The 144,179-nt window shown below is 43.0% G+C and overlaps 3 protein-coding genes and 2 long non-coding RNA genes across 12 annotated transcripts; 2 read left to right on the top strand and 3 right to left on the bottom strand.

Annotated features, from left to right (window-relative positions):
* Nucleotides 1-5,213: 5,213 nt before the first annotated feature.
* LOC106567926 (tsukushi) lies at nt 5,214-11,680 on the bottom strand. 5 transcript variants are annotated; one of them, XM_014137824.2, is made up of 5 exons: nt 11,135-11,680; nt 9,079-9,206; nt 8,544-8,585; nt 8,370-8,445; nt 5,214-6,928 (listed from the first exon to the last, which is right to left on the bottom strand). In XM_014137824.2, exon 5 carries the CDS (start codon nt 6,918-6,920, stop codon nt 5,853-5,855), a length of 1,068 nt encoding a protein of 355 aa, XP_013993299.1. In that variant the 5' UTR covers nt 6,921-6,928; nt 8,370-8,445; nt 8,544-8,585; nt 9,079-9,206; nt 11,135-11,680; the 3' UTR covers nt 5,214-5,852. The 5 variants fall into 5 exon arrangements, with proteins under 5 accessions (XP_013993299.1, XP_013993298.1, XP_013993302.1 ...); XM_014137823.2 differs by lacking the exon at nt 8,544-8,585; XM_014137827.2 differs by lacking the exon at nt 9,079-9,206.
* Nucleotides 11,681-22,125: 10,445 nt separating this feature from the next.
* Nucleotides 22,126-26,909, top strand: LOC123726083 (uncharacterized). The gene is made up of 2 exons (XR_006758356.1): nt 22,126-22,470; nt 26,490-26,909. It is a non-coding gene; the product is annotated as an uncharacterized lncRNA (long non-coding RNA).
* Nucleotides 24,859-30,254, bottom strand: LOC106567928 (serpin H1). Its single transcript, XM_014137828.2, has 5 exons — nt 30,077-30,254; nt 27,621-28,241; nt 27,403-27,501; nt 27,037-27,269; nt 24,859-26,760 (listed from the first exon to the last, which is right to left on the bottom strand). Exons 2-5 carry the CDS (start codon nt 28,216-28,218, stop codon nt 26,458-26,460), a joined length of 1,233 nt encoding a protein of 410 aa, XP_013993303.1. The 5' UTR covers nt 28,219-28,241; nt 30,077-30,254; the 3' UTR covers nt 24,859-26,457.
* Nucleotides 30,255-39,845: 9,591 nt separating this feature from the next.
* LOC106567929 (glycerophosphodiester phosphodiesterase domain-containing protein 5) lies at nt 39,846-96,450 on the top strand. Of its 4 annotated transcripts, none has more exons than XM_014137832.2 (17): nt 39,846-40,209; nt 62,985-63,162; nt 80,863-80,966; nt 81,174-81,267; nt 81,366-81,425; nt 81,534-81,632; nt 81,735-81,828; nt 82,024-82,169; nt 84,067-84,149; nt 84,524-84,674; nt 84,890-85,111; nt 85,230-85,375; nt 85,562-85,709; nt 94,696-94,778; nt 95,220-95,234; nt 95,613-95,725; nt 95,856-96,450. In XM_014137832.2, exons 2-17 carry the CDS (start codon nt 63,043-63,045, stop codon nt 95,930-95,932), a joined length of 1,755 nt encoding a protein of 584 aa, XP_013993307.1. In that variant the 5' UTR covers nt 39,846-40,209; nt 62,985-63,042; the 3' UTR covers nt 95,933-96,450. The 4 variants fall into 4 exon arrangements, with proteins under 4 accessions (XP_013993307.1, XP_013993305.1, XP_013993304.1 ...); XM_014137830.2 differs by having other exon boundaries at nt 39,847-40,194; XM_014137829.2 differs by having other exon boundaries at nt 39,847-40,491.
* A 1,908-nt stretch (nt 96,451-98,358) lies between these two features.
* LOC106567931 (uncharacterized) lies at nt 98,359-100,053 on the bottom strand. The gene is made up of 2 exons (XR_006758355.1): nt 99,844-100,053; nt 98,359-99,534 (listed from the first exon to the last, which is right to left on the bottom strand). It is a non-coding gene; the product is annotated as an uncharacterized lncRNA (long non-coding RNA).
* Between the last annotated feature and the right edge of the window lie 44,126 nt (nt 100,054-144,179).

Below are 144,179 nucleotides of genomic sequence, written 5' to 3'. Positions count from 1 at the left end.
TGTTTTCATCAGAGATTATTGCTTATGAGTACCTTCATGTGTGTGTAAAATATTACTGTTCTCAGATTTTTTTATTCATACATTTTTGCTTTTTTATTATTGTATTATTTTTGCAAAACGCAATATAAACTCAGCAAAAAAAGAAACGGCCCTTTTTCAGGACCCTGTCTTTCAAAGATAATTTGTAAAAATCAAAATATCTTCACAGACCTTAACTGTAAAGGGTTTAAACACGGTTTCCCATGCTAAGGTCACAGTTATGAAAACTTAGCACACTAAAGAGGCCTTTCTACTGACTCTGAAAAACACCAAAAGAAAGATGCCCAGGGTCCCTGCTCATCTGCGTGAATGTGCCTTAGGCATGCTGCAAGCAGGCATGAGGACTGCAGATGTCGCCAGGGAAATAAATTGCAATGTCCGTACTGTGAAACACCTAAGACAGCACTACAGGGAGACAGGACGGACAGCTGATCGTCCTCGCAGTGGCAGACCACGTGTAAAAACACCTGCACAGGATTGGTACATCTGAAAATCACACCAGCAGGACAGATACAGGATGGCAACAACTGCCCAAGTTACACCAGGAATGCACAATCCCTCCATCAGTGCTCAGACTGTCCGCAATAGGCTGAGAGAGGCTGGACTGAGGGCTTGTAGGCCTGTTGTAAGGCAGGCCTACCAGACATCACCGGCAACAACGTCGCACAAACCCACCGTCGCTGGACCAGACAGGACTGGCAAAAAGTGCCCTTCTCTGATGAGTCGTGGTTTTGTCTCACCAGGGGTGATGGTCGGATTCACCTTTATCGTCAACGGAATGAGCGTTACACGGAGGCCTGTACTCTGGAGCGGATTGATTTGGAGGTGGAGGGTCCGTCATGGTCTGGGGCAGTGTGTCACAGCATCATCGGACTGAGCTTGTTGTCATTGCAGGCAATCTCAACGCTGTGCGTTACAGGGAAGACATCCTCCTCCCTCATGTGGTACCCATCCTGCAGGCTCATCCTGACATGACCCTCCAGCATGACAATGCCACCAGCCATACTGCTCGTATTGTGCGTGATTTCCTGCAAGACAGGAATGTCAGTGTTCTGCCATGGCCAGCAAAGAGCCCAGATCTCAATCCCATTGAGTACGTCTGGGACCTGTTGAATCGGAGGGTGAGGGCTAGGGCCATTCCCCCCAGAAATGTCCAGAAACTTGCAGGTGCCTTGGTAGAAGAGTGGGGTAATATCTCACAGCAAGAACTGCCAAATCTGGTGCAGTCCATGAGGAGGAGATGCACTGCAGTACTTAATGCAGCTTGTGGCCACACCAGATACAGACTGTTACCTTTGTTCAGGGACACATTATTCAATTTCTGTTAGTCACATGTCTGTGGAACTTGTTCAGTTTATGTCTCAGTTGTTGAATCTTGTTATGTTCATACAAATATTTACACATGTTAAGTTTGCTGAAAATAAACACAGTTGACAGTGAGAGGACATTTATTTTTTGCTGAGTTTATATCCATTGTTTAACTGGAATGGAATGTTTGTATCTTATATATTTGAGTGTGCTATGTGGTTGTCTCATCTAGCTATCTTAAGGTGAATGCACTTACTGCAAATCGCTCTGGATAAGGCCATCTGCTAAATGACTAAAATCTCAAATATAAATGTTTTACATACACATACAGTATACAGTGCATTCGGAAAGTATTCAGACCACCTGACTTTTCCACATTTTGTTACGTTGCAGCCTTGATTATATGTTTTCCCCCTCATCAATCTACACACAATACCCCATAATGTAAAAGGAAACATTAAAAACAAAAAACAGAAATATCACATTTACATAAGTAATCAGACCCTTTAGTCAGTACTTTGTTGAAGCACCTTTGGCAGCGTTTACATCCTCGAGTCTTCTTGGGTATGACTGAAAACTGAAAGCGCGAACCACCGCATTTAAACATGGCAAGGTGATTGGCAAGATGGCCGAATATAAACAGTGTAGTTATTCCCTCCAGAAGGCAATCAAACAGGCAAAATGTCAGTACAGAGACAAAGTGGAGTTGCAATTCAATGGCTCAGACACGAGACGTATGTGGCAGGGTCTACAGACGATCACGGACTGCAAAGGGTAAACCAGCTACGTCGCGGACATCGAAGTCTTGCTTACGGATAAGCTAAACACCTTTTTTGGCCGCTTTGAGGATAACACAGTGCCACCGATGCGGCCAGCTACCAAGGACTGTGGGCTCTCATTCTCCATGGCCGATGTGAGTAAGACATTTAAGCGTGTTAACTCTCGCAAGGCTGCCGGCCCAGACGGCCTCCCTAGCCGCGTCCTCACAGCATGCGCAGACCAGCTGGCTGGAGTGTTTACGTACATATCCAATCTCTCCCTATGTAACAGTTTTGCTTCCGTCCCTGTCCTCGCCCCTACTTGAGCTCGAACCAAGGACCCTCTGCACACATCAACAACTGACACCTTCGAAGCATCGTTACCTATGGAAACAACAACTTCAAGGTCTCAGAGCGAGTGACGTCACCGATTGAAAGGCTATTAGCGCACACCCCGCTAACTAGCTAGCCATTTCACACCGGTTACACCTAACCCAGTCTGCTGTCCCCACATGCTTCAAGATGTCCACCATTGTTCCTGTACCCAAGGATGCAAAGGTAACTGAACTAAATTATTATCGCCCCGTAGCACTCACTAATGTCATCATGAAGCTCTTTGAGAGACTAGTCAAGGATCATATCACCTCTACCTTACCTGACACCTTAGACCCACTTCAATTTTCTTACCGCCCCAATAGATCCACAGACGATGCAATTGCCATCGCACTGCACACTGCCCTATCCCATCTGGACAAGAGGAATACCTATGTAAGAATCCTGTTCATTGACTATAGCTCAGCATTCAACACCATAGTACCCTCCAAGCTCATCATTAAGCTCGGGGCCCTGGGTCTGAACCCCACCCTGTGCCACTGGGTCCTGGACTTCTTGATGGGCCGCCCCCAATGTGGTGAAGGTAGGAAACAACACCTCCACTTCACTGATTCTCAACACAGGGGCCCCACAAGGGTGTGTGCTCAGCCCCCTCCTGTAGTCCCTTTTCACCCATGACTGCTTGGGCACGCACGCCTCCAACTCAATGATCAAGTTTGCAGATGACACAACAGTAGTAGGACTGATTACCAACAATGACGAGACAGCCTACAGGCAGGAGGTGAGGACCCTGGGAGTGTGGTGCCAGGAAAATAACCTCTCACTCAGCATCAACAAAACAAAGGACCTCATCGTGGACTTCAGGTAACAGCAGAGGGAGCACCCCCTATCCACATTGACGGGACTGCAGTGGAGAAGGTGGAAAGCTTCAAGTTCCTCGGCGTACACATTACTGACAAACTGAAATGGTCCACCCACACAGACAGTGTGGTGAAGAAGGTGCAACATCACCTCTTCAACCTCAGGAGGCTGAAGAAATTTGGCTTGTCCCCTAAAACCCTCTCAAACTTTTACAGATGCACAATTGAGAGCATCCTGTTGGGCTGTATCACTGCCTGGTACGGCAACTGCACCACCCGCAACTGCTGGGCACTCCAGAGGGTGGTGCGGTCTGCACAACACATCACCGGGGGCAAACTACCTGCCCTCCAGGACATCTACAGCACCCAATGTCACAAGAAGGCCAAAAAGATCATCAAGGACAACCACCACCTGAGCCACTGCCTGTTCACCCCGCTATCATCCAGAAGGCAAGGTCAGTACAGGTGCATCAAAGCTGGGACCGAGAGACTGAAAAGCAGCTTCTATCTCAAGGCCATCATACTGTTAAATAGTCATCACTATCACCTTAGAGGCTGCTGCCCTATATACGTAGACTTGAAATCACTGGCCACTTTAATAATGGAACACTAATCACTTTAATAATGTTTACATATTTTGCATTACTCATTTGCATGTGTATATACAGTATTCTATTCTACTTCACAGTATTTTAAGTCTATGCTGCTCCGACATTGCAAATTGTCTACGGACAATTCCTTTCGACCTCATGGCTTGGTTTTTGCTCTGACATGTACTGTCAATTGTGGGACCTTATATAGACATCCAAATCATGTCCAATCAATTTAATTTAACACAGGTGGACTCCAATCAAGTTGTCGAAACATCTCAAGGATGATCAATGGAAACAGGATGCACCTGAGATTAATTTTGAGTGTCCTAGCAAAGGATCTGAATACTTATGTAAATATTGTGTGTAGATTGATGAGGAACATTTTTTATTTAATCAATTTTATAATAATGCTGTAATGTAACAAAATGTTGAAAAAGTCAAGGGGTCTGAGTACTTTCCAAATGCACTGTATATATTTATTTTTACATTTAAATGTTGATGTCACAAACATAGCATTTGTACAGTTGTTTATTAAAATTGTAGTTATTTGTTACATTTGACTGTGTAAAACCTGCCATGATTAGATTAAGTTTTTTCCACTCTCTCTTTCATTATTTCCTTAAACAATAAAAGCTAATTTACCAACATTTTTGAAAATGCATATATAGTGTTTTGGAATGAAACTCTTCATTCATCTCTACAACTAAGGGGATGTGTCAAAATGATTGTCAAACATGGCCAGCTTGCCTGTTTCCATTAGCCAAAGGCCAAATAGTGGAGATGATGCAACATTTCATTTGAGATTGGACTGAGGCAAGTGGGTCAGAGTTTATTTGAACCTAAACTATTTCAACCTTTCCTCTGATTTGCACAAAGAACAGGTAATAACAAGAATAAGCTTGTTCGTATTTTTTTCTTAACCGTCTCACTATTACATTACCCCGTTGTCCACTTCCCGCATTAGTGGAACTGCATTTGAGGCTTGAGCCCAAATTTCATCCTAAAACTAGTTCTATCACATGCACTTAACACAATCTGAAGACAGACACAACACATCCAGTGACTAAACCACAGCAGTGAGAAGAGCTGAACTGTGTGACATTACATGACAGTGCAATTAAAATGTGAATATGCCTCCTCAGTGACCACACAACCGCTCGCTGGTGAGTCGCTCCTCAACTCTGTAAACGGTGACAAGACTCTCTTACGTTCACATTTTGTACATGGTGCTATTGACTGTACAGAATGAAACAAACCTTATTATGTGAACCAGTCATAAACTGCACCTTGTGTTGTGGGACCAGAAAAGGGTGTCGAACAAATTGTGTTGCATCCTTTTTATTGAAATTACATGTCTCTATTTCAGTCATTAACAATAGTTGACAGACTTCATATACACAACATGTGTCCAAGGCAATACTGTAGAAAATGTTGCAAAAACATATTTCTAATGTTATTAAAAAAAATGTTTGTCGAGTAATCAAAAGGTATTATCTGCCAGCAGAAACTGTTGTAATGTTTAACAATGAGGCCCTCTAAAACTGTTTATTACATTATTAGTCTGATGGACATTAATGCATCATAACACTGTATGAGTTGTCATGATTTAGTTGAATTAATTAAAAAATAGAAAAGGAATTGAAAACTACAAAACAAGTGCAGGTAATCATTTCTGACTTTGTCCTTGTAAATCGTCACGCGTCGTCATGTTATCAAGATGGTTAGTTCAGTTGCCAGCAAAATGTATTAGCCCATGACCACTGTTCGACACTGGTATTTTATTGCACACTCCCTTGAAGCAGTGGAACAAAAGCTATATTTTGAAAATGAGTGCAACCCTTGATGATGATGCACAAATCTGAGGACTGAATTTTGAAATAGTGTGATTACTGTATAAGCTGGTTTCACTGTGAGGCTCTCACTGCTTCTCCATTTTGACCAACCTGTTAAGGCCGGCAGACTCATAAAACAATTCCTATGACATCACAGGTCAATTCCTCCCCCCTTGTTGACTGTCCTCCTATCTGTCTGTGGAACTGCACCTGTCTATGGGTCTTCCAACAGTTTACCTTCTCCCTGAGAACGATGCTTTTGATGCTGGGCAGGAGGTGGAGAATGTTGCTGGGCAGAGACACCACCCCTGAGTTGGACAGGTTGAGCTCCTGTAAGGCAGCCAGTCCGCTAAACACCTCAGGGTTAAGTGGTCTCAGCCTGCTGTTGTGGGACAGGTCCAGGGCCTGCAGGCTGCTCAGCTCACTGAAACTTTGGAGCTGGATGGAGGTGAGCTCAGACAGCCCACTGAGAGACAGGTAAGCCAGATCCCTTAGCCCTGTGAAGCTGTGCCTTTCGATCCTGAGGATGGGGTTGCCGTCCAGGCTCAGAGACCTCAGAGGGAGGCCCTGCAGCTTGGGCACGGCCCTCAGACGATTCCCTGCCAGACTGAGGCTCTGAATGTTAGGAGGGCTTAGCACCTGTGGATCCCTAGTCGTGACCGTGTTCAGCAGGTTGTTTGACAGGTCCACATTGAGAGGTCCTGCACCGTGGCCCTTGTTGGAAAAGACCTCCAGGCTGACCTCCTGGAGCCTGTTGCCGCTCAGATCCACCTCGGCCAGGGGCAAGCCAGAGAAGCAGCCGGGGGCCAGCTCCTCCAGGGTGTTGTGGCTCAGGTCCAAGGTCTCCAGGTAGCGCAGCCTGGAGAAGATGCTGCTGTTAAGCCTGGAGAGGAGGTTGTTGCTGAGGTCCAGGCTGGCCAGCGTGGTGTAGCCCGGCCCAGAGAGCATGGAGTCAGCGATGGTGTGGATGGCGCTGGAGGACAGGTCCAGGGAGGAGGTGTCCAGGGGGATGGAGATGGGGACCACCAGGCCATGACCACGGCCCACCCCACTACAGTCGACCCTGGTCAGGCTGAAGCTGTCGAACAGGCCGAAGCTCTCGACTTCACAGCGACAACCCGGGTGGCAGTCCATCACTGCAGCCACATAGTGAAGGACGAGCAAGAACCAAACACTCACACCCAAGAAACTGGACATAGCAAATCCTGAGGAAGATGCAACATGTTTGATTAAATTATGTTTTCATTTCATGCATTCATTACATTCCTATTCAAGAATTTGGTTATTTAGAAGACCTACATTATTAACGTCTTCAAATAAGAACTTTTTCCCTCTTAGAATGAATGTAATGTCCCTCAGGACAAGTTCAATCATACGCTCAAATGCACAGAGATAACTAACATTAACACTTTTTCTATTTCTGTTGTCAAGGGAGATGAGAAATACTGAGGAAAGTACTGTATATTTTCAGTATAAATTGCGATATGGTTTTTGGTCAGAGTAAATAACTTTCTCTGTGGGTGAAGCATTGGCTTGACTGTTGTAAATCATACAACCGTCTCGGTGTTCATTCATCCACCATGTATGCATCTATCATAATCTCACATGGAGGGACCACATTTAGAGCCACTTAATATAACAAAAAACACATATTAGTCAAAAATCATCATTAATGACCCTTTCCCTTTAATTAACAAAAGCAAACCCTACTGATTTGACCTAGTTCTTTGGCTTGCTCCTCAAGAAATGCTGGCGCCCATGACAGAAGCCAAACAAACGTGAGTTGGTTTGGGGGTTTGGTTTGATGTGTGTGTTTCTTGGGTGTGTCCTTCACACCACCAAGACACACCCATCTGTCAGAACCTTTCCAGCAGCTGTTTCACCCCACTCAATCCCCACAAACAAACCTCCTGCAGGTTGAGTTCAATAATATACATGCCGATGTATGGTGATATGCCGGAGGAAGCTTTGAATAGGTCAGTAGCCTACAGAGCAATAGGAGAAGAATGCAATTGCTGAATTTATGTAGATATTCTAAACTTAGTGTTTCGATCATTTTTTAAATGTAGTAACAGGTCCATGTATAATAAACAACCCTTTACAAAATACCATTGAAGCAGGTAGCTGCAGTTGTTATACCAGAGATGTTCTGCTAATATAACAAGGTGCACCTCTCACCTTTCATTGTCATACCCAGCCATTGCAGATACTGTGCCTATCTGCATTTTGTGAGGTGGTAATGAGGCTACCTTGTCTAACATGTCAGAGTGGTCATACCTCCCTGTGTGGTGTATCGTATATAACAGGAGTTCCTTCCCTGATCCTGGTGCAGAATACACAGGGTTTCTCCCTCCCCATATTGACTGATACCATTCAATTCAATAATAATAAGACAATACAAGTGAAAGTTGTGTCTAGTAACATTTTAATGCAGAGTGCCAGGTCTCTCCATTTAGAGACATCAGTGTCAAGCCCGTCTGTCAGTCTCGACTTCATCACATAATCTTGCAAGTGTATGTGCTGGCTCCATATATGTTTCTGTGAACACATAGTCACTGTTTTATTACCAATTACAGTTAGGATAGGTAATATCTGACACACAAACTGGTACTATGTTAAAGTTTGAACAGGTCAGATAATACCTACTCAATTATGGTCTCCCCATCAAACGACCGAGGCTGGCGACTGGCAAACGCATCTACAGTCCTCTCCATCTGTAGAGCTAGGCAGAGTTGAGGCAAAGTTCATCAGTGACGTATGGAATGAAAAGGGTGTTGCAAATACTGGACATTTCTGCTGTACTGTATTATTAGTAATCACCTTCAGTCCCACATTGATGGGCATGGCAGCATAGATCAGCTCCTGGCCCCGCATCAAAGATATTGGTCAGTTACACACAGACACTGATTAGATTATCAATGTTGATTATGATTAGTATGGTGGAACCAACCTTATCGATGCATTCACCTTTCTATTTCACTTTAGATATCATGATCTGTGAAGTGAAATAGAATGGTAAATGCAGCGATCAGGCTGGTTCCACCAGGCTAGGTTATGAGGGTGATTTGGGACAATCCTCGAAACTGTTTTGACCTTTGACCAGGTCAAATGTCACCAACCTAATTCAAGCGTTCTCCCTGTTCCATTTATAGGAAGGGTCACAGTGAGGGATGTCTGCGTGAGTCTGAGGGTCCCCTAGCTGACCTTCTCTATGATGCATGTTCGACTGCAAAATGGACATCTCTTGAACAACTGCAGCTAGCTACATAACCAGCAATAGCGTTATCTAACGTCGTTAGCTAGCTAAGTTATACCAGAGATGTCATTATATTCCAGTATCTCTGGTTATACTCACCAGGCATGGTCAATCCGTATGAGGATTTTCAGTCTGCCGTCCTTTGAACGCGTTGGGGGCGATGAAACAACGGAGCCCCATTCAATGAAGGGAAGCGGAGTGGGCGGAGGGGCGATTTGCACGTGGAGCTTGGCAAAAGGGGCCATGATTTGTTTATATAATTGTAATCCAAACCCAACCTTCATTTATTCACTGAGGTTCCAAACACTGCTTTAGACAAGACTGACTTTATGACCCAAATTATCCTATTTACACTTTGTTGTCAATTTTGACACTAGAATAAATGTTTCTGACTCATATCGATGCCACATAGGCCATTTTCAAAGGGATTATTTGCTTTTTAGGGGCAGTCGCTCTTTAAGTACAATAAACTGCTACAGCACACCATCTCAAATACTATAACAACCATCTTCCTTTTCTCTCAGAAGCTACATTTGCACATTGGACATGTTGCGGATGAATCCTAGGCCTACGAGTTTATTCAGTATTCACAGAACATTCTTGTGGCCCTGTGCTCTATAGTAAATCACACTGCTCAGATGTGTCATGTCAACCGGAGGGGTCACACCTGTCCCCACCTCTGCTCCGGGGAGGGATCAGTTGTGCAGTGTGTTTGTGTGTGTGTGCCCGGACAATGGGGTTATGGTAAAATACCTGCCAAGGGGGGCGCATTGAACTCCAGGTGTGCAGTACAAAGCACAGCTCACCCTATCTGAACTCTGGAACTTGAATGAGCTCTATCTAAATTCACCTAGTATTTTGCATTGGCAATACAACTATTTTGAGTATTATTAGGTTCCATATTAGATCAACAGAACAGTAAAAGTAAAGGTACCTTATTAGAAAATGACTCAAGTAAAAGTCACGCAGAAAATCCTACTTGAGCATCCTACTCAAATTCCTTATATTAAGCAAACCAGACGGCACCATTTTCTTTTTTTATTTACGGATAGCTAGAGGCACGCTCCAACACTCAGACATAATTTACAAACGAAGCATGTGTTTAGTGAGTCCGCCAGTTCAGAGGCAGTAGGGATGACCAGGGAATGTTCTCTTAATCAGTGTGTGAATTAGACAATTTTCCTGTCCTGCTAAGCATTCAAAATGTAACGAGTACTTTTGGGTGTCAGGGAAACTGTATAGAGTAAAAAGTACATCATTTTCTTTAGGAATGTAGTGAAGTAAAAGTTTTCAAAAACATGAATAGTAAAGTAGAGTACAGATACCCCCAAAAACTACTTAATTAGTACTTTCAATTATTTTAACTTAAGTACTTTACACCACTGTCTTTGATTTTTTTTTATGAACAGACTTATTTGAAACTGAGTGCATATACTGCGTGTATTTCCTGTCCTGACAACATTTCTCCTCTCACAGCCTCTATAGATGGGTGTGGAGTTGGCCAACAATTCACCAAAATAGAGGAGACCCGTTATTATCACCTCATCTACAATTATCACATCTACAATTACGGCATCCCTTTCCTTTCTCTGCTCTACCATTCTCTCACCACCCCCCGTTTGCTTTCACTGTTCAAAGCATCACTTACTAACACTACATCCTTTATCCTTTCTTTAAGGAGCAAAAGGTGTGTAAAGGCCATTGTATTATTAGCTTGACAGATGGACGTTACTTTTTGGTCATCAAATAAAAGGGAAGTTTGGTGATTCTGAATAAAAGTATTTACTTGATTCGAAACAAATCTAAAATCTTTATTGCATGATTGGACTTATGTAAGCCATGTATGCTTTGGAATCTCTCATTTTCAGATCATTAGCCTATACTACAACAGAGAATCACATAGCAGACTAAACTCCACTCCATGGGGAAGGAAGTTTGAGGAACTTCATCAGAATCTTCCTTCACCAAGTTTAGTCCTCCAGGAATCACATAGACAGCAATGTTATCGTTGTGATCCGTTACAATGTTTCAAAAGTCAACAACAATTGTACTTTCCTCCAGACATAATAGCCTGAGAAAAAAGTAATGTTGACTGTCTTTTGAAAAGTTCAGGACACATTCTATGGGTGATTTGAATGCAATGTAAAGTGCTCACCTTTCTTGAAGAATTGTACCACGTTTGTGGCACTTCTTCAGTCGATATCTTTAGATAGATCCCTTTGCGATGGCAAGAGACAGTATTATGTTAAAACAGACTGTCGTTTACATTTTTTCTCTTTGTCTGCTTCCCCCATCTGCCGTATAACTATTCACCAGTACATTCCATGTAACGACTTTCACGCAAGCAGACGTGTACTGCCCATTTTAACCAAATTCTAACCTCGGTCTTCTCAGATTACTTTTGGGGAAATGCTCGTACCATGGCTCACGATGCAAAATCCACTGCGGTCAAGCAAACAAGAATCCTCCGTCAAGCCATCCGCGCTGTAGAATATGAATGCGCCCATGCACTGAACATTATGGTATCACGAGGAATAGCCTATGCTTGACAGGGAAGACGATCCGATCTCTGAACCTCTTCAGATTTAGTGTCGCCAGTGAATTGTGTGACGATGAAGTGATATGTTTATACCCAGTAACTTCATTTAAATAATTGAGGCAAATTATACTGACTTTATTCACACTTTTTTTGTTTCGGTTTCGGTAACAACATGCATCACACGCGGAAGCACATGCCTCCCAGGCAGTAGTTCGGTTAGATCCTGTTCAGTGATTGAGATTCCACAGAACTAGGATTGCGTTTGGGTCTCTTGAAATAGGTCAGAAATACGGTCTCGAAGCAAAGAAACAGCACTTTATGAAGGCACAAATTTGATCAAAATCATTTTCTGATTAATAAAGCTATGATTGTTTTTTTTAAATGATCATAACCTATTGTCAAATATGATAATGTATAAGATTTGGATGGTCATGATTTTATTTGAACAGCTAATTCAAATAGATTGCCAATACAAGTAATTACTGGGTTAGTTTAATCTCATATTCCAAATAATATATATCCCATATTGGAGACTCAATGAAAGTTTAACATACTGTTTCAAATATGTATCATTTAGAAAATACACATACATCGCATACTTAATAAATAAGCAATAAGACCCGAGGGGGTGTGGTATATGGCTAATACACCCTGGTTAAGGCCTGTTTTTAGGCACGACGTGAAGTGAAGTGCCCGAATACAGCCCTTAGCCATGGTACAGTATATTGGCCATATAACACAAACCCCCGAGGTGCCTTATTGCTATTATGAACTGATTACCAACATGAAGAGAACAGTAAACAAGTATTTTTACATAATTCCCGTGGTGTATTCTCTGATATACCACGGCTTTCAGCCAATCAGCATCCAGGACCCAAACTACCCGGTTTATAATGGCATTTATCCCATGTTGGAGACTCAATTAAAGGACCTTTTCAAATACAGTGCATTTGGAAAGTATTCAGACCCCTTCCCTTTTTCCATATTTTGTTACGTTACAGCCTTATTCTAAAATGGATAAAAAAAATAAAAGAAATCTTCATCAATCTACACACACTACCCCATAATGACAAAGTGAAACAGTTTATTTTTTTATTTTTGCAAATGTATTAAAAATAAAAACAGAAACACCTTATTTACATAAATATTCAGACCATTTGCTATGAGACTCGATATTGAGCTCAGGTGCATCCTGTTTCCATTGATTATCCTTGAGATCTTTCTACAACTTGAATGGAGTCCACCTGTGGTAAATTCAACTGATTGGACATGATTTGGAAAGGCACACACCTGTCTATATAAGGTCCCACAGTTGACAGTGCATGTCAGAGCAAAAACCAAGCCATGATGTCAAAACTATTTTCCGTAGAGATCTGAGACAAGATTGTGTCAAGTCAAAGATCTGGGGAAGGGTACCAAAATATTTCTGCAGCATTGAAGGTCTACAAGAATACAGTGGCCTCCATCATTCTTAAATGGAAGAAGTTTGGAACCACCAAGACTCTTCCTAGATTTGGCCGCCCAGCCAAACTGAGCAATCGGAGGAGAAGGGCCTTGGTCATGGAGGTAACCAAGAACTCGATGGTCACTCTGACAGAGCTCCAGAGTTCCTCTGTGAGTGGCCAGACAGAAGCCATTCCTCAGTAAAAGGCACATGACAGGCCACTTGGAGTTTGTCAAAAGGCACCTAAAGGACTCAGAACATGAGAAACAAGATTCTCTGATCTGATGAAACCAAGATTGAGCTATTTGGCCTGAATACCAAGCGTCACATCTGGAGGAAATCTGGCACCATCCCAACTTTTCAACCTGGAACAGTCCTAATCATACATCATCCGAGTGCGCAGCTGAACACTGCATGCTGGAAACACTCGATTTGTTATTTTAACTAAAACATAACCAATTTGTTAAATGTAAATACCAAACTTGTTTTTGCATGGATTCCGCAGCGCAGTTGCTTGAAAGAGCCGCTAAGCTGCTAATGTTAGCCATCAAGCTAACGAAGTTAGTCCCAGATTAGTTTTCCAATGGAACCCTCTTTGTCTGGAGAAGTAAATGAACGGTTCCAGCCCCGTATCTACTACGCTTTGTTTCAGGGCAAACTGGATCACTCAGAGTTCCAATGCAGCAAATTGTTTGCATGCCGAGGATCTTAGGCTTGAGGTGGCTTCCTTCATCACACAGGTAGCCAGCCTACGTAAGAAGCTGGGGAAAACGCAGAGTAGAACATTTACCTTTTGTATGCCGGTGGCTGGACGGTGTTTGCGCATGTTGGATGCATCTCCGTCTTGTCATTTGTTGTTATCCGACTGGCCGGTGTTGCCTGGAGTTCGTTCACCCGGGGGGCCATCTCCTGCCTCTCCTCCCCCATCTGATAGCAGAATCAAAAGAGCACAGCAAGAGGAGCATGGCAATCAACAATGGTTACATGTCACAAGCCGTGGAAGCCGAAGACAGCAGCCTACTGCAAAGCAGTCTACACTCCCAACGAGAGGCCCGGAGTGGATACAAACAACGACTAGTTTCGCTGTCCTAGAGCCTGATCTTCCTGCACCTTCGTCGCTGGGGGTACCGGTGTCTGTGGCCGCTGTGCCTACTCCTACTCCTTCCCCTACGATTTCGAAGTCGACATTGGCAAACTTCTGTCCCTGCTCTGAATCGAGCGGGCTTTCTCCATCTGTTGGAGACCTCCACCATCCTGTGAAGCATGGGAGTGGGTGGATTTCCTCATCCTTCTCGCCAGCCGTGATGTTGGGCAGCTCCATGGTAATAAATGTGACTGTTCCTGGTTCCAAAAAAAATGTCCTATCCTGGAGCTTGAGTAAATTACATTACTAAGCTGCTCCTGAATGTAATACACCAGCATTGATTCTATCATAGTCCATGTGGACATTATGAAGGGAAGCTCTGAACAGTTGAAACTGGATTTCAAAGAGCTGATTGACTCTCTGCTATACACTAATTAAAGACTCATCATATCTGGCCCTGTTCCCTCTCTGAATCGTGTAATTCTTCACAACTGGCTATGTGATTATTGCAGCTCAAAGGGTGTAACCTTTGTTGACAATTTTGATGCTTTTTGGAAACAAAACACGTTTTATTAGGAGGATGGAATCCACCCAAATCATTTGGGTTCCTGGATCCTGTCACAACATTATAAGGCTGTGTTGAGACAATGTCTTATCAATGACCAAAGCCCAGCTCAGTTAATGCCTACCATTGTGTCACTGAGTCATCATAATGCTTATAACAGGGGCATTGGTAGACACATTATACCAGGGGCATTGGTAGACACAATGTAAGTAACCTAATTTATGTCCCTCCAACTGCCCCGAATGCCTCTACTGATCCTATAGCTATTGCATGCAGCAATCATGTGCCAATTAACCAGATTTATGCTGTTAACACTGAGGTGATGAAACCTAGTATGAAGTCCACTGTGTGCAGCTCATCCTGCACTAACATAAATAACATGAGAGTATCTACTTCTGCTAAGCTTCCCAGTAAAGCAATGAAAACAAGCAAACATCACAGAAAAGTGCTAAAAATGACCCACGTTAACATATGTAGCTTAAGAAACACGGTTCATGAAATTAATAACTTGTTAGTAAAAGATGACATTCATATTCTCTGAAACTCACTTAGACAATACCTTTGATGATACAGTGGTAGAGGCTATAACATTTCCAAAAAAGACAGAAATGCCAGTGGTGGAGGTGTTGCTGTTTACATTCAGAACCACATTGCTGTAAAGATTAGAGAGAATCTCATGTTAAATACTGTCGAAGTAATATGGCTACAGGTTCAATTGCCTCTCCTAAAGCCCATCATTGTTGTCATGCCCTGATCTGTTTCACCTATCCTTGTGATTGTCTCCACCCTCTACTGGTGTCGCTTATTTTCCCCGGTGTATTTATCCCTGTGTTTCCTGTCTCTCTGTGCCAGTTCGTCTTGTCTTGTCAAGTCAACCAGCTTGTTTTTCCCCGTGCTCCTGCTTTTTCTTATCTCTATTTTTCTAGTCCTCCCAGTTTTGACTCTTTCCTGCCCTGACTCTGTACCTGCCTGCCTGACTATTCTACCTGCCCTGACCTCGAGCCTGCCTGCCACCCTGTACCTCCTGGACTCTGATCTTGTTATGAACTTTTTGCCTGTTCACGACCATTCTCTTGCCTGCCCCTTGGATACTAATAAATATCAGAGACACAAACCATCTGTCTCCCGTGTCTGTATCTGGGTCTCGCCCTGTGCCCTTATAATTGTGGGAAGCTGCTATAGACCACCAAGTGCTAACAGTCAGTATCTGGATAACGTGTGAAATGCTTGATAATATATGTGATATCAACAGAGAGGTATATTTTCAAGGTGATTTAAATATTGACTGGCTTTCATCAAGCTTCTCAATCAAGAAAAAGCTTCAAACTGTAACCAGTGCCTGCAACCTGGTTCAGGTTATCAGTCAATGTATCAGGGTAGTTACAAACAGCACAGGAATGAAATCATCGACATTTATTGATCACATCTTTACTAATGCTGCCGAAATGTGCTTGAAAGTAGTATCCAGATCCATCTGATGTAGTGATCCCAATATAGTAGCCATATCTAGGAAAACCAAAATTCCAAAAGCTGGGCCTAATATAGTGTATAAGAGGTCATACAATAAGTTTTGTAGTGATTCCTATGTTGTTGATGTAAAGAGTATTTGTTGGTCCGTGGTGTGTAATGAGGAGCAAACAGATGTTGCACTTGACATATTTATGAAATTGCTTATCCCAGTCACTAATAAGCATGCACCCATTAAGAAAATTACTGTAAAAAAAAATGTAATCCCCGTAGATTGATAAGAAATTGAAGAATTGTTTGGTTGAGAGGGATGAGGCAAAAGAAATGGCAAATAGGTCCACCTGCACAACCGATTGGCAAACGTACTGCAAATTGAGAAATGATGTGACTAATCTGAATTTAAAAAAGAAGAAACTACACTATGAAACCAAGATAAATGACATAAAGAATGATAGTAAAAAGCTTTGGAGCACCTTCAATTAAATTTGGGAAAAAAGGCAAACTCAGCTCCATCATTCATTGAATAAGATGGCTCATTCATCCCATAACCCGCTGATATTGCCAACTACTTTAATTATTTTTTCATTGGCAAGATTAGCAAACATAGGCATGACATGCCAGCAACTAACGCTGACACTACACATCCAAATATATCTGACCAAATTATGAAATACAAGAATTGTAATTTAGAATGGCGTAAAGTGAGTGTGTATTGTTATTGTTGTTGTCTAACAACAATCACGAGCCACCGGGGTCTGACAACTTGGATGGAACCCTGGATTGTAAACTGTCATGGTCAAAACATATTGATACAACAGCAGCTAAGATGGGGAGAAGTCTGTCCATAATAAAGCGCTGCTCTACCTTCTTAAAACTTCTTTGGGATAGGGGGCGGTATTTTGACGTCTGGATGAAAAGCGTGCCCAAAGTAAACTGCCTGCTACTCAGGCCCAGATGCTAGGGTATGCATGTAATTGGTAGATTTGGATTGAAAACACTATAAAGTTTCTGAAACTAAAAATAATGTCTGCGAGTATAACAGAACTGAAATGGCAGGCGAAACCCAGAGGACAAACCATCAACAAAAAAAAAAGAATTACCAGCATACCACTGATTTCAATGCCTGGCACTTTTATAATAGGGCAAAATCGTCCCCGATTACAGTTCCTAGGGCTTCCACTAGATGTCAACAGTCTTTAGAAAGAGTTTTAGGCTGGTTTTTGTAAAAATGAGGGAGAAGTTGTAGTTTTTATAGTGGCTCTCACTTTGGCTGTAGTGTTTCCAAGCGCATGGCCGAGAGAGCACGTTCTTTTTGTTTATCTCCGGTAAAGACAATAACGATTCTCCGTCTTAAATTGTATTGTTTATTTGTGTATTAAGGAACCTAAGGCCTAAGACACCAGGAGCTGCCTCTACTATTCCAGCATCCTTTCAACATCATCAAATCACCTATGCTTAGTTTAATACAGTGGCAACAAAAAGATACCAAAAACAATTTAGTGTGTGTGTGCGTGCGTGTGCATTTGTGCAAGTAGAAAATCACATGTTGACTCACCCGACTCACCCTAATGCCATCCTCCTCTCTTTCATGTTGATGAAACGGTCTATCACTCTGTCATACAATACACGCTTACATTTTTTTGTTGTTCTAGGCTACCTGGCTAAAATGCTTGCTTGCTAGCCTAACTTCCATTCATAGGCAACGTTAGCTAGTTAACATTAGCCTTCTACATCTAGCTACATATTGAACTTCCATCCTCTAGGCCAGGGGCACAACAATGTATTTATTAATGGTTGGATCAGAATCGCAGTTATAATCATTGGCCAGTACGGAGAATTAAGTCCAAATCCCTATCTCTGTCCATGGCTAATTCAGTAAAGGGATAATTTTAGCTAGCTAGCTAGCCACCGGAGAACAACAACACAACGAGATGCAACAGTTCAAGTTGTTTCTGTCAATGATGTTTGCTCTCAATGCAATTTGATAGGAGAGACGTCAAATCCAAGCTGGCTTCCCTTGAAACTTTTTTTTGGTCCGCCAGGGCCATTCACAGTTGAGCTCACTCAGTTTAGCTTAACACTGATTGGCTATCATTTTCTATATTTTTTTTCTCAAGGGAGGCCAAATGCTCGCTGGCTTTCCTTGCATTCCATGCTACGGGCGGTAACAATGTCATACACGTTTGGACCAGACAGCATCAGATGGATGCCTACACATAGAGAGACAGACGGGCGCTGTTTCGCTCGATCGGATCCTTTCTCCGGTGAGATACATTTAGCTTCTCTACCCCTCTCCACCCCTCCAAACATCACATAATGTGATAATGGAATTTGTCCCATATTAAAGACTCAATTAAAGGACTGTTTAAAATACTTTTTCAGCAAATTCAATGGATTAATGTAGTACAACTACTCCACTATCTATGTTATGTATTAGAAGCATTTTTACTGTACCATTTTGAAAATGCAGTCCTCCAAACTACTTACATCACATTTGCAATAACGGGATTTATCCTATATTGGAGAATCAATTAAAGGACCGTTTCAAATATGTAATTACCAAACTCAATGGATTAATACAGAAAAGCAAACCTACACTTAACAAAAATATAAACACAACATGCAACAATTTCAAAGATTTTACTGAGTTAAAGTTCATATAAGGAAATCAGTGAATTGAAATAAATTAACTAGGCCCTAATCTACGGATTTCACATGACTGGGAATACAGATATTTTTATTTTTTAACCTTTATTTAACTAGGCAAGTCAGTTAAGAACAAATTCATATTTCCGATGACGGCCTACCGGGGAACAGTGGGTTAACTGCCTTGTTCAGCGGCAGAACGACTGATTTTTACCTTGTCAGCAAAGGGATTTGATCCAGCAACATTTTGGTTACTGGCCCAACACTCTAACCACTAGGCTACCTGCCACCCCAAAATTCCATGATATGCATATATAACAGATATTTATCTGTTCGTCACAGATACCTTTAAAAAGGTAGGGGTGTGAATCAGAAAACCAGTCATTATCTGGTGTGACCACCATTTGCCTCATGCTTCATTTGCCTCCTTCATATAGAGTTGATTAGGCTGTTGATTGTGGCCTGTGGAATGTTGTCCCATTCCTCTTCAATGGCTGTGCAAAGTTGCTGGATATTGGCGGGAACTGGAACACACTGTCGTACACGTTGATCCAGAACATCCCAAACAGTGGAGGCGCCACAGAGGAGGAAGGGGAGGACCATCCTCCTCAGTGAATTTCATACAAATACAATTGTAAAACATTTAAAGGTTATCCTTTTTAGATAAAACTATACTAAATATAATCATGTCACCAAATAATTAATTAAAACACACTATTTTGCAAAAAAAAAGTCTGCAGTAGCATCAACAGCCTCTCTGTAGGGTAGCACCATGGTGTAGCCGGAGGACAGCTAGCTTCTGTCCTTCACTGGGTACATTGACTTCAATACAAAACCTAGGATGCTCATGGTTCTCACCCTCTTCCATAGACTTAGACAGTAATTATGACAACTTCCCGAGGACGTCCTCCAACCTTGCAGCATAAACTGACATGTTGTCCACCCAAAGGATCAGATAATTAATCAAGTACTGAAAGCATAAACTACAGCTAGCTAGCACTGCAGTGCATAACATGTGGTGAGTAGTTGACTCAAAGAGAGAGACATTTCTTCCTAACTGAAGGAGAAGCAAGAGAGAAATAGAGAGAGTGTGATTTTTTTCACTTTCAGTTTCACTTACTTAGCTAGCAAATTGATAAGGGAATTATATGCTTTGTCACAGGTGTTGTAGGGATTGGACCAAAACGCAGCGGGAACGTGTAAACTCATCTTCTTATTTTATTAAAGAAGGAAAACAAAAGAAACACGTATACAAAAACAACAAACGACACTAAACAGTCCCGTCAGGTGCACGAACACAAAACAGGAAATAACTACCCACAAATCCCATAGAAAAAACACCCCTCTTAAATAGGACCTTCAATTAGAAGCAACGAGGAGCAGCTGCTTCCAATTGAAGGTCAACTCAATAAACACCACATAGAAATAGACATACTAGAACTAACATAGAAATAGACTAACAAGAACACAGCCCAACAAACCCCGAAACACTCTAAACAAACACCCCCTGCCACGCCCTGACCAAACTAATATAACAAACAACCTCTTTTACTGGTCAGGACGTGACATGCTTAAAGGTAATGATTAAAGGATTCCACCCTGAAACGTAACTATTAGTGATTACTAGTTTATGTAGCATATGTAATGAATGATCAAAGTACTAAACATAAGTCCAATAAGGTTTGGTAGAGACAGGTGAGGGATAGAAATGTGTGTGTGTGTGTGTGTGTGTGTGTGTGTGTGTGTGTGTGTGTGTGTGTGTGTGTGTGTGTGTGTGTGTGTGTGTGTGTCTAAGAAAATACGGAGAACTATTAAACTGTGTGTGACCCGACCTGGTTAGAACTCTGAGAAACTTACTATAGGACATGGAGTATTTTCAAGGTTCCTCTAATCTCGGGGGAATGGAACTTCCGGCTTGGTGGTAATAAACAGTGGATACAACTCACCCACTGTTCGTGTGTATGTATGTGCGTAGGATACATACTGTTCGTCTGTATGTATGTGCGTAAGTAGGGAGTGAATTATAAAATGGATGTCTTTGTATTATGGACTTCAGAACGTTCTCTGAATAAACTGTACAGACCTTTTGCAGAAGCTGAGTCTTTGACTACCGTAATTTCCAGACTACTAAGCGCACCTGAATATAAGCCGCACCCACTGAATTAAAAAAATATATATTATTTTGAACATAAATAAGCCGCACATGTCTATAAGCCGCAGGTGCCTACCGGTACATTGAAAGAAATGAACTTTACACAGGCTTTAACAAAACACGGCTTGTAACAAAATAAATAGGCTTTAACGAAACACGGCTTGTAACAAAAATAAATAGGCTTTAACGAAACACGGCTTGTAACAAAAATAAATAGCCTTTAACGAAACACGGCTTGTAACAAAAAATAAAATATTAGCAGTAAACAGTAGCCTACCAAGAAAGTCATTGCTCCAGACCAAGCTCCCGTGCAGCAGCTGTTTAAAATACATTTTTATGCAATTTTTCTCGTAAAATAGCGATAATATTCCAACCGGGCGAAGTTGTATTCATTCAAAGACTGAAAGAACAAAATGGAGAATTCACATGCACACGCATCTACAGTGTCACTGTCCTCAGCCTGACCAGTAACAAACAGAGCTGCTGTACTTAGCCCAGAGACTGCAGACATCTCATTACACTTTCTGGCGCCTTCTGAGAGCCAATGGAAGCCTTACAAAATGTCACGTTACAGCACAGATGCTGTATTTTCGATAGAGAGGCTAAAGAAGGACAATAAATTGTCAGACAGGGCACTTACTGCATGGAATCTTCTCAGGTTTTGGCCTGCCATATGAGTTCTGTTATACTCACAGACACCATTCAAACAGTTTTAGAAACTTTAGAGTGTTTTCTATCCAAATCTACTAATTATATGCACATTCTCGTTTCTCGGCAAGAGTAGCAACCAGTTTAAATCGGTACATTTTTTATCCGGCCGTGCAAATACTGCCCCCTAGCCCCAACAGGCTTTAACATAGAGAGAGTCTGTTAACATCAAATGGGTGGTGAACAGAACTATATCTCGGTAATCCAACCAGTTGAAATTATGGGTTGGTACTTAAAGAATATGATATCAGATCAGTTTTCATCTGAGACATTATTACTGATGATAGGATGACATAAACTGTATCTTGGAAAGTCTACACATTATAGTTATCAGATTCACATGGAATTGTTGTGCAATTTAAATGTTTAAATATGAAACTATTTGTGAACAGATTAAATGTAATTTTAGCTTCTAAATGAGAGAATTGGTTTTCATAAGTGAACTAGGCTCATCTCAGTGGCTCCGCCCATGTGAACAGACATTGGTTGTGAACTGTGAAACACGCCCTTCTCTCCCTACTACATAAGCCCTTTACAAAAATTTAACATGTGTTTTCCCGAGGACGTGAGGACAACGGTCCATACGTTAAAAGGGCTAATATTAAACTACAGAACTAAGCCAACTTCAGCGCGAGCTTAAAGTATGGCAACTTGGTTTGAACTTTGAACTCTTATACACTAAAGAAGTGATACCTCCTAGCCGTTGAGTGAGCAGCAGCAGCTGTAAACGTGGGCTAGGAAAGGACGGACAAACTATCTCTTCTACCAAACACACGACGGTACTACAACGCATCCGTTCTACCAGACATTCTTCAGAGGACAGGAAGATCTCTGTTGGGCAACACGGCCTTCCATCTACGACCAACCTATTGAAGCACAGCTCAGAGTAAATATTTCTTGCATTTTCCTTTTCCAAATGGGCGGTTATTTAGAATGCATAAGATTCTGTATTTACGATAGCATAGCTTTACAAAGTCCGATCAGAGACCAAATCCTTTGTTCCTCAGTCTTCCCGCGCTTTCATTCAAACCCCAACCCCCTTTCTTTGTGTAACCTGCCGTCATATCTGTTCCGTCCGCCAGGGACGTTTTCTTTTATGACATAATTAGTAATCAATGTATGACCCATCCTGTGTATGTAATTCTGTGTGATTGTTTAGGTATTTAGTAAATTAATTATTAAACCAAATTTGGTGTTACTGATTCAACTTGTTAGCCAGGGTTCGTGAAGATAACCAAGAATTCTACGACTTCAGATGAGACTGAATAAGGTGACGATTAAGAATTGACTGCTATTGATGTAAAAGATTACCAGGTCTTTAAGAGTTTATTTGGAAGATAACAGCTCTATAAACATTCTTTTGTGGTGCCCCAACTTTCTAGTTAAATACATTTACATAATTAGTTCAATCAGGTAATATTAATTACAGAGAAATTATTTTATAGAATAGCATGTCATATCACTTAATCCGGCATAGCAAAGACACGACACCTGCAAGTACATGACAATAACATTTGATTAGTCGTCAGCAGTGGATCCAGGTGACTACGATTGACCCTCGTTATCTGATGTGTTTTGCACACACATAATCATTTACAGCACCTTTCCGCAAACCTTTTTCAAATGGACATGGCATCCAATGTACCTTAAATAATAAGAATCTATAAATATAAAAAGTAGGTGGTGACAGGTAGTAGGCATGCTGCTGGCTTGATGCTAAATTAGCGTCTTGCATCCAACTGGCAGCTGTAGTATTGTCGTTGGTTGAAGGGCGGCTGGGCTCTGTCAGGAAAATGGCAGGAACACGGCTGTCACGGGCGATCCGTGAATGAAGCTGTCGCGCGGCCATTGGTAGGCCTGCAATGTAAACCACTAGCTGGTGAGAGATACTTAAATTATCCACAGTGCCACTTCATTAGAGATAGGCATACCATGTATGTAGCCTATGACAAAATACATGGATTTAGATTTAGGCTTACTGCTTTGACCAACTGCGTAACACTTGCTCTTATACCTGTGTAATTAATTACTACAGTAACAACATATATTTAATGTTCTGGAACATTCATACATGTATAATCTATAAGCAGAATAACCTTTACTTAATTAGCCATGAAATCCCTAGATTTAAAGCGACTGTTTTTCTGGAAGTTGTGATGCGCTATTTTCCCTACTTTTTCTCCCACGTGGGCCAGCCCCCAAGCAATTCAATTTCTATCCAATGAGCTTCAGCCCCTCACCATTTGAGTGACAGCTTTCAAGATGCACACACAGCAAAGAGAAAAAGAGAGCAATGACATATAGCACATATATATATATACGTTTTTGACGCATTACACAATTTTTGGTAACCACTTTTGTCTCGTGAGAACTACTTTCAGAACTACTGGCTAAAAAGTATATAAAAGTACCTGAGAATCTCTTTAATACCCAGGTATAAGAGCAACTCATTGAATGCCAATAATTGGCTGAACTGACAATCGTACCAAGAGCAGCAGGATACGAACCTGACTTACTTGTGTCCAATAATATATACAAAAGTATGTGGACACCCCTTCAAATGAGTGGATTTGGCTTTTCAGCCACACCCATTGCTGACAGGTGTATAAAATCGAGCACACCGCCATGCAATCTCCATAGACAAACATTGCCAATAGAATGGCATTACTGAAGAGCTCAGTGACTTTCAACGTGGCACCGTCATAGAATGCCACCTTTCCAAAAAGTCTGTTTGTAAAATTTATGCCCTGCTAGAGCTGCGCCGATGAACTGTAAGTGCTGTTATTGTGAAGTGTAAACGTGTAGGAGTAACAGCGGCTCAGCTGCTAAGTAGTATGCCACACAAGCTCAGAGAACGCGAGTGCTGAAGCGCATAGCGCGTAACAATCATCTGTCCTCGGTTGCAACACTCATTACCGAGTTCCACGCTGCTTCTGGAAGCAACATCAAAACAAGAACTGTTTGTCGGGAGCTTCATAAAATGGGTTTCCATGGCCAGGCAGCTGCACACAAGCCTAAGATCACCATGCACAGTGAAGGGAAATCTTAATGCTACAGCATACAATGAAATAGCCGAATCCACTAATTTGAATCCACTAATCATTCCTTGTGTACTCTAAAGCCCCATAGCTAGAATTCCTTTACAGCCAACCAGTTGGAAAAAACCTATTGGCTACTTTGCATGACATCACAAATGCTAGCCACACTACCAATGGCTATCATTTCATCCTAGTAGTCACCCACAGCCCGCTATCGAACAAAGTCACATTACAACTTTCTTTTGTATTACCATTTTATTGGAAAAAGAGGAAACTTGTAAATATCTCATACCATTCCATTGTTCCCAAAAAGCTTTTTTTTTGTGGCAAAACGTGATAGTGTTGGAGACACGACAAGACTGATTAGTTAGTCAAACGCCTTCCATAGACATGGCCTTTCTGTCACACCCTGATCTGTTTCACCTGTCCTTGTGCTTGTCTCCACCCCCCTCCAGGTGTCGCCTATCTTCCCTATTATCCCCTGTGTATTTATACCTGCTTTCTCTGTCTGTTTGTTGCCAGTTCATCTTGTTCGTTCAAGTTTACCAGCGTTTTTCCTGTAAGCTCCTATCGTTTCCCAGCCTCTCTTTCCTCGTCCTCCTGGTTTTCGACCTTTGCCTGTCCTGACCCTGTACCCGCCTGCCTGACCTCTCTGCCCGACCCTGAGCCTGCCTGCCGTCCTGTACCTTTGCTCCACCTCTGGATTACTGAACTCTGCCTGTCCCTGACCCTGAGTCCGCCTGCCCCTGTTGCTACAATAAACATTGTTACTTCGACAGCCTGCATCTGGGTCTTACCTTGATCCCTGATACTTTTTTTCTTTCACTAGTAAGTTAGCTATAGAGTGCTGCGCAGTGCCTTCAGTGTGGATCAGTAAAAAGCCATGCAGAGTAGCAGACAGCGGCGCGACCCTTTCACAAACTCACAATTAGACATTTGGTGAAAGGGACATGGTAATCATGGCAAAAAAACAAAAAGTAGCAATTTGATCAGCACCTTTGAATGACTATCAAATGGATGAGTGGGCTCCTAAGTGGTGCAGTGGTCGAAGGCACTGCATTTCAGTGCTAAAGTTGTCACTACAGACCCTGGTTTGATCCTGGGCTGTGTCACAACCAACCATGATCGGGAGTCCCATAGGGCGGCGCACAATTGTCCCAGTGTTGTCCGGGTTAGGTTTGGCCGGGGTAGGCCGTCATTGTAAAATAATACCTTTTTCTTAACTGGCTTGCCTAGTTAAATAAAGGTTAAATTAGTTATTTCTTGAATATAGAGTACTGAATACCCAGGCAATAGCAAGTTGATGTTGATTCGGTGAAATTCAAATAAACAACTACTACAGAAAAATAGCCTATAATCCAAAGTGAAGTGAAACAGTATGCAATCAGTTGCGATCCCAACTGGAGACAGGAGAGGAAAACAGAGGAACACTTATTTTACATTTAAGCAATAGTTTGGTAGATCATACTTAATGTAAGTATCCATCCTGTGATCTCATCTTAATTTAAATACTCAAGCATGGTGGTGACCAAACCCAATATCACTCTCTTTTGTGAAATGGGGCGATATTCAGTTTTGAAACCAGGCTAGATGATAATACCATGTCAAGGTGAAGTTACAACACAAAAATATAATTCTGAATCATACATAGTGAACAACAGGCACAAATGTTGGCACATTGATGATCAAATGAGAATGTACTCTTGAGGTATTAGACGTAAAATTCATTTTCTCCCTTTCCTCTCTTTGCATAGAAAAATACAAACACATAAACACACACACAAACACCATAACACGCACACATACAAAAACACTTCACATAAGACTCCAAAGTGTTATAATTCATCTCTCATCTTCTTGCCCTTAGGCCGCACCAGTCTGCCGAGGAAGAGGATGGAGTTGGTCTTGGTGTCCTTCACCAGGAAGATGAAGGGATGGTCAGCGTAGAACAGCTTGGGGTTCTTCAGCTTGTCTGTGCCGAAGATGCTTCTGTCTATGGGGTTCCCATCGGTGTCCCACTCCATGGCAGAGGCATGGAAGACATTGGACAGATACAGGTCCTTCTTCCCAGAGATGTTGGACAGGTCCGCCTTGGTCTTATCCACAGCCTCAGTCAGACCCAGCTCCCCAAGGTGTTTCTGTGAGAGCGAGAGTGAGAGAGAGAGAGCGAGAGAGATCTTTACTGTAAAGGAGTTTGAAGCATGAAGGAACTCTCAGCCACCTAAGAGAATCAGTGATGTGAACTGTATGCTAACATGAACAGTTAATAAAATTATTGTTATTCAAACCGGGATCTCATAAACAGTTAACAAAATGATTGTTATTCAAACTTGTATCTTATAAACAGTTAACAAAATTATTAATAAGTGTTGTTTTAAACAATGACCTGTGTCATCTGTAGGTATTTCCAGTACCTGGATGTTGTGGCTGACTTCCATGCAGACTTTGGGCAGAGACACAGCAACAGCTGTCTCCTTTAGCTTGCCCATCCAGTCTTCCAGCTGCTTACGGGTCAGTAGCTTCTCCAGCCTCTCCAGGGGCTCCACGTGGTAGGGCATGAAGAACACCAGGCTGGACTTCTTATGGGCCAGGGGCATGCTCAGGATGAACAGCTTATTCACTGTGTCATCGTGGAAGCCATAGATACCTGCAGGTACAGTCAGTATGGATACAGACTCAGAGACATTTCTAGGGCATTTCTTTACATCTTCCTTCAATTTGAAATGAGAACACCCCAGTTCAGTTCAAAGGTACTTTATGATATCATAATGAGGGCTGACCTGTGCGGTGCATCATGGGTACACCAACAGTGTGAGTGTGAGACACCAGGAAGCCACGGTTGTCCACCATCTTATGATGGAACTGTTCATCCCAATGGGCTGTTCAGATATAAAGTAAAATACAATTATACTGTAAATATGTGAATGAGTAAAAAAACTAAGCGAAAGAGAGAAGAGTGCATCTACAAAATTCTGGTCCTTTGTAAGAGAGAACTCACGTTTGAAGAACATGGCGTTGATGATCATGGCCCCATCAGTCTTCTCCACATCCTTGGTTACCTCGGGCAGCTTGCCATCGGTGGATTTGGCCGCCCAATCGTTGATGGACTTCAGAGCGCTCTTCTTGTTCTTGAAGTTTATCTTAGTGTGGTCATATTTGTAGTGCTTCTTGCTGCTCTTGACAAAGGCATCTGCAAAGTTGACCGAGCTGGGGCTGTATAGATGGTTGCTGATCTTCCAGGTGACGTTACGGGCCTTGGAGTTGCTGACCTCCTCCAGGAGCTCGGCCAGGCCAGCGTGCAGCTGCTCGTCCTTCACTTTGTTAGCGTTCAGCACAGTCTTGATCTGGGAGGTGGTGGAGCCCTTGCCCCCGAGTGCCACCAGGCCCAGGGAAGAGGCCACCACCACCGGGGAGATGAGGATGTTCTCCAGGTCCTTTTCCTTGGCTATGTTCTGGTAGAGGCTGAAGGCCAGGCTGGCGCTGTTGTCAGCCAGCAGGGTGGCGTGGTTGCTCAGGACCTTGTCTGTCGAGGCGGCGGTGTCAGCGGAGGCTGCAGTGGCCAATAGGGCCATGACTACCAGGTTAGTCACCCACATGGTGTCAACCAAATCAGTAGAGACTTGTGAGGGGACATGGAAAAGGTGTATGTGTTAGATTTATACAGTGGACTTCCTTATGGAGCATCATAGCGATTACAGAGCAACAGTCTCAAATCCCAGGTGTTAGAGGCAAATGAAATTACATTTGTCCTGGATTTTGAATACAGAAAACCTCTTGTGGGACTTCTCTCCTTGCTCTTGCCAGTGATAGCATGAGTTAAGGAGATAACGCACTTCTCAAACACTTTGCTGAGATTCAAGAGGAATACCACATTCTCTTTTATTCAACCTGGATGATGCAGAATGGACATGCTGTGTGGTATACTAAGCTTTCATTATGCAGTCTGTAATGTAATAATAGACCTGAATTCATTGGCAGAGAATCTGAGAGCAGGGTTGACCGTGCCAATAGAGAGTCTCCAAGTAGACATTCAAGGCAAGACTCAAGAGCCACGTTGACACTACAGCTGTAAAATGCCTGGAAGATGAAACAGTGGTCAACATTCTAAGTGGAATAATTCTACAGCAACTAATGGGAGCCATTAGCTACTGAATGAAGAATACAAGTTCTCTTAAGAAGACATTTTTTAATTTAAATCAAGCTCTCGCTTCATTTGGGGGACCAATCACTTTTTATTTATCTCTCTCTGCTCTTTGTTGCCTTGCAGGAGGCTTACGGTAGCAGACAAGTAGCAACATGATCAGGCTAAGCCATGAAGTCTAAACAAAAGGATGCTATGCATCCTCTGAGGCCTGGAATGAGTGACCTTAAGCGGGCGTGAGGTTTCACATTTTTCAGTCTTAAACAGAAAGTTTGATCTTTACTGTAACAATGATGCCTTAAGAAGTTTTGTTGGAACTACAAATTATTTCAGCACATTCTAAATTTGCATTACCTATTATTTTGATTCTGCATGCATAATTACAAATCACAGCACAAGCTAACGCCTCATGTCCACCAGATACATCAAACTCTTCATTGTGAATGGAGCAGTCCACAGCTGTCTGTGTACTGTATGTTTTACAAATGGAGGTAAACACACTGACTCCAACTAGCTAGGTTTTAGCTAGTAGAAAAGCGAAACACGTGTGTCAAGTACGGAAAATGTGGGCCAGACATCCGGCAAAACAAAATGCATATACATCTCGTGGACATCGGGCGTAATTCAATGCCCTTATGACTTATAACTTATAACTAAGAAACATCCTGGCACGTACAAATACCGGCAATGACAGTCTCATCTTATTGGACAGAAACCAGTGTGAGAGAAAGTTTAGAGGAGGAGGAATATGCTGGTTTACAGTTCCGTGCATCGTCATTAATATCTGTCTGAACATATGTTTATAAATTACACAGCTCATTTCTTCTGATAATCTATCTGATACTTTCTCTACACTTTCTACCACCACGCAGCATGTGTTCAATTGACCAAGTAAAGTGAGATGCCCCCTGGCAGAGGCAACTGTGACTCAAATCAGAGCACAATAGTCTGTTGCTGGGTGGGACCGCTACTAATAAGTTTGGCTTCCTCAGACATGACACAATTCAAAGCAGCATTGCCACTGTTAATTGGCCATCACTTTTATTTGATCATTATAGCATTTTCACTGTTATGTGACCCATTCATTAAGTGTGAACAGTGAAGTTGGGAGGAAGAAGTATGGTTTAGCCTGGCAACGTTTTCCTTTCAACTGGCTCAATCACATGAAGCTGTATTGTAATACAGAACTAAATTCGCAAAAATAATTTTATAAGCCCAAAATGGAGGGACTTTTCACATTCCTGGGCAGAGGTTTTCCTGCAGTTAACACAAGTCCAGCCCCCCCCCCCCCATCGCATCCCCCTTTAACCTACCAGGCTCTTTCAGCAGTTTTCCTCTAATTTCTCTCTCAGCTTCCACATGATCCTTCAGCTGGTCTACAAACCGTGGGGGAAATATTCTGGAAGTTGGGGAATGGAAAATGTTAATGATGTACAGTGATTTTCAATGCACAGTGAGCTGCACTGGGCCCTCCCACAGTATTTGTTGAGCAGCTATGTGAGCGGGACTTTCCCCCTCCAGGTCCTAAAGCCTGAGACACACTGAAAGCTCATTCACACTGCAGACAGACATCTGGCAGAGTTTCTATAAATTTCATAGTTCTGTATTCTCAAATATTGCTACTGTATTATACTGTACACAGTTTCAGACCATGCATCATAGAGCAGCATTATTTTGTATTAATGGCCCTCCTGCCTAAAAAAACGGGGAAAATATGTGTACTGTCTTAATAAAACAACATTTTCCACTTCCATTTTCTGATTTTCTGACAACTTCTAGATGTTGCACACCGCTTTAAGCCAGGGGTAAACAACAGACTGCTGGACTGAACACAGTGTGCAACATCTGTAAATTGTGAGAAAATCTGAAAATAGTGGTGGGAAATTGTGTTTTATTATTAAGACAGTACACATATTTTCCTAGTTTTTGTGTGTGCCATTAAATCAAGTTAAGGAGGAAATTGACGCCTTTGCAGCCTGAATGGATGATGCTTTATATATGAGCTGGTCCCTGGTGGACACGAGTGTATAGCGGGCTGGGTACATTAAAGTCAGACGCAGATGGCAAACAACATAAAATGAATAATAGTGCCATCTGTTTGGGTTACCTACTGCGAACAGAGTTGCAGGGAAGTTTTCTAAGTAGGTCATTTAAAATTCCATGAGACCGAAGAATAATAATTGTTAGGGGGTAGAAAGTACTTTGGTATTATAATTGTTATGATTCGTAAATGTTGCTTGCAAGTTGTGAAGATTTTACAATTTTTTTCTTCTTCCTCCTCCTCCCCCTTCTTTGTGCCACGTCTGTGGCTGTGTCTGTCTGATTTGAGAGACTGATAGTGTGGGATGCAGGATGGGGGATGTGTCCATTCAAGCCCCCCTGCCTGGTCTGCCTAGCCATGCCAAATTGTTAAATTATCCCCTGGTGTCTAACTGACTCACTTCTCCCCAAAATGAACAATATGTCATTGTGGACATGCATGCAGTGATCTGATTATTCCCTGTCGAAAAATCTATTCAGGCACTCTAAAACATGGAGTGTTTCTGCTGAACAGCAATAAAGTTTAGGAAATCCCTCAACATGCCACAGTAGCCCAGTGTTTGGTGCCAAGGGATTTGTGACATCATGTTAGAAATTAGGTCACATTACATTGGCTATGCCTCAGCACTGCTAGAGTGAAAAGGCTATGCATAAGACACATGTTCTGTTGATGTTTAGACAAATGAACAATTTACATAGAGCCAACATTGGTCTGACTACAAAAGAAGTAACCCCACTCACCCACACCACATCTCCACCCTCAACATGAAAAAGCATATCACTTGGCTACATGCTTTTGTATTACATAGCTAAATTCCAAACTGGCTCTTTGTCTCAGAAGAATTGGTTGGCCTGATATACTGCCTGAGGGCAGCATTGGTTTAGTTTTGCGTGCATATAGGGCTAGGCAGCTTCAATTAACTCTGCTGCTAAGGCTTGCAGCTCAGTGTCACGAATTCCGCCGAAGTCGGTTCCTCTCCTTGTTCGGGCGGCATTCGGCAGTCGACGTCACCGGTCTTCTAGCCATCGCCGATCCACCTTTCATTTTCCATTTGTTTTGTCTTGTTTTCCCACACACCTGGTTTACATTTCCCTCATTACTTGTCGTGTATTTAACCCTCTGTTCCCCCCATGTCTGTGTGTGAAATTGTTTATTGTCGAGGTTGGCACGCTTCTGGCTGGTTTGCGCCGGGTATTGTGTTATACCCGTGCTTTGTGACAGCCGGTACTTTGTACTTGGGTTTTGTACTTTGTACTGCCTTTCTTGTTCTTTGGGCATTTGTTTTGTGACGCGGTTGCGTTCTGTTATTATGATTGCCTAAGTGAAGTGCTTTGTCCACTCATCTCTGTTCTCCTGCGCCTGACTTCCATGCATCAGCTACACTCACCCCTTGACACTCAGCTAGCCAAGAGAGGGGACTTCGAACATCTATACAGTTCAGATATACTTTTATTAAACTCAAACTCACTGTCACTGATTAATGGCAGATACAGAAGTAGGATCTCAATTTGGTTACCCTGTTGTTGCAGGAAATGTCCTGCACAGCTGGAAATGCACATTTGTAGTGTATTCAAGGCTTCTAAAGTTTTTCCCTAACTAAAAATGCATCAACCCCTACAAAAATGCCCATTAATTATAATCCACACAATATTTATAATTTCCTGTTTCTGCAGGCTTATTTTCCTGTTGTGAGAAACTGGTCAAATTAAGATCCATCCTACATCTGTAGGAGAGACATAATGGTAAAACTGATGGACAGACCCTCTTAAGATACTGTAATGGTTTTAAACATCTTGTGCCTTTTCTGCATATTTCTACAAATGTTTACAGACCAATCCATGAATGGTTTACTTGTGGTAAGGCTGTGTACAGTATATAAAGGGATATATAGTGCAGTCTCCAACTAAGATCTTATAGGCAATGCGAAACACAATGTTCTCTGTCATTAATAGATTACTGTATCGCACAGGAGGCTGCTGAGGGGAGAACAGCTCCTAATAATGGACAGAACGAAGCAAATGGAATGGCAAATACATGGAAACCATGTGTTTTATGTATTTGATAGCATTCCACTTATTTTGCTCCAGCCATTACCATGAGCCTGTTCTCCCCAATTATGGTGCCACCAACCTCCTATGCTGTATTGTATTGTATACCTTCACTGAGGACTTAATAGCTCACGTTGGTTATTGCCTGCACAATACTGCATGTCAAGATGCATGTAACAATAGCAACAATGGCAGCATGGGAATCCCATCAACAAACAGTAGCAAAAAGCGGCAGTGGAACAGAACGTATATCCGTTTCCATGTTGTCCAGCTTCCTGTGATGACCTGCCTTGGTTCCACATCCAGAAATACCATGTAGCAGAGGGATGGAGATGCTGATCATGGAGGGGGAAAAATAAGTATTCATGTGAAAAACTGCCAAAGCCATCTGGTTTCAGTTCCCCTACAATTCGTTCAGCACTTCAGCTTAAATTATTACATTTATTTAAGTAATTTCTAAGGGTTTTTGGGGAATGTTTTGTGTATCATATAAAATAAAAAAAGTAAATGGCAACTTCCATATCTTAGGCCTATGGCTCATACATATTTTGAAGCCGAGGAGCATCCTCAAGATACACCTTCTTATTCTTTGTAACTTTTTTTCAGCAAACCTTGACTTTTCTCTGAAATACGAGCTCTCTGTAAGAGGAAGCAGGGTCACAGAGGGTTTCTTCCTTTAGAAATATAATTTTGCCTGATATTGTCATGATGTAAGACCTCAGTAATGTTTCCCTGCATGCTGATGCAACCTTCAGCTGTTTAACTCTCACCAACTATTGCCAAACCCACTCAAAGATGTGATTTACTGTATAAACTCTGGTACAGTAGTTTAGTGCCTGTCTGGAAAGAGTGGAAGTGTGCAGAGATATACTGTTACAGTTTATTCTGATCCCATTTATGCAGTGTTCTTCAATCATGTTCCTGAAGACCCACTGCCAGGTGAGCAGACTTTTGTTCCAGCCCCATACTAATGAATCTGAGTCAATTAATCAGGGGGCAAGTTGACATCAGGTGTGTTACTGCTGGGCTAGAGCAAAATCCTGCACACACTGTGGGTCTTTCAAACCATGATTGAAGACCACTGCACGAATGAGTAGAGTTTGTGTAGAAGATTTGTATCATGCAGCCATATTGCTGAGACACATATTGCCAATACTTTCAGGCGTTGTGTGTAGGAGTAGGGGCTAGTGTACATTTGGAAATGGACAAATGTTTTAGAGAGAGGCCCTCAAGTTAGCAAAGTGAGCAACGGCATCCTCTGGTGGATGAAAATCTGCTAATGTGCCATGATCATGACAGAGCAGGGATCAGGGACTTATAGAGAGAGGAGACGATTATGATTCACCGCCAGGGACTACCAAATACTAGGGAATTTTCAGCTATAAGCTCTGTTGCAAAATTATTATTATTTTTTTAATCTTCACTTGATTATAGCATTTAGATATCTGTTTTTTTAATCCAATGACAGTCACACAATTTCAACCATTGATTATAGACTTAGAAACGATCTATATATTTAAAAGTAACAGTAATTAACAGTTACAGTTTATAAACTCCTTATAAACCGCCTTATAAATCCTTGCAGTCAATCTCCAGCAGAGTGCTCTCAGAGACAGACACAGATTTTCACAGAGTCTCTAGTCACCTACTGTACAGTATGCAAAAGTAAATTAACTCCACTTGTCAGTTGCACAAGATTAGAGGGAATTGACGCAATCATCTTCCGAGCCAGGGGTTAATCTGTGGCTGTTAGGCCTGAAAAAGATATCCTGTTGGATGTAACTCCCTGTGCCTGGTGTTGGCTCAATGCCTCCGACCTGTATCAGGGGTTGGTGCTTGATGGCACCTGTAGTAGGCCAGCCATCCTGATTACTGGAGGTACCATACACAAATAGTACAGTCCATTAAGGCATGGACACCAAATTCACCAGCAAAAATCACCATCTACCATGATTAGGAACAGTGCCGGATTAAGAAATCACGGGCCCCAGGGCTTTTTATTTTTCATATATATGTACAGTGCATTCCGAAAGTATTCAGACCCTTTGACTTTGTCCACATTTTGTTACGTTAAAGCTTTATTCTAAATTGGATTAAATAGAAAAAAATCCTCAGCAATCTACACACAATACCCCATAATGACTAAGCGAAAACACGTTTTTATACATTTTTGCAAAAAACAGAAATAGCTAATTTACATAAGTATTCAGACCCTTTGCTATGAGATTCGAAATTGAGCTCAGGTGCATCTTGCTTCCATTGATCATCCTTCAATTGATTGCACATAATTTGGAAAGGCACACACCTGTCTATATAAGGGCCCAGAGCTAACAGTGCATGTCAGAGCAAAGACCAATCCATGAGGTCGAAGGAATTGTCCGTGGAGCCCCGAGACAGAATTGTGTCAAGGCACAGAGCTGGGAAAGGGTACCAAAACATATCTGCAGCATTGAAGGTCCCCAAGAACACAGTGGCCTCCATCATTCTAAGGACCGTTTTTTTTCTCAATTTCTGCCTAAAATGACATACCCAAATTTAACTGCCTGTAGCTCAGGACCTGAAGCAAGGACATGCATATTCTTGATACCATTTCAAAGGAAACACTTTGAAGTTTGTGGTAATGTGAAATGAATGTAGGAGAATATAACACAATAGATCTGGTAAAAGATAATAAAACCAAAAAACATGCATTTTCTATTTATTTTTTTGTTCCATCATATTTGAAATGCAAGAGAAAGGAGTTTATGTGTAATTTTTTATTTTGACCACCAGGTGGTAGCAGTGTCATGCAAAGTTTCAGACTGATCCAGATAAGTATGACATTTCTACACTATAGTCTACCAGGAGTTTGCCCAAATCTGCCGAATTGGTCAATTGATACATTTTCAAGTACATAAGTATAGAGGACATACAAAATGCTATGGTAATGAAAAATGTAAGTTTACACACATCCAGGAATGTCATACATGATGGATAACTAGCTTCCCTACAGACAAAAAAAACACTAACCTTCACATGTCTAGGTGTGGGTGTGGGGCCAGAGACAGCAGGGGTTCAAACTGTAGAATCCAGTTCCTACATTCGAATATAAAAATGTATTTTATCAAACAAAACTATTCATCATTTTATCTCTGGGACCCTCAGGATGACAAATCAGAGCAAGATTACTGAACGTAAGTACATTATTTACCTTCAGAGGTGAATGTATCAAACCAGTTGACGTGATAAAAGTGTTTTGTTGTTGTGTACTCTTCTCAAACAATAGCGTGGTATCTTTTCACTGTAATAGCTACTGTAAATTGGTCACATTAGCGCACTTTAGCAACAACCTTCCCGGTTTATGGACACCGATCCCGTAGAGGTTAAATGGAAGAAGTTTGGAACCACCAAGAATCTTCATAGAGCTGGCAAACCGGCCAAACTGAACAATCGGGGGAGAAGGGCCATGGTCAGGGAGGTGACCAAGAACCCGATGGTCACTCTGACAGAGCTCCAGAGTTTCTCTGTGGAGATGGGAGAACCTTCCAGAAGGACAACCATCTCTGCAGCACTCCACCAATCAGGACTTTATGGTAGAGGGGCCAGACTGAAGCCACTCCTCAGTAAAAGGCACATGACAGTCCGCTTGGAGTTTGCCAAAAGGCACCTTAAAGACTCTCAGACCATGAGAAACAAGATTCTCTGGTCTGATGAAAGCAAATTTAAACTGTTTGGCCTGAATTCCAAGCGTCACGTCTGGAGGAAACCTGACACCATCCCAAAGGTGAAGGGCGTGGGGATGTTTTTCAACAGCAGGGACTGGGAGACTAGTCAGGATCAAGGGAAAGATGAACGGAGCAAAGTACAAAAAGATGCTTGATGAAAACCTGCTCCAGAGCGCTCAGGACCTCAGACTGGGGAAAGGGTTCAACTTCCAACAGGACAACTTCCAATGACGCTAAGCACACAGCCAAGACAATGCAGGAGTGGCTTCGGGGACAAGTCTCTGCATGTCCTTGAGTGGCCCAGCCAGAGCCTGGACTTGAACCTGATCGAACATCTCTGGAGAGACCTGAAAATAGTTGTGCAGCGACGCTCCCCATCCAACCTGACAGAGCTTGAGAGAATCTGCAGAGAAGAATGGGAGAATCGCCCCAAATACAGGTTTCCCAAGCTTGTAGTATCATACCCAAGAAGACTCGAGGCTGTAATCTCTGCCAAAGGTGCTTCAAGAAAGTACTGAGTAAAGGTTCTGAATATTTACGTAAATGTGATATTTCAGTTTTGTCTTTTTTATACATTTGCTAAAATTTCTAAAAACCTGTTTTTACTTTGTCATTATGGGGTATTGTGTGTAGATTGACGAGGGAAAAATCTATTTAATCCATTTTAGAACAAGGCTGTAAAATAACAAAATTTGAAATAAGTCAAGGGGACTGAATATAGGCTACAGTAGGCTACTAAATAACATTTCCAATGGCGCACTGACTCACCTAATAACAAAGTTTAAGTCATAGGCTCCTCACAGTGATGGCTGATGCCCTCATCGTGGCAATAGCCTTTCTAAAGATGAGCTACTTTGAAAAACAGTGCTGTTAAAAATTGGGAGTTGTTGAGAAAATAAAATGTTCTGTTGGTTCTACAGACAGATTAGTCTTCTCTTTTCAGCTTTAAACATTTGCTTTCCAAACTGAACGTTTTTCTTGAGAACAACCATAGAAATATAATCCATAGATGGCAGTCAGGACTGGCAGCCATTGTTAGCGCACCCATAAATTTAACAGTGAAATTGCTATGGTATTTTTTGCTCGGAAAACTTAGGGGGGCAAATAAAACCACCCGTGGGCCAAATTCCGCTCACGGGCCACCAGTTGGGGAACACTGATATATACTGTATATATAATACAGTTGAAGTCGGAAGTTTACATACACCTTTACATACACCAAATACATTTACACTCAGTTTTTCACAATTCCTGACATTTGATCCTTGTAAAAATTCCCTGTCTTAGGTCAGTTAGGATCACCACTGTATTTCAAGAAAGTGAAATGTCAGAATAATAGTAGAGATAATTATTTATTTCAGCTTTTATTTCTTTCATCACATTCCCAGTGGGTCAGAAGTTCACATACACTCAATTAGTATTTGGTAGCATTGCCCTTTAAATTGTTTAACTTGGGTCAAACATTTCAGATAGCCTTCCACAAGCTTCCAACAATAAGTTGGGTTAATTTTGTCCCATTCCTCCTGAAAGAGCTGGTGTAACTGAGTCAGGTTTGTAGGCCTCCTTGCTCGCACACACTTTTTCAGTTCTGCCCACAAATTTTCTATAGGATTGAGGTCAGGGCTTTGTGATGGCCACTCCAATACCTTGACTTTGTTGTCCTTAAGACATTTTGCCACAACTTTGGAAGTATTCGTAGGGTCATTGTCCATTTGGAAGACCCATATGCGACCAAGCTTTAACTTCCTGACTGATGTCTTGAGATGTTGCTTCAAGATATCCACATAAATGTTCCTGCCTCATGATGCCATCTATTTTGTGAAGTGCACCAGTCCCTCCTGCAGCACTGCACCCCCACAACATGATGCTGCCATCCCCGTGCTTCATGTTTGGGATGGTGTTCTTCAGCTTGCAAGCTTCCCCCTTTTTCCTCCAAACATAATGATGGTCATTATGGCCAAACAGTTCTATTTTTGTTTCATCAGACCAGAGGACATTTGTCCAAAAAGTACGATCGTTGTCCCCATGTGCAGTTGCAAACCGTAGTCTGGCTGTTTATGGTGGTTTTGGAGCAGTGGCTTCTTCCTTACTGAGCGGCCTTTCAGGTTATGTCGATATAGGACTCGTTTTACTGTGGATATAGATACTTTTGTACCTCTTTCCTCCAGCATATTCACAAGGTCCTTTGCTGTTGTTCTGGGATTGATTTGCACTTTTTGCATCAAAGTACATTCCTCTCTAGGAGACAGAACGCATCTCCTTCCTGAGTGGTATGATGACTGCGTGGTCCCATGGTGTTTATACTTGCGTACTATTGTTTGTACAGATGAACGTGGTACCTTCAGGCGTTTGGAAATTGCGCTCAAGGATGAACCAGGCTTGTGGATGTCTCCCTTTTTTTCTGAGGTCTTGGCTGATTTCTTTTGATTTTCCCATGATGTCAAGCAAAGAGGCACTGAGTTTGAAGGTAGGCCTTGAAATACACCCACAGGTCCAACTCCAATTGACTCAATTGATGTCAATTAGCCTACCAGAACCTTCTAAAGCCATGACATTTTTATGGAATTTTCCAAGCTGTTTAAAACACAGTCAACTTAGTGTATGTAAACTTCTGATGCACTGGAATTATGATGGGGTGAATTATAAGTGAAATAATCTGTCTGTAAACAATTGTTGGAAAAATTACTTGTGTCCTGCACGAAGTAGATATCCTAACCGACTTGCCAAAACTATAGATTGTGAACAGGAAATTTGTGGAGTGGTTGAAAAACGAGTTTTAATGACTCCAACCTAAGTGTATGTTATCTTCTGACTTCAACTGTATATCATACATACACTGAGTATTCAAAGCACCTTCCTAATATTGAGTTGTACATTGTTTGCCCTCAGAACTGCCCCAATTCATCGGGCATGGACTCTAGAAGGTGCTGGAAGCGTTTCACATTGATGCTGGCCCATTTTGAGTCCAATTCTTACCACAGTTGTGTGAAGTGGACTATTCTTGATACACCCGGGAAACTGCTGAGCGTGAAAACGCACTTCAACCCTTGGTCTTGCCCATTCACCCTCTGAATGGCACACATACACAACCCATGTCTCAATTGTCTCAAGGTTTAATAATCCTTCTTTAGCCTGTCTCCTCCCCTTCATCTACACTAATTGATGTGGATTTCACAGGTGACTTCAATAAGGGATACTAGTTTTCACCTGGATTCACCTCTCAGTTTATGCCATGGAAATAGCATGTTTATAATGTTTTGTACACTCAGTGTTATTTTCTTGCTGTATTAGTTTAACATTTTATTTTATTTTTAGCTGCCTCTTGGGCCTCCCATGGGCCTGGATTAATCTGGCCCTGATTAGGAATATGATTCTTGTTGGGAACCCATGGAAAAATAATTGACAATTGAGTTATTGAGTCATTAATGGAATATGTCGTTTACAGTGTGCACTTTTATTTACCTATCCAACGTGTAGACCTGATTCAGTTGATCATACCGCCGATGCTCATTGTGTCACTAGTTTCTAACGCCCTCTACTCCGAACCAGGGCAGTGCAGAGGATGCACTGCAGCTCCACCCACACCGTGTCGAATGGATTAAGGTTCTCTCCTGATCTGCGAAGTGTGTAAATCTTCGGTGAGTCACAGTCCTGTGAGTAATTTTCTTGGAGTTTTAAGGAAAAATAACTTCGGACATTGTCATTTGAAATATAATTCTCGCTGCGTTTAGTTTATTTCATGTGATGCTTTGTCATTAGATGGGTTGCCAAACAGAAACCACACATTTGCGTATTATTTGAAGTTTGAATCTGCAATAACTTCAAAGAGGGGACAAGTATTGGTGTAGCCAAATATCACAAGAACATAGCTGTGACAGATAGGAACCTGTTTTATACTTTTTGCTTTGGAGAAGATACACCGTCGTGGAGGGAAGGTGAGTGTTGACATTGTGCGCAGGTTAACGGATTACGTTTCATATAATCCGATCGCTGTCACATAGTCTATTGACCTGTGTGATTTGCCTTTTTTTATCTGCTATCATTTCATGAGGCGCAATGAGACCATGATGACCAGAAAGTTGTATTTATGTTGGCTAACTGGGTAGATAAAATACAGATCTGTATAATTTATATAAAACATGTTAATTGGCACAGGTAAGGTAGCTCACAGTGGCTGACCAGACCTGGACAGTTTAAAGATGAGTTTTGTCCTCTATCACATCATCACCATCATCATACCTTACTGTATTATTTCTCACAGTAGCCTAAAACTCCTGGTCAACCCTTACATTTAGTTGTACTGATACCTAGTTAATTAGAAATTGAATTCACTTGTGTAATTACCAAATAACCTCACAGTAACTGTACTAGTAACCAATGCAGAAAGAACTTGGCCGCTTGCTTCAATTCTAGTTTAATTAGTTGTTTTATGCACTGTTTCTGCAATTACAGTGTAGTATCAGCTGAGTAATTAGACAATAGTATATAGTTACAGATTGCAGAAGGGCAACTTTATGCAAACTGTTTCCCAACTCATATCTCTTGATCTATAACCAGAGTTAAATTCAAGGCCAAATGAAAAAATGGCTCATAGTTACATTTGGGTCCTCTGCCATATAGGATTGGGCCAGCAAAGACATCATGATGGGGGGGGGGGGGGGAGTGACATGATACATCTCTGGGCTGCTATTATCTGTCTGTCTAGCTTGGGCCTGTCATAGAGATTATGATTTCTGAGAGAAGATCAACATTTGTGAATGCACCCAGTTAGCTTTGTATTTTAACGACGCTGGGCCAGTTGTGTGCCGCCCTATGGGACTCCCAATCACGGCCGGTTGTGATACAGCCTGGAATCGAACCAGGGTCTCTAGTGAAGCCTCTAGCACTGAGATGCAGTGCCTTAGACTGCTGTGCCACTCGGGAGCCCATAGACTGCCTGAAATATTTTCAGCAGGTGTTGGCCAACCAGGTTGTGATGTGGATCTCTTCCTATCTTTGTCCTGTACCAGATCCATCAATAGTTTTAGAGAGAAGGTTGGGATGGGCTCTAGTAATCACAGCAGCAAATCGCACCAGGGCAGTTGTAACATCTCAGTCATAAGCAACTCTAGGATCTCCATTTTAATTAATTGGGTTAATTAAGTAGTAATTTTTTTTGCCTTTGAGAATCTGGTCGAGAGACTATACTTTTAGAAAAAAGGGTTCCAACAGTGTTCTTCGGTTGTCCCCATAGGAGATCTCTTTTTGGTTCCATGGAGAACCCTTTTGGTTCCAGGTTGAAACATTTTGGATTCCATGTAAAACCCTCTGTGGAAAGGGTTCTACATGGAATGAAAAAAAGTTCTACCTGGAACCAATAGGGTTCTACCTGGAACAAAAAGGGTTCTACCTGGAACCAAAAATAGTTATTCAAAGGGTTCTCCTATGGGGACAGCCAAAGAACCCTTTTAGGTTCTAGATAGCACCGTTTTTTTCTAAGAGTGTAGAGACAGTGCTTTTATAACAACACTTTCCAGTCTGTATCTTACCCTGCCTTTCCCAACCTACGTCATCATGAGGTTATTATCTGTCAGGTCTGAATCATCATTAATGAAATAATGATTTGGCCTCTAAGTGGCAGACTCTGCATGAATGATCAAATGAAGGCCAAGAGGTTGCACAGCGTTGCTATTTAAGGGACATCTCAATCAGCTTTAAGTCACATCCACCCACTACCTGATAAAGTCAGGTACATAACACAGCGTCAGCAAAGTCTATTTCTGGCACCAGCAACCTCGGTGATGATTGATTTCACATGTAGTATGAGTCATATCTGAACCTATGGTTTGAATGATGAGGGTAGTGTTAGTAAATGTTCAATGTCTTCCCACCCCTTTGATGAGTAGCTATAATGAGAACATTGCTCTAATGAAAACCCTATTGTGGGGAGGTGAAGACACTGAATAAGAGATCCAGGAATGAATAACTCATGTAATATATTTTTCATGAGGGAATGAATGAATGATGAAGGAGCCTGGAGATAAGTAACACTGACCAATATAAAGAGCTAATTTTATACATATCCATGGCAGAGACTCAGTGGACTATTCTATGAATAACCATGAGCTGATGATTCTAATGACAACGGCAATGTAAGGAAGTCTGTGTGTCAGGCGTGTGTCAGGCGCAGGACAGCAGATATGAGTAAATAAAACATATTTTACTCAACATATAATAAATGCAATACAAAAACAGAGCCCACAATAACGGACCTTCCTACATAGAAACAATCACTCACAAACAAACATGGGGGAACGGAGGGTTAAATAATGAACAGGTAATTGGGGGATTTAAACCAGGTGTGTAAGACAAAGACAAAACAAATGGAAAATGAAAAGTGGATTGGCGATGGCTAGAAGGCCGGTGACGTCGACCGCCTAACGCCGCCCGAACAAGGAGAGGGACCGACTTCGGCGGAAGTTGTGACAATACCCCCCCTTGACGTGTGGCTCCAGCAGCACGCCGACACCGACCTCGGGGATGACCCGGAGGACGAGGCGCAGGGCGATCCAGATGGAGACGGTGGAACTCCCGCAGCAACGAAGGGTCCAAGACGTCCTCCACCGGCACCCAGCATCTCTCCTCCGGACCGTAGCCCTCCCACTCCACGAGGTACTGAAGGCCCCTCGCCCGACGCCTCGAGTCAAGGATGGCTCGAACAGCATACGCCGGGGCCCCTTCGATGTCCAGAGGGGGCGGAGGAACCTCCTGCACCTCACACTCCTGGAGTGGACCAGCCACCACCGGCCTGAGGAGAGACACATGGAACGAGGGATTAATACGGTAATCTGGGGGAAGCTGTAACCTGTAGCATACCTCGTTCAGTCTCCTCAGGACTTTGAATGGCCCCACAAACCGCGGACCCAGCTTCCGGCAGGGCAGGCAGATGGGCAGGTTTCGGGTCGAAAGCCAGACCCAGTCCCCCGGTGCGAACACCGGGCCTCACTGCGGTGGCGGTCGGCGCTCGCCTTCTGCCGCCTCACGGCCCATTGCAGGTGCACATGGGCGGCGTCCCAGGTCTCCTCCGAGCGCTTAAACCATTCGTCCACCCCAGTACGCACTGGAAAGGAGAGAGGTTAGTGGAGGAGTGGCGGAGTGAGTTTTGGGCCATCCCTGCCCAGGGGATGAACGCCGCCCACTCCCCCGGCCGGTCCTGGCAATATGACCGCAGAAACCTACCCACATCCTGATTTACTCTCTCCAACTGCCCGTTACTCTCGGGGTGAAAACCTGAGGTGAGGCTGACCGAGACCCCCAGACGTTCCATGAAAGCTCTCCAGACCCTGGACGTGAACTGGGGACCTCGATCAGAGACTATATCCTCAGGCACCCCGTAGTGCCGGAAGACGTGAGTGAATAGGGCCTCCGCAGTCTGTAGGGCCGTAGGGAGACCGGGGAAAGGGAGGAGACGGCAGGACTTAGAAAACCGATCCACAACGACCAGGATCGTGGTGTTGCCCTGTGATGGAGGAAGATCTGTCAGGAAGTCCACCGACAGGTGCGACCACGGCTGTTGTGGAACAGGTAGGGCTTGTAACTTCCCTCTGGGCAGGTGCCTGGGAGCCTTGCAATAGGTGCACACCGAGCAGGAAGAAACATAAACCCTCACGTCCTTGGCCAAGGTGGACCAACAGTACTTCCCACTAAGGCATCGCACCGTCCGACCGATGCCAGGGTGACCAGAGGAGGGTGACGTGTGGGCCCAATAGATCAAACGGTCGCGGACAGCAGACGGAACGTACAGGCGCCCAGCTGGACACTGGGGGGAGTGGGCTCTGTGTGTAACGCCCGCTCTATGTCCGCGTCCAACTCCCACACCACCGGTGCTACCAGGCAGGAGGCCAGAAGTATGGGAGTGTGATCCATGGACCGCTCCTCTGTGTCATACATCCGGGACAGTGCGTCTGCCTTAGCGTTCTGGGAACCTGGTCTGTAGGACAGAGTGAAAACAAAACGGGTAAAGAACATGGCCCACCTTGCCTGGCGAGGGTTCAGTCTCCTTGCCGCCCGGATGTACTCCAGATTGTGGTGGTCAGTCCAGATGAGAAAAGGGTGTTTAGCTCCTTCAAGCCAATGTCTCCACGCCTTCAAAGCCTTGACAACAGCCAACAGCTTGCGGTCCCCAACATCATAGTTTCGCTCCACCGGGCTGAGCTTCTTCGGAAAGGAAGCACAGGGGCGGAGCTTTGGTGAAGTGCCCGAGCGCTGAGAGAGCACGGCTCCTATCCCTCGTCCACCTCCACTATGAACGCCAAAGAGGGATCTGGATGAGCCAGCACGGGAGCCGAGGTAAACAGAGCCTTCAGGTGACCAAAAGCCCTGTCCGCCTCAGCCGACCACTGCAGCCGCACCGGTCCCCCCTTCAGCAGTGAGGTAATGGGAGCTGCTACCTGACCAAAACCCCGGATAAACCTCCGGTAGTAGTTGGCAAACCCTAGAAACCGCTGCACTTCCTTTACCGTGGTGGGAGTTGGCCAATTACGCACGGCTGAAATGCGGTCACTCTCCATCTCCACCCCTGAAGTGGAAATGCGGTACCCTAGGAAGGAGACGGACTGTTGGAAGAACAGACATTTCTCAGCCTTGACATACAGGTCATGATCCACAGTCGACCAAGCACCCTGCGCACCAGGGACACATGCTCAGCGCGTGTATATCAGAATGTCGTCGATATACACCACTATACCCTGCCCGTGCAGGTCCCTGGAAAATCTCGTCAACAAAGGCCTGGAAGACTGATGGAGCATTCATCAACCCGTACGGCATGACGAGGTACTCATAGTGCCCAGAGGGGGTACTAAATGCTGTCTTCCACTTGTCCCCCTCCCGGATACGCACCAGGTTGCAGCCAGGGTCCGGAAGTCCAATGCAAAATCCTGCGCGCTCCTCGTCCACTGCCTTAGGTGGAACAGTCGTTCACCCGGGTGAACGACTGCGTAATGGTCCAACGCCGCGTCTCCTTCACTCCATACGACGTTGGACCACTCCAGGGCTTTGCCTGAGAGGTAGGAGACGAGGGTGGACACGCTCTCACGTCCCGAAGGAGCCGAGTGGACGGTCGCCAGGTAGAGCTCAAGCTGGAGTAGGAACCCCTGGCATCCGGCAGCCGTCCCATCATACTCCCTCGGGAGCGCGAGCTGGATCCCGCTGGAACCGGGTGAAGGAGGGGTGGACAGTGGGACCTGTTGTAGTGGGGCTGGTGGAGGCGCTGGACGACCTCCTCCTCTCTCCCAACGATCCATCTTCTGCAGCACGCGATCCATGGAGGTGCCCAGATGTTGCAATATGGTTGTGTGCTGCTGAACGCGCTCCTCTATCCCTGAAGGGTGTGCGCTGCTCCTGCTGACTCCATTTTATGGGGTGAGTGATTCTGTAAGGAAGTCTGTTGTAGCTGGTGTATAGGAGTCAGGTGCAGGACAGCAGATATGAGTAAATAAAACGGATTTTACTCAACATATAATAAATGCAATACAAAAACAGAGCCCACAATAACAGACCTTCCTACATAGAAGCAATCACTCACACACAAACATGGGGGAACAGAGGGTTAAATAATGAACAGGTACATTTTAGTCATTTAGCAAAAGCTCTTATCCAGAGCGACTTACAGTAGTGAATGCATACATTTCATTAAAAAATATTCCGTACTGGTTCCCCGTGGGAATCGAACCCACAACCCTGGCATTGCAAACACCATGCTCTACCAACTGTGCCACACAGGTAATTGGGGGATTGAAACCAGGTGTGTAAGACAAAGACAAAACAAATGGAAAATGAAAAGCGTATCGGCGATGGCTAGAAGGCCGGTGACGTCGACCGCCGAATGCCGCCCGAACAAGGAGAGGGACCGACTTCGGCGGAAGTCGTGACAGGCAACTTTGACATGTGCTGTCATCTGAGAAGCCAATTCTAGAACACTGCTATCGTCTGAGAGTATGGTTCTAGAACAGATTTGGCAAGGAAGTGAGACACACAGAGAGAAACCTAGAGAAGTCTTCTCATGGTGTTGTGGGCAGCCTCTCAAATAATCTAAACAGATTCGCTCTTCTTGTCTCCTCTCCTTTACCTTCATGCTGGACAGAAGAAAACAAGTCCCTCTGCTGTAAGGCTTTTACTTGGCTTGTCTTCTCATACTAGTGCAGATGGAGAAAAGGAGACAAGGAAGCCACTTTAGATGATTAAGATGCAGCCATGTTGGTAGGTAGCATCAAGGAAAGCAGACTAAAAAAGGAGACAAGGAGGGGAAGCCACTTTAGATTATTGAGATGTAGCAGTGTTCGTCGGTAGCTTCAAAGAAAGCAGACTCAAAGAGGAGATGAGCAGAGGAAGCCACTTGAGATGATTGAGATGGAGTGTGGTAGATATTTTGACCAGGGAAGCCAGACTCAGAGGAAAGACATAATGACACCCCAACAGGAAGGAAGTCCTGTCTCTTCAGTTCAGTCCCTCTGGCTATCGACAGATAACAACAAACAGCTGAGAGGAGACTGTTGATGAAAGATGTCACAAGACGTTTACGGGCCAGTCAGTTGGGTGGCTCTTCTGCATGGTTATTACAAGTTGCTAGGGGGACGTTAAAACAACAGGTGTTGAAGACACTCCGGTCAGCAAACAGACAACCAGACTGATTTATCCATCTCTCACAGGTGGAACTAGTCAGTGCCGTCTGATAGAGTGTGTTGACAGACATTTGCAGTGGATTATGGATTTGTGGTATTTTTTTCCATGGAAAAATAGAGAAACCAACATTGCACAGCATCCCCACACCTGTGACTGTTTCTCTAGTTTTTAACAATTTATACAACTTACAACTAATTCCCAAAGGGGACTATACCCTTCTCTGTTATTTGATTTGCCAGTTGTTTTGTGATACACATCGCCCTGTCTCTTGTCTTGTTTCAGGTTGTTTTGCTTTGTTTGTTTTGTCTTGTTTCAGGTTGTTTTGCTTTTCTCTGTTTGCCCCTGGGACACTTGTTCCTCAGCTACAGTAAGGCGCCAGTTATGAAACTCCCTGCAGCGATCCTTTAAAGGCCTCTCAAGTCTTACTACCTGGGATATTTTCCTGCCTAGGGTAAAAGTTACATTCCAAAAAGCTTGAAAGGCTTTGTTATAGATATTTCTCCAGTTAACTGCATCAATCATTTGCAGTATTGTATGTTAAACCCCAAGGAGTGCTTGAAGAATTCGCAGACGAGTAGGTAAACCACACATTACCCTCCGTATTATTGGCGAACATGCAATCATTGGAAAACAAACTGGATGATCTACAATTAAGACTATCCTACCAACTGGACATTAAAAATTGTAATATCTTATGTTTCACCGAGACGTGGCTAAACGACGAATTGGAATTTCCATGCATCGGCAGGACAGAACAGCTATGTCTGGTAAGATGAGGGGCGGGGCTGTGTGTCTATTTGTCAATAACTGCTGGTGCGCGATGTCTATTATTAAAGAAGTCTCGAGGTATTGCTCGCCTGAGGTAGAATACCTCATGATAGATAAGCTGTAGACCACTCTCTACCGAGAGAGTATTCTATCTATAGTATTCGTAGCCATCTATTTACCACCACAAACCGATGCTGGCACTAAGACTGCACTCAACGACCTGTATGAGGCCATACGCAAACAAGAAAATGCTCATCCAGAAGCGGCACTCCTAGTGGCCGTGGACTTTAATGCTGGCCTTTTTACCAAATTTTTACCAAATTTCTACCAGCATGTCACATGTGCAACCAGAGGAAAAACAAATTCTAGACCACCATTACTCCACACACACAGACGCATACAAAGCTCTCCATCACCTTCCATTTGGAAAATCTGACATAATGCTATCCTCCTGATTCCTACTTACAAGCAAATGCAGGAAGTACCAGTGACTCGCTCAATATGGAAGTGGTCAGATGACGTGGATGCTATGCCCTCAAACGAACCATCAAACAGGCAAAATGTCAATATAGGACTAAGACTGAATCCTACTATACCAGCTGTGACACTCGTCGGATGTGGCAGGGCTTGAAAAATATTACGGACTACAAAGGGAAACCCAGCCACGAGCTGCCCAGTGACGCGAGCCTACCAGATGAGCTAAATGCTTTTTATGCTTGCTTCGAGGCAAGCAACACTGAAGCATGCATGAGAACACAAGCTGTTCCGGACGACTATGTGATCATGCTCTCCGTAGCCGATGTGAGCAAGACCTTTTAAACAGGTCAACATTCACAAAGCCGCGGGGCCAGACGGATTACCAGGACGTGTACTCAAAGCATGCGTGGACCAACTGGCAAGTGTCTTCACTGACATTTTCAACCTCTCCCTGACCGAGTCTGTAATATCTACATATTTCAAACAGACCACCATAGTTCCTGTGCCAAAGAAAGCAAAGGTAACCTGCCTAAATGATTACCGCCACGTAGCACTCACGTCGGTAGCCATGAAGTGCTTTGAAAGAATGGTCATGGCTCACATCAAAACCATCATGCCTGAAACCCGAGACCCAGGAGGGGTGCGTGCTTAGTCCCCTCCTGTACTCCCCATTCACCCACAACTGTGTGGCCAAGCACACCTCCAACACCATCATTAAGTTTGCTGATGACACAGTGGTAGACCTGATCACAGACAACGATGAGACAGACTATAGGGAGGAGGTCAGAGACCTGGCAGTGTGGTGCCAGGACAACAACCTCTCCCCCATTGTGAGCAAGCCATAGGAGCTGATCGTAGACTATAGCAAAAGGAGGGCTGAACAGACCCCCCATTAACATCGATGGGGCTGAAGTGGAGCGGGTCAAGAGTTTCAAGTTCCTTAGTGTCCACATCACCAACAAACTATCATGGTCCTAACACACCAAGACAGTTGTGAAGAGGGCACGACAACACCTTTTCCCCCTCAGGAGACTGAAAATATTTGTCATAGGTCCCCAGATCCTCAAAGTTCTATAGCTGTACCATCGAGAGCATCCTGACAGGTTGCATCACCGCTTGGTATGGCAACTGCTTGGCATCTGACCATAAGGCGCTACAGAGGATAGTGCGTACAGCCCAGTACATCACTGGGGCCAAGCATCCTGACATCCAGGATTTACCTCGACTAACCTGACTTGCTACCGGTAGCCCCTGTATATTGGCCAAAGCATTTGATATGGTAGACCAGTCCATTCTTGTGGGCCGGCTAAGGAGTATTGGTGTCTCTGAGGGGTCTTTGGTCTGGTTTGCTAACTACCTCTCTCAAAGAGTGCAGTGTTTAAAGCGCGTATCGTGACAAAAAAATTCAAAATATTCCATTACCGTACTTCGAAGCATGTCAAATGCTGTTTAAAATCCATTTTTATGCGATTTTTCTCGTAAAATAGCGATAATATTCCGACCGGGTCGTTCAAACACTGAAAATAGAAAATGGAGTCTTCACATGCACGCGCGCACCCGTATCATTGTTCTCAGAACGACCACTTTCCAAAAGCCCTACTGTTTTTCGCCCAGGGACTGCAGAGTCATCATTCCCCGTTCTGGCGCCTTCTGAGAGCCTATGGGAGCCTTAAAAAATGTCACGTTACAGCAGAGATCCTGTTTTCGATAAAGAGGCTATAGAAGGCCAAGAAATGGTCAGAGAGGGCACTTCCTGTATGGAATCTTCTCAGGTTTTGGCCTGCCATATGAGTTCTGTTATACTCACAGACACCATTCAAACAGTTTTAGAAACTTTAGGGTGTTTTCTATCCAAATCAAACAATTATATGCATATTTTAGTTTCTGGGCAGGAGTAATAACCAGATTAAATCGGGTACGTTTTTTATCCGGCCGTGAAAATACTGCCCCCTATCCTAAACAGGTTAAGGGCTTGTAAGTAAGCATTTCACTGTCAGGTCTACACCTGTTGTATTCGGCGCATGTTACAAATAACATTTGATTTGATTTGAACTTATTAAGAGAATATTGTCAAAAATAATTATCGGTCTGACTTAGTCTCTGTTTAAGGCAGTTTGATTTATTGAAAGGTATGAGTGTTTTTGCAACTTCATCACTCTAGCAGCTAGCTGCTGGCTTCACCTGTCCTCCACTTGTCTGTTTGAAACCTATTCAAAAGAAAAATAAAGGCCTTTACTTTTGTGTTCAACTATTCATTTGACTGGAACAGCCTAACAGGGATAAGCATTTAACCTGTCATCAGATTTCTTGTTCTGAAAAGGCAGAGTGTGTCAATAGGGGGGTGGGTGACCTGACCTGGGTAAAATATTTCCCTTGTGATGGAGGGCTGGGTGACCCTGCATAACCCTCTCCTGGGGGCCCGTCCAGGGTGTGGACTCTGGCAGGGTGCCCACGGCCCAGCATGCCCAGCATAGTGAGCTGCTCTGGGCTAGGTCTCTAGGATTTCAAGTTTACAACATACTACAGTATGTGCAGGTGCACAGGGCAAGAGAAAATTTGGAGTAATCAAGGTGACATACAGTGACACATTCAATACTGCCTTGCACACTCTTGCCTGCATCTAGCTGATCTAGGGTTGCAAACGAGAGATTCTCTTGGACAAATTCAGGTACACTATACAGTGCATTCGGAAAGTATTCAGACCCCTTGACTTTTTCTACATTTTGTTACGTTACATCTTTATTCTAAAATGGATTAATCGTTTTTTCCCCCCTCTTCAATCTACACACAATACCACATAATGACAAAGCAAAAACAGTTTTTTAGAAATGTTTGCAAATGTATTAAAAATAAAAAACTGAAATATTACATTTACATAAGTATTCAGACCCTTTACTTAGTACTTTGTTGAAGCACCTTTTAGCTGCGATTACAGCCTCATGTCTTCTTGGGTATGACCCTACAAGCTTGGCACACCTGTTTTTGGGGAGTTTCCCATTCTTCTCTGCACATCCTTTCAAGCTCTGTCAGGTTGGATGGGAACGTCGCTGCACAGTTATTTTCAGGTCTCTCCAGAGATTTTAGATCGGGTTCAAGTCCAGTCTCTGGCTGGGCCACTCAGGAACACTCCAAGACTTGTCCCGAAGCCAGTCCTGCGTTATCTTGGCTGTGTGCTTAGGGTCGGTGTCCTGTTGGAAGGTGAACCTTAGCCCTGTCTGAGGTCCTGAGCGCTCTGGAGCAGGACCTCATCAAGCATTTCTCTGTACTTTGCTCTGTTCATCTTTCCCTCAATCCTGACTAGTCTCCCAGTCCCTGCCTCTGAAAAACATCCTACAGCATGATGCTGCCACCACCATGCTTCACCGTAGGGAAGGTGCAAGGTTTCTTCCAGACGTGATGCTTGGCATTCAGGCCAAACAGTTCAATCCTGATTTCATCAGACCAAAGAATCTTGTTTCTCATGGTCAGAATCCTTTAGGTGCCTTTTGGCAAACTCCAAGCAGGCTGTCATGTGCCTTTTACTGACGAGTGGCTTCCGTCGTGCCACTCTACCATAAAGGCCTGATTGGTGGAGTGCTGCAGAGCTGGTTGTCCATCTGAAAGGTTCTCCCATCTCCACAGAAGAACTCTGGAGCTCTGTCAGAGTGACCATCGGTTCTTGGTCCCCTCCCTGACCAAGGCCCTTCTCTTCCGATTGCTCAGTTTGGCTGGGCGGCCAGGTCTAGGAAGAGTCCTGGTGGTTCCAAACTTCTTCCATTTAAGAATGGAGGCCACTGTGTTCTTGGGGATCTTCAATGCTGCAGACATTTTTTGGTACCCTTCCCCAGATCTGTTACTCGACACTATCCAGTGTTGGAACTCTGCGGACAATTCCTTCAGACCGCATGGCTTAGTTTTTGCTCTGACTTGTGCTGTCAACTGTGGGACCTTATATAGAGAGGCGTGTGACTTTCCCAATCATGTCCAGTTAATTGAATTTACCACAGGTGGACTCCAATCAAGTTGTAGAAACATCTCAAGGATGATCAATGGAAACAGGATGCACCTGAGCTCAATTTTGAGTCTCATAGCAAAGGGTCTGAATTAGTGATGCACCGATATGACATTTCTGGTCGATACTGATATCTGATATTTTCATTGCCAAAAAAAAAACGATACCGATAACCAATATTAAACGTTTTTGCGGCCTTTTAAGCATACTAGTACAGTTAAATAGCTAACACAAACACATGGACGCAGTGGTCTAAGGCACTGCATCTCATTCCAAAAGCGGTCACTACAGTCTCTTGTTCGAATCCAGGCTGTATCACATCTGGACGTGATTGGGAGTCCAATAGGGTGGCGCACAATTGGCCCAGCGTCGTCCCGGGTTTTGCCAGGGTAAGCCGTCATTGTAAATAAGAATTTGTTCTTAACTGACTTGCCTAGTTAAATAAAGGTTACGCACACACACACACAGACACTCACACACACCACTGACCAAAAAGTTATTTTGTTGGCATTTACGTATGTCCCCATTACCAGTAAATCATAATCAAAACCTATTTCTTTCACTTACTTGCTGTGCTGTTTCGTTGTTCATTTGTTCAGTCGTTTCATTCTCAATCAGGATTTCTATGGAACGCCTTTTGGGTCTTCGCGTGTCAAAAAATATATAACACTATAACACTATTTAACACCAATAACACAAACACAAGATATATATTGGTATTGGTCAACAAGCTTATTTGACACGTCAAATAGTGTTTTATTTATTTTAGTAACACAATTTGACGTGTCAAATAAGCTTGTTGACCAATCAGGACCTGAATATGACTGCATGCCACATAATAATTTAACGTGTTCATACATTTTTTACGTAGTTATTACACATTGATTACACTATCACTCGTATTTCATATGTCATAACGATTCATCGATATGCATGTTATGATGCTGGTAAAGTTAGCTAACTATATAGCTACAGTTGGTGTCATCATCTAAAATAACCCTAATTTATAAGAATTTATAAGACAGGTCTTATTTGATTAATGGTGGTCGGACCCATCTATGTGAAGCTAACCACAATAAGGATTAGTGGATTAGTGAACTTTGCTGTTAGCCTTTAAAATTGACAGTGATGCAAATGAATACAAATAGTAGAATTATGCCATAATTGAATAGATCATGCTAAACGAGGTTGGAATGTTATTATATAAAATCAACAGAAGACAATAATTGTTTAATTTGCAAAAATGTGCAATCCTTAGGTAAAGCTGTACAGTGCAATGTGAATGTCAATACACAAAATAGGCTGACTGGGGAGGTGATTTCACAGTCACAGTCCCGCGATAAGAGCTACAATGCTAAAATTTGCGTGAACTCTTTACAGTTGTGTTCTGTGGGTGTCACTGAGTAAACTGATACCCCATTTCATTGCATCACATTCCAACCTTGTTTAACATTATCCACCAATTGTAACCTTCTGCATCACGTTCAAATAAGTACTTTTATTTTGAAGGCAAACCGCAAATTCCACTATTGTGCCTAATCCTTATTGTGGCTAGCTTCACAACACATACCCCAGTCCGGTCGAGCGTCACTTGCCAGATAAAGCTAGCTGGCTGCTTATAACGTTAGCTTTGGGCAACAGGGTTAAGTAGCTGGCTAGCTATTTTTTCTCATGAACTGAAGTTAAATTTCAATAGGCGAACAACAAGTGGCTACCTAGCTAATACTTATTCACAAGGATTCTGAAATCATTGCTAAGAATAATGAAAATGACTGCAGTTTCTACTGGTCATTGTTTTCAGGCTGGTTGTATTGGTGCTAGCTAGGTACCTAAAGCTAGCTACCCCAGAAGTTGCGGTCGAACAAATTATGCTTTATTATCAAAGCGGTATTGTACATTGTTCGTGGCCGGTGTTTGCTTGTTTGCAGACATTTTTGTACAGCTTTGACAGTGCTACTGATAGTAGTGGTGGCGCTTGACTTGCACATGCAAATTCAGCACACACAACATTCTATAATAGAACTGTGTTATTTAACTCGTCAAATAGTGTTATTTTATGTGTATCATGCAAAGACCCAAACGGCATTCCGTAGTATGTCGTGAAGCTAATAGCAGTGACGCTATTACTGTGTAACTCCGGTAGGGCAACATCTGAAAAATAGCTCACTTGGTAGTGTGTACCGGTGCTCGACCAGTCGGCGAAAGCCAACATCACCCACGACAGAGAACTGTTGATTGTCAAGGGCAATGAATTCCATTAGAGTTGTCTCACTGAATTGTATTACTCTTTCAAATGACTGCTCAACTTGTTTACTGCTCAATCCACACAGCAGACATTGTGGGCTGGGTAAGAAATGCTGTGTTGCATGTGTAGCACAACATTTTCCATAGTGTCATGACGTCATGTACCTACGTTATATAGGTATGCACGTCAGCTTTGACATCGGTTTTGCACATTTCCATTAAACTAGTCATTGGGCTGATACCGATGTTGGCATTTTATGCTAATATCGTCCGATTCCGATATGTTCACCGATATATCGTGCATCCCTTGTCTGAGAACTTACAGTTGAAGTTGGAGTCATTAAAACTTGTTTTTCAACCACTCCACAAATGTATTGTTAACAAACTATAGTTTTGGCAAGTCGGTTAGGACATCTGCTTTGTGCATGACACAAGTAATTTTTCCAACAATTGTTTACAGACAGATTATTTCACTTATAATTCACTGTATCACAATTCCAGTGGGTCAGAAGTTTACATACACTAAGTTGACTGTGCCTGTAAACAGCTTGTAAAATTCCAGAAAATTATGTCATGGCTTTAGAAGCTTCTGATAGGCTAATTGACATCAATTGGAGCTGTACATATGGATATATTTCAAGGCCTACCTTCAAACTCAGTGCCTCTTTGCTTGACATCATGGGAAAATCAAAAGAAATCAGCCAAGACCTCAGAAAAAAATGTTAGACCTCCACAAGTCTGGTTCATCCTTGGGAGCAATTTCCAAACGCCTGAAGGTACCACGTTCATCTGTACAAACAATAGTACACAAGAATAAACACCATGGGACCAAGCAGCCATCATACCACTCAGGAAGGAGATACGTTCTGTCTCCTAGAGATGAATGTACTTTGGTGCGAAAAGTGCAAATAAATTCCAGAACAACCGCAAAGGACCTTGTGAATATGCTGGAGGAAACAGGTACAAAAGTATCTATAGCCACAGTAAAACGAGTCCTATATCGACATAACCTGAAAGGCTGCTCAGCAAGGAAGAAGCCACTGCTCCAAAACCACCATAAAAAAGCCAGACTACGGTTTGCAACTGCACATGGGGACAAAGATTGTACTTTTTGGAGAAATGTCCTCTGGTCTGATGAAACAATAATAACTGTTTGGCCATAATGACCATTGTTATGTTAGGAGGAAAAAGGGGGAAGCTTGCAAGCCGAAGAACACCATCCCAAGCATGAAGCACGGGGTGGCAGCATCATGTTGTGGGGGTGCTTTGCTGCAGGAGGGACTGGTGCACTTCACAAAATAGATGGCATCATGAGGTAGAAAAATTATGTGGATATATTGAAGCAACATCTCAAGACATCAGTCAGGAAGTTAAAGCTTGGTCGCAAATGGATATGCCAAGTGGACAATGACCCCAAGCATACTTCCAAAGTTGTGGCAAAATGGCTTAAGGACAACAAAGTCAAGGTATTGGAGTGGCCATCACAAAGCCCTGACCTCAATCCCATAGAACATTTGTTGGCAGAACTGAAAAAGCGTGTGCGAGCAAGGAGGCCTACAAACCTGACTCAGTTACACCAGCTCTGTCAGGAGGAATGGGCCAAAATTCACCCAACGTATTGTGGGAAGCTTGTGGAAGGCTACCCGAGATGTTTGACCCAAGTTAAACAATTTAAATTTAAAGGCAATGCTACCAAATACTAATTGAGTGTATGTAAACTTGAAATAAATTAAAGCTGAAATAAATCATTCTCTCTACTATTGTTCTGACATTTCACACAAAGTGGTGATCCTAACTGACCTAAGACAGGGACTTTTTACTCTGATTAAATGTCAGGAATTGTGAATGTATTTGGCAAAGTTGTATGTAAACTTCCGACGACAACTGTATGTAAATAAGGTATTCTTATTTTTTATGAATGTGCAAAATTTTACTAATAACCTGTTTTCACTTTGTCATTATGGGTATTGTGTGTAAATAGATGAAGATTTTTTTTAATGTATTCCATTTTCGAATAACGTAACAAAATGTGGAAAAAGTGAAGGGGTCTGAATTCTTTCCAAATGCTCTGTGTATGCAAAAGTATGTGAACACCCCTTCAAATTAGTGGATTCGGCTATTTCAGCCACACCTGTTGCTGACAGCTGTATAAAATTGAGCACACAGCCATGCAATCTCCTTAAACAAACATTGGCAGTGGAATGGCCTTTCTGAAGTACTCAATGACTTTCAACGTGGCACCGTCCTAGGATACCACCTTTCCAACAAGTCAGTTCGTCAAATTTCTGCCCTGCTAGAGCTTCTCCGGTCAACTGTAAATGTCGTTATTGTGAAGTGGAAACGTCTAGGAGCAACATGGCTCAGCCGCGAATTGGTAGGCCACACAAGCTCACAGAATGGGACCGCCGAGTGCTGAAGCGCATAGCTCGTAAAAATCATCCATCCTCAGTTGCAACACTCACTAACGACTTTCAGACTGTCTCTGGAAGCAATGTCAGCACAAGAACTGTTGGCCGAGCATCCGCACACAAGCCTAAGATCACCATGCACAATGCCAAGCATCAGCTGAAGTGCTGTAAAGCTCACCGACATTGAACTCTGGATTAGTGGAAATGTGTTCTTTAGAGTGATGAAACACACTTCACCATCTGGCAGTCTGACAGACGAATCTGGGTTTGGCGGAAGCCAGGAGAATATTACCTTCCCAAATGCATAGTGCCAACTGTAAAGTTTGCTGGAAGAGGAATAAAGGTCTTGGGCTATTTTTCATGGTTCGGGCTAGATCCCTTAGTTCCAGTGAAGGGAAATCTTAACCCTGCAATATACAATTACATTCTAGACAATTCTGTTCTTCCAAGTTTGTAGCAACAGTTTGAGGAAGGCCCTTTCCTATTTCAGCATTACAATGCCCCTGTGCACAAAGCGAGATCCATACAGAAATTGTTTGTCGAGATCGGTGTGGAAGAACTTGACTGGCCTGCACAGAGCCCTGACCAACCCCATCGAAACCTTTGGGATGAATTGGAAAGCCAACTGTAAGCCAGGCCTAATCACCCAACATCATTGTCCGACCTCACTAATGCTCTTGTGGCTGAGCGGAATGAGATTTTACAACAAGCAGGTGTCCACATACTTTTGGTAATGTACACTGAACAAAAATATAAACGCAACATGTAAAGTGTTGGTCCCATGTTTCATGAGCTAAAATAAAAGACCCCAGAAATGTGTACAAAAAAGCTTATTTCTCTAAAATGTTTACATACCTGTTAGTGAGCATTTCTCCTTTACCAAGATTATCCATCCACCTAACAGGTGTGGCATACCACGAAGCTGGTTAAACAGCATGATAATTACACAGGTGCACCTTGTGCTGGGGACAATAAAAGGCCAGACTAAAATGTGCATTTTTGTCACACAACACAATGCCAAAGATGTCACAAGTTTTGAGGGATCATGCAATTGGCATGCTGACTCCAGAAATGTCCAACAGAGCTGTTGGCAGAGAATTGATTGTTCATTTCTCTAACATAAGCCGCCTTTAACATTGTTTTAGAGAATTTGGCAGTACGTCCAACTGGCCTCAAAACCGCAGACCATGTGTATGGCATCATGTGGGCAAGCGGTTTGCTGATGTAAACATTGTGAACAGAGTGCCCCATGGTTGCGGTGGGGTTATGATATGGGCAGGCATAAGCTACGGACAACGAACACAATTGCATTTTATCGAATATCAATTTGAATGCACAAAAAATGCCGCAATGAGATCCTGAGGCCCATTGTGGGGCCCATTTTCTTTAAGGTGTCTGTACAGATACAGATACCTTATCTGGTACAGTCATAGGAATACAGATGCATATCTGTATTCCCAGTCATGTGAAATCCATAGATTAGGGCCTAATGCATTTATTTCAGTTGACTGATTCCTACTATGAACTGTAACTTAGTAAAATCATTGAAATTGTTGCATTTTGCATTTATATTTTTGTTCAGTATAGTTAGTGTATGTTTATCTCCGTTTTGTTCCGTTTGCTTCCGCTTAAGATATGTTTTCAACAAACTCGGTGGAATGAATACACCCCTGATCACACGCAAACACAGTTCACTTTCATAGCAGCCACATACAAACAGCATAATAATTTTGCTCATTGTATAATCCCTTCTCACATCTACACGCTTTCCTCCTCTTACCTTTTAACTTTGCTTGTAGACTTCAGTGTACAACACATCAGCTGTCTGTGACCAGGTGAAAAAACCTTTCCAAGCCAAACCTTCATATCATAACCACTAACCGCTACACACAGCCTACATTGTTGTCTCTATATTAGCTAACATCATAGTCAACATAGCTACTAGAACTAACTCGTTAGTAAACCCGCTACAATCATGCAGTACAGTGTACAGTCAGCAAACAGTTTAGCAGTTACACCTGTGGACCCCGGTGGCAATAATTAATTAAACAGAGGAGGATGCTCCTCCACATTCTCATCTGAAGAGCCTCCACTGGTTTATATGGTCATTACTCAATAAAGCATCAATCTTATTTCTTGAATACACCCTATTCCTGGACCAGGCTAGATCTGTGAAAGGCTGATACGGAGCTCGTTCCAGCGTCATGGAAACAGTGGACCTGGCACAGTAGCTTTACACAAACACAGCTGAGCTGAGGAAACCAGATAATACAGCTGGAGCTGCCAGCCACTCACGTTTTCAATCTCACTCTCTCTATCTCTCCGTTCTGAGAATCGGTCAGTCTGTTAGGAGATAAAGAACAGGGGGAAATTCACTGCTCTCTTTGTCTGGGAAGATTAACCAGGAAATGGGCTCCTGTCACTGTTCTATGTCTTCATCTGACAGCCATTCACTGAGAGAACACTGACGCTCACCCGGTCCACTGGTGTGATTAAAAAGACCAATCAATATTTCCGTGCTTATCTCGTTTAGGTTGGCATGGTAGCATTGATTTGATAAATCAACAGAGTGAAGGAGATAGTGGAAATGGAGCTTTTGGCAATGATTGATACCGTATGTTCTCATGTAAGATTGATTTTCAGCTTGAGGTAGGGAAAAACTAAGGACATGTGGCTGACATGCAAACTAATATATAATTTCCAAATTTGTTTGCGTTAAGGTTAGGTTAAGATTAGGGTTAAGGTAAGAGTCAGTAGGTAAGGGTCAGCTGTCAATAAAATATCACATTTACATAAGTATTCAGACCCTTTACTCAGTACTTTGTAGAAGCACCTTTGGCAGCGATTACAGCCTTGAGTCTTCTTGAGTATGACACTACAAGTTTGGCAAACCTGTATTTGGAGAGTTTCTCCCATTCTTCTCTGCAGATCCTCTCAAGCTCGGCCAGGATGGATGGGGAGTGGTGCTGCACAGCCATTTTCAGGTCTCTCCAGAGATGTTCGATCAGGTTCAAGTTCGGTCTCTGGCTGGGGCAATCAAGGACATTCAGAGACTTGTCCCGAAGCCACTCCTGCATTGTCTTGGCTGTGTGCTTAGGGTTGTTGTCCTGTTGGAAGGAGAACCTTCGCCCCAGTCTGAGGTCCTGAGCACTCTGGAGCAGGTTTTCATCAAGGATCTCTATGAACGGAGCAAAGTATATCTTTCCCTCCATCCTGACTAGTCTCCCAGTCCCTGAAAACATCCCCACAGCATGATGCTGCCATAACCATAGGGATGGTGCCAACTTTACTTCAGATGTGAAGCTTGGTAGTTAGGCCAAAGTGTTGGTTTCGTCAGAAAAGACAATCTTGGTACTCATGGTCTGAGAGTCTTTAGGTGCCTCTTGGCAAACTCCAAGCGTGCTGTCATGTGCCTTTTACTGAGGAGTGGCTTTCATCTGGTCACTCTACCATAAAGGCTTGATTGGTGGAGTGCTGTGGAAATGGTTGTCCTTCTGGAAGGTTCTCCCATCTCTACAGAGGAACTCTGGAGCTCTGTCAGAGTGACCATCAGGTTCTTGGTCACCTCCCTGACCAAGGCCCTTATCCGCCGAAGAGTTTTGGTGGTTCCACACATCTTCCATTTAAGAGTGATGGAGGCCACTGTGTTCTTGGGGACCTTCAATGCTGCAGAAATGTTTTGGTAACCTTCCCCAGATCTGTGCCTCGACACATCCTGTCTCGGAGCTCTACAGACAATTCCTTTTGCTCTGACTTGCACTGTCAACTGTGGGACCTTATATAGACAGACGTGTGCCTTTCCCAATCATGTCCAATTAATTGAATTTCCCACAGGTGGACTCCGATCAAGTTGTAGAAACATCTCAAGGATGATCAATGGAAATAGGATGCATCTGAGCTCAATTTCGAGTCTCATAGCAAAAGGTCTGAATACTTATGTAAATAAGGTTTTACTGTTTTACATTTTTTTATACATTTGTACATAAAAATCTAAAAACCTGTTTTCGCTTTGTCATTATGGGGTATGTGGGGATTGATGAGGAAAACATTTGGAAAAAGTCAAGAGGTCTGAATAATTTCCGAATACACTGTAGATGAGATAATAGACAAAAAGTGCAATCATGTTCTGTTTTACATGTAATTAATACTTTCATTGAATGTTGGAAAGTACATCACATGTGGTTAGGCGTAGTCTCTCATGACAGCCTCAGCTGATTTGGTTCTGGGTGCTGAGGTTGGGTTTGGCTTGATATGTGTTGAATTGAAAGGACATTTATTTGTCATTTTGTCCATTAAAACATGGTATTGGTCCTCAGTATCAAGAGAGTTGCCAGAGGATGGATGATGTGTTTCAGTCCTACAGATATATAGTATGATTTCCTTTCCTAGTCACACAACATAAATAATTTATTGTAATAAGAATTTATCACAATAATTGAGAAGGCTGCAACTTGAGATTGTTCACTCTTTTATTATGGGACTAGGCTGCTTTATCCAGCTTTTCGTTCATATGTGAATATGTTTTACCTACTATTTCAGGGCACCTCTCCAATTTCTCATTGCTTTACTCATTTTCAAATGTATATACTGTATTCTATTTGTCCCCGGGTGGTAAGGGTAGGTAACAACACATCCGTCACGCCAATCCTCAACACGGGGGCCCCTCAGGGATGCATGCTCAGTCCCCTCCTGTACTCCCTGTTCACTCATGACTGCACGGCCAGGCACGACTCCAACACCATCATTAAGTTTGCCGATGACACAACAGTGGTAGGCCTGATCACCGACAACGATGAAACAGCCTATAGGGAGGAGGTCAGAGACCTGGCCATGTGGTGCCAGGATGACAACCTCTCCCTCAATGTGATCAAGACAAAGGAGATGATTGTGGACTACAAGAAAAGGAGGACCGAGCATGCCCCCATTCTCATCAACGGGGCTGTAGTGTAGCAGGTTGAGCTTCAAGTTCCTTGGTGTCCACATCACCAACAAACTATTATGGTCCTAACACACCAAGACAGAGCACGACAAAGCCTATTAGGTTATGCAGCTGCACCATCGAGAGCAGTTAGAAAGAGAACTGAAGGTCAATGTTTCACAAAATCGACTCTTGTTTTGCAACTGGAGACAATTGACCCATTGGTTGTGTCTAAGTATTATGAAGCCATGAGGAAGGTTCATACTACAGTAGTTGCATTGAGACACTTTCAAAGGTATTGTTTACGTAATGCTGTGTACTGTTGTTTAAATGACTGTCAAGATGAAAATGTTGAACCAGAGAGTAATAAAACAAATGATAGACAGCGACTCCAGAACAGAAGTGTCAGTGATTTGAGGAAAGGTTTCCTTGTTCTCCAAAGGGGCATGAAAAAGCTATCTTTGCCAAGAGGACATTTTTAAACGCAACCAAGACAACCAACATTTTAAAAAGCATGAGGCAAATGGGAGCTGAACATAATGGGCCTCTTTCTCGAGCAGGCTATTCTTTTAACAGGCCATTTTGAAATGTGCTGATGTGTGCTTGGTTGCCAAGAACTCATTAATCATAGGATGGTTGGAGGCTTCGGGTGGCAGAGTAACCATGAGTAAAGATAAAGAAACCAATACACTGATCCACAATCCGACTACCCCAGTTACATGACTAAGGCACTGAATATTCATGCATGTTTTAAGATTTTATAGGGTTCCTGTTGTTCATCACAACAATCACCATGGAGTTCAGTTACTGGAAAGACAGTCATCATGTTGAGTAGCTGGAAAATATAATAAATGGTATTCCACACAAACACTCCTTTATCTTCCTTCAAGTTACTTTATTCTCTCCAAATGATATCTCCAGTTTTAATTATCTTCAAGATGTTTCGGTCTTCTTCTCCTGCAGGCTTCCTTGTTCAGTGTGGAATGCTAGCGGACCGGTGGCGAGCCGAGGCTGAAGGAGCATGGTGAAGCACCAACCCTTGCAGCAGGTCTATGAGAAGCAGCTGTGTTTGTCCTTCCTCACTGGGATCTATGGCTGCCGCTGGAAACGCTACCAGCGTTCACATGACGACAGCTCCAAGGTGAGAGACAAGACTTCTGCAAATGTCAAGATGTTCTGTTGTGGAAAAATTGTAGGTGTATTTGTACATTCTCTAGTCATACAAATCAGTGGAATGTCTGAGAGCTAGATTGTCCTGACCTTTAAATACACCTGCTGGCAACATGCCTGGACTTGTTACGGAGGACCACTCTAGTCCTCAATCAGTCAAATTACATTATTAAACAAGCTATAGGATGAAAAATACCGGAGTTTTGGGCGTAGGTACAGCCAACTAGCACTAGCTAATGCTACCTACAAAATAATGTTGTGATATTAACTGTATAGATTTTTTTTTTCTCCCCCCATCACTAATAACCAGTAGATGCACTGAATGACCGTTAGTCATAATATCTATTTACCCACATGGATTGAGGCCCAAACAGAATCTGTGCTAATGCTGCTTAACTATGCGTTGAGCTCAAAAGAAAACGCTTTGGATCTCCTCATCTGACATCTACTGAGCAGCAGGAGACTGCAAAACATCAATGGTAATGATGAATTACCAATATAGGGATTGATAGACCTTCATAAGCACAATTAGTATTTGTGTGTGTGAGTGTGTTTGTGCATGCATGCATGTGTGTGTGGTGTGTCTGTGTGTTTGTGCGTGTGTGTACAGGATGTAGGAAAAAAACTGGGCCAGACTGTTTATTAGGCTGTCATTAACATTACTGCAGCATACCTGATTTAGCTCCATGTACCTAAGTGGAATCAACATGTTTAAACCAGAATGATCTTTGACAAACAGGTTACTGTCTGACGTTCAAATGTTTATGGACTGGCTGCTTTAAGTCAATCCAATTAACATAATATAAAAATCCCCATAAAAATCAGTCTGTTTCAGCTAGAGATATGGGCCGCGTCTCAATGCACCACATCCGCCTATGTTGGTGTTCTGCATCTGTAATGGGAAGTGGCAGTGCGACAGTGCTGTTTGACAGACCGGTAGTCTTCTCACAAAAACGTTTGTAGCGTCCGAACGGTTTGGCCTTGTCACGGTTGTTGTCGGTGAATGAGGACCAATACGCAGCAGGTACGTGAATGCTCATCTTGATTTTTAATTATCTTCAAAACGAACATACAAAATAACAAAACACGAACGATCAACAAAAACAGTCTGGTAAGGCACAAGGCGAAACACAGAACAATCACCCACAAATCACACATACAAACACACCCTAATATATGGGACTCTCAATCAAAGGCAGATAGACAACACCTGCCTTCAACTGAGAGTCCCAACCCCAATCAACCAAACATAGAAACACACAACCTAGACTAACCATAGAATTAACTAAACATAAACCAAAACCCGGAATTACTAAATCAAACACCCTTTACACAAACACACCACCCCGAACCACATAAAACAAATACCCCCTGCCACGCCCTGACCAAACTACAAAACAATTAACCTTATATACTGGCCAGGACGTGACAGTACCCCCCCTTAAAGGTGCTACCCCAGAAGCACCTTAACAAAAAAATAACCCCAAGCAACACCAACAAAAGTCCCCTTTTCTAAAGGGAGGGAAGGGAGGGTGGCTGCCGTCAACGACGGCACTGTGCGACACCCCCCCTCCCCAACCCACCTATTTCTGGAGGTGGCTCTGGTTCCGGCCGTTCCAGGCTGTCGAGCCACTCTGGCATCGCCGAGGGGCAGTCGGGCCAGTCTTGCATCGCCGGGGGGCAGTCGGGGCAGTCTGGCAATTCGGGAGAGTCTGGGCAGTCTGGCAATTCGGGACAGTCTGGGCAGTCTGGCAATTCGGGACAGTCTGGGCAGTCTGGCAATTCGGGACAGTCTGGGCAGTCTGGCAATTCGGGACAGTCTGGGCAGTCTGGCAATTCGGGACAGTCTGGGCAGTCTGGCAATTCGGGACAGTCTGGGCAGTCTGGCAATTCGGGACAGTCTGGGCAGTCTGGCAATTCGGGACAGTCTGGGCAGTCTGGCAATTCGGGACAGTCTGGGCAGTCTGGCAATTCGGGACAGTCTGGGCAGTCTGGCAATTCGGGACAGTCAGGGCAGTCTGGCCACTCCGGCAGTTCAGGGCAGTCTGGCCACTCCGGCAGTTCAGGGCAGTCTGGCCACTCCGGCAGTTCAGGGCAGTCTGGCCACTCCGGCAGTTCAGGGCAGTCTGGCCACTCCGGCAGTTCAGGGCAGTCTGGCCACTCCGGCAGTTCAGCGCAGTCTGGCCACTCCGGCAGTTCAGCGCAGTCTGGCCACTCCGGCAGTTCAGCGCAGTCTGGCCACTCCGGCAGTTCAGCGCAGTCTGACCTCTCTGGCGACTGTTGACTGGCGGGCAGCTCTGACGACTGTTGACTGGCGGGCAGCTCTGACGACTGTTGACTGGCGGGCAGCTCTGACGATGACTGTTGACTGGCGGGCAGCTCTGACGATGACTGTTGACTGGCGGGCAGCTCTGACGATGACTGTTGACTGGCGGGCAGCTCTGACGATGACTGTTGACTGGCGGGCAGCTCTGACGATGACTGTTGACTGGCGGGCAGCTCTGATGAAGACTGTTGACTGGCGAGGCTGGGTTGACGCACTTGTAGCCTGGTGCGTGGTGCTGGTACTGGGCTTACCAGATTATGTACACGCACCTCCAGGCTAGTGCGGGGAGCGGGAACAGGACGAGACGGACTGGGTTGACGCACTTCCGGGTCCGCACGAGAGACAGGAGCTGGAAACCCAGGGCTATGGAGGCGCACAGCCGGTCTAGATCTTACCTCCTGCACAACCCGCCTTGGCTGGATGGAACTAGTAGCCCTGTACGAGCGGGGTGCTCGTACAGGGCAGACTGGGCTGTGCAGGGGCCTGATGGTAGCCGTGCGTAGAGCGGGAGTTGGGTAGCCTGGTCCTCGGAGGCGTACCGGCGACCAGATGCGCTGCGCAGGCATCCTCCTACCAGGCTGGATGCCCGCTCTAGCACGGCACCTGCGAGGGGCTGGAATAACGCGCACCGGACTGTGCGTGCGTATGGGTGAGATAGTGCGCTCCTCAGCGAAACATAGCGCTCTCCACCCCATACGCTCCTCCATATAACCACGAGTAGCTGGCTTCCGGCTCTTCTTACGCCTAGCCAAACTACCCGTGTGCCCCCCCCAAAAATTTTCTTGGGGGTGCCTCTCGTGCTTCTCCTTCAGCGCGTACTTGGCCTCGTACCACCGCCTCTCTGCCTTGGCTGCCTCAATTTCCCACTGCGGGCGTCGATAATCCCCAGCCTGGTGCCAAGGTCCGGCCCCGTCCAGAACTTCCTCCCAAGTCCACTTCTCCCGCCAGTCCAACTCGAACTCCGTCTGCTCCTTCCTCTGCTGCTTGGTCCTTTGGTGGTGGGTGATTCTGTCACGGTTGTTGTCGGTGAATGAGGACCAATACGCAGCAGGTACGTGAATGCTCATCTTGATTTTTAATTATCTTCAAAACGAACATACAAAATAACAAAACACGAACGATCAACAAAAACAGTCTGGTAAGGCACAAGGCGAAACACAGAACAATCACCCACAAATCACACATACAAACACACCCTAATATATGGGACTCTCAATCAAAGGCAGATAGACAACACCTGCCTTCAACTGAGAGTCCCAACCCCAATCAACCAAACATAGAAACACACAACCTAGACTAACCATAGAATTAACTAAACATAAACCAAAACCCGGAATTACTAAATCAAACACCCTTTACACAAACACACCACCCCGAACCACATAAAACAAATACCCCCTGCCACGCCCTGACCAAACTACAAAACAATTAACCTTATATACTGGCCAGGACGTGACAGGCCTACAAACTAATATAACCACTTGATGGAAAGATGAGACTCCCACGAACACGATGGTGTTCTTCCAGTACCAGGAAGTTTGGAAGTATTTCGTGCTCCAAATAAAGGGGTTAAATACGTGTAAAAAAATACATATATTTATATGTACTGAACAATAATATAAACGCAACATGCAACAATTTCAAAGATTTTACTGAGCTAGTTCATGTAAGGAAATCAGTCAATTGAAATAAATTAATTAGAACCTAATCTATGGATTTCACATGACTGGGAATACAGATATGCATCTGCTGGTCACAGATACCTTTAAAAAAAGGTAGGGGCGTGGATCATAAAACCAGTCAGTATCTGGTGTGACCACCAGATACTGCCTTATGCAGCGCGACACATCACCCTTCGCATAAAGTTGATAAGGCTATTGATTGTGGCCTGTGGAATGTTGTCCCACTCCTTTTCAATGGGTGTGCGAAGTTTCTGGATATTAGAAGGAACTGGAATACGCTGTCGTACACATCGATCCAGAGCATCCCAAACGTGCTCAATGGGTGACATGTCTGGTGAGTATGCAGGCCATGGAAGAACTGGGACCTTTTCAGCTTCCAAGAATTGTGTACAGATCCTTGTGACATGGGGCCATGCATTATCATGCTGAAACATGAGGTGATGGCAGCGGATGAATGGCACGACAATGGGCCTCAGGATCTCATCATGGTATCTCTCTGCATTCAAATTGCCATTGATAAAATGCAATTGTGCTCATTGTCTGTAACTTATGCCTGCTCATACCATATCCCCACCGCCACCATTGGGCTTTCTGTTCACAAGGTTGACCTCAGCAAACCGCTGGCCCAAACAACGCCATACACGTGGTCTGTGGTTGTGAGGCCGGTTGGCCAAATTCTCTAAAACAAAGTTGGGAGTGGCTTATGGTAGAGAAATTAACATGGTGGACATTCCTGCAGTCAGCATGCCAATTGCACGCTCTCTCAAACTTGAGACATCCGTGGCATTGTGTTGTGCGACAAAACTGCACATTTTAGAGTGGCCTTTTATTGTCTGTGTAATGATCATGCTGTTTAATCAGCTTCTTGATATGCCACACCTGTCAGGTGGATGAATTATCTTGGAGAAATGCTTACTAACAGGGATTTAAACAAATGTGTGCACAATTTCTTTTAGAAATAAGCTTCTTTATGCAAATGGAGATTTCTGGGATCTTTTACTTTAGCTCGTCAAACATGGGACCAACACTTTGCATATTGCGTTTATATTTTAGTTCACTGCATATTCCTGAGCTTCCTTATATTTCCAGACACTTCAAACCCTTATTCCTTATGATTTATTTTTTTTGACTGTATGTTTTGCCATTTGGGAATGTGTTATTCAATGCATTTATGGGCTATAGAAGACAAGGCCAAATTGTATATTTAAACAGACTTATATATATATGTTTATTTTTTTATACCTACATTGGTCCTACAATTCTAAATAAAATAGCTAAATGATCCATGGTATGACCATCTTAAATCCATTCCATATGCTAGTTTAGTTTGAAGTCTGTTTATTGAAGAACTGCCTTATTCAGACCATGGGTGGGTGATGGATGATTTTCCAACAAATTTGTTAGTGAGATTATGGCAGCGGTAGAGGCTTGTTTGTAAGCAAAACAAAGTCAGGTGACATACAGTATCACCTGCAGGGAAAAAACAGTGACAAAGGAAACTTGACTGAGATACAGTAACCTGACACGTGTGAGATGGGGCACAACAATATCAGTCAGCCTGCAAGGCAAGAGCCTGCCTGTATGACCTCTGCCTTAGGCTTCATAGAGAGAAATAACACAGTATTATACGCCTTATAATAAGACATTATAGTTCATATATGCATATAACAAGTAATATAGGGTTATACCTGTCAGCTCTCTGTAAAATGTTAGAGGGAGGCAGCGAGTAGTGTGCATAGGTATAGAGGTCAGTGTGAACTATAACGCTAAACTCCTTTTAAATGGCTAGCAAGACACAGTTCTGCCCATCCTGTATTGAAACCTGATCACACCTCAGGAATATTTGAACAATTTTCCAAACATACATACATAAAGAAAGACAGACAGACATTATTCAGTTGATTCAAAATAATACTTTCCAAAATACAGTTATTGTCTTGTTATGAAATGCAACTCAAATTCATTGTTCTGTAAATAGTGGTCTGCTCATTGTAAAGTTTTAGCTTTATGGCAGGCATTGGCAGCCAAAAGCTTAGTGTAGAAGTCAATGAGGTGTTTTAATCTAATGCTTTGACCCAGACTCCCAGCTGTGTGTGACGCAGACTGGAGTATTACAGCCACTCCTGCTGTATTTGACTTGTCATTGGACTATAAAGACTCAGTAGGTTGTCCATAAATTAGGCCAGTTAGGGAATGTGTAAGCGGGGCATTAATGAAGTGCTGACCAAGAGGAAAAATAGGAACACACAGCCGCACGCCTGCTTTCCCTCTCTTCATTTACAAAGCAGAATCTAGTCACACACACATGCACACCAAGGTTATTGTAGTTTTGTGTTTTTATATTAGTATATATTTCTATTAGTTTCAAGATTTTTCTTTGAAATTCAGTTTAGTTTCAGTCAGTTTTCAGATCTGATTTACTCGTTTTTAGTTAGTTTAAGTTTTATAAAAACATTTCTATTTAGTTTTTATGTTATTTGGTTTCAGTTTTAGTGTTAGGGACAGAAAGTAGCCTATGTGTGGGAGGCTAGGAGCCATTTATGTTTTGTATAGTTTTGGTGTTTTTTGAGATGTCACTTCTTGCCACTGTGGGGAAGTAATGCATAAGGTGATGGGTCAAGTCTTTTGAGTTATAGTCCAAGATAGATACCCATTGTTTTAAACGTTATATACTCACGTTCACATACCCCGTTTCATGGTGGTTGCCATCTGCTTTATAGAGCCGATAGCTAGCACTCAGTGCGCACTAGAGCAAGCGCGAGCAGCGTCATCACATCATCCAGAAGCATGGCAGACATTAAACAAAATATAAACGTATCATGCAACAATTTAAATGATTTTACTGAGTTACAGTTCATATAAGGAAATCAGTCAATTTAAATAAATTCATTAGGCCCTAATCTATGAATATTAGGGCTGAAGCACAGTCATGGGCCCACCCACTTGGGAGCCAGGCCCAGCCAATCAAAAGCCCACAGAATGGCTTTATTACAGACAGAAATACTCCTCAGTTTTAATCGACTGTGCGGGTGACTGGTCTCAGATGATCCCGCAGGTGGCGGCTCCCGCAGGAGGCTGCTTATGGTATAGAAATTAACATTAAATTCTCTGGCAGCAGCTTTTGTGGACATTCCTGCAATCAGCATGTCAAATGCATGCTCCCTCAAAACTTGAGACATCTGTGGCATTGTGTTACAAAACTGCACATTTTAGAGTGGCCTTTTATTGTCCCCTAGCACAAGGTGCACCTGTGTAATGATCATGCTGTTTAATCAGCTTCTTGATATGCCACACCTGTCAGGTTAAAGGATTATCTTGGCAAAGGAGAAATGTTCACTAACAGGGATGTAAACAAATTTGTGCACACAATTTGAGAGAAATGTTTTTTTTGTGCGTATAGAACAATTCTGGGATCATTTATTTCAGCTCATGAAACATGGGACCAACACTTTGCATATTTCGTTTATATTTTTGTGAAGTATAAATGTTAATATCTTTAGCAGTGAGTGATGGGGAAAAAAATGGCATCTAAGACAATTACTTGACTAAAGGTGATGACTAAGGCTTCTTATTTGCAATTTTCAGTGTGGACTACTCTATGGCAATTGTCTTTTTGGGCTTGAATTCAGCTAAACTGCAATACCGAAAGACAAAAAAAGTCCTCTGGGTACAGTTGGAAAGTGTGCTTCTAGACCGGAACCCTGTGGCCTTGGTCAGGACATAGGTTAGGTTAGGTTTAAAGGTACACTCAGTGAGATGTTGTAGCTTAATGAAGTAAACCGTAGTAGTGGGTCAATTTCCACCACAACCAGGAGTGTTGTAGTGCGAGGTTAAACTTCTCAGCTGTTTTGGTCCCGTAACTATCCGGTTGTAGCAGCGTGAAGCACACCCGTGCACATGTGCAGATACTCTGTGTGACTATGTGAGAGCAAAGTCTTGCATAATGTTCATCTCATTGGGTGTGTTCGAGTAGTAAGGCTAACAACACCAACTGTACGGAAGTCGATGAGTGTAGCTGGGGGAGATGAATCTGTGACAGCCGAAAGTCGGACACTGTAGTGGTTTTCCAACAGCAAGGCTCAGATCAACAGGCAGTGTCAACATAGCCGCTATTGTTTATAAATGTTGAAATAAACTTTTCTTAACCCCCATATCACACACTTACAAACTGGAAACATAACATGTGTACAATTAATTGGTAAGAGAGAGGTCTCAAATGTCACTTTCATTTGTATCCTCTGTTCTGCTTGTATCTTTAGAATTGCTTTAAAGTTGGTTAATGTTTCAGTCACATCTTTGGTCACGTTCGCGGAGGTCAACCAAAAACACCCTAATGATTAGACAGACAAATATTGCATTCCACTAACCAGGAATTGACTGCATGGTGCAGTTGGTGAGGATGCAGCTAACAAAAAAAATTCCCAAAACCTTCGAGAACGTTCCCTTAAGTGTCTCATAAGGTCATTAACTAACGTTTTCATAGGAATGTTTCCATTATGTACAAGGAACATTTCCAAGAGACCATTCCCTTATTGTCAAATAGAACTTACCCAGAACATGGTTACCATGTTCTCAGAATTGAAGATATTAATGTTCTAGACAAGTTTCATAGTAACTTTGGTAGAACATTAATGTGTCCAGACTGTTGCCGTGTTCTCAGAACATAAGATATGAATGTTCTAGACATGTTTCATGTGTCCAGTTTTCTGAGGGTTAGGAGAATATTCCATCAACGTCCCACCAAACATACACAGAACATGTTCTCAGAATCTAAGATGTTAATGTTCTAGACATGTTTCATGGGAACGTTGCAAGAACATTTCTGTGTATCAGTTGTCAGAACGTCGCCTGATTTTCCCAAAGAAACAATCCCCAAAAAAGGAATGTTTCATTAACATCACGCCTTGTTACTTTTGCAGAGCCAATCAAGGCCCTGATTAGTGAACCACTGATCCATTCATAGGTCTTTGTCTTTTGGCAAGGTTAGGGATACTTTCACACCGACACATTGCTTTTAACATGCAGTTTTCAACTTACATATTTTACATAAATGATTTCATTGTGCATGTTCGTGTATATAGTAATTATTATTCATGTCTTCACCTGAGATTTAAACTCAAAACCACGATACTCTGATCTTTCCACTACGCCAGATGTCAGTTAATCTGATGAGTCTCATCATTGATTTGACTTACTTACTTCGGCGATTTTAAAGGCTTTTTGTATAGTTTTCTAATGTTGGTGGGGCATGTTAACCTGTTTTATTGTTACTCCGGAATCACTATGCTCAATAAAATAGTTTTTCTTGAGTGTACTTTTAACAGAGCTGAGATTTATTTCAAAGTTGCATTTATCTATTACTTACACCTATCAAGTTGTTTCATATACAGAAGTTCCTTGGTAGGAGGGGTTTCTTCTGGACAGGGCCTAACTATACTGGCCCAATAAGCACATGCCCTTCAGATATCCCTTATTGGGACAGTGGTTAGGGCGTTTGACATTGTTGCTGGTGGCCTCGGTTTGAGGCCCGGTAGGGGAGTCACCATACTCTTACATTTTCAGTAATATACAGTTGAAGTCAGAAGTTTACATACACCTTAGCCAAATACATTAAAACTCAGTTTTTCACAATTCCTGACATGTAATCCTAGTTAAAATTCCCTGTCTTAGGTCAGTTAGGATCATCACTTTATTTTAAGAATGTGAAATGTCAGAATAATAGTAGAGAGAATGATTTATTTCAGCTTTTATTTCTTTCAGCACATTCCCAGTGGGTCAGAAGTTTACATACACTCAATTAGTATTTGGTAGCATTGCCTTTAAATTGTTTAACTTGGGTCAAACGTTTTGGGAAGCCTTCCACAAGCTTCCCACAATAACTTTGGTGAATTTTGGCCCATTCCCCCTGACAGAGCTGGTGTAACTGAGTCAGGTTTGTAGGCCTCCTTGCTCGCACACGCTTTTTCAGTTCTACCAACAAATTTTCTATGGGATTGAGGTCAGGGCTTTGTGATGGCCACTCCAATACCTTGACTTTGTTGTCCTTAAGCCACTTTGCCACAACTTTGGAAGTATGCTTGGGGTCATTGTCCATTTGGAAGATCCATTTGCGAACAAGCTTTAACTTCCTGACTGATGTCTTGAGATGTTGCTTCAATATATCCACATAATGTTCCTGCATCATGATGGCATCTATTTTGTGAAGTGCACCAGTCCCTCCTGCAGCACTGCACACCCACAACATGATGCTGCCACCCCCTGTCCTTCACGGTTGGGATGGTGTTCTTCAGCTTGCAAGCGTCCTCCTTTTTCCTCCAAACATAATGATGGTCATTATGGCCAAACAGTTCTATTTTTGTTTCATCAGACCAGAGGACATTTCTCCAACAAGTATGATCTTTGTCCCCATGTGCAGTTGCAAACCGTAGTCTGGCTTTTTTATGGCGGTCCTTGCTGAGCGGCCTTTCAGGTTATGTCGATATAGGACTCGTTTTACTGTGGATACAGATATTTTTGTACCCATTTCCTCCAGCATCTTCACAAGGTCCTTTGCTGTTGTTCTGGAATTGATTTGCACTAAAGTACGTTCCCCTCTAGGAGACATACCGCTCCTTCCTGAGCGGTATGACAGCTGCGTGGTCCCATGGTGTTTATACTTGCGTACTATTGTTTGTACAGATGAACGTGGTACCTTCAGGCGTTTGGAAATTGCTCCCAAGGATGAACCAGACTTGTGGAAGTCTACAATTTTTTTTTCTGAGGTCTTGGCTGATTTCTTTTGATTTTCCCATGATGTCAAGCAAAGAGGCACTGAGTTGAAGGTATGCCTTGAAATACATCCACAGGTACACCTCCAATTGACTCAAATGATGTCAATTAGCCTATCTGAAGCTTGTAAAGCCATGACATCATTTTCTGGAATTTTCCAAGCTGTTTACAGGCACAGTCAACTTAGTTTATGTAAACTTCTGACCCACTGGAATTGTGATACTGTGAATTATAAGTGCAATAATCTGTCTGTAAACAATTGTTGGAAAAATTACTTGTGTCATGCAGAAAGTAGATGTCCTAACCGACTTGCCAAAACTATAATTTGTTAACAAGAAATTTGTGAAGTGGTTGAAAAATGAGTTTTAATGACTCAAACCTAAGTGTATGTAAACTTCTGACTTCAACTGTATATGTATGTATTTTTTGTACTGCTCTAGGCATATAATTATTATTTGGATAACCTTATTTACTATTTTGTATTGAAGAATTATCACACGGAATTATTGTAATGTTTGTTTATGTGTCAATTAATTCCATAAGGGATGGGCTGCCAACTGGTGATTTGACACGTAAATACAATTTCATTCATACATTCATTTGTATAGATCTGAAACAACTTGATACCCTATATATTCAAAGTATGTGGACACCCCTTCAAATTAGTGAATTCGGCTATTTCGGCCACACCCGTTGCTGCCAGGGGTATAAAATAGAGCACACAGCCATGCAATCTCCATAGCCAAAGTCACTGAGCCTTACTGAAGAGCTCAGTGACTTTCAACGTGGCACTGTCATAGGATGCCACTTTTCCAACAAGTTAGCTTGTCAAATTTCTGCCCTGCTAGAGTTGCCCCGATGAACTGTAAGTGGTGTTATTGTGAAGTGTAGGAGTAAAAATGGCTCGCCGCTAAGTGGTATGCCACACAAGCTCACAGAACAGGACCACCGAGTGCTGAAGTGCGTAAAAATTGTCTGTCCTCGGTTGCAACACTCACTACCGAGTTCCAAACTGCCTCTGGAAGCAACGTCAGCACAATAACTGTTCGTCGGGAGCTTCATGAAATGGGTTTCCATGACCGAGCAGCTGCACGCAAGCCTAAGATCACCATGTGCAATACCAAGTGTTGGCTGGAGGGGTGTAAAGCTCGCAGCCATTGGACTCTGGAGCAGTGGAAACTCATTCTCTGGAGTGATGAATCATGCTTCACCATCTGGCAGTCTGAATGACGAATCTGGATTTGGTGGATGCCAGCAGAACGCTACCTTCCCCAATGAATACTGCCTACTTTAAAGTTTGGTAGAAGATGAATAATGGTCTGGGGCTGTTTTTCATGGCTCAGGCTAGGACCATTAGTTCCAGTCAAGGGAAATATTAACGCTACAGCATTCAATTACATTCTGAACGATTCTGTGCTTCCAACTTTGTGGTAACAGTTTGGGTAGGCCCTTTCCTGTTTCAGCAAGGTTCATACAGAAATTGTTTGTCGAGATCAGTGTGGAAGAACTTGACTGGCTTGCACAGAGACCTGACATCAACCCCATCGAACACCTTTGGGATTAATTGGAACGCGGACTGCGAGCCAGGTCTAATCGTCCAACATCAGTGCCCGACCTCACTAATGATCTTGTAGCTGAATGGAGCAAGTCCCTGCAGCAATGTTCCAACATCTAGTGGAAAGCCTTCCCTGAAGAGTGGAAGCTGTTATAGCAGCAAAGGGTTGACCATCTCCATATTAATGCTCATGATTTTGGAATGAGATGTTCGACAAGCAGGTGTCCATATACTTTTGGCCATGTAGTGTATGTTAATATGGACAGTATGGAAAGTATGTTGATGGGTTCGGATTTTGAAACTTTTTAAATATTGTTAATCATCAGTTATACTAGAGACATGAGTAGTGCTATAGTCTGGTTTATTCACCAGAAGTTAATGGTTATCTGTAGGAGTAATGTTTATGGTGGGTTCAAGGAAGGTTGGATAGGATCCAGGGGGCTTTGGGAGGTGCTGAGTAGAGGAGAGGAAATCACATGATTGCAGTCACTGACAATGGTGGGGAGCTGTGGAGAAGTGAGGAAGGGGGTTGAGGTCAGGTCACCTTAAGGGAGAAGGAACAGTTTGTGGCCCGCATCACTTAATTTCCTGCCTAGTAATAAAGATGTAATGTTAAGAGAGAAGGAGACTCCACCCAAATTGAGGTATATATATTATGCAGCTGTATGACCCAATGGGGGAATAAACTCGGTTTAATTAAGCTTTACTAATCGTCTGTGAGTTTTAATAGATTCATTTAGAACCCAACAATGTGAATATAAAAGGTTAGTATAACAGTAGTTATATAGATGAGCCATGACTAGAATACTGTATATACATATAAATTGGGTAAAACATTAGGTAAACATTATTGAAATAACCAGTGTTCTCTAAGGTGCAGCTTAGAGTACCAGGTGGTAACCGGCTAGTGACATTGTCTGAGGTTCAGGGCAGGGTACTGGGCAGAGGTCGGCTAGTGGTGACTGTTTGAAGGCCTGGAGATAGAAGCTGTTTATCAGTCTCTCGGTCCCAGCTTTGATGCACCTGAACTGTCTCCGCCTTTTTAGATGATAGCAGGGTGAACAGGCTTTGGCTCGGGTGGCTGGGGTCCTTGATGATTTTCTTGGCCTTCCTATGACACCGGGTGCTGTAGATGTCCTGGTGGGCAGGCAGCGTGCCACCGACGATGCCTTGGGCTGACCATACCACTCTCTGAGGAGCCCTGCCGTTGCGGATGTTGCAATTGCCCCACAGAGGTGCTGAGCTTCCACCCCTGTGAGGCCTCCGTGTTGAGGATCAGCGTGGCAGAGGTGTTGTTGCCTACTTTCACCACTTGGGGTCAGCCCGTCAGGAAGTCCAGGACCCAGTTGCACAGGGAGGGGTTCAGACCAAGAGCCCTGAGCTTAGTGATGAGCTTGGAGGGAACTATGGTGTTGAAGGCTGAGCAGTGGTCGATGAAAATCTTTCTTACATAGGTATTTCTCTTGTCCAGGTGGGATAGGGCAGTGTGCAGTGCAATGGCGATTACGTCATCCGTGGATCTGTTGGGTGGTATGCAAACTGTAGTGGGTCTATGGTATACTCAGAGTAAATGCAACTCTCTAACAATACTTATTTCTCTCACTCTTATTATTAGAGTTCATTCTAATATTGACTTGGCCATTGAGATAGTACTGCTGTGATTCCCATTCTTGAGTTGATCCTCCTGTGTTTGTATATCATTGCTTGCTGGTACTTAGTGGTAGGCTGGTATTTCTCAGAAGCAGATTAGCTCTTTCCTGCTCTTCCAGCCAATAGAGAACTTTGTAATAAATGACCTAGAAATACTTTCGCTCAACACTAGCACACCATGAAGCAGCCCATGCTGAACAGAAGTGAGGAGGGAATTCCAGCTGGAGGTCATCTTATGATCCATAGCGCAATCATACGTTGCAAGTTATTATTGAGGCACAAAGCATCAATATTCACATTGTAATATTGCACCTTATTTTTTATGTACATATTTCCATGTAGTACCACACACCTGATATGGCAAAATCCATAGGATAACTTGTGTGTGTGTACTTTATAATACAGAAGCGAGATGTGAACTGTCTGTCTGAGAAGGTTTGCCGGTAATGGCAACCAGTCATACTGGTTGTCTGATTAAGCGCATTCATGGTGATTAATCAGTGTTCTTCTCAGTAGATGTAACAGTGTGGTAGATCAGCACTGTTTATTAGGGTTATAATTAGCAGGCTGTGAAGACGTTAGAGAGGGAAGGAGAAGGAAGACCAGACTCCGTCTGGGTGCCCATATGCTACTGTGCTCTGGAGGAGGATGTAATGGGATTGGAAGGATGTCAGGATTAGACGTCATCAGCTTGGTGACAATGAATGAGTCACCCACTGTAATGTGTTGTCTGCTAAATGTGTACAAAATATCCTTCTCCTTGGTTCTCTCCTAACACTAGCTAACTTCCTAAATTAACGCAATCGGAAATTCATTTCACCCCAAACCTGCTTTGGAGAGATTCCTCCGACTGTTCTTGATTGAATGTGAGATTCACCATGTGACTGTGGCTGTAGTCCTACACCTATGCACTTTCAGCTCACTGTAAGTTGACCAATTAAATACTACAACCTGACTTTGTCAGAGCCCCTGCCCCACTGTCACTTTGTATTACCTCTATTACCTTAGTCGCATTAGGTCTAGGGCCTAACTTTACTGCTTACACACACACACACACACACACACACACACACACACACACACACACACACACACACACACACACACACACACACACACACACACACACACACACACACACACACACACAGTCAAGTCAAGGCTGTGAAGTATTGTGCAGGACAAGGTAATTGAATGTCTCAACAGAAGTAGTGTGGTGGTTACCTCAGAAACCAGAATTCATTAAAACAGCAGCCCTCTACCCTCCCATTCTCCCCTGTGCATTAACTCTAACTAGCAGAAGGTGAGACCTCTCTGATCAGGTTGCTCATCTTTCCTCTGAGTGCAGTGTGAAGTGTTAATGTGGTATTCCACTCTAACCATACATCTACACACCTCTAATAATAGACTGTAGGAGATGTGAAGGAGATGCCTCACTAGTCTGGCCAGCATAAGGTGTAAAACTGATCACTGGTCAACTCCACCTGGCTGTGGTTTGACCTGGGCCACGTTCAGTAGGCAAACGTTGTAGAACTTTGCAGAAAGAGATGTCATGAATAGCGCTGACATGATACCATATTCTTTATAATCCTTGGGAAATGTTATATTCCGCAACGTTGTGCCCAGCTGCATGGGCCCCTGACCTGTCTTATCCCCCTCAATCCAATTCATTACTTTGGGGGAAGTGCCTGGTAATCAGTCCAGACCTTCTCCTATACTTTCACTCTACAGGTCAAGCCAGAGGACAGACAAAAGGTGAAGGTTCTGTTAGCAATCAAGGGGAAAATGTATTTTTATTTAAGAGGTCATGTGTTGTAGAATTTTTTTACTCTTAGGACTTTTTGCCTTTGTGTGATTGTTTAAGCTTAAAGTTGTGGAACGCTATGTTAAAAGTGTTATAGAATATAAATGTGACCGATCGCCTCGATTCGATTTTATGTAGCAGAATTTGAAATTGTGTTTTTTTTACACTGGATAAAAGTAGAGACTAAGAGCTAGAAAATGGTAAAACACACTGCAGTTGAAGAACAATGGGAAAGTAATTGGCCCTTGAAAATGGCCCTTGAATGTTTTGGTATACCTTCTGGAGAATCCATTCAGCATCGTTCACACCCTCTTAACCCTTAGCCCCACCCATCTCTTTAACGATTCACGTGAGGCCATTTGCTAAACAGAGTGATTAGTTTAGTAAACAACCAAAGATTTCAAGACTAAAAGTGGTAAAAGTAGTAGCCTACAATAAGGAAAAACTCCAGGTAAAAAAAACTCTTTATCTAGTCCTTGGCCTATATCCTAATCTGACTTTGGTGCAGGTCATGTTGTTCTTCACATTACCGTCTCTGGTAAACACACTATATCAAACAAAATCAAAAGTTGATTTGTCACATGCACCGGATACAGAAGGTGTAAACAGTACAGTGAAATGGTTACTTGCATAGTAACAATATCAAAAACATAAAGTGTCCAGATAAAAATATTTGATTAATATTTTGGAATTATTAGATGACGCTTACCTGACACACTTGTCTAAATTGATGGGTCACGTGAAATAAATGCTATAACAACTCCCCAGCCACATCTAGTTAAGTGGATGAGTCATTATTCTCTAGACATGAAATACAATAGATGGCCGTAAACACCCCCGGACACCTGGCTATCTTGATGGGTCATGTAATTATCTGGCGAAGTGTTTTGTTTAGACATGTAGTCTTTTGTCTAAACAATGAACCGGCATTATCCCAACTCATACTACTACCAACCAATACAAACATTGTCATAGCTGTAATATGAATCTGCAGGTAGCTAAAGCTAACCAACCAGGTTCAATGTTAGCTACAGTAGCTAACATTAGGCTATAACGAAGAATGGAAATAGTTTATGATTGAATAATATTACTACACAGATCATACACGTAATGTTAGCTAGTGAGCCAGCAAGCTAACGCTCGCTAGCTAGCTAACAGTACGCTTTAACTTGCAATTAAAACAACTTTCTGACAAAATTAGAAACTTATAATATCTGAAAATATAGCTAGACTCTTACCCGTGTACATTAATGAATGCTTCACAACAGACTGGAACCATTTAACTCCATTTTGTTTGTAGCTACATCTTGTTAGGCCAGCGTTGTGTCAAGTCACTCCAGTTCACACTGACCATGGCAGGTGCAGAAAGTAGCAAATCACTTTTTCCAACTGATCTGTCGATAGCGCCTGCTAAATTCAGGGCATTAATGTTTTTGAGAAAAGTAGCTAAACTTTTGTAGTTCTCGATGGCTAACATTATATATTTCAAAAACGGCGAAGTAGAAAGGACTATCAACACATACTGAGCAGCTCACGTTATAAACAGAAGCATACTACATGGCAGACCAATCCAAACTCATCTCCCGGCATGTCCAGCCCATCCATTATCTAAGCCAATCATGGCTAGTGGGAAGGTTCCTGACTTTTTCCAAGGCTAAACCAACTACGCTTGTCATTTAAAAATTGTATTTGTATTTATACACGTTTGTTATTAAGGAACCTGAAAGTTCACTTGTTCCAGAAGGCATTTCTGCCCAAAAAAAGCATTTTGATAAAAAATATTTATGTTCAAATGACTCTCCTGTGAAGTAGTGACGTGTGACATATGCCTAATTTCCTAAAACGAGTCACAAATGTCTTCTTCTTGTCTGTTGTGTGTTCACCAGTGGGAGTGTGCATGGTTCATCATCTTGTGCAGCACCTTCTCCCTGCTCCTCTTCTGGGCTTACTTCTGGTTGGAGGCCCACAATGACTACAACCAATTCAACTGGTGAGTGGGGAAGTTAGTCCTTACCAGAGTGACTGTGAGCTGTTTGTACCATTGTTTCTGTCCCTCAGAAGCACTCTCTCTTTTGAGCAGTTTTAAATTAGTAATTGAATGTGTGCATATTTCAATATCTCCTAGAAGGGCTTGTCTGTTTCATCCTCTTCTCAAGGCACTGGTTCACCTTCCCCACCCGTTGCCTCTCATCCTCAGGTTACTATACAACCGTTCTGGGGAATGGAAGGACAGGACTGTCCCCATTCTCGCAACCACCGCAGTTGGCTTTAGTTACATTACATTTTTAATGGTGAGTGAGTTACCCATGTTTGGTTATATGCCTATACACACAGTTACTGCAGCAGCTTCAGTATGATCTAACCTGATTGTGGCTCTGTTCGTTTCCAGATTTTAGCACTTTGTCATATTTCACTGGGACAGCAGCTGAACCTCTACTGGATCCACAAGGTAGTCTTCCAAATGAACTCTGACCTACGGAAATAAATACCGTATTACTATTAGCCTGCGTAGGAATGTGTAGAACAAATCAAACTGTTAGTATGTTTTTTACCTCAGGTTGGTGTGTTGGCTGCCTTGATCACCACTGTCAGTGGCGTGGTCTCCATCGATGACGTGTGGGGGGACGAATGGGACATCATCCTCATATCTCTACAGGTCTACATCTCTATTTGTCTGCGTTTCTCTATTGGTCTTTTTGGTAGATGTTTGTGTGTAAACAAGGTTATAAAACTCCTGTCTTCCTGTGTTGTAATTCAGTCCACAGGGCCTTTCCTGCACATAGGAGCTCTGGCTGCCGTCACAGCGCTGGGCTGGCTAGTTGCCGAACATGTGGTCCGTGCAGAGAGAACCAGTAAGTGTTGTGTTGGCTTTTGATTGGCTTTCACTGTAACTCTGACCAATAATACCAATATTATACATATTACATTACATCATAATTATTATCATTGTTAACCATTATAATGTTTGATAACGAACAATAACTGCAGCAGCATTCAGAAATTTGTGAGACCTAATGTCCTCACTCTGTGGTCTTCCTCCTTCTCAGAGTTCCACATGATATTGCTGCTGGTTTACCTGAGTGTCCTGCTGGCCCTCTACATGGCTCCCCTCGCCATCTCCTCACCCTGCATCATGGACAAGAACAGCCTCAAATCTCGACCTGACGTCATTGGACGACGGGGAGCGCCAATGGTAAGTCAATGGCTCTACCCTCTAGCCTCTTCATGTAGATCATAAATAATTAAATAGGTATAAGCGATAATGGTGGCTGGAGTTCACAATCACATTCAATTTGAGAGCTGTTCTGCTTCAGGGTAATGAATGTACTGAATGTCTTGGAGCCCCAATAAAGAGGCCCATTAGCGAACACTATTTACTTGCTGGACAATGAAACAGTTAATTGGATAGGTGGAGTTCACAATCAGGTTAAAACAGGTCTGCTTTGTGACATGCACTGACTGTGCTGCCCTGACCTGGTAATGAGTGCAGGCTATATAGGGCCAGACAAACAGCATTGGTCCAGTCAGTGTATAACCTAGTCTATTGACGCACCGGTAATAATACTTTTTTAGTTTAAGCTAAAGATATATTTTTGCATGGGCTGTGTCTCAATCCACCGCATCCACCTATGTCACCCTTCCGCATCTGCGGTGGAAAGTGGCAGAGCTACAATGCTGTTTGTCAGACAAGGAGACATCCCGAAAACTGGTCTTCTCACAAAAACGTATTTAGCATGCGAACGGTTTGGCCTACAAAACTAATACAAACCACTCTATAGAAAGGGGAGACTCTCACAAACACAATGTTCTCTGTTATGCTCTATGACCCCTCACAAGTGTCACGGGACTCGTCTAAAGGTAACCCATACAAATGAAAAGAAGTATGGAGGTAGTTTTGTGAAAAGGGGCTAAATATGTGTAAAAAAATACACAAATATTTCCTGAGATATAGATATAGGACAGACACTTCAAAACCTTATTCTTGTGATTTATTTTTGGACTGTCTTTTTTGCGATTTATGAATGTGTTATTCAATTTGTTTCTATGGGCTATAGTATTTTATTAAAGGCCAAATTCTATATTTCATCAAAAATGTGTATATACATTTTTTATACCTAAAGGGGTCCTAAAATTGTAGATCAAATAGCTAAATGATCCATTGTATGACCTTCTTAAAACAATTCCATATGTCGCCCCCCTCCCCCAACGGAGTAGCAATAGGTTCATTGATCAAGAGCACATTTGTTAGGATTGTAGATGTTTGGTTTGTTTTCTACTGTTGGTAGGAAACACAATATACTGTCCTGTCCCGAAGCAGCTGAGTAAGTAAACATTGTTCCAGACCACTTGCTTTAAACAAATACACACTCACACTGTAGCCCAGACACACACTCTGCCTGTCTACCTGCCTTCAAATCACAAACACACACTCCACAAACACAAAAACACAAACACACACTTTCAGCCCGTCAGGGCTTGCCTCTATTGACTCCTGCTGTGGGTAATATGGTAGCTGTCTGTGGAAAGAGACAGGAGACCAGTGCCTGAAAGCTGCTTCCCAAAGGACAAGACAGATCCATTATTCTGTCTTTCTATGAGCTTTATTCTACAAACTCAGACAAGGACCTCTTCCCTCAGGAGAAATCAAAGGATCAATATATTCAGAAGTGGATTAGTATGTCTAACATTGTAAGGCTGTAGTAGGTTTAAGTTGTGGTGTAGATACCTATCTTTGTCACAGAGAGCGAGGTTCAGTTTCATTTAAATTATGTCAGAGGTGTATTGCTGTAAATGCCTCTTTGTTTAAGTAAACGTGCCTCTCTGACATCCACTTACTAGAAAGATCAATGGCTTTTTTACAGGTCTCACCAACCTAACCATTTGTACAACGTTTAAAAAGCGTATGATAAAAGATAACTCCCGCACATACAATTACCTATTTTGCTGACCTTTTACCTATTTATTAAAATACTGAAATAATAATGCCACCCACCACTAGATCAAATGACCACCATCAGATTCTAACAACCCATAATAACCCATTATACCTCTCTCTGTCTGTCCCTCTGTCTGTGTTTCCTGTGCTGTAGCTGGCTCCAGAGAACACCCTGATGTCCTTCAACAAGGCTCTGCAGCAGGGGGTTAGCTCCTTGGAGGCCGACGTCACCGTCAGGTAACCAACCACACTCGACCAGCCAATAACCTAACCCCACCCCACCCTACCACCTCAATGTTAAGAGCAATGAGTTCTCTATAGTAGGCTGGTAACGAATCTATAGCAACAATCTTAGGGTTTAAATGGTTATAGAGCAAATCTAAAGAGCCCCATTCTGTCGCTGCCTTTGATGTAGTCAACATGTTTTAAGACCATTTTAATCTCACATCCATTCCTTTTCAATGCATTATAGGCCTTTTATTACAGGCCCTTTTTTTACTTACATTGCCAAAGAAACATATTCTTTGTTTATGAAAGCAGTGACATAAGTGTGAATGACATGTGTTGCTGGTTCAGTGATGTAAGTCTGTGGTCCCTCCTCTCCCCTCCAGTCTGGACGGGGTGCCCTTCCTGATGCGAGACCGCACCTTGAAACGGACCACTGACATCGCCAAGGTCTTTCCAGACAGGCAGCACGAGGACGCCTCTCTCTTCAACTGGACAGAGATTCGCTCTCTAAATGCGGGGCAGTGGTTTTTGGAGGTACCTTTCTCTCTCTTTTTCGCTCTCCCGCTCTCTTTCTCTTTCGCTCTCTCTCTCTCAGTATCTATGACACTCTCTTTCTTCTTGTATTGCTCTTTTTTCTTTGTCTCTCCCTTCTCTAGTCTACCTCTCCCTCTCCCTACACCGAGACAATTTTAGAATGTATCTTTTTTTGCATCACCTCATCAAATAAAATACCCTCTCTGTCTCTCCAGAACGACCCCTTCTGGACTGTTGGGTCTCTGACAGGGAGGGACCGGAACCGGATACGGAACCTGACAGTGTGTAGCCTGGTAGAGATGTTGCGTCTGGCTGCCAGGGCCAACCGCTCAGCCCTGTTGTACCTCCGCAGACCTCCCCCAGAACACCCACACTACAAGACCTGGATCATGGACACCCTGTGGGCCGTCCAGAGGTCTGGGATATCACAGAAGAGAGTGAGAAGGACTGTTTATGGATCTCACTGAATCCTTATTAATAATATTGGTAGAAAAGTGTGAATCAAAAGGCAGGTCCAGTCTCTTACCCTGTGTCTTGTGCCCTATTGCTCTTTAGGTGACGTGGACCCCGGACACAGACAGGGGCCGTGTCAGGGGGCTGCAGCAGACCTCCTTGGAGAAGCTGTCAGTGGAGGAGCTCAGACACAGAGGCATCAGCAGTCTCACCCTGCGCTACTCACAGGCCAGCAACAAGGATATTCAGTAAGACATACCTACTGTTACTCTCAAACACTAACCCTAACCATTAATCTGTTGTGATCATCCACAATCTTAACCGGACATGCCCCAAGAATCTTATCTGGTAGGTCCACAAATGTTATCTAAATCCCTAACCTCACCCTGTATTACTCACAGGCCAGCATGTCCAATAACTATTTGTCTTTGTAGGGACTTCTTGGCAAACAACATGAGTGTGACGGTGTACCCGGTGAATGAGCCATGGCTCTACTCAGTGCTGTGGTGCAGCGGGGTGTCTTCTGTCTCCTCTGACACCCCTCAGGTCCTCCGCAAGGTGCCTTACCCCATCTGGCTTATGGTAAGCAGCTCCGCCTTCACCATATATATATATATATATATATATATATCTATATATAGATATATATATAGAACCAGTCAAAAGTTTGGACACACCTACTCATTCCATGGTTTTTCTTTTTTTTTACTGTTTTCTACATTGATGAGGGGAAAAAAATATTTGATCAATTTTAGAATATAGCTGTAATGTAATAACATTTTCTACATTGCTAAATAATAGTGAAGACATCAAAACTATGAAATAACATATATGGAATCATGTAGTAACCAGAAAAGTGCTAAACAAATCAAAATATATTTAATATTTGAGATTCTTCAAAGTAGCCACCCTTCGCCTTGATTCTTTTGGTTACAACATGATTTCATATGTGTTATTTCATAGTTTTGATGTCCTCACTATTATTTTGCAATGTAGAAAATGTTGTTACATTACAGCTATATTCTAAAATGTATTACATCTTTTTTAATCTACACACTACCCCATAATGACAAAGCGAAAACAGGTTTTTAGACATTTTTGCAAATGAATTAAAAATAAAAAACAGAAATACCTTATTTACATAAGTATTCAGACCCTTTGCTATGAGACTCGAAATTGTGCTCAGGTGTGTCATGTTTCCATTGATCATTCTTAAGATGTTTCTGCAACTTGATTGGAGTCCACCTGTGGTAAATTCAATTGATTGGACATGATTTAGAAAGGCACACACCTGTCTATATAAGGTCCCACAGTTGATAGTGCATGTCAGAGCAAAAATCAAGCCATGAGGTCGAAGGAATTGATCTTAGAGCTCCGAGACAGGATTGTGTCGAGACACAGATCTGGAGAAGTGTAAGAAAAAAATCCCCAAGAACACAGTGGCCTCCATCATTCTTAAATGGAAGAAGTTTGGAACCATCAATACTCTTCGTAAAGCTGGCTGCCCGGCCAAACTGAGCAATTGGGAGAGAAGAGCCTTGGTCAGGGAGGTGACCAAGAACCCGATGGTCGCTCTGACAGAGCTCCAGAGTTCCTCTGTGGAGATGGGAGAACCTTCCAGAAGGACAACCATCTCTGCAGCACTCCACCAATCAGACCTTTATGGTAGTGCCAGACGGAAGTCACTCCTCAGTAAAAGGCACATGATATCCCACTTGGAGTTTGCCAAGAGGCACCTAAACGACTATCAGGCCAAGATAAACAAGGTTATCTGGTCTGTTGAAACCAAGATTGAACTCTTTGGCAGGAATGGCAAGCATCACGTCTGGAGGGAACCTGGCACCATCCCTACGGTGAAGTATGGTGGTGGCAGAATCAAGCTGTGGGGATGCTTTTCAGCGGCAGGGACTAGGAGACTAGACAGGATCGAGGAAAAGATGAACGGAGCAAAGTACAAAGAGATCCTTGATGAAAACCTGCTCCAGGGCGCTCAGGAACTCAGCGCTCCTACAGGACAATTATCCTAAGCACATAGCCAAGACAACACAGGATTTGTTTCGGGACAAGTCTCTGAATGTCCTTGAGTGGCCGAGCCAGAGCCTGGATTTGAACCCGTTTGATTTTCTCTGGAGAGACCTGAAAATAGCTGTGCAGCAACGCTCCCCATCCAAACTGACAGGGCTTGAGCGGATCTGCACAGAAGAATGGGAGAAACGCCCCAAATACAGGTGTGCCAAGCGTGTAGCATCAAATTAAGTTTGATTTGTCACGTGCCAAATACAACAGGTGTAGACATTACAGTGAAATGCTTACTTACAAGCCCTTAACCAACAATGCGAAGAAATAAACGAAGAGATAAGAATAACAAATAATTAAAAAGCAGCAGTAAATAACAATAGCAGGGCTATATACAGGGGGTACCGGTACAGAGTCAATGTGTGGGGGCACATGTGTCGAGGTAATTAAGGTAATATGTACATGTAGGTAGAGTTATTAAAGTGACTTTGCATAGATAATAACAGAGAGCAGCAGCAGCGTGGAAGAGGGTTGGGGGGGGGGGGCGGGCAATGCAAATAGTCCGGGTAGCCATTTGATTAGCTGTTCAGGAGTGTTATGGCTTGGGGGTAGAAGCTGTTAAGAAAGAAAAGCCTTTTGGATCTAGACTTGGCACTCCGGTACCGCTTGCCATGAGGTAGCATATTGAACAGTCTATGAATAGGGTGGCTGGAGTCTTTGGCAATTTTTAGGGCCTTCCTCTGACACCGCCTGGTGAAGAGGTCCTGGATGGCAGGAAGCTTGTCCCCAGTGATGTACTGGGCCGTACGCCCTACCCTCTGTAGTGCCTTGCGGTCGGAGGCCGAGCAGTTGCCATACCAGGCGGTGATGCAACCAGTCAGGTTGCTCTCTGTAGTGCAGCTGTATAACATTTGGAGGTTCTGAGGACCCTTTTCAGTCTCCTGAGGGGAAAAGGCATTGTCGTGCCCTCTTCACAACTGTCTTGGTGTGTTTGGACCATGATAGTTTATTGGTGATGTGTACACCAAGGAACTTGAAGCTCTCAACCTGCTCCACTACAGCCCTGTTGATGAGAATGGGTGTGTTCTCTGTCTTCCTTTTCCTGTAATCCACAATCATGTCCTTTGTCTTGATCACGTTGAGGGATAGGTTGTTATCCTGGCACCACACTGCCAGGTCTCTGACCTCCTCCCTATAGGTTGTCTCATCATTTTCGGTGATCAGGCCTACCACTGTTGTATTGTCGGCAAACTTAATGATGGTGTTGGAGTCGTGCTTGGCCATGCAGTCATGGTTGAACATGGAGTACAGGAGGGGACTGAGCACGCACCCCTGAGGGGCCCCCATGTTGAGGATCAGCGTGGCAAATGTGTTGTTACCTACCCTTACCACCTGGGGGCAGCCCGTCAGGAAGTCCAGGATCCAGTTGCAGAAGGAGGTGTTTAGTCACAGTGTCCTTAGCTTAATGATGAGCTTTGTGGGCACTGTGGTGTTGAACGTTGAGCTGTAGTCAATGAATAGCATTCTCACATAGGTGTTCCTTCTGTCCAGGTGTGAATGGGCAGTGTGGCGTGCAATAGAGATTGCATCATCTGTGGATCTGTTGGGGCGGTATGCAAAATGGAGTGGGTCTAGGGTCTCTGGGATAATGGTGTTGATGTGTGCCATGACCAGCCTTTCAAGGCACTTTATGGCTACAGACGTGAGTGCTATGGATCAGTAGTAATGTAGGCAGGTTACCTTGGTGTTGTTGTGCACAGGGAGACTATGGTGGTCTGTTTGAAACATGTTGGTATTACAGAATTGGTCAGGGACAGGTTGAAAATATCAGTATAGACACTTGCCAGTAGGTCAGCGCATGCTCGGAGTACACATCCTGGTAATCCATCTGGCCTTGTGAAAGTTGACCTGTTTAAAGGTCTTACTCACATCGGCTATTGAGAGCGTGATCAAACAGTCGTCCGGAACAGCTGATGCTCTCATGCATGCTTCAGTGTTGCTTGCCTCGAAGCGAGCATAGCAATTATTTAGCTTGTCTGGTAGGCTCGCGTCACTGGGCAGCTTGTGACTGTGCTTCCCTTTGTAGTCCGTAATAGTTTGCAAGCCCTGCAACACCCGACGAGTGTTGGAGCCGGTGTAGTACTATTCAATCTTAGTCCTGTATTCACGCTTTGCCTGTTTGATGGTTCGTCGGAGGGCATAGGGGGATTTCTTATAAGCGTCCCAGTTAGAGTCCCGCTCCTTGAAAGCGGCGGCTCTAACGTTTAGCTCAGTGCGGAAGTTACCTGTAATCCATGGCTTCTGGTTGGGGTATGTACATATGGTCACTGTGGGGACGACGTCATCGATGCACCTATTGATGAATCCAGTGACTGATGTGGTGTACTCCTCAATGCCATCGGAAGAATAAGAATCCCATAACTTATTCCAGTATGTGCTTGCAAAACAGTCTTGTACCTTAGCATCTGCGTCATCTGACCACTTCCTTATTGAGCGAGTCACTGGCACTTCCTGCTGTAGTTTTTTCTTGTAAGCAGGAGTTAGGAGTATAGAGTTATGGTCAGATTTATTCAATGGAGGGTGAGAGTGAGCTTTGTACGCGTCTCTGTGTGTGGAGTAAAGGTGGTCTAGAGTTTTTTTCTCTCTGATTGCACATGTAACATGTTGGTAGAAATGAGGTAAAACAGATTTAAGTTTCCCTGCATTAAAGTCCCTGGCCACTAGGAGTGCCGCCTCTGGATGAGCATTTTCTTGTTTGCTTTTGGCCTTATACAGCTCGTTGAGTGCCTTCTTAGTGCCAGCATCAGTTTGTGCTGGTAAATAGACAGCTATGAAAAATATAGATGAAAACTCTCTTGGTAAATAGTGTTGTCTACAGCTTATCATGAGATACTCTACCTCAGGTGAGCAAAACCTTGAGACTTCCTTAATATTAGATTCTGTGCACCAGCTGTTATTTACAAATAGACACAGACCGCCACCCCTTGTCTTAACCTCTTACATCTAGACGTTCCGCTAGCGGAACACCTGCTCCAATATCCAATGATAGGCGTGGCGCGAATTACAAATTCCTCAAAAATACAAAAACTTCCATTTTTCAAACATATGACTATTTCACAGCATTTTAAAGACAAGACTCTCCTTTATCTAACCACACTGTCCAATTTCAAAAAGGCTTTACAGCGAAAGCAAAACATTAGATTATGTCAGCAGAGTACCCAGCCAGAAATAATCAGACACCCATTTTTCAAGCTAGCATATAATGTCACAAAAAACAAAACCACAGCTAAATGCAGCACTAACCTTTGATGATCTTCATCAGATGACACACCTAGGACATTATGTTATACAATACATGCATGTTTTGTTCAATCAAGTTCATATTTATATCAAAAACCAGCTTTTTACATTAGCATGTGACGTTCAGAACTAGCATACCCCCCGCAAACCTCCGGTGAATTTACTAAATTACTCACGATAAACGTTCACAAAAAACATAACAATTATTTTAAGAATTATAGATACAGAACTCCTTTGTGCAATCGAGGTGTCCGATTTTAAAATAGCTTTTCGGTGAAAGCACATTTTGCAATATTCTGAGTAGATAGCCCAGCCATCACGGCTAGCTATTTAGACACCCACCAAGTTTAGCCCTGACCAAACTCAGATTTACTATTACAAAAGTTTGATTACCTTTGGTGTTCTTCGTCAGAATGCACTCCCAGGACTGCTACTTCAATAACAAATGTTGGTTTGGTTCAAAATAATCCATTGTTATATCCAAATAGCGGCGTTTTGTTCGTGCGTTCAAGACACTATCCGAAGTGTAAATAAGGGTCACGAGCATGGCGCATTTCGTGACAAAAGATTTCTAAATATTCCATTACCGTACTTCGAAGCATGTCAACCGCTGTTTAAAATCAATTTTTATGCCATTTTTCTCGTAAAAAAGCGCTAATATTCCGACCGGGAATCTGCGTTTAGGTAAACAGACGAAAGAAAATAAAGCATGGGGTCGACTCGGGCACGAGCCTGAGTCTCACAGTACTGTGACCAGCCACTACCCAAACGCTCTACTTTTTTTCAGCCAGAGCCTGCAAAGCCACAATTCAGCTTTTTGCCGCCTTCTGAGAGCCCATGGGAGCCGTAGGAAGTGTCACGTAACAGCAGAGATCCCCTGTAATGGATAGAGATAATCAAGAAGGGCAAGAAATTGTCAGACAGGGCACTTCCTGCATGGAATCTTCTCAGGTTTTGGCCAGTCAAATGAGTTCTGTTATACTCACAGACACCATTCAAACAGTTTTAGAAACTTTGGAGTGTTTTCTATCCAAAGCTAATAATTATATGCATATTCTAGTTTCTGGGCAGGAGTAATAATCAGATTAAATCGGGTACGTTTTTTATCTGGCCGTGAAAATACTGCCCCCTAGCCATAACAGGTTAATGGAGGCAGATGTTCTATCTTGTCGATGGACCGAAAACCCAGCCAGCTGTATGTTATTCATAACGTCATTCAGCCACGACTCGGTGAAACATAAGATATTACAGTTTTTTATGTCCCGTTGGTAGGATAGTTTTGATCGGAGCTCATCCATTCTGTTATCCAATGATTGCACATTGGCTAATAGGACTGATGGTAGTACTCACTTGCTGTCGGATCCTTACAAAGCACCCTGACCTACGTCCCTGATATCTCTCTCTCTTATTCATGCGAATGACGTGGATTTGGGCCTTGTCGGGTGTCTGAAATAAATCCTTTGTGTTCGACTTGTTAAAGAAAAAATCTTTGTCCAGTACGAGGTGAGTAATCGCTGTCCTGTTATCCAGAAGCTCTTTTCGGTCATAAAAGAAGGTGGAAGAAACATTATGTACAAAATAAGTTACAAATAATGCGCAAAACACGCACAATTGGTTAGGAGCCCGTAAAACGGCAGCCATCTCCGGCGCCATCGTTCAAGGGGAGGGTCATGTGAAAATGTTTTTTACGTTGGGGAGGGGAGTGCATTTTTTTCATGACACCTTGTGTTGGACCAGCCCCTCCCCCCCAGTAAATTTAGATCTGTCCCTTATTAATGAGCAATTTGCCTAATTGGGTAATGGAAACACTTCAAACACTACATTTTTATTCAATACCATTGGTTTTTGGTATGACATCATTACATCCAGCTGTTTTTATCAACACAAGATAGTTACATGGAAAGACAGCCTAGCAGGCAATTGTTGTATCTATTTTCTATGCAAACCTTCTACATGTACAAAATAAATCACTGGAAAAGTTAATGGAAACATAGGTAGTGAGTGCAGCCTACCGAATCGCATTGGTTAAAGAGAGCCGTTGATTTGGCTCTCTAATTTGCATAGGCTACTGGTAGGACTAGGCTTTTTGCCGATTGTCTGCAGATAAATTATTAAATAATTTGATGAAGATTGTGAATCATCATTGCAGGAACAATGGGTATTGGAGAGCCTCATTCTAGTCCAAATATGATCATTCGGGCCCTCACGGAATACAGGCATTAAAACAGATATGTATTGACCTTAGTAGGGAATCAACTAAATGTATTGAAAATGTATTCGTTTGCCAAAGTTTATCACAAGGCATGAACAGAATGCATCAGTGATTTGAATTTCCTGCAACTTTCTGAAAAAAGCAACGAGAATGCCCCTGTCTGTGTGAGTGCGTTGCGCACGTCTACCACTTTGTGTAGATGTTAGCAATGATGCTAATGAAAACAGTCTTCTGGTAGATGAAAGGCTTTCCCGAAAACCTTATCAATTCATTAATTAATTAACTTCTTATGGATCAAAACCCTTTAGCGGGATCGATTTGACAACATCCGGTGAAATGGCAGAGCGCCAAATTCAAAAACAATTATTAAAACTATTTAACTTTCATACATTCACAAGTGCAATACACCAAATTAAAGCTTAACTTCTTGTTTATCCAGCCACCGTGTCAGATTTCAAGGCTTTACGGCGAAAGCAAACCATGCGATTATCTGAGGACAGCACCCCGCATACAAACACATGACAATCACATTTCAACCCGCCAGGCGCGACACTAAACTAAAAAATAATGATATAATTCATGCCTTACCTTTGAAGAACATCTTCTGTTGGCACTCCAATATGTCCCATAAACATCACAAATGGTCCTTTTGTTCGATTAATTCCGTCGTTATATCTCCAAAATGCCAATTTATTTGGCGCGTTCCAACACTACCAAAACACCGATTCCAACTCGCCCAGCATGACTACAAAATATTTAATAACTTACCTGTAAACGCTGTCCAAACATTTCAAACAACTTTCCTAATCCAACTTTAGGTATTTTAAAACGTAAATAATCGATACAATTTAAGATGGGATAAACTGTGTTCAATACCGGATAAAAACAACATGAAGTGTGTGACCTGGAGCGCGCATCAAAACAGTAGAGTCCACTCGGCTGGACCCTTGTTCTGAAAAGCGGTACTTCTTCATTTCTCTAAAGAAAAACATCAACCAATTTCTAACGACTGTTTACATCTAGTGGAAGCTATAGGAACTGCAAGTATATTTCTATTAAAACGGGCTTGCCATAGAAAACCAATTGAAAACAGATTGACCTCAAATAGAATTTTCCCTGGATGGATTGTGCTCAGGGTTTCGCCTGCCAAATCAGTTCTGTTATACTCACAGACGTTATTCAAATAGTTTTAGAACCGTCAGAGTGTTTTCTATCCAAATCTACTAATGATGTGAATATCCTAGCTTCTGGGCCTGAGTAGCATGCCGTTTACTTTGGGCACGGTTTTCATCCAGACGTGAAAATACCGCCCCCTATCCCAGAGAGGTTTTAAATGTTAACTACAAAGTAGCCTATGCTTACCTGGAATAATGATATCATGATTATATTCATCATGTTTAAAATTCATTCGATTTTTTCCAGACCTCAAAATGTGGTTTAAGCATTGTTGTGGATTTAGAACATCAAATTTTGTGGGTTTTCTAATAAAAAAGTAAAACAGGAACCTGGAAAAACAAAACCTTTAATTTATTTTTCAATATAATTGTGGGCTATTTAATTATTTTTTCTGTTTTAATAAAATACATAATTTGAAGACAAACATTGTGGCAATTAATATCTTGCAGTAAATAAGACTAATCTCAAGAGAAGACCGGTTAAATGTTAAAAAGGTTTAATGTTCTCTTACTTAGAAAATAGTCTTGATCATATAGGCCTAGACCAAGACAATATCAAAAACAACTAATAATACACTGAATTGATACATTTTCAATCATTTAAATTGTAAAGTCATGTCTTTCTAAACAGTACTACAACAAATGTTTCTAATCTGGGAGGTAAACTCGATAAAGTATTCAATCATTTTGCTGTGTATTTCAGATGGAATTCAGGCATTAGAATTTACCAGATGCCAGCAAAATAGAGCTCCTTCTGCAAAAAAATGTATGAGAGGTACTGTGAGACGTACTGTATGTTTGTGTGGTTATGCTTCCATCTAGTGGTGGAGGATGTTGGTTCTCAGTGGCTGTCTTGTTGTTCCAGAGCCCAGATAAATACTGCTTGGTCTGGATCACCTCCGATCTAGTCTCCATCGCCATAGTTATAGGAATATTCATCTTTCAAAAGTAGGTACCCATTTTTTATTGAGATTCTATTATCAAACTTGATTTCCTTCTCATGTTGCTATGAGCAGTTGTATATTTGCAACATACTTTACACTGCATTAATACTAAATGTCTGCTTCACTGTAAAAGTTTAACATAACTGTTGTGTAGTTGTAGAGGTCTGAGTCTACTTTGATCTCTGTGATGAGGTTTGTGCTACATAGCCTTTTGCTTCTCAACTGACTCTTCTGCTCTTTCCCTTTCACTGCCCTGCCTTTCTGCTCTCTCACGTTCTCCTTGTTGACTGTCTCTCATTCTTCTCCTCATCACTGTCTTTCCATTTCTCTCCTTCTCACTGTCTCTCATTTATTCCTTCCTTCTTCCTCTCTCTTTGCCTTGTTTGTCCTTTGTTCTGCCTGATCTGCATGCTACGTTTCTCTGCTGCACTCTGGCGTCTGTCAGCTATCATGTGATCAGGTAACTGAGGTGACTTCACTGGCTCATGTTGCTTCCTTGTTTTCTGTCTTATCTGTCTTCTATCCTTGAGCTTCTCGTGTTTCTCTAAAGTTCATGAACTCAGTGAACACTATAGGTTTCATTTTTCTTAATGTATTCATCATTTATCAATGTTTTATCAATTCTAACAAGTAGAGGCTGCTGAAGGACAGCTCATAATAATGGCTGGAATGTAGTCAATGGAACGGTATCAAACACGTCAAAAACATGGTTTCCATGTGGTTGATACCACTCCGTTGACTCCATTTCAGCCATTATTATGAGCCGCCCACACCTCAGCAGCCTCCACTGATTCTAACGGTGTGTCTGACGGTGCTGTACCTCTCTGTGCTGCACCAGGTGGAGGATGAGTGGCATGCAGAACTACAATCCAGAGCAGATCATGCTGAGTGCTGTGGCACGCAGGCCCAGCCGGGATGTCAACATCATGAAGGAGAAGCTCATATTCTCAGGTACCAAAACACAGGAAAAGGGAAAAAATGTGTGTTGCCAGCACCATGGTCGAACTAACCCACTTGACATAATCAAGAATGGAAAAGAGTGAGGGTCAAAGTTTAACTCTTCTTTTCTCTCCTTTTTTAGAGGTAAGTAATGGAGTGACCAGTACAGATGAACATCTATATCCAGAAAATGGCTATGACATTGGGCAGTACAAGTGAGCTGTGTCTGAATACCTGGAGAATGGCCAGGACAATGGTCCATTCAGATGAACTGTCTCTATACCATGAGAATGACTATGCCAATGTGCAGGAAGGATGAGTTGTCTCTGTACCTGTCTGAGCTGGTTGTGACAGCTACACTTATGACGGCATAACATGGTGACCGCAACAGGCAGAATCACAATGGCTGCTACTGTAAACATGGATGTTTCTACCAACATGTCGGTAGTTTGAACTTTAAAAAGTTCTGAATGTTCAATATTTTGAAGACTGTTGACCTTTTTGCTGGAGTGACTTTTTTAGAAGTTGTTCTGACGGATCATGGGATGTTTTTCTTCGCTAATTTGTTTATATAGCAGAGGAAAAGCGTCCTGCTCTGTACATTGAGTTGAGTTTTTCTGTTATTTTATTTTCCCTCAGAGGATTTTCATGGTTTGGAATTCTGAATTGTATGATATAAGACTGAATTCAATAACGTGTGTCCTCTCCTATCGATGTGTAAATGACATTTTGCATTATGGGAATGAACTGTTCTTGCATTGTCAAATCAAATCAAATTTTATTGGTCACATACATAGGGTTAGCAGATGTTATTGCGAGTGTAGCAAAATGCTTATGCTTCTAGATCCGACAGACAGTGCAGCAGTATCTAACAGGTAATACAGTTGAAGTCGGAAGTTTACATACATCTTAGCCAAATACATTTAAACTCAGTTTTTCACAATTCCTGACATTTAATCCTAGGAAAACATCCCTGTCTTAGGTCAGTTAGGATCACCACTTTATTTTAAGAATGTGAAATGTCAGAATAATAGTAGAGAGAATGATTTATTTCAGCTTTTATTTCTTTCATCACATTCCCAGTCGGTCAGAAGTTCACATACACTCAATTAGTATTTCGTAGCATTGCCTTTAAATTGTTTAACTTGGGTCAAAAGTTTCGGGTAGCCTTCCACAAGCTTCCCACAATAAGTTGGGTGAATTTTGGACCATTCCTCCCGACAGAACTGGTGTAACTGAGTCAGGTTTGTAGGCCTCCTTGCTCGCACACGCTTTTTCAGTTCTTCCCACAAATTCTCTATGGGATTGAGGTCAGGGCTTTGTGATGGCCACTCCAATACCTTGACTTCGTTGTCCTTAAGCCATTTTGCCAAAACTTTGGAAGTATGCTTGGGGTCATTGTCCATTTGGAAGACCCATTTGTGACCAAGCTTTAACTTCCTGACTGATGTCTTGAGATGTTGCTTCAATATATCCACATAATTTTTCTGCCTCATGATGCCATCTATTTTGTGAAGTGCACCAGTCCCTCCTGCAGCAAAGCACCCCCACAACATGATGCTGCCACCCCGTGCTTCATGCTTGGGATGGTGTTCTTCGGCTTGCAAGCTTCCCCCTTTTTCCTCCAAACATAATGATGGTCATTATGGCTAAACAGTTCTATTTTAGTTTCATCAGACCAGTGGACATTTCTCCAAAAAGTACGATCTTTGTCCCCATGTGGAGTTGCAAACCGTAGTCTGGCTTTTTATGGTGGTTTTGGAGCAGTGGCTTTTTCCTTGCTGAGTGGCCTTTCAGGTTATGTCGATATAGGACTCGTTTTACTGTGGATATAAATACTTTTGTAGCTGTTTCCTCCAGCATCTTCACAAGGTCTTTTGCTGTTGTTCTGGGATTGATTTTCACTTTTCACACCAAAGTACGTTCATCTCTAGGAGACAGAACGCTTCTCCTTCCTGAGCGGTATGACGGCTGCATGGTCCCATGGTGTTTATACTTGCGTACTATTGTTTGTACAGATGAACATGGTACCTTCAGGAAATTGCTCCCAAGGATGAACCAGACTTGTGGAGTTCTACCATTTTTTTTCTGAGGTCTTGGCTGATTTCTTTTGATTTTCCCCCAATGTCAAGCACAGAGGCACTGAGTTTGAAGGTATGCCTTGAAATACATCCACAGGTACACCTCCAATTGACTCAATTGATGTCAATTAGCCTATCAGAAGCTTCTAAAGCCATGACATAATTTTCTGGAATTTTCCAAGCTGTTTAAAGGCACAATCAACTAAGTGTATATTAACTTCTGACCCACTGTAATCATGATACAGTGAATTATAAGTTAAATAATCTGTCTGTAAACAATTGTTGGCAAAAAATGACTTGTGTCATGCACAAAGTAGATGTCCTAACCGACTTGCCAAAACTATAGTTTGTTAACAAGTATTTGGTGGAGTGGTTGAAAACAAGTTTTAATGACTCCAACCTAAGTGTATGTAAACTTCTGACTTCAACTGTATATGTTGCCATACTTCTGCTGGCTGTTTTTCTCATCGAAACTTCAGCCCAAAATTATTTTGCCCTGTGTGCCATTCTCACTGTAAATGATTTAACAGCTGCAGAAAATTCTCAAAAAAATACTTTGGGAAAAATGTTTCATAGGCATTTTAATAATACATTGGTGTAACAATTGCTTTAATGAAGGAGAGCATTCAAGTAACGGACAGTATGCTACTAACTCTCAAAGCACTTTAACAAAATGTTAAATAATACCATAAATCAAAACTGTAAGATACAGTATAAAAATCCTTTAAACCCTCATTTAATCAACAAGCTCTCGCAGTCGCACATCAGAATTAGACGTTCATCCATGTTTCTTAAACATCAAATATTGAAGTTATTCCAAACATCAAACGTCAAAGTGTTTAGTTACTTCTCTGTATAATTCCAAGGTTAAGTTTTAGTTATTAACTCAGAAGAATTAAGGTTAGGCATTAACGCCAAATGGTTAAGGTAAGGGTTAAGGTTAGGGATAGGCTTAAAGCAAAATATCAAAAACAACTTTCTATTGCTGGATTCAAACATGCACCCTTTGGAGTCACAGGCAGATGCTTATGCACATCTGCCATCTCTGTCCACAATACCCACTTAAAGATAACAGCACATTCTGTTGCCCCTAGAGCCAGTTTCAACGTCCCCCCCCCTCGACCTCCTCAGACATGTATGGACATTGAATACTGACTTGTATCATGGGTGACCTGCCTGTATTTAATCTCTCCCATTTCCACAGGCACCTCTTGTACTGTACACCCACACACAGTAAAGTTGACATTGCACATTGTGCTAAAAACAAAGCCTAGCCTACTGCGATGATTTCACAGGTCCAATGTCAGTGATTTGAAAGGCTTGGGATACATCATCATTAACATTTACAAACCAGCAGCCAAACCAACTCACTGAAACAGGAAATTGTGTACAGTAGCTTCATGCATAACAATTGCAGTGCCAACCACATAGGCTACAGATACTAAATGCAGCATGAAAGCAAAGAGGAGTGCTCTTGTAATGCAGTAAAGGGCTTTCACATTAGACCATGATCTGGGTGAATTGCATCGATCCACATCGATAATTGTTAGGTTAGGTCTGAGCCATGGGAGGATGATGGTGCAGTGCTGGCAGGTGGATGTCTGTCTCCTCCTTGCTGTTGTCTGAGCAGTCAAAAGGGATGTAACAGCCAGTCTCTGGGGCAGTCGTTCAGGTCCGCTTTAACACTCTCAGTCGGGGACTTGGCTTCCTGCTTCAACTATCCCTCCTTCTGACCATCCCCTAGAATGGAATGGGCATGGGGGCTTTGAGAACTTATATTGATTTATTCAAAGGTAATGGCCACAGATATGCTCCCACAATATCGGAGTAGCAGAAATTGCTTTTTTCAAAGTTTCCTCTTTCTCTCCAGCACCGAAATATGCCTATTGTAGATGGATGTTTGATCTTTATGTAGGCTGTGAAAGCTGTGAGACCCTGTTACATTTGCTTACCGCAGCGAAAAGTGAAGCTCAAAAGATAAAAAGGTTTGCATAAGCTTGAAAAACAAGATAGATAAGCTAGTGCAGCGCCCATACCACAGTGTCTTACCTCTGAAAATGACATTTCCTGTTAGTAGCTTGTCTTGTCTTGCACCACTGACTGTTGTTTCCTGACTCCGACTCTGCCTTTCCTTTCATGTCCTTCCAGTAACTGTCTCTTTACAGCCTATAAACAGTGCTTTGCGTATTTGCAGTGTATATAGATTACATATACAGTACCAGTCAAACATTTGGACACACCTACTCATTCAAGGGTTTTTCTTTATTTTTAATATTTTCTACATTGTAGAATAATAGTGAAGACATCAATACTATGAAATAACACATATGGAATCATGTAGTAACCAAAAAAGCTTTAAACAAATAAAAATATATTATTTTATTACAGTCATTTAGCAGACGCTCTTATCCAGAGCGACTTACAGTAGAGTGTATACATTTTATTACATTTTTAAATACTGGCCCCCCGTGAGAAACGAACCCACAACCCTGGCGTTGCAAGCGCCATGCTCTACCAACTGAGCTACAGGGGAATACGCTGAATACATATGCTGAGCACTTGTTGGCTGCTTTTCCTTCACACTGTGGTCCAACTCATCCCAAACCATCTCAACTGGGTTGAGGTCGGGTGATTGTGGAGGCCAGGTCATCTGATGCAGCAATCCATCACTCTCCTTCTCGGTCAAATAGCCCTTACACAGCCTGTAGGTGTGTTGGGTCATTGTCCTGTTGCAAAACAAATGATAGTCCCACTAAGTGCAAACTGGATGGGATGGCATATCGCTGCAGAAAGCTGAAAAGCTGAATTCTAAATAAATTACAGACAGTGTCACCAGCAAAGCAACCCCACACCATCACACATCCTCCTCCATGCTTTACAGTGGGAACCACACATGCAGAGGTCATCCGTTCACCTACTCTGCGTCTCACAAAGACACAGCAGACACATTTCCACCGGGTCTAATGTCCATTTCTCATGTTTCTTGGCCAGAGCAAGTCTCTTCTTCTTATTGGTGTCCTTTAGTAGTGGTTTCCTTGCAGCAATTAAACCATGAAGGCCTAATTCATGCAGTCTCCTCTGAACAGTTGATGTTGAGATGTGTCTGTTACTTGAACTCTGTGAAGCATTTATTTGGGCTGCAATTTCTGAGGCTGGTAACTCTAATGAACTTATCGTCTGCAGCAGAGGTAACTCTGGGATTTCCTTTCCTGTGGCGGTCCTCATGAGAGCCAGTTTCATCATAGTATTTGATGGTTTTGCGACTGCACTTGAAGAAACTTTCAAAGTTCTTGAAATGTTCCGTATTGACTGACCTTCATGTCTTAAAGTAATGATGGTCTGTTGTTTCTCTTTGCTTATTTGAGCTGTTCTTGCCATAATATGGACTTGTTCTTGTACCAAATAGGGCTATCTTCTGTATACCCCCTACCTTACCTACCCCTCTAGCCCCTGATTGGCTCAAACGCATTAAGAAGAAAATAAATTCCACAAATTAACTTTTAACCAGGCACACCTGTTAATTGAAATGCATTCCAGGTGACTACCTCATGAAGCTGGTTGAGAGAATACCAAAAGTCTGCAAAGCTGTCATCAAGGCAAGGGGTGGCAACTTTGAAGAATCTCAAATATAAAATATATTTTGATTTGTTTCACACTTTTTTGGTTATTAAATTATTCCATATGTGTTATTTCATAGTTTTGATGTCTTCACTATAATTCTACAATGTAGAAAATAGTAAAAAATAAAGAAATATCCTTGAATGAGTAGGTGTGTCCAAATTTTTGACTGGTACTGTATAGTATAAAACATCTTCTTTAGCTAGCCAATACAAGATGGCTGATATCCTGTTATTTACACACCCTGTGAGGTGAACACCATTAATGTTACATTCTGAAGTTCACTTCTTGCAGTGATATTACTTTGTTAATACAGACAGTCTTTACTGGGTCTTCTATATGAATTCAACTACTTTCTGACTGAACCCCTTTTGATTTGAATGAAACCCTCCATCAATAAATACATCAAATAGGATCTAAGCTACAACATATATTATGAACAAGAAAGAAATCTGACATCTGGCGATATTAGATAATTGATGTGAAAGCATAATCCTTGCTCCGGCCAAAAGCTATACGACGCCCACGGACATTAGTTTATTCTCCGCAATGAGTCTGGATCTGAGTACCTCCCCGACAATTTCTAGAATGGAAATCTATTCTAGACTGTCTGATTGGTCCCAGAGACCGATGGGTTAGACCAGAGCAGGAACACCACGTGGGTTTAGTGGCATTTTGAAAATGAGTCATTGGCTTTGACACTGATTGGTTAGAGATGATCCAATCGCTGATGACATTGTTTTGAACAACCACCCATATTTTGACATCACCACAAACAACTTCAATGATGGCAGTCTCAGACTGAAGTACAGTGCCTAAGGAAAGTATTCAGACCCTTTGACTTTTTCCACATTTTGTTACATTAACCTTATTCTAAAATGGATTAAATATTATTTTTTTTACTCAGCAATCTACACACAATACCCCATAATGAAAAAGCAAAAACTGTTGTTTAGACATTTTTCAAATCTCTTATAAATTAAAAACAGAAATATCTTATTTACATAAGTATTCAGACCCTTTGCTATTAGACTCAAAAATTGAGCTCAGGTGCATCCTGTTTTTTCTACAGCTTGGAGTCCACCTGTGGTAAATTCAATTGATTGGAAAGGGACACACCTGTCTATATAAGGTCCCACAGTTGACAGTGCATGTCAGAGCAAAAACCAACGTTTCGAGGCACAGATCTGGGGAAGGTTACTAAAAATGTCTGCAGCATTGAATGTCCCCAAGAACGCTGTGGCCTCCATAATTCCTAAATGGAAGAAGTTTGTAACCACCAAGACTCTTCCTAGAGCTGGCTGCCCGGCCAAACTGAACAATCGGGGGAGAAGAGCCTTGGTCAGGGAGGTGACCAAGAACCCGATGGTCACTGACAGATCTCCAGAGTTCCTCTGTGGAGATGGGGGAACCTTCCAGAAGTACAACCATCTCTGCAGCACTCCACCAATCAGGCCTTTGTGGTAGATTGGCCAGACGAAAGCCACTCCTCAGTCAAAGGCACATGACAGCCCACTTGGAGTTTGCCAAGAGGCACCTAAAAGGCTCTCCGACCATGAGAAACAAGATTCTCTGGTTACCAATATTTAACTCTTTGGCCTGAATGCCAAGCGTCACGTTTGGAGGAAACCTGACACCTGACAAGGTGAAGCATGGTGGTGGCAGCATCATGCTGTGGGGATGTTTTTTAGCGGCAGGGACTGGGAGACTAGTCATGACAAAAGAAAAAGATGAACGGAGCAAAGTACAGAGATCCTTGATGAAAATCTGCTCCAGAGTGCTCAGGACCTCAGACTGGGGTGAAGGTTCACCTTCCAACAGGACAACGACCCACACAGTCAAGCACACAGTCAAGACAACGCAGGAGTGGCTTCGGGAAAAGCCTCTGAATGTGCTTGAGTGGCCCAGCCAGAGCCTGGTCTTGAACCCGATCAAACATCTCTGGGGAGACCTGAAAATAGTTGTGCAGCTATGCTCTCCAACCAACCTGACAGAACTTGAGAGGATCTGCAGAGAAGAATTTGAGAAACTCCCCAAATACAGGTGTGCCAATCTTGTAGCGTCATACCCAAGAAGAATCGAGGCTGTAATCGTTGCCAAGGTTGCTTCAACAAAGTACTGAGTAAATGGTTTGAATATTTATGTTAATGTAATATTTCAGTTTTTATTTTTTATAAATTTGAACAAATTTCTAAAAAACAGTTTTTGCTTTGTCATTATGGGGTATTGTGTGTAGATAAGGAAAAATAAACAATTCAATCAATTTTATAATAAGGCTGTAAAGTAACAAAATGTGGAAAAAGTCAAGGGGTCTGAATACTTTCCAAATGCACTGTATGTAGCGAACGACAGAGCAGCGGAATAATTCAGTTTGAGTCATCAGGCAAGGGGTTTGCTAATGGGATCAACTTTGAGCATCTCTATTTTCTAAATCTTTGGCATTCAGGTCCAACAAGTAACTTTCTTACGACTTCTACCATGATGTGAAAAACTCACTTTCAAACTGAACATGTGAAAATCTCACTTTCACATGTGGCAGTGAAACAGTGTTACTCTTCTTGCAAATTACTACTTAGCCTACCTGAGTTTTATAATTTCAAGTGTGTTAAAGATTTTTTTAAATTATTTCTGAGCCATTCATTCAGACTGTTACTGCTGCAGGTGCATGCCTCTCTTCTTCATACGTTGGTCAGTGACCATTGGAAGATGCCGAATGAAAATAACAGGTAAGATAACTCTCTGTGTCTCCAAATTTGATCCTGTTTTACAGTTTCTACGCAAGGTTACATTTTCAAAATCTAGAGATAACTTGTTTAACTGTCATTTTCTATTTATAAGTTAAGTTTTGACAAGTAAAAAAAGATGAGATTTTTACCATTTACATGAGTTTAGCCAAGCTAAGTAGCTAGCTAACTAACTTTTGTATGCAAGTCAATGAGAAAAAGATGGCGTATCAGATGCCTCCTTATTTATCATGTTTAACATGTAAACATTTGGTTAATCAGTTAACTCAAGTTAACTTTTTGTCATTTTATTGTGATTAATCACATTGTCTGAAAGCGTTCAAAATATACTGAAAATATCCAAAATACATAATCTATACAGCTAAAAACAACAATGCAATGTTGACATTGAGGTTAAAGAAAGTGTGCTCATCAATGAACCTAATTTTGCTAAATGTTACTTTGGACAAAATCAAGACGTTAATATTCTTGCAATGCTTTTTTTATAAAGAAATCTTACATTTGTGCAAATTCTGAATTTGCGATTAATTGGGATTAATCAGCAAATCCTGCGATAAACTTGACATTAAAATGACAAAAAAGGAACATGTGAAAGTGAGGCAGACATGACTCGTCATGGTTGCTTTTGCTGATGGTCATGTGATGAGGTAGCCCCGTCTGCAACTTCAACATTTGTTTTGACCCTCTTAGTCTAATGGTCAACACATTAGTTTCACATTCCCAGTGGGTCAGAACTTTACATACACTCATTAGTATTTGGTAGCATTGCCTTTAAATTGTTTAACTTGGGTCAAACGTTTCAGGTAGCCTTCAACAAGCTTCCCAAAATAAGTTGGGTGGATTTTGGCCCATCCCTCCCGACAGAGCTGGTGTAACTGAGTCAGGTTTGTAGGCCTCCTTGCTCGCACACACTTTTTCAGTTCTGCCCACAAATTTTCTATGGGATTGAGGTCAGAGCTTTGTGATGGCCACTCCAATACCTTGACTTTGTTGTCCTTAACCTGTTGGGGCTAGGGGGCAGTATTTGCCCGGCCGGAAAAAAAACATACCCGATTTAAACTGGTTACTACTCTTGCCCAGAAACGAGAATATGCATATAATTAGTAGATTTGGATAGAAAACAATCTAAAGTTTCTAAAACTGTTTGAATGGTGTCTGTGAGTATAACAGAACTCATATGGCAGGCAAATACCTGAGAAGATTCCATACAGGAAGTGCCCGGTCTGACAATTTGTTGTCCTTCTGTTGCATCTCTATCGAAAATACAGCATCTGTGCTGTAACGTGACATTTTCTAAGGCTTCCATTGGCTCTCTAAAGCCGCCAGAAAGTGGAATGGGGTGTCTGCTGTCTCTGGGCAAAGAACAGCAGCAGAGTTTGTGAGTGGTCAGCCTGGGGACAGTGAGATTGAGATGCGCGTTCAAGAGATTACTCCATTTTTTTCTTTCAGCCTTTGAATGAATACAACGTTGCCCGGTTGGAATATTATCGCTATTTTACGAGAAAAATCGCATAAAAATTGATTTTAAACAGCGTTTGACATGCTTCTAAGTACGGTAATGGAATATTTTGACATTTTTTCTCACAAAATGCGCTCGCGCATCACCCTTCGGATAGTGACCTGAACGCACGAACAAAACGGAACTATTTGAATATAACTATGGATTATTTGGAACCAAAACAACATTTGTTGTTGAAGTAGAAGACCTGGGAGTGCATTCTGACGAAGAACAGCAAAGGTAATCCAATTTTTCTAATTGTAATTCTGAGTTTAGTCAGCCCCAAACTTGATGGGTGTCATAATAGCTAGCCGTGATGGCCAAGCTATGTACTCAGAATATTGCAAAATGTGCTTTCGCCGAAAAGCTATTTTAAAATCTGACACCGCGATTGCATAAAGGAGTTCTGTATCTATAATTCTTAAAATAATTGTTGTGTATTTTGTCAACGTTTATCGTGAGTAATTTAGTAAATTCACCGGAAGTTTCCGGTGGGTATGCTAGTTCTGAACATCACATGCTAATGTAAAAAGCTGGTTTTTGATATAAATATGAACTTGATTGAACAAAACATGCATGTATTGTATAACATAATGTCCTAGGAGTGTCATCTGATGAAGATCATCAAAGGTTAGTGCTGCATTTAGCTGTGGTTTTGGTTTTTGTGACATATATGCTTGCTTTAAAAATGGCTGTGTGATTATTTTTGGCAGGGTACTCTCCTGACATAATCTAATGTTTTGCTTTCGCTGTAAAGCCTTTTTGAAATCGGACAATGTGGTTAGATTAACAAGAGTCTTGTTTTAAAATGGTGTAAAATAGTCATATGTTTGAGAAATTTAAGTTATAGCATCTTTGAGGTATTTGTATTTCGCGCCACGCGATTCCACTGGCCGTTGACTAGGGTGGGATGCAAGCGTCCCACCTAGCCCATAGAAGTTAAAACCTGTTGAAATCGGACAATGTGGTTGGATTAACGAGAGTCTTATCTTTCAAATGGTGTAAAATAGTCATATGTTTGAGAAATTGAAGTTATAGCATTTTTAAGGTTTTTGTATTTCGCGCCACGCTCTACCATTGGATATTGGTGAGGCGTTCCACTAGCGGAACGTCTGTCCTCAACTTAGACTCTCGTTAATCTTACCACATTGTCCGATTTCAAAAAGGCTTTACAGTGAAAGCAAAACATTAGATTATGTTAGGAGAGTACATAGACCAAAATAATCGCACAGCCATTTTCCAAGCAAGCATATATGTCACAAAAACCAAACCACAGCTAAATGAAGCACTAACCTTTGATGATCTTCATCAGATGACACTCCTAGGACATTATGTTATACAATACATGCATGTTTTGTTCAATCAAGTTCATATTTATATCGAAAAACAGCTTTTTACATTGGCGTGTGATGTTCAGAACATGCATTCCCACCAAAACCATCCGGTGAATTTACTAAATTACTCATCATAAACGTTGACAAAATACATAACAATTATTTTAAGAATTATAGATACAGAACTCCTTTATGCAATCGCTATGTCAGATTTTAAAATAGCTTTTTGGAGCAGTGGCTTCTTTCTTGCTGAGCGGCCTTTCAGGTTATGTCGATATAGGACTCATTTTACTGTGGCTATAGATACTTTTTTACCTGTTTCCTCCAGCATCTTCACAAGGTCCTTTGCTGTTGTTCTGGGGTTGATTTGCACTTTTGCATACTATTGTTTGTACATTTTTTTCTGAGGTCTTGGCTGATTTCTTTTGATTTTGCCATGTGATGTAAAGCAAAGAGGCACTAGGTTTGAAGGTAGGCCTTGAAATATATCCACAGGTACACCTCCAATTGACTCAAATGATGTCAATTCGCCTATCAGAAGCTTCTAAAGCCATGACATCATTTTCTGGAATTTTCCAAGCTGTTTCAAGACACAGTCAACTTAGTGTATGTAAACTTCTGACCCACTGGAATCGTGATGCAGTGAATTATAAGTGAAATAATCTGTCTGTAAACAATTGTTGGAAAAATTACTTGTGTCATGCACAAAGTAGATGTCGTAACCGACTTGCCAAAACTATAGTTTTTTAACAAGAAATTTGTGGAGTGGTTGACAAACGAGTTTTAATGACTCCAACCTAAGTGTATGGAAACTTTCGACTTCAACTGTAGATTGGGTTCCATACTTTGATTTTTATCAACCACAATGTGTAGCATGCTTTACTGTAATGCAGAGTAAGCTAAAATTGCATTAGTAGAGAGTGAAACGGAACTTAATTAGTTCAGTAAGGTCTTGGCTGTGTGCCCAAGGAGCTTACTGGAATTGCTGTGTCCACTGTTGAGACTGTAGAGACTTTCAAGGGAGTGACTAGACACTCTGTGTCCTTTTGGAAATAAATGGACGCCATTAACAATATCCCCTTCTCCTTCTTCATCTCTCTCTGTCCCGTCAACCTACACAGTAAAAAACAACACATAAGGTCACGTTTTATTATTTTCTTTGCCCTTCTTTTCTTCTTATGCTGTCACTCCCCATCTCATCTTATCTCACAGCGTGGAAGTTGAGGAAGAAGAACAGGAAAAAGCTAAACCAATCAGAGGGCTGGGTCAGGCCAGGGCTCTAAGCTATTCCGTGTTTAATTTCTCATGTGCCAAAGCGGCTCAGTATCCCAGGCAGTTTATGTAAGGGCACAGAAGAGCTCCTCTCCTCTCTTCTGCCAAGAGTCCTTAATCCAGACATAGCTGCCTTGCCATTTATTACTGAGACTTGACATGGCCAGGAAGTGTGTGTAATCTACCATAGGCTCTGACTGTACCTCCCTGGTCCTCTCTGTGAGAGAAGAGTTGCTTCTTTTTAGCTCCACAAATCACTTGGTGACCAGGTGATGTGGTAATGAGTCTTTGTCCTGTTCTGACTCAGTGATGTTTGGACATGTTGGTTGTCACGACACGCCCTTTTTGGGTGAGGATCATAGCCCTCTCTCTCCCACCAAAGGTTTATGACGGTCATAAATACCTAAAACTCTTTACCCCACTCGGGCCAAAATGAAGGTTGAGAATCCCTTTGTTACCACAGAGAAAGAGAAAGACTTTGCAGTACGGTAACCTCAAAAGTTTGAATAATGTAGCAATATTTCAGTATTCCAACCAGTTGAAATTGTCCGTGGGTACTTAAAGAACAATCGTGTTGAATTCCTTACTAATTTGTAGTGTAACTACCACAGCAGAACAACATAACTGTTTCTCTCAATGTGTATATTTCCCAGTTACCAGATTTACATCTGAATATTGTATAAAATTACTGATTGAGTACGGGACTACTTTTGAAAAGATTAAATGTGATGTTAGCCTTCTAAATTAGAGTATGGTTTTTCATGTAAAGTTTTAACTAGTTAGTGACTACACCCCGTGAGCACAGACATTTACATTGGCGTCATGGAACACCCCCTTTTCTACTCCAGAATAAAAGGACTCGTGACAAAATGTACATTTGGTCAAGATAACGCCGGGACAGGGTCCCCACGTTGAAATGGCTACTACTCTAGACCAAAACATGCCGGGTGATGCTGGTGTGTGAAGTGGTTCAAACTACTCTAGTGACCAGAAAACATGGAAGCTGTCGCTACATGTTGAAATGGTTGGCAAGTCTACCAAAGGACAAGACCAGAGAATGTGGAGATCATTCCCACATTGATATGGCTAAGAAATGTACAAACTAAAGAACAATTATTCAGGCTGCAGCTGTTTAAGTACTTTAGTCTGGTAAACGGAACCGGTCAAACGACCATCCGGTCGAACGACCGGTTGGTACTTTGACGTATCCATTACAACAAGCTACAACTCCGAAAGACTTTGATCTCTGGTGGTCAAACCAGAGACTTTCTGTCGACAATCTATCCAGCAGACAGACCGGCGATCGCAGAGAGGGACAACAAAGGCATACACTCATAAATATGTAAATTGCAATTTATTTTCGAATGAGCGGTTGTTCATGTTCAAAGTATAAGCATTTCCATGAGGGTAGTGTATGTACGGGGGTCCACTCTGAGTTTCCCACTCTTGAGCTGGCCCCACCCCTTTTCTTTGTCTACCAAGCCGTCATATCGGCTTAGCCCACTTGGGACTTTTCAGTGTATCATGTCAGTAACCAATGTATAATGTGTGTGTGTTTATGTAATGTTTATGTAATTCTGTGATTGATTGGCTTAATTATTTATTTACTAACTAATCTGTATATCGCTGATTCATGATTTATTTTAGGGTTCGTGCAGATATCCAAGGGTTTGCGACTTTCAGGAATGAGACTGATGTGGTAACAATACATTATTAGAAGAATGTAATCGATAAGATAATAAAATATCTCAAGAGTTATATTCGGGAAATTGAAACTCTATAAACAATATTTTCCTGTGGTGCCCTGACTTCCTAGTTAATTTAAATGACATGATTAGTTTAATCGCTTAAGGAATAATTACACATAGAGAATTGATTTGATAATATAATGGTCTTCACATGTTTTTTATCTAGGCAAGTCAGTTAAGAACACATTCTTATTTTCAATGACGGCTTAGGAAAAGTGGGTTAACTGCCTTGTCCTTTTGGTTACTAGTCCAACGCTCTAACCACTAGGCTACCTGCCATCCGATGACAGCAAACGCTACGACAAGGTCTTTGGGCTAAAAGCCTGGGAGTCGGCTAACTTGTTCATAGTGACATGTATTCATGGATGTGAAGGGAAGCCAGGCTTCCCCAAAAAATGTACCAAGGAAAAATCATGCATCTTTCGTCTCTCTGTGTTTCATAATTTTCCTTCAATTCGCAAGAGGCTGAATTTATCTCACCGGATAAAGCATCCGATTGAGCAAAACAGTGCCCCTCTGTCTCTTGTCTCTGGAGGGGTGCGTCACTTGAGTGGGTTGAGTCACTGACGTGATCTTCCTGTCCAGGTTAGCACCCCCCTTGGGTTTGTGCTGTGGGGTAGATCTTCGTGGGCTACTCGGCCTTGTCTCAGAGTAGTAGGTTGGTGGTTGAAGATATCCCTCTAGTGGTGTGGGGGCTGTGCTTCGCAAAGTGGGTGGGGTTATATCCTGCCTGTTTGGCCCTGTCCGGGGGTATTGTCAGACAGGGCCACAGTGTCTCCCGACCCCCTCCTGTCTCAGTCTCCAGTATTTATGTTGCAATAGTTTATGTGTCGGGGGGCTAGGGTCAGTCTGTTATATCTAGAGTATTTCTCCTGTCTTATCCGGTGTCCTGTGTGAATTTAAGTATGCTCCCTCTAATTCTCTCTCTCTCTTTCTCTCTCTTTGTCTTTCTCCTTCTCTCTCTCTCTCTAGCTGTCTCTCTCTTTCTCTCTCTCCTCTCTCGGAGGACCTGAGTCCTAGGACCATGCCTCAAGACTACCTGGCCTGATGACTCCTTGCTATCCCCAGTCCACCTGGTCATGCTACTGCTCCAGTTTCAACTGTTCTGCCTGCGGCTATGGAACCCTGACCTGTTCACTGGACGTGCCACCTTGTCCCGGACCTGCTGTTTTGGACTCTCTCTCTACCGCACCTGCTGTCTATGAAAAGCCAACTGACATTTACTCCTGAGGTGCTGACCTGTTGCACCATCTACAACCACTGTGAATAATATTATCTGACCCTGCTGGTCGTCTATGAACGTTTGAACATCTTGGCCATGTACTCTTATAATCTCCACCCGGCACAGCTAGAAGAGGACTGGCCACCCCTCAGATCCTGGTTCCTCTCTAGGTTTCTTCCTAGGTTCCGGCCTTTCTATGAACTTTTTCCTAGCCACTGTGCTTCTACATCTGCATTGCTTGCTGTTTGGAGTTTTAGGTTGGGTTTCTGTACAACACTTTGTGACATCGGCGGATGTAAAAAGGGCTTTATAAATACATTTGATTGATTGATCTTTATGTGTAGGCCATCTATCTGATGCTGTCTGGTCAAATCAAAATCAAATCAAATCAAATTTATTTATATAGCCCTTCGTACATCAGCTGATATCTCAAAGTGCTGTACAGAAACCCAGCCTAAAACCCCAAACAGCAAGCAATGCATGTGAAAGAAGCACGGTGGCTAGGAAAAACTCCCTAGGAAAAACTCCCTAGAAAGGCCAAAAACCTAGGAAGAAACCTAGAGAGGAACCAGGCTATGAGGGGTGGCCAGTCCTCTTCTGGCTGTGCAGGGTGGATATTATAACAGAACATGGTCAAGATGTTAAAATGTTCATAAATGACCAGCATGGTCAAATAATAATAATCATAGTAGTTGTCGAGGGTGCAACAAGCACGTCCGGTGAACAGGTCAGGGTTCCATAGCCGCAGGCAGAACAGTTGAAACTGGAGCAGCAGCACGGCCAGGTGGACTGGGGACAGCAAGGAGTCATCATACCAGGTAGTCCTGAGGCATGGTCCTAGGGCTCAGGTCCTCCAAGAGAAAGACAGAAAGAGAGAAAGAGAGAATTAGAGCGAGCATATTTAAATTCACACAGGACACCGGATAAGACAAGAGAAATACTCCAGATGTAACAGACTGACCCTAGCCCCCCGACACATAAACTACTGCAGCATAAATACTGGAGGCTGAGACAGGAGGGATCAGAAGACACTGTGGCCCCATCCGATGATACCCCCGGACAGGGCCAAACAGGCAGGATATAACCCCACCAACTTTGCCAAAGCACAGCCCCCACACCACTAGAGGGATGTCTCCAACCTCCAAGCACGCACACACAAATGCACGCACACACATAAATCAAAACCATGGACAGCCACATCATATTTAGCTTACCTTGATTGGACTAAATATTTTTTGGTATCTTTTAGTTGTCACTGTATTAGACTACGCATAGGTGATTTGATGATGCTGAAGTTGAAATGGTGCTGGAATAGTGGAGGCAGCTCCTGTTTTCTTTGCGACTTCAAATCAAATTGTATTAGACAGTGAAATGCTTACTTACACGCCCCTAACCAACAATGCAGTTTAAAAAATACGAATAATAATTTGAAATAAAAGTAACAAGTAGTTAAAGAGCTGCAGCAAAATAACAATAGCGAGACTATATACAGTGGGTACCGGTACAGAGTCAATGTGCGGAGGCACAGGTTAGTCGAGGTAATTGAGGTAATATGTACATGTAGGTAGAGTTATTAAAGTGACTCTGGATAGATAATAACAGAGAGTAGCAGCCGAGTAAAGGGGGGGAGGGGGCAATGCAAATAGTCTGGGTAGCCATTTGATTCGATTTTCAGGAGTCTTATGGCTTGGGGGTAGAAGCTGTTTAGAAGCCTCTTGGACCTAGACTTGGCGCTCCGGTACCACTTGCCGTGCGGTAGCAGAAAGAACAGTCTATGACTAGGGCAGGAAGCTTGGCCTCAGTGATGTACTGGGCTGTACGCACTACTGAAGTGCCTTGCTGTCGGAGGCCGAACAGTTTCCATACCAGGCAGTGATGCAACCAGTCAGGATGCTCTCGATGGTGCAGCTGTAGAACCTTTTGAGGATCTGAGTGTCACACCCTGATCTGTTTCACCTGTCCTTTATGCTTGTTTCCACCCCCTCCAGGTGTCACCCATCTTCCCCATTATCCCCTGGGTATTTAAACCTGTGTTTTCTGTCTCTCTGTGCCAGTTCGTCTTGTATGTTCCAAGTCAACCAGCATGTTTTTCCCGTGCTCCTGCCTTTTCTATTCTCTTTTGCTAGTCCTCACTGTTTTGACCCTTGCCTGTTTTCTGGACTCTGTACCCACCTGCCTGACCATTCTGCCTGCCCTGACCTCGAGCCTGCCTGCCACACTGTACCTCATGGACTCTGAACTGGTTTTGACCCTTTGCCTGTCCATGACTGTTCCCTTGCCTACCCCTTTTGGATTGTTAATAAATATCAAAGACTCAAACCATCTGCCTCCCGTGTCTGCATCTGGGTCTCGCCTTGTGCCCATATAGTACGAACTGGCCATGACAGACCCAGCAGACTTGGACCAGCTCCGCCACGCTGTCTCCCTGCAGGGAGAGGAGCTACTGCTGGACCTTTTGGAAGGGCTTCGTTCCATGACGGAATGCCACAACCAAGGGTTCAAGGGTATCATGGAGCGAATCACCCAGTAACCTGTTTACTATCAGTTGTGGGTTTGTACAACCTACCCCGGCTCCCCGAGAACCCCGCTTACTTCCTCCGGAGCGATATTCTGTGGATCCTGGAACCTGACGGGTTTTCTTTCTCAATGCTCCCTTATTTTTGAGCTGCAGCCATCTTCGTTCCCTTCGGACCGGTCGAAGATAGCGTATATTATTACGCTAATGTCGGGAAGGGCGCTCTTCTGCTCTCCTACGGCAGTTTGGGAGCAGCAATCTGCCATTTGTCACCATCGGAAGATTTCATGGTAGAGGTGAGGAATGTGTTAGATTCTCCAGTATCCGGGAGAGACGCGGCACAAAAACTACTTGAATTACGTCAAGACTCCCGTAGTGTGGCAGACTAAGCAGTAGGTTTTCACATGTTGGCCACCGAGATTTCCTGGAATCCGGAGTCCCTATTCGATACCTTCCTTCATGGACTCTCAGAGGAAATAAAAAACGAGCTAGCAGCTCAGGAGTTCCTGCTGGGCCTCGATTCCCTATTCGCCCTTACTCTTAGGCTTGATGGGCGTCTACGGGCACGCAGGAGTGAGAGTAGGTCTGGTCTTGGGCACACTCGTTCATCAGCTGCTGCTCGTTCATCTCCAAAGGAATCCGGAAGTCCCCGAACGCTCTATTTCCGAGAAGACCCGAAGCCACCCGATTTCCCTCGAGAATCATCGGCGACGGTTGAGTCAGATACACTGGAACCTATGCAACAGGGCAGAGCTAGATTATCACCTAGGGATCGTTCACATGGACTAAGTTCCAACAGTTGTCTGTACTGTGGGGCTGCGGGACATTATATAGCCACCTGCCCAGTTAAGAGACCTATTTCGTTAGTAGGTACAAGCACTCTGGTGAGCCAGACTGGGAATCCTCTAATTCCAATCAACCTCACTCCTTTTTTCTCCTGTTGTGTTGGGATTTTCTTGGCTCCAAAAACACAACCCCGTTATTGACTGGACCACGGGTTCAATCCAGGGTTGGAGTCCGTGCTGTCATTCCCATTGCCTCAAAGCAGCGCAGCCTTCCCTGAGACGGCCTCCTCAGGGCTTAAATCAAGCCTCGGATTTCTCTGCCGTCCCCACAGAGTACCATGACCTCCTAGAGGTCTTCAGCAAGGCACGGGCTACTTCTCTTCCCCTGCATCGTCCCTACGATTGTGCCATTAACCTTTTCCCAGGCACCACACCGCCTCGTGGTCGGCTATGTTCCCTATCCGGCCCAGATCCCAAGACCATGGAGGAGTATATTGAGGACTCTCTGGCTGCTGGAGGCATCCGTCCTTCTGCATCCCCTGCCAGCGCAGGGTTTTTCTTTGTCAAAAAGAAGTAGAAGACCCTTCGTCCATGCACTACCGAGGCCTTAATGACATAACGATCAAGAATCGTTACCCCCTACCTCTCTTCGGCTTTCGAACCTCTCCAGGGGGCTACCATCTTCTCCAAGCTGGACCTTCGGAATGCCTACCACCTGGTTCGGATACGCAAAGGTGAGGAGTGGAAGACAGCCTTCAACACTGCCAGTGGACATTATGAGTAACTGATCATGCCGTTTGGACAAACCAACACCCCCGCCATCTTCCAGGCCCTGGTTAACGATGTGCTCCGGGACATGTTAAACCGTTTTGTGTTTGTCTACCTCAACGACATCCTGTTTTTTCCCATTCTGCCCAAGAACACGTCCTCCATGTTCGACAAGTCCTGAAGAAGCAGTTATTTGTGAAAGCGGAGAAATGCAAGTTCCACTGTTCTACCCTCTCCTTTCTGGAATATGTTATCGCTGAAGGAAATGTCCAGATGCACCCAGAAAAGGTGAAAGCAATAGTGGATTGGCCCCAACCTACGTCCAGGGTGCATCTACAACATTTCCTGGGGTTTGCCAATTTCTACCGGCATTTCATTCGAGGCCACAGCACACAGGCGGCCCTCCTCTCGGCACTCACCTCTCCCAAGGTACCGTTCCTATGGTCCCCAGTGGTTGACGAGCCTTTGTGGACCTGAAGCGTCGGTTCCCTAAGGCCCCCATCCTCGTCCATCCGGACCCATCCTGTCAGTTTGTGATTGAAGTCATTGCTTCTGACGTTGGCGTGGGGGCTATCCTGTCCCAGCAATCTGTCCAGGACCAAGAGCTCCATCACTGTGCCTTCCTGTCCCATCGTCTCAACTCAGCAGAAAGAAACAACGACGTGGGTAACCGAGAACTCCTGGCAGTCAAGATGGCACTGGAGGAGTGGAGACACTGGCTGTAACGACTACAGGAAAAGGAGGACCGAGCACATCGAGAGCATCCTGACTGGTTGCATCACTGCCTGCTACAGCAATTGCTCGGCCTCCGACCGCAAGGCACTACAGAGGGTAGTGCGTACGGCCCAGTACATCACTGGGTCTAAACTGCCTGCCATCCAAGACCTCTACACCAGGCGGTGTCAGAGAAAGGCCCTAAAAATTGTCAAAGACCCCAGCCACCCCAGTCATAGACTGTTCTCTCTACTACCGCATGGCAAGCGGTACTGGAGTGCCAAGTCTAGGACAAAAAGGCTTCTCAACAGTTTTTACCCCCAAGCCATAAGACTCCTGAACAGGTAATCAAATGGCTACCCGGACTATTTGCATTGCGTGCCCCCCCAACCCCTCTTTTACGCTGCTGCTACTCTCTGTTTATCATATATGCATAGTCACTTTAACTATACATTCATGTACATACTACCTCAATTGGGCCGACCAACCAGTGCTTCCGCACATTGGATAACCGGGCAATCTGCATTATGTCCCATCACCTGCCAACCCCTCTTTTACGCTACTGCTACTCTCTGTTCATCATATATGCATAGTCACTTTAATCATATCTACATGTACATACTACCTCAATCAGCCTGACTAACCGGTGTCTGTACGTAGCCTCGCTACTTTTATAGCCTCGCTACTGTATATAGCCTCGCTACTGTTATTTTTCACTGTCTTTTTACTGTTGTTTTATTTCTTTACTTACCTATTGTTCACCTAATACCTTTTTTGCACTATTGGTTAGAGCCTGTAAGTAAGCATTTCACTGTAAGGTCTACCTACACCTGTTGTTGTCACGCTCTGACCTAAGAGAGCTGTTTTTTCTCTGTTTAGGTAGGTCAGGGTGTGATAGGGGGTGGGCACTCTATGTGTTTGTTTTCTATGTTTTTGCCGGGTATGGTTTCCAATCAGAGGCAGCTGTCTATCGTTGTCTCTGATTGGATGCCATACTTAGGCAGCCTTTTTCCCTTGGTTTGTGTGGGTAGTTGCTTTCTGTTTAGTTTGTATGACCTGACGGAACTGTTGGCTGTCATTTTGTTTATTTTGTCTAGTGTTCGTTTTCATTAAAGAATAACGATGAGCACTCAACACGCTGCGCCTTGGTCTCCTCTATATGACGCCCGTTACAGAACTACCCACCAAGATTGGACCAAGCAGTGTGGATTAGAGGACTGGACCTGGGAAGAGATCCTGGATGGGGCAGGACCTTGGACAAGGCCGGGGGAGTATCGCCACCCGCAGGAGGAGATAGAGGCAGCGAGGGCAGAACGGCGATACTGGGAGGAACGGGCAAGAAAGCAACATGAGCCCGAGAGGCTCATGTTGGGGGGGGGGGCACACGGGTAGATTAGCTAAGGCGGGTTTAAGACCTGAGCCAACTCCCCGTGCTTACCGTGGGGAGCGAGTGACTGAACAATCCCCGTGTTATGCGGTGATGCGCACTGTGTCGCCCATGCGCACTCACAGCCCGGTGCGCTCGGTGCAAGCCCCTCACCGTTGTCGTGCTAAAGTTGGCACTCAGCCAGCAAGGAGTGTGCCTGCTCAGCATTCCTGGTCTCCAGTGCACCTCCACGGCCCAGTATATCCTGCGCCAGTTCTACGCACTGTGTCGCCAGTTCGCCACCAGAGCCCAGTATGCCTGTGCCTGCTCCTCGCACTCTCCCTCCAGTGCGCCTCCATAGTCCAGTACGTCCTGTGCCTGCTCCTCGCACTCTTCCTCCAGTGCGCCTCCATAGCCCAGTACGTCCTGTGCATGTTCCTCGCACTCTTCCTCCAGTGCACCTCCATAGCCCAGTACGTCCTGTGCCTGCTCCTCGCACTCTCCCTCCAGTGCGCCTCCATAGCCCAGTATGGCCGGTGCCTGCTCTGAGCACCCGGTCCTCAGTGCGTCTCTCCAGTCCGGTGAGACCTGTTCCAGCTCCACAAGTAAAGCCTCCAGTGATAATCTATGATCCATGGCACGAAGCCTGTAGTGATGATCCATGGCCCGGAGCCTGTAGGGACAGACCTCGGATAAAAGTCAAAAGAGTGAAATGTAAGTTCAACGAAAAGAAAGCGGATGCCCAAATGCAGAGGGAGTTTACAGTGTCACTTATAAGGAATTACTGGTTGAAGTAGCCGACAAAATCAGACATATGATTCACGTACTGAAGAATTGCCATTTTCCTCTGGTTTCACTGGGGCTGGTTGGTGTCTGAAGGTGTCAAATCGGCCAAAGCTGTTGGAGCGCTGGGTGAGATGGGAGATTAACGGATTAAAATGTGTTTTGGATGGTAACAGCAGGACACATGTTGTCTGGCTGCCGTGTTTATGTAGAACTCCGAGCAGTCATGTCTGTAGGCCTATACCCAGTAAACCATCTAATCTGCTGTTCGTCTGGTCATGTATTTACATAGTACTGTCTGTATTACCATCAGGCTCTATTAAGGCATTTTATCCATTGGATTAAGATTTTTCTTGATTATTTTTGTAGTGAATTGTATCTAATGTTGCATTTGATTAGGGTTGGATTTGATGATGTAACTGCAGTTTCAGTTTGGACTCATGAGCATTATGAGAACTACTGGATAGTAATGGATGAGTGCTGAGTGGTGCTCAGCTTCACTGCAGCTAATGAGGTTTGTATCAAGCCATTTTCCATAAATTGATGTCATGTAAATGTATATATTATGCTAAATCTAAATTAATACATTGAATATTATAGTATTTTGTTATTATTTTGCTACTTTATTTGTTCAGTGTTGTTTTCCTGTTATATATAATATTGTTATTGTTATGAATTTTATTATTCCAGCAGAGTGGGGCGAGCCTCTTAGGGGAGACACAAAAAAAAACATTTGGGTAAAATTGGCTAGTGTATCAGCTGTTTTCTTCTTGTCATGTCAGTCATTGCGGACCTTGGAGATCTATTTATAACATCAGAAATGTCCAGATCTACTATATCATGTCAGATAATGTTTTTTAGCTAGGTTTTTTTACCCACTGATTTTGTTGTAATGTTTGAGTCACTCAGATATCACATGAACACTAATAAGAAATGGCAAAATGTGTAGAATTGCAGGAAATTTGCTTTTAAATGGCAAAGAAAATGACATCTGTCCATGGCAAAATGGACAGAATTGCAGGAAATAAGCTTTAAACCTGTACAATTATCTCTCTGCCAACAAAAAGGGTGTGAACAGTTTGTGCCATGGTCAGTGCTTGTGGCCATAGAGATACACGTGACGTGTGGGAAGGACCACTGTTCTAGCACATTCTAGTCCTCCTGATCTCCCTAAAACCTGTCATCTAATTGAAGATAATCTAATTGAAAGATAATCGGCAAAAGCGTCATTAAAATGGAGAGATAGTGAAAAGCAATGATCCATTGCTCACTGGCGGCCCATTAGATTAATTCTGAGGCTCTCGCCCAACATCTGTTACATTAAACCCTGGCTTGTGGCCCAACACTGACCATCTGACCATTACTGAACCGTGAACCTTGGCCGGCTGCAGTCACCATCTCCTACTGGGGAAAGCTAATCATATCTAATAGAAATAATGGTCAAATAGCAAGAGCAGCAAATGCTAGTATTGCTTTTATAATGAACTCAAATCTTTTGAGTGAATCTTCATCTTTAATATCCTGCCCAGTACATCACTGGGGCCAAGCTTCCTGCAATCCAGGACCTATATAATAGGCAGTGTCAGAGGAAAGCCCATAAAATTGTCAAACACTCCAGTCACCCAAGTCATAGACTCTTTTCTCTGCTACCGCACGGCAAGCGGTAGCAGAGCACCAAGTCTAGGACCAAAAGGCTCCTTAACAGCTTCTACCCCCAAGCCATAAGACTGCTGAACAATTAATCAAATGGCCACCGAACTATTACATTGACCCCCCACCCCCCTCCATTTGTTTTGTACACTGCTGCTACTCGCTGTTTATTTCAGTATCTATGTATAGTCACTTCACCCCTACCTACATGTACAAATTACCTCAACTAACCTGTACCCCCGCACAGTGACTCGGTACCAGTTCTCCCTGTATATAGCCTCGTTATTGTTATGTTATTGTGTTACTTTTTATTATTTTTTACTTTAGTTTATTTGGTAAATATTTTCTTGTTATTTACTCTTCTTGAACTGCACTGTTGGTTAATAAGGGCTTGTAAGTAAGCATTTCACGGTAAGGTCTACAATTGTTGTATTCGGCGCATGTGACAAATGAAGTTTGATTTGATTTGATGTGCATAATACAGCCCAATGTTTGGACAAATATGCCTTAGAGCGTTTCAATTTATTGTAATACACGGAGTTTAAAAATGTCAAGCAAAATGCCCAACGACTTAGACATATAAAATGTTGTTTTTTGTTATTACATTGGATAGTAGCAAATCGAAAGCAAATTTTACCCCCCAAAAACTTGACATTTAAAAGATCTCACCTTTGGTTTTGTCTTGCTCTTTGGGTCTTTGTTTGAGACATTTGACAGTTTCCTCTGAAGCATTGTGCTTAATCTGAATTACCGCTGGACCCTTTTTATTTTGGATAAAAAACAACTGAGCTGTAGCCTATTCGACCAATCATCATATCAACAACCAACTATACCACAACAGTTTTGCAGAGCAGAGCAGGTAGATTTCCTCTATGTCAGGCAGGATGTGACTATATCTACACAATCTGTTTATCTGTAGTCAAAGGCATGAATGTGTTGTACTTTTAGGTGGAAGGTGTAAAGTTTCGTCAACAAGCTGCATACACTGAAACATCTTCAGCGCACCAAGAAAGCCTCATTAATGACTGCTGGATTGTTGTTGTATGGTAAAATCATTTTATGAAAGTTGAAAGACTTTTCAATCAATGTCACAAACTGTTGCCTACATGACACCTTTTGACAATGCACCAAGTTAAATGCAACTCACTGTAACCAGTAAAACTACTGATGAGGAAGTGGCCAAGAGACTGGTGAACACAGGAAGGGGTGAATTCCACAAATCCTGTATATTGCAGTTTCAGCTCTATTACCTTACTAAGTTAAATCATTGTTAAATGAATACAAAATATACACCCGTTCACATTTTTGTTTTGCTCCTACAGATAGTGAGTCGCGTGGCTTGCTATATAAAGGCATCAAGGCATTCAGTTACTGTTCGATTGAACGTTAGAATGGGCAAAACGAGTGACCTAAGCGACTTTGCGCGTGGTATGAAACAGATGGCCTCTGGCGTTTTACGTACGACAGTGTCTAGGGTTTACCGAGAATGGTGCGACAAACAAGTCCTGTGGGCGAAAACACATAGTTAAGGAGAGAGGTCAAAGGAGAATGGCAGGAATTGTGCAAGCTAACAGGCAGGCCGCAAATGTCACGGATCCCTCTGGAACTTTCATTACGCACAATTGGCCCCTATTCCCAGTGATTAGTAATTGTATAACTGTGCCCTTGGTTTACCAGTGTCCTGTCGATTATTGTTACAATGTCCGTCGGTGCGTGTGAGTACCTGTGCTGTGTGTTTTGGCTTTTGTGCCATTGTGGATTTCCCAGATGATTACGGGTCATGTCCCGTGTGTTAATCATTGTGCGCGTGTGTTATTTATTCGAGGTACTCCTTGCTCTTTTGTTTGGGTTTCTACCCTGTGTTTTGTATTGTTTGTTTGGTCTTCGTCCCCGTGCATTTACACGGCATGCCATAATTTGGGTGAAATAAAAAAAACTATTACGCATTCCTGGGCCTTTCTCCCGAATCATTCATACCAATGTGACAACAAACAGGCAAATATCGGTGCAGTACAACAGTGATTTGCAGAACGGCATCTCGGAACGCACAACACGTTGGTGTTTGCCACGGATGGGCTATTGCAGCAGATGACCACACCGGGTTCCACTCCCATCAGCTAAAAACAAGAAGAAGCGGCTCCAGTGGACACGCAATCACCAACACTGGACAATTGAGGAGGGGAAAAACATTGCCTGGTCCAACGAATCTCGGTTCCTGTTCTGTCATGCTGATGAGAGAGTCAGGATTTGGCGTAAGCAGCATGAGTTCATGGGCCCAACCTGCCTGGTGTCAATGGTACAGGCTGGTGGCGGTGGTGTAATGGTGTCGGGAATGCTTTCCTGGGACACATTAGGTCCCTTGATACCAATTGAATAATGTTTGAACACTACACCTTGTAGAATCCATGCCCCAAAGAATTCAAGGCCTTAAGTTTGCCTTAATAATAATTTTCCCTGTGTAGTGTTCAATTACAGCAATTATTTTGTATAGAAATCATAATGCTTAATAAAAATGGATATCAATTTATTTGTCAGTGTTAAGTGTGCCCTACAAAGCAATCATTTCTTAGGACACACCAGTCCCACATTGTCCCACAGTACCTCTATCATATCTAGGGTTTCAAAATTCCGGGAACTTTTAATAAATTCCCTGGTTTTCAAGAACTCCTGGTTGGAAGATTACGGAGTTCCTGCTTATTCCCACCTGATTCCGGGAATCCTCCAACTGGGATTTTGGGAAAACCATGGAATTTATTGAAAGTTCCAGGAATTGTGCAACCCTAATTGTAGCTCCTTTAAGTTAGTGTTTCCCAACTCCTGTCCACGATTTCATCCAGCAGTACACATTTTTGTTGTAGCCCCGGACAAAAACACCTGATTCAACTTGTCAAGGGCTTGATGATTAGTTGACAAGTACAATCAGGTGTGCTTGTACTGTTGTATGTACTGTTGAGGGTACTCGAGGCCCGGTTTTGGGACTCACCGCTTTAAGTGAACTGTATCTTACCATGGATTCTGAGATGTCAAGATCTGTGATCAAGCAGATGACCCATTGGAGCAAGAAATCTGGGGGCAACTGTTTGCTGTCAAGTTCCTGGACCAGATTCTCAAAGTTGTCCCAGGCTGTTGCTCGGGGCAGGGTGAAGTCGAAGCCACAGTTCCAGGCCTCGCCTGGGGCCTGGTGGCAGGTGTGGTAGAGGACGTCCCAGGGTGGAGGGACTTCTGTGGGGCCCCAGTGGTGGTCGTGAACCCCAGTGCTCCAAGGTCCTTCCCCAGCTTTCCCATTGGTCTCCTTAGTCTGCTGCTTCTGTGGTGATGGTATTGGCAGCTTTAGAGGTCTTCTTCTCTGTCTTCTTCACCAGCCTGATGCAGGTAATGACGGGACTGTCATTACTGAACACAGAGTCTGCCAAGTGACCTGGACAAGAAGAGAAATAAGGGGCTTTGTAGGCCTATTCATTCATAGGTTATGATTATGGCCTTGTGGGACTATACGCCAGTTAATCTTTAAAAAATTATAAAATAATTAGCTTTGTGAACAAGAGTTCACCCTATAATTGTAGGGGTTTTGAATTCATAAGATCTGTTCTGTAAGAGGCAGGCAGGCAGGTCTGTCTTTGCTTTTTGTGCCGAGGTGCACCCATGAGAACTCATTGAACTCATGAGAACCATTGCTATCAGTCTTTCCATCATCTAGTCCCATCTGGCTTCCCTTCTTCACTCTCACTAGCCTCTGGAACCTCTTCAGCGTTCCCTTAGATTCCGAGATGTCAGCCTCTGCATCACCAGTCTGCAGCAGATTAATATGGGTAGGCTTTCAGTGTCCATAATATCAGTGTGCATTATGTAATGCCTAGTACTCTCAAGTTGTCAAGTGAAAACTTCACATGCCATGAAAGTCGACGAGTGTCTGTTATATGGCTGCCGCCACAGACACACACCTGACGTCTCTTATGCTTCGTTCACGGCCTACTTTTACCTCTTCCTCTTCCTTACCCCTACCACCCTGCCAAACCTGGCCAGCAGAGCAGTAGGCCTATCTATACCTCATGGTGTCTGTCCAGCACAGGAGGTTGGTGGCACCTTAATTGGGGAGAATGATCTTGTGGTAATGGCTGCAGCGGAATTGGTGTAATTGTATCAAATACATCAAACACATGGTTTCCATTCCATTTGCGCCATTCCAGCCATTATTATGAGCCATCCTCCCCTCAACAGCCTCCACTACTGCCCAGTCACCTGAGAACATTTATTGATCTGTTGGTTGTAATTCAACTTGCGGGATGAAGGATGAGGGACCGGGAGGTTATTATGCCACACCACAATAAAATGCAAGCTACATTTCACTTTATAAATACATGTATGCCAGCACCAGCAGTGGCTTCTGTGCCGAAAATCTCAAAAAGATATGACCAAATACAGAAGAACCATATAAATGGACACTGTGTAATAACCCATGTGTGCTCACATTCATCCCCCTTGCCTGTTTGGTGGGTATACTATAACTAGATAAAGAAGCAAAGGGAGGGCTTGCTACATCCCTTCTGGTCTCACAAACAAACATAAACACATATGTCCTGACAGACACAATGATCAACGTGTCACGTCCAGACAAGCAAACAAAGACACACACACAAACAGAGAGACTGATCCGCGTGCCACTCAGAGGCCATATGGCTGAGGGATTACCATGGCCATGCGCTGCCACCTGCACTGCATTTCTAATAATTATCATTGTAAAGTGATTTCTGCTTCTGTGTCCCTCAGGAGATTTTGCTAATGCCATAGAGCATTGATCTTCTCTCCAATCTACAATGGCTGTCACGTCCTGACCCTTGCAAGATGTCATTTTCTATAGTAGAGTAGGTCAGGGCGTGACAGGGGGTGGTTTTCTATGTTTTCTATTTCTATGTTTATTCTCGGTTTCTATTTCTATGTTGTTGTTTTTTGCGTTGATCTCCAATTGGAGGCAGCTGGTCCTCGTTGCCTCTAATTAGAGATCATATTTAAGTAGGGTTTTTTTCCATCTGTGTTTGTGGGCAGTTTTTTTCTGTTTAGTCTCTGTACCTGACAGAACTGTATTCTGATCGTTTGCTGTTTGTTATTTTGACTTTAGTGTTTTTGAGTTAATAAATATCATAATGAGCACTCAACACGCTGCGCTTTGGTCCCCTCTATATGACGCCCGTTACAGAACTACCCACCACGATTGGATCAAGCAGCGTGCCCGGGCAGAGATGGATACCTGGTCTAATGAGGATTGGATTAAAAGGAGAAACTGGACTTGGGGCCAGGTAATAGACAGGTATCGTAGCCTACCGGGGAAGAACGAGAGGCAGCCCCCAATTTTTTTGGGGGGGGCACACGGGTAGTTTGGCGGGGCCAGGGGTGAGACCTGAGCCAACTCCCCGTGCTTATTGTGGTGAGCATGTGCCTGCCTCTCGCACTCTCCCTCCAGTGCGCCTCCATAGCCCAGTACGTCCTGTGCCTGCACCTCGCACTCTCCATCCAGTGCGCCTCCATAGCCCAGTACGTCCAGTGCCTGCTCCTCGCACTCTCACTCCAGTGCGCCTCCATAGCCCAGTACGTCCGGTGCCTGCTCTGCGCATCCGGTCCTCAGTGCGTCTCTCCAGTCCGGTGAGACCTGTTCCAGCTCCACGAGAAAGCCTCCAGTGATAATCTATTGTCCGAAGCCTGTAGAGATGATCCATGGCCCGGAGCCTGTAAGGATGTTCCATGGCACGAAGCCTCCAGAGGTAATCCATGGCCCGGAGCCTGTAGAGATAATCCATGGCAAGAAGCCTGTAAGGATTATCCATGGTCCGGAGCCTGTAGGGATAATCCATGGCAAGAAGCCTGTAGGAATGATCCATGGCCCGGAGCCTGTAGAGATAATACATGGTACAAAACCTCTAGTGATGATACATGGCTCGGAACCTGTAGAGAAGATCCATGGCATGGAGCTTGCAGCAACGGTCCCTAGTCCGGAACCTCCAGCGACGCTCCCCAGTCCGGAGCCTCCAGCGACGCTCCCCAGCCCGGAGCCTCCAGCGATGCTCCCCAGCCCGGAGCCTCCAGCGACGCTCCTCAGCCCGGAGCCTCCAGCGATGCTCCTCAGCCCGGAGCCTCCAGCGACGCTCCCCAGTCCTGACCTCCAGCGACGCTCCCCAGTCCGGAGCCTCCAGCGACGCTCCCCAGTCCGGAGCCTCCAGCGACGCTCCCCAGTCCGGAGCCTCCAGCGACGGTCCGCAGTCCGGAGCCTCCAGCGACGGTCCGCAGTCCGGAGCCTCCAGCGACGGTCCGCAGTCCGGAGCCTCCAGCGACGGTCCGCAGTCCGGAGCCTCCAGCGGCGGTCCGCAGCCCGGAGCCTCCAGCGGCGGTCCGCAGCCCGGAGCCTTCAGCGGCGGTCCGCAGCCCGGAGCCTTCAGCGGCGGTCCGCAGCCCGGAGCCTTCAGCGGCGGTCCGCAGCCCGGAGCCTTCAGCGGCTGCCTTTAGCCTAGAGTCTTCAGCGGCGGTTGGCGGTCCAAAGCCTCCAGCGATGATCCATGGTCTGGTTCCTCCGGACACACAGAAGCGGGGGGGATCAGCGGGCGGTGGGGGTGCTACGCCCCGAACCAGAGCCGCCGCAAAGTACAGATGCCCACCCGGACCCTACCTATAGGTTCAGGTTTGCGGCCGGGAGTCCGCACCTTTGGGGGGGTACTGTCACGCTCTGACCTAAGAGTGCTGTTTTTTCTCTGTTTAGTTAGGTCAGGGTGTGATATGGGTGGGCATTCTATGTTTTTGTTTCTATGTTTAGTTCTTGTTTTTCTATTTCTATGTTGGAGTTTTGGGATGATCTCCAATTAGAGGCAGCTGGTTCGCGTTGTCTCTAATTGGATATCATATTTAAGTTGGGTTTTTTCTATTGTGTTTGTGGGTAGTTGTTTTCCGTTTTGTTGTCTGTTGCCTGACGGAACTGTTTGCTGTCGTTTTTGTTTCTTTGTAAAAGTGTTTAGTTTTCATTAAAGTTTAATCATGAGCACTCAACACGCCGCGCCTTGGTCCACTCTATACAACGCACGTTACAATGGCTGTGTCATCTATTATACACTACAGTCAGTATTTAGCACTTAATTGGGGCTCGGGGGCAGTATTGAGACATTTTGAAAAAAATATGTGCCCATTTTTAACTGCCTCCTACACCAACTCAGAAGCTAGGATATGCATATTATTAACACATTCGGATAGAAAACACTCTGAATTTTCTAAAACAGTTTGAATGGTGTCTGTAAGTATAACAAAACTCATATTGCAGGCAAAAACCTGTGAAAAATAGATCCAAAAAAATGTGAATTTTGTGACTGTACTATTTAGTGTCATTGTTTTATAGATACCATAGTGAGAAAGGATTCATTTCGCAACACCTACGGCTTCCACTAGATGTCAACGATCTTTATAAAGTTGTTTGAAGCGTCTATGATAAACAGAGAGCAAATTAGAATCCAAGGAAGTTGACATGTCATCACTTCATTTTTTTGCGCCTGCGCATAAATCTGAGAAACGTGAGTTTGTCATCATTTTTATCTAGACATAGGATAGGTTGTGTGAAAATATTAGTGATGTTTAACGTTAAAAATGGACCAAAAGATTAATGCTAAACAACATTTGACATGTTTGAACGAACATAAATAGATTATTTACTAGGTTTTTTTAGCTTTTCGGCGTGATTTTACCAGCCCCACACCACGTTTTGTGGGAGCATAATGAACGCTAAGTACTTGGTGTTATTTGGACATAAATTATGAACTTTGTCAAAAGAAACCACATTTGTTCCGGACCTGGAATGCCTTCCGGACCTGGGATCCTGCCTTCTGATGGAGATAATCAAAGGTAAGGGGGTATTTACAATGTTATTATCGATTTTAGATGATGCTAACTGTATAGCATAGCCTGTTGTTCTTAGCATAGCACCCCGTTTATTGCAAAATGTGATTTCCCAGTAAAGTTATTTTGAGATCTGGCCATTCGGTAGCAATTACGAGATGATAATATATTATTCTTTGAATGACAATATTATAATTTACCAATGTTTTCGAATAGTAATTTTGTTATGTTCACCGGAAGCATTTCAGAGAAGAAAAAAATCTGAATTTCACGCTACTGTAAAATGCTGTTTTTGGATATAAATATGAACTTGATGGAACAAAAAATGCATGTATTGTATAACATAATGTCCTAGGAGTGTCATCTGATGGAGATTGACAAAAGTTAGTGCATAATTCAAGCTGGTTTCTGCTTTTGGTGACGCCTGACCTTGAATTGAAAATGGATGTTTGTACTTTTGTGGCTATGTACTGTCCTAACATAATCTAACTTTATGCTTTTGCCGTAAAGCCTCTTTGAAAATCGAACAATGTGGTTAGATTAAGGAGATGTTTATCATTTAAATTGTGTAAAATAGTTGATTGTTTGAGAAATTGAAATTATTAGATTTTTGATGTTTTGAATTTCCAGCCTTGTTAGCAATCCCGGCTCGGGGTTCATTGCTAACCTGTAGCCCCAACAGGTTAAAGAAAACATAGGCCACTGATGGGCAAATCGATATCTTTGCATTAATTGTGTATATCTTGTATATTTAAATCAGTGGTGTAAAGTACTTAAGTAAAAATACTTTAAAGTACTACTTAAGTAGGTTTTTGTGGTATATGTACTTTATATATTTTTATTTACTTTTACTTCACTAAATTCCTAAAGATTTTTTTTACATTTTACTCCATACATTTCCCCTGACACCCTAAAGTACTAGTTACATGTTGAATGCTTAGCACGTCAGGAAAATTGTCCAATTCCCCCACTTATCAAGAGAGAACATCCCTTGCCATGTCTACTGCCTCTGACCTGAAGGAATCACTAAATACAAATTATTGGTTTATAAATGATGTCTGATTGATGGAGTATGCAACTGGCTACTGTAAATTTAAAAAAAAGAAAATGGTGTGGTTTGCTTAATATAAGGAATTTGAAATGATTTATTATTTCACTTTTGATACTTAAGTATATTTAAAACCAAGTACATCCAGACTTTTACTCAAGTAGAGTCTTGAGTAACAGTCTTCCTGTTATACACTGTCACGGTTGTTGTAGGAAGAAGCGGACCAAAGTGCAGCGTGTGTGTTGTTCCACATTTTATTTACACTGTGAAACTATGCAATACATAAACATAAACTAAAGAACAAAACAACAAACCGTGACGCAGAGGTGAAACATACACTACTCAAAAACAATCTCCCACAAACCCAGGTGGGACAAACACCAACTTAAATATGACCTCCAATTAGAGACAACGATGACCAGCTGCCTCTAATTGGAGATCATCCCAAACAAAGCCCAACATAGAAATACAAAACTAGAACATAACAACATAGAAAAACTAAACTAAAAAACACCCCTGTCACGCCCTGACCTACTCTACCATAGAAAATAACAGTTTACTATGGTCAGGACGTGACATACACTGAGTGTACAAAACATTAGGAACACATTTGTAATATTGAGTTACACCCCCTTTTGCCCTTGAACAGCCTCAATTTGTGCGGCATGGACTCTACAAGGTGTCAAAAGCATTCCACAGGGATGCTGGCCAATGTTGACTCCAATGCTTCCCACAGTTGTGTCAAATTGGCTGGATGTCTTTTGGGTGGTGGACCATTCTTGATACACACGGGAAACTGTTGAGCAAGAAAAATCCAGCAGCGTTGCAATTCTTGACACACTCAAACTGGTGAGCCTGGCACCTATTACCATATCCCATTCAAAGGTTATTATTTCTGTCTGCAATAAATCCATTCTGTGTGGAGAAACTCATTCTGATTGGCTTGGCCTGGCTCTCCACCGGGTGTGCCTGACTCCCAAGTGGGTGGGCCCATGCCCTCCTAGGCCCACCCATGGATGCGCCCCTGCCCAGTCGTGAAATCCATAGATTAGGGTCAAATGTATTTATTTAAATTGACTGATTTCCTTATATGAACTGTAACTCAGTAAAATCATTGAAATTGTTGCATTTTTATTTTTGTTCAGTATATTTTATCAAATAAAATCAATCAATCAACTACCTCCCTTTCTTGTGGCAAGCTTCCCCTTCCATCCCAATTACCTCCCCATACCTCCCCATTATCTCTTTCCAGGAGTTCAAACTCATTTTTGTGTCTTCGAAATCCCTACACGAGGTATCATAACGTTGTTTATATTTGTGAACTTGTTCTGATAGCCTTTTGTCAAAGTTCTCCATGTTTGTTGTGAAGGAAGTTTTCAAGGATGTGAGTTTATGTTTACACAGGATGTACTGCCCCCTCCTACCATCAACCAATCATGTCAATGCGGAGTTATACGGAGCCCTACGCATTGTTTCAAAATTTGGGAGGTTACTGTACTGAGCTTGATTTGCCCTTCATGGTCTCCACAATTGTGTCACACCCTTCCTCCATATAGTGTCTCCGGACAGATTAAATCAGCTTTAAGACAGAGGGGCGCTATTTGCCTCGTTTGGATGCTTTCTCTGGTGCAATAGAAGCTTAGCTTCCCTTGGCACACACTTTGTAGGCTGAATGTTTTTACAATTATGGTGTTTTTAAGAGATGTCCCACTCCATTCAAATGGTGTGTGCACAGTGCACTGTTTGGATGCTGGACATTGGAGTAGACGAAGCTGAAGCATTTAATGCATTGAACCATCATCATTATATAAAATAAACCCACTTGCATCGATTAAGGTTTAAAATGTTATTGCCCCCCTAAACTGCGTCTGTGACCCACCTTGGCCACCCAATACAAAATGCCCTGGACACGCCACTGGATACACCATCAGTTTCCATGAGCATGAGGCCTCTGGTCACTCCTGCTGACAATAACACTCACCATGTCCTGCTGGTGGCTGTCCGGGGGCTCATAGTTTGGATTCCAGGCCTCGAAGTTCACCCCCTGCATAAACAAAAGAACAATCAGAGATGATTGATAGTGAAATCAAAAGTTTAATGAGTTACATTCATACATCCCCAATTTTTCTAGTGAAAACCAAGGTTAGGCCTAATGTTCAACATGGCTCTACATAAAAGGCAATTTCCATATTATTCATTACATTGGTAAATTTGTCCAAATCAGACCTAATCATTATATTTAATTGCTGTTCACTTTTCCTAATTGTATCTCAACTCACAGTAATGACCCAAACGTGACGCACAGGCTACATATTTATATGCTCGCTCAATCAACATTTTGGTGGGATGGAGCAACAAGACACATGCAAACATGGAGCGTCCAAACTAAATTGGAAATTGAAATTTAATGAAATATTCCAAAATGTATTTCTCATTCACCTCAGTTGATCAACAAACACATAGCCTATTAGCTATACAATTAGCCGCTAAACATTAACTCACATTAACTATAATTTAATACATATAGAGGGGTCTGTTAGCAGAAAAAATATATATATTAACAAAAGTTAAACAAATATCTTTGCTTTACAGAACAATTTATTTAGCATTTTTACAGCAAATTTCCTGCAATTCTACAATTTTTTTCCATGGCGTGGGGAGAATTTATTTAAGTTTTATAGCTAATTTCCTGCAATTAAAAAAAAATATCCATGATTTATGACATGTTAATATGATATCTGAGTGAGAGTGACTAACAAAATCAACAGGGCCACCTGGAGGTTAAGGCCCTTGCGCACATTCCCTCTGTACCCGGTCAATAATTCAGCCATGATTACATTTGAAAAGTTAAGTCCAGTACTTCTAAACCAACATTGCATTTTTGGGATAGAGCTAAACTACACTTGGTATTTTGTCCAACAGCTGATAATGATGATGATGATAGAGTATTACCTGAGTTGTGGGGTCTTTTTCTCTTCTTTCAGAGTTCAGTTGCTCCACTGTGTCCTCTGCTGCCGGCACGCTTCTCTGAAAAGGACCTCGACCCATCTCTGAGGAACCACAGGCGACAATGCAAGGTAAGACCACCTTTCTTTGGTACAATATGTTTTCAGTGACACACATACACACACCAACATCTTGGCTTTGATTCTAGATGTGCAGGTAGTGGCGATTTTTGTATGTAAATCTTTGTGGAGCAAACTCAATCAATTTCTTTAGATGCATGCCAGTGAAGCCGCTACACAACACTAAACAATACATTAAATGCGCTATATATAATGGTGACAAACGGTGCCCACAAATTGTTAGGGCCTACATAAAGCAGTCCCGACCTTGGAGCTTTCCATTCAGCACCATGGAGGGAGTCCTTACCACCGCTACACTAGGCTATCAGCAGAGCCTTATCTGGCAGCCAAACAGTTAATTCAGCCTAATTTACTGGCTTTTTAAAAACCATAGCTGATATGGCTGACTTTGTTAAGTAAATATGGTTTCTGCTGACTCGATAAGAACCACATTCTCCTTCAATAATAATGAATGCCGACATGAGTTTTGACTTTTGAACCATTCACAAACATGATTACATTTATGTACAGTAAATGCATAATGTTTGTTTTTCTTATCATTAACACTTAGCTCTCAGTATAAGCAAGTGCAAGCAAATGTGCTGTGATGAGATAGGTCAATTATTTCAGAACTTTCAAAATGGACAGTGTTAGATTCTAGCTTGAAATGTACTGATTCATGTTGCCATACTAGAACTCATGAGTTACTTCACATGTATAAGGAATGTATATGTTGGGGTCAATGAAGGGTAGATGGGAAATAGGAATATGGAAAGTCACTGAGAGTAAGACTGAAGAGTTAGAGAGTAAGAGTAAGACTATTCTGTTCCATGTTTCTAAGGAGGGAGGCAAAAGGAAATTGTTAGTCTCTGATAAGGCAGGCAGACTGCGGAACTACTTTAGGGAGAAGTGAGGAATGCATCTCAAGGTAAAATCAACAAATCTGGGAGGGGGGCCAGAGAGGCCCACCACAACAACTTTCCTACTACAGTCCTATCTCACACACACTTCCACAATGGTTTTAGAAACAGTGAGAGGAACAAATTAAATTAATGTCTAGCAAAAGAGATGTATTGGTTTTCTAAATGTGTAAGGAGTTGACCCTGCCTATTAGAAGGTTATAAATATATGTGCTTGTGTAATCTGTCATGTCTTTGCAGCTGTTTGACCCAGTGGGTGATTTAACTTGCTTTGAGCTTTTTCTAGTTGTTCATTATGAGTTTTTAACTCTGTTAACAACCTAACAACAGCAACAGAAATGTATATAGATGTTAGTGAAAATAAATTCAGCAAGATGTTGAGGACTTAACGTTACTCTTCTTTAAGTCACCACGCACACACACACACACAAGAGAGCGAGAGAAACGCGGAATCAGCTGTTTGCCTACCATTTTAAATGTTTTATTATGTGGACTAAAAAAGACTGAAAATACAATCATGAGGATTCACTTTTATAGACAATATACTGATGCACAGACAGTGCATTGACAAACAAAACAACCCACGCAATATGGACTGGAATTAGGCTACATGGGTCTATTATTTAACTTTTTGTTGAACAAAAATAGTTAAACGGGAAGACACTGTCTCTGGCAAAAATGGTTAAAGACCCAACAACATTATATAGTATGCCCTTCTTGAGGAGAAAAGCACATTAACTAATTATAATACGCACATAGTAAGCAAAACAATGCAATACATCAATCTAACATTGCCTAAAATAATGAATAAGATACTAATGAGATAGACCTACACTGAGTGTACAAAACATTAGGAACACCTGCTCTTTCCATGACATAGATTGACCAGGTGAATCCAGGTGAAAGCTATGATCCCTTATTGATGTCACCTGTTAAATCCACTTCAACCAGTGTAGATGAAGGGGAGGAGACAGGTTAAAGAAGATTTTTTAAGCCTTGAGACAATTGAGACATGGATTGTGTATATGTGCCATTCAGAGGGTGAATGGGCAAGACCAAATATTTAAGTGCATTTGAAAGGGGTATGGTAGTAGGAGCCGGGTGCTCCGGTTTGAGTGTGTCAAGAACTGCAACACTGCTGGGTTTTTCACGCTCAACAGTTTCCTGTGTGTATCAAGAATGCTCCACCACCCAAAAGACATCTAACCAACTTGACACAACTGTTGGAAGCGTCGGCATCAAAATTGGCCAGCATCCCTGAAGAACACAATTCTGAGGGCAAAAGGAGGTGCAAGTCAATATCAGGAAGTTGTTCTTAATGTTTTGTACCCTCAGTCTATATAAGCAATATAACAATGGAGATGTACGAACTGTGGCATAAGTGAACGATGAGCGCATAAGAGGCAAGCTTTAATTTAGAATAAAGCCTCATTCACATTACCCATAAGCACTCAGTTACGTTGCGCCGGATGTCATGCATTTCAATGGGGATGAACACAACTGAGTGGAAATGCAACGCCCCCTTTAGGTTGAAAGCTCCACTGCGAGACGGACGACGCATACTTGTATACGTCTTCAGTCCAGCCAGAGTCGGTTGAAGAACAGAAAGTTACCAAACCACATAAGAAGATGAAAATATGAGGTTTTCGGTGATGACTTTATGGGATAGATAGCAACTTGTAAGCAATTACCCATTCCTGTAAGTGAGAACTATTTTAATAGTAATGTTAAATAACACACATTGGCTTTTAAGCCAATTAGATTATATGACTTTTGCCTCCCTTTTAAGTTTATTGTGATGGCAATGCCATTTGTTTTTGAGGATAATTATTGGGTGGAGGTCGCTATCTACGATGGTATCTTGTCACCACCGATAAATCCATGATAATCTAGAATTTCAATAAGCATTTCTCTACGGCTGGCCATGCTTTCCACCTGGCTACCCCAACCTCAGCCAACAGCTCTGCACCCCCCGCAGCAACCTGCCCAAGCACCCCTCTCTTCTCCTTCACCCAAATCCAGACAACTGATATTCTGAAAGAGCTGCAAAATCTGGATCCCTACAAATCAGCTGGGCTAGACAATCTGGACCCTCTCTTTCTAAAGTTTTCTGCCGCCATTGTTGCAACCCCTATTACTAGTCAGTTCAACCTCTCTTTCGTATCGTCTGAGATTCCTAAAGATTGGAAAGTGGCCGTGGTCATCCCCCTCTTCAAAGGAGAGACACTCTAGACCCAAACTGTTACAGACCTATTTCCATCCTGCCCTGCCTTTCTAAAGTCTTCGAAAGTCAAGTTAACAAACAGATCACCAACCATTTCGAATCCCACCGTACCTTCTCCGCTATGCAATCTGGTTCCCGAGCTGGTCACGGGTGCAACTCAGCCACGCTCAAGGTCCTAAACGATATCATAAATGCCATTGATAAAAGACAGTACTGTGCAGTCATCTTCATCGACCTGGCCAAGGCTTTCGACTCGGTCAATCACCGCATTCTTATCAGCAGACTCAACAGCCTTGGTTTCTCTAATGACTGCCTCGCCTGGTTCACTAACTACTTCTCAGACAGAGTTCAGTGTGTCAAATCGGAGGGCATGTTGTCCAGACCTCTGGAAGTCTCTATGGGGGTGCCACAGGGTTCATTTCTCTGGCCGACTCTTTTCTCTGTATATATCAATGATGTCACTCTTGCTGCGGGTGATTCTTTGATCCACCTCTACGCAGACGACACCATTCTGTATACATCTGGCCCTTCTTTGGACACTGTGTTAACGAACCTCCAAACGAGCTTCAATGCCATACAACACTCTTTCTGTGGCCTCCAACTGCTCTTAAAAGCAAGTAAAAATAAATGCATGCTCTTCAACCAATCGCTGCCCTCACCCGCCCGCCCGACTAGCATCACTACTCTGGACGGTTCTGACTTAGAATATGTGGGCAACTATAAATACCTAGACGTCTGGCTAGACTGTAAACTTTCCTTCCAGACTCATATTAAGCGTCTCCAATCCAAAATGAAATCTAGAATCAGCTTCCTATTTCGCAACAAATCCTCCTTCACTCATGCTGCCAAACATACCCTCGTAAAACTGACTATCCTGCCGATCCTTGACTTCGGCGATGTCATTTACAAAATAGCCTCAAACTCTGCTCAGCAAATTGGATGCAGTCTATCACAGTGCCATTCGTTTTGTCACCAAAGCCCCATATACTACCCACCACTGCGACTTGTATGCTCTCGTTGGCTGGCCCTCACTACATATTCGTCGACAAACCCACTGGCTCCAGGTCATCTATAAGTCTTTGCTAGGTAAAGCTCCACCTTATCTCAGCTCACTGGTCACCATAGCAACACCCACCCGTAGCACACGCTCCAGGAGGTATATTTCACTGGTCATCCCCAAAGCCAACACCTCCTTTGGCTGCCTTTCCTTCCAGTTCTCTGCTGCCAATGACTGGAACGAATTGCAAAAATCACTGAAGTTGGAGACTTATATCTCCCTCACTAACTTTAAGCGTCAGCTGTCAGAGCAGCTGTACACAGCCCACCTGTAAATAGCCCATCCAACTACCTACCACATCCCCATATTTATTTTTGTTTTTCTGCTCTTTTGCACGCCAGTATTTCTACTTGCACGTCCTCATCTGTACATTCTATTACACCAGTGTTAATTGCTAAATTGTAATTATTTCGCCACTATGGCCTATTTATTGCCTTACCTCCTTACTTCATTTGCACACACTGTATAAAGATTTTTCTATTGTGTTATTGACTGTACTTTGTTTATCCCATGTGTAGCTCTGTGTTGTTGTTTTTGTCGCACTGCTTTGCTTTATCTTGGCCAGGTCGCAGTTGTAAATAAGATCTTGTTCTCAACTGGCCTACCTGGTTAAATAAAGGTGGAGAAAAAAAAGCCTCGTTTTTAGCTAACTAGCTGCTCCGGTCATATTTTGCAATCTCCCAAAATGAATGTGATCTCTAACAAAAGACAGGCTCTCCTCCATCTTGTGTTAGAAACACTACACTTGTCCATTCAATAGTGGGGAAAGACTCTGTAAAGATGACGTATGACTTAATGAAATACTTCAAGATGTAAACGGGGCATAAGACATTAGCGAGCTGAGACATACGTAGCCTATAGGCCTATTCGTTCAGACACACAATTGAATGCATGTTAAAATTCTGGCAAGCATGTACGTATTCTCCTCCGTTTGTTGGTTGTGAAGGTCGATGGCTCATCTACAGTGCCTTCAGAAAGTATTCATACCCCTTGACTTAGTCCACATTTTGTTGTGTTACAGCCTGCATTCAAAATGGATTCAATTGTTGTTTTTTCTCACCATATACACACAATACCCCATAATGACAAAGTGAAAACAAGTTTTTTTAAATGTTTGAAAATGTATTGAAAATTTAATACAGAAATATCTCATTTTCGTATGTATTCACACCCCTCTTTCTGGGTAAGTCTCTAAGAGCTTTCCATGCTTGGATTGTGCAACATTTGCCCGTTATTCTTTTCAAAATTCTTTAAGCTCAAATTATTTGTTTATCATTGCTAGACAAACATTTTTAGGTCTTGTTATAGATTTTCAAGCACATTTAAGTCGAAGCTCGGCCACTCAGGAACATTCACTGTCTTCTTTGTAAGCAACTTGCTTAGCTCCATTGCGGGTTTTCTCTATCTTAAAAAATCCACATTCCTTAAAAACCTCTTACTATCTAGACGTTCCGCTAGCGGAACACCGCTCCAATATCCAATGATAGGGCGTGGCGCGAAATACAAACTCCTCGAAAATCCGAAAACTTCCATTTTTCAAACATATGACTATTTTACACCATTTTAAAGACTCTCCTTTGTCTAACCACACTGTCCGATTTCAAAAAGGCTTTACAACGAAAGCAAAACATTAGATTATGTCAGGAGAGTACCCAGCCAGAAATAATCAGACACCCATTTTTCAAGCTAGCATATAATGTCACAAAAACCAAAACCACAGCTAAATGCAGCACTAACCTTTGATGATCTTCATCAGATGACACTCCTAGGACATTATGTTATACAATACATGCATGTTTTGTTCAATCAAGTTCATATTTATATCAAAAACCAGCTTTTTACATTAGCATGTGACGTTCAGAACTAGCATTCCCACCGAACACTTCCGGTGAATTTACTACATTACTCACGATAAACGTTCACAAAAAACATAACAATTATTTAAAGAATTATAGATACAGAACTCCTTTATGCAATCGCGGTGTCTGATTTTAAAATAGCTTTTCGGTGAAAGCACATTTTGCAATATTCTGAGTAGATAGCCCGGCCATCACAGGCTAGCTATTTTGACACCCACCAAGTTTGGTACTTACCAAACTCAGATTTACTATAAGAAAAATTGCATTACCTTTGCTCTTCTTCGTCAGAATGCACTCCCAGGACTTCTACTTCAATAACAAATGTTGGTTTGGTTCCAAATAATCAACAGTTATATCCAAATAGCGGCGTTTTGTTCGTGCATTCAAGACACTATCCGAAGGGTGACGCGCCGGCGCGTTTCGTGACAAAAAAATTCAAAATATTCCATTACCGTACTTCAAAGCATGTCAAACGCTGTTTAAAATCAATTTTTATGCAATTGTTCTCGTAAAATAGCGATAATATTCTGACCGGGAGTCGTTGTTTTCGTTCAAAGACTGAAAATGTAAAATGGCCTCTTCACGTGAACGCGCGCACCCGTCTCATTGTTCTCAGATCGACCACTATCCAAATGCGCTACTGTTTTTCAGCCAGAGACTGCAGAGTCATCATTTAACGTTCTGGCGCCTTCTGAGAGCCTATGGGAGCCTTAGAAAGTGTCACGTTACAGCAGAGATCCTCTGTTTTGGATAGAGATGACAAAGAAGGCCAAGAAATGGTCAGACAGGGTACTTCCTGTACAGAATCTTCTCAGGTTTTGGCCTGCCATTTGAGTTCTATTATACTCACAGACACCATTCAAACAGTTTTAGAAACTTTGGAGTGTTTTCTATCCAAAGCTGCTAATTATATGCATATTCTAGTTTCTGCGCAGGAGTAATAACCAGATTAAATCGGGTACGTTTTTTATCCGGCCGTGAAAATACTGCCCCCTATCCATAACAAGTTAACGATTACAAGTATACCCATAACATGATGCAGCCACCACAATTCTTGAAAATATGCACAATTTAGATTTTGGCCACTCGATGGCAGCAGTGTATGTGAAAATCAGGATTATTTGTACAAACAAGATGGCGCCGACAGAGATGGTCGCCTCAATTAGAGTCCTTAGGAAACTATGCAGTATTTTGTTTTTTTTATGTATTATTTCTTACATTGTTGCCCCAGGAAATCTTAAGTCTTATTACATACAGCCAGGAAGAACTATTGGATAAAAGCGCAACTTACCAACATTACGACCAGGAATACGACTTTCCCGAAGCGGATCTTCTGTTTGGACCACCGCCCAGGACAATGGACCTAATCCCAGAAGCTGACTCAAAGCAACAGCGCCACAGAAGGGGCAGACGGAGCGGCCTCCTGGTCAGGCTCCGTAGACGTGCACATCGCCCACCGCTCCCGAGTATACTGCTCGCCAATGTCCAGTCTCTTGACAACAAGGTAGATGAAATTCGAGCAAAGGTTGCCTTCCAGAGAGACATCAGAGATTGTAACATTCTCTGTTTCACGGAAACATGGTTCTCTCGGGATATGGTGTTGGAATTGGTTCAAGCCAACGGGCTTCTCCATGCATCACGCCGATAGAGATAAACTCCTCTTTGGGAAGAGGAAGGACGGGGGTGTATGCTTCATGATTAACGACTCATAGTGTAATCATTACAACATACAGGAACTCAAGTCCTTCTGCTCACCCGAACTAGAATTCCTTACAATCAAATGGCGGCCATATTTTCTCCCAAGAGAATTCTCGTCAGTTATTGTCACAGCTGTGTACATTCCCCCACAAGCAGACACCAAGACGGCTATCAAGGAACTTCACTGGACTCTATGTAAACTGGAAACCATATATCCTGAGGCTGCATTTATTGTAGCTGGGGATTTTAACAAAGCAAATTTGAGAACAATGCTACCTAAATTCTATCAGCATATTGATTGCACTACGCGTAACTTCCGCGATGCATACAAAGTCCTCCCCCACACTCCCTTCAGCAAATCCGACCACGACGCCATCTTGCTCCTACCGTCTTATAGGCAGAAACTCAAACAGGATGCACCAGTGACTAGAACCATTCAACGCTGGTCTGACCAATCGGAATCCACGCTTCACGATGGTTTTGATCACGCAGACTGGGATATGTTCCGGTCAGCCTCAGATAACAACATCGATCTATACACTGACTCGGTGAGTGAGTTTATAAAGAAGTGCATTGGAGATGTTGTACCCACTGTGACTATTAAAACCTACCCTAACCAGAAACCATGGATGGATGGCGGCATTCCCACAAAACTGAAAGCGCGCCCCACCGCATTTAACCATGGATACCATGCATACCGCCTCAACAGGTACACAGACAATGCAATCGCCATCACACTTGCACACTGCCCTATCCCATCTGGACAAGAGGAATACCTGTGTAAGAATGCTGTTCATTGACTACAGCTCAGCATTCAACACCATAGTACCCTCCAAGCTCATCATCAAGCTGGAGGCCCTGGGTCTCAACCCCGCCCTGTGCAATTGGGTTCTGGACTTTCTGACGGACCATCCCCAGGTGGTGAAGGAAGGAAACAACATCTCCACTTCGCTGACCCTCAACTCTGGGGCCCCCACAAGGGTGCGTGCTCAGCCCCCTCCTGTACTCCCTCGTCACCCATGACTGCGTGGCCATGCATGCCTCCAACTCAATCATCAAGTTTGCAGATGACACAACAGTGAAAAAAACAACAACATTGCAGTGCTTCGTTATGTGGAGGGATTATGTTAAATGAGACAGCTGAATGAGAGCAAACAGGGTGTCTGTTGTTGGGTGTAAAAAAAACAAACTGAGGCTGAGACAGATGGCCGGGGCAGTTTCATTTGGATTCTGGACCATGTGTGGTAGTTTGAGTAGTTAACCCTACACCTACACACAGTGGCAACCTGTCATTCAGGGCAGGTGGGGCAAAAAAATAAAATAAAAAAGTAGGCCTGTTTTGCATGTAATTCTGGCATTAATTCATGTCACATATCAGTTGAGCAAACAATGTAAAAAAATATTTGAGTTAATAAAGTACCATAAAAACTTGGTCTCCTTTGAGTAAGGCAGATCCAAAATGCAACTGTTTCAGCCTAGCTCAGTGCTTTCTGTGGTGGAGGGGCTGCCAGGGAAAGCTAATGTTAATTGGCTCTGGTTTCTGTCACTCATGTGGACATGGTGTCACTGCAGAATTTACGGGAGAGCAAGGCTGAAGATTATGGATATACTGACAAGATACATGTCTCTCTGCCCTAACAATGGGAGTGTTTGATTTACAGTAGAAGTGCTCATCCAAGAAGGCTCAAGGTCATCAAAATGAAGTCAAATCACGTTATATCTCCCATAGCTTTAATTGGACTGATCATGTCAACATCATACTTTCAAAATCTTAGCTAGCAAGCAAGCAGTCATCATCATTAGTCACATTGACAATGTACTGGCAAATCCTTTTCAATCCTTGCTATATGAAGAGAAATGAAAGATGACATTTATTGGTGCTCATCAGCCATGGGACATAAACATTACATGCCAAGTCAGAAATCGCAAAATCTACATTAAGCTGTTGGAAGGAAGCAGTAGCTAACAAGGAGCATCGCAAAGCAATCACTATTATGCTTCCCCTGCCGTGCGATTCGGTGGAGAGGGTGTGGTTGAAGTCTGGGTTTAAGGATTTAAAACAGGGTTCTGTCATGTCTGAAATGGTCTCAAAACATAAGAATTGTGCATAACATGTAGACAACGCTGTTAAACTCGGATGACTGGGGAAATCAAACGCTGTGGCACAGCTAGACACCCCATCAGAAAGTATTCACACCCCTTGACTTTTTCCACATTTAGTTATGTTACTGCCTGGCCTACACACAACATCCCATAATGTTAAAGTGGAATTACGTTTTTTGAAATATTTACAAATTAAAATGAAAAGCTGAAATGTCTCAAGTCTTTGTTATGCAAGCCTAATTATGTTAAATCGTAAAAATGTGCGTAACAAGTCACATAATAAGTTGCAATCCACTCTGTGTGCAATAATAGCGTTAATCATGGTTTTTGAATGACTGTCTCATCTCTGTACCGCACGCATAAAATTATCGGTAAGGTCCCTCAGTCGAGCAGTGAATTTCACACACGGATTCAACCACAAAGACTAGGGAGGTTTTCCAATGCCCCACCCGGCCAGGTCTCTGAGCACACACCCCTGAGGGGCTCCAGTGTTGAGGATCAGCTTGGCAGATGTGTTGCTACCTACCCTCACCACCTGGGGGCGGCCCGTCAGGAAGTCCAGGATCCAGTTGCAGAGGGAGGTGTTTAGTCCCAGGATCCTTAGCTTAGTGATGAGCTTTGAGGGCACTATGGTGTTGAACTCTGAGCTGTAGTCAATGAATAGCATTCTCACGTAGGTGTTCCTTTTGTCCAGGTGGGAAAGGGCAGTATGGAGTGCAGTAGAGATTGCATTGTCAGTGCCAATGCTGTTCCATTAGGTGTTTTTTAATCTGTTTTTTAAATCAAATTTTACTGCTTCCGTCAGAATAGTAGTCATGTAGTCATGGCTCTATGTAGTACTGTGTGCCTCCCATAGTCTGTTCTGGACTTGGGGACTGTGAAGAGACCTCTGGTGGCATGTCTTGTGGGGTATGCATGGGTGTCCGAGCTGTGTGCCAGTAGTTTAGACAGACAGCTCGGTGCATTCAACATGTCAATACATCTCATAAATAAAAGTAATGATGAAGTCAATCTCTCCTCCACATTCAGCCAGGAGAGATTGACATGCATATTATTAATATTAGCTCTCTGTGTATATCCAAGTGCCAGCCATGCTGTCCTGTTCTGAGCCAATTGCAATTTTCCTAAGTCCTTTTTTGCGGCACCTGACCAAACGACTGAACAGTAGTCAAGGTGCGACAAAACTAGGGCCTGTAGGACCTGCCTTGTTGATAGTGTTGTTAAGAAGGCAGAGCATCGCTTTATTATAGACACTTCTCCCCATCTTAGCTACTACTGCATCAATATGTTTTGACCATGACCGTTTACAATCTAGGGTTCCTCCAAGCAGTTTAGTCATCTCAACTTGCTCATTTTCCACATTATTTATTACAAGATTTAGTTGAGGTTTAGGGTTTAGTGAGTGTTTTGTTCCAAATACAATGCTTTTACTTTTAGAAATATTTAGGGCTAACTTATTCCTTGCCACCCACTCTGAAACTAACTGCAGCTCTTTGAGTGTTGCAGTCATTTCAGTCGCTGTAGTAGCTGACGTGTATAGTGTTGAGTCATCCGCATACATAGTGGTCTATGGTGGTCTGCTTGTGGTATGTTGGTATTACAGACTCAATCAGGGACATGTTGAAAATGTCAGTGAAGACACCTGCCAGTTGGTCAGCACATGCCCAGAGTGCACATCCTGGTAATCCGTCTGGCCCAGCGGCCTTGTGAATGTTGACCTGTTTAAAGGTCTTACTCACGACGGCTACAGAGAGCGTGATCACACAGTCGTCCTGAACAGCTGATGCTCTCATGCATGCCTCAGTGTTGCTTGCCTCGATGCGATCATATAAGTGATTTAGCTTATCTGGTAGGCTCGTGTCACTGGGCAGCTTGTGGCTGTGCTTCCCTTTGTAGTCTGTAATAGTTTACAGGCCCTGCCACATCCGACGAGCGTCGGAGCCGGTGTAGTGCGATTTAATCTTAGTCCTGTATTGGCGCTTTGCCTGTTTGATGGTTCATCGGAGGGCTTAGCAGGATTTATGATAAGCTTCCGGGTTAGAGTCCCACACCTTGAAAGCGGCAGCTCTACCCTTTAGCCTTTGTGTGGCCTACCACTTCGCGGCTAAGCCATTGTTCCTTCTAGACGTTTCCACTTCACCTAACAGCACTTACAGTTGACTGGGGCAGCTCTAGCAGGGCAGACATTTGACAAAATGACTTGTTGGAAAGTCACTGAGCTCTTCAGTAAGGCCATTCAGATTTCCTTTAACATTCTGTGTTGTGTCCATATTCCTTTTGATAAGTGAGGCATGTTTCTAAATGCTGCATTGGCACACACTGAGTATACAAAACATTAAGGACACCTGCTCTTTCCATGACATGAAAAGCTATGATCCCTTATTGATATCAGCCTGGATATCATAAGGTGAATGCACCAACTTGTAAGTCGCTCTGGATAAGAGTGTCTGCTAAATGACGTAAATGTAAATTATATCACCTGTTAAATCCACTTCAATCAGTGTAGATGAAGGGAATGAGACAGGTTA

Source organism: Salmo salar, chromosome ssa13 (genome assembly GCF_905237065.1).
Source record: "Salmo salar chromosome ssa13, Ssal_v3.1, whole genome shotgun sequence".
Classification (NCBI taxonomy): Eukaryota; Metazoa; Chordata; class Actinopteri; order Salmoniformes; family Salmonidae; genus Salmo; species Salmo salar.
This window is presented reverse-complemented; position numbering and strand designations above follow the sequence as displayed.

Excerpts from the sequence above, each read along its gene's own strand:
- LOC106567926 (XM_014137824.2), bottom strand. The coding sequence starts at position 6,920 with ATGTCCAGTTTCTTGGGTGTGAGTGTTTGGTTCTTGCTCGTCCTTCAC.
- LOC106567928 (XM_014137828.2), bottom strand. The coding sequence starts at position 28,218 with ATGTGGGTGACTAACCTGGTAGTCATGGCCCTATTGGCCACTGCAGCC. Across the intron at positions 27,270-27,402 it reads ACCCATGATGCACCGCACAG|GTATCTATGGCTTCCACGAT; the intron begins GTCAGCCCTCAT and ends CTGTACCTGCAG. Across the intron at positions 26,761-27,036 it reads AAGTCAGCCACAACATCCAG|AAACACCTTGGGGAGCTGGG; the intron begins GTACTGGAAATA and ends TCGCTCTCACAG.
- LOC106567929 (XM_014137832.2), top strand. The coding sequence starts at position 63,043 with ATGGTGAAGCACCAACCCTTGCAGCAGGTCTATGAGAAGCAGCTGTGT. Across the intron at positions 80,967-81,173 it reads GACTACAACCAATTCAACTG|GTTACTATACAACCGTTCTG; the intron begins GTGAGTGGGGAA and ends TCTCATCCTCAG. Across the intron at positions 95,726-95,855 it reads GGAGAAGCTCATATTCTCAG|AGGTAAGTAATGGAGTGACC; the intron begins GTACCAAAACAC and ends CTCCTTTTTTAG.